Source organism: Dipodomys spectabilis, unplaced genomic scaffold (assembly GCF_019054845.1).
Source record: "Dipodomys spectabilis isolate Male_0828 unplaced genomic scaffold, ASM1905484v1 ptg000173l, whole genome shotgun sequence".
NCBI classification, from domain to species: domain Eukaryota; kingdom Metazoa; phylum Chordata; class Mammalia; order Rodentia; family Heteromyidae; genus Dipodomys; species Dipodomys spectabilis.
In genome coordinates, this window is record NW_024870850.1 from 3,522,076 (window position 1) to 3,652,531 (window position 130,456).

At 50.4% G+C, this 130,456-nt stretch overlaps 7 protein-coding genes and 1 long non-coding RNA gene across 10 annotated transcripts; 4 read left to right on the forward strand and 4 right to left on the reverse strand.

Moving 5' to 3' along the window:
- Positions 1 to 3,173: 3,173 nt before the first annotated feature.
- Rab11b (RAB11B, member RAS oncogene family) lies at positions 3,174 to 12,958 on the reverse strand. Its single transcript, XM_042693834.1, has 5 exons — positions 12,799 to 12,958; positions 5,901 to 6,096; positions 4,892 to 5,085; positions 4,574 to 4,654; positions 3,174 to 4,196 (listed from the first exon to the last, which is right to left on the reverse strand). The coding sequence occupies exons 1-5, from the start codon at positions 12,836 to 12,838 to the stop codon at positions 4,051 to 4,053; spliced, it is 657 nt and encodes a 218-aa protein (XP_042549768.1). The 5' UTR covers positions 12,839 to 12,958; the 3' UTR covers positions 3,174 to 4,050.
- Positions 12,959 to 23,370: 10,412 nt separating this feature from the next.
- Angptl4 (angiopoietin like 4) lies at positions 23,371 to 30,825 on the reverse strand. Its single transcript, XM_042693731.1, has 7 exons — positions 30,265 to 30,825; positions 29,909 to 30,019; positions 29,630 to 29,747; positions 26,394 to 26,507; positions 25,646 to 25,741; positions 25,276 to 25,557; positions 23,371 to 24,046 (listed from the first exon to the last, which is right to left on the reverse strand). Exons 1-7 carry the CDS (start codon positions 30,619 to 30,621, stop codon positions 23,865 to 23,867), a joined length of 1,260 nt encoding a protein of 419 aa, XP_042549665.1. The 5' UTR covers positions 30,622 to 30,825; the 3' UTR covers positions 23,371 to 23,864.
- Positions 30,826 to 44,823: 13,998 nt separating this feature from the next.
- Positions 44,824 to 68,262, forward strand: Kank3 (KN motif and ankyrin repeat domains 3). 3 transcript variants are annotated; one of them, XM_042693667.1, is made up of 13 exons: positions 44,824 to 44,861; positions 44,967 to 45,043; positions 50,758 to 50,819; positions 51,650 to 52,945; positions 53,028 to 53,127; positions 53,276 to 53,467; positions 53,578 to 53,665; positions 54,075 to 54,291; positions 57,000 to 57,142; positions 57,274 to 57,474; positions 57,557 to 57,655; positions 58,205 to 58,313; positions 68,252 to 68,262. In XM_042693667.1, exons 3-12 carry the CDS (start codon positions 50,786 to 50,788, stop codon positions 58,286 to 58,288), a joined length of 2,454 nt encoding a protein of 817 aa, XP_042549601.1. In that variant the 5' UTR covers positions 44,824 to 44,861; positions 44,967 to 45,043; positions 50,758 to 50,785; the 3' UTR covers positions 58,289 to 58,313; positions 68,252 to 68,262. The 3 variants fall into 3 exon arrangements, with proteins under 3 accessions (XP_042549601.1, XP_042549600.1, XP_042549603.1); XM_042693666.1 differs by lacking the exon at positions 68,252 to 68,262 and having other exon boundaries at positions 58,205 to 58,518; XM_042693669.1 differs by lacking the exon at positions 68,252 to 68,262 and having other exon boundaries at positions 53,578 to 53,662; positions 58,205 to 58,518.
- On the reverse strand, positions 58,949 to 59,998 carry Rps28 (ribosomal protein S28). The gene is made up of 4 exons (XM_042693672.1): positions 59,891 to 59,998; positions 59,523 to 59,570; positions 59,174 to 59,308; positions 58,949 to 59,024 (listed from the first exon to the last, which is right to left on the reverse strand). Exons 1-3 carry the CDS (start codon positions 59,927 to 59,929, stop codon positions 59,186 to 59,188), a joined length of 210 nt encoding a protein of 69 aa, XP_042549606.1. The 5' UTR covers positions 59,930 to 59,998; the 3' UTR covers positions 58,949 to 59,024; positions 59,174 to 59,185.
- Ndufa7 (NADH:ubiquinone oxidoreductase subunit A7) lies at positions 60,034 to 64,796 on the forward strand. The gene is made up of 4 exons (XM_042693671.1): positions 60,034 to 60,145; positions 60,389 to 60,438; positions 63,248 to 63,397; positions 64,592 to 64,796. Exons 1-4 carry the CDS (start codon positions 60,095 to 60,097, stop codon positions 64,680 to 64,682), a joined length of 342 nt encoding a protein of 113 aa, XP_042549605.1. The 5' UTR covers positions 60,034 to 60,094; the 3' UTR covers positions 64,683 to 64,796.
- Positions 68,263 to 68,315: 53 nt separating the features above from the next.
- On the forward strand, positions 68,316 to 74,312 carry Cd320 (CD320 molecule). Its single transcript, XM_042693670.1, has 5 exons — positions 68,316 to 68,498; positions 72,925 to 73,050; positions 73,193 to 73,423; positions 73,592 to 73,753; positions 73,853 to 74,312. Exons 1-5 carry the CDS (start codon positions 68,372 to 68,374, stop codon positions 73,993 to 73,995), a joined length of 789 nt encoding a protein of 262 aa, XP_042549604.1. The 5' UTR covers positions 68,316 to 68,371; the 3' UTR covers positions 73,996 to 74,312.
- Positions 74,313 to 83,581: 9,269 nt separating this feature from the next.
- On the reverse strand, positions 83,582 to 90,554 carry Cers4 (ceramide synthase 4). The gene is made up of 10 exons (XM_042693732.1): positions 90,382 to 90,554; positions 88,661 to 88,778; positions 87,456 to 87,574; positions 87,315 to 87,372; positions 87,062 to 87,112; positions 86,413 to 86,505; positions 86,082 to 86,210; positions 85,411 to 85,517; positions 84,331 to 84,487; positions 83,582 to 84,041 (listed from the first exon to the last, which is right to left on the reverse strand). The coding sequence occupies exons 1-10, from the start codon at positions 90,552 to 90,554 to the stop codon at positions 83,865 to 83,867; spliced, it is 1,182 nt and encodes a 393-aa protein (XP_042549666.1). The 3' UTR covers positions 83,582 to 83,864.
- LOC122119703 lies at positions 90,488 to 101,909 on the forward strand. Its single transcript, XR_006149603.1, has 3 exons — positions 90,488 to 90,570; positions 94,497 to 94,500; positions 101,899 to 101,909. It is a non-coding gene; the product is annotated as an uncharacterized LOC122119703 (long non-coding RNA).
- Positions 101,910 to 130,456: the final 28,547 nt, after the last annotated feature.

A 130,456-nucleotide genomic window follows, 5' to 3' on the forward strand; every position in this document is an offset into this window, starting at 1 on the left:
AACACTTAAAGCCAGGCATAGTGATGCATGCCTGTAATCCCAGCACTTGGTTTGTTTGTTTGTTTTTGGTCCAGTCGTGGGGCCTGAACTCTGGGCCTGGGCGCTGTCCTTCAGCTCTTCAGCTCAAGGCTAGCACTCTACCACTTGAGCCACAGCACCACTTCCGGCTTTTTTCTTTTTGCTTATGTGGTGCTGAGGAGTTGAACTCAGGGCCTCAGGCATGCAAGGTAAGCGCTCTACCACTGAGCCACCTTCCCAGCCCCAATCCCAGCACTTGGAAGGTTGAGCAGGAAGTTTGATGAGTTTGCTGCCAGCCAAGGCTATACAGTCAGATTTTCTCTCAAAAATAAAATAATTTTGGTTACACAAGTCATTCTTGTTTATTTCAAATCACAAACTTATGCATTCAACAAGCCTATGATTTAAAAAATATTTGTGTTCTGGATCCCAGCAGCTCACACCTGTAATCCTAGCTACTCAGGAGGCTGAGATCTGAGGTCCATGGTTTGAAGCTAGCTGTCAGGAAAGTCTGAGACTCTTATCTCCAATCTGGAAGTAGGGCTGGGAAGGTGGCTCAGTGGTAGAGTGCTTACCTTGCATGCACCAGGCCCTGGGTTTCCCAGCACCACATAAACAAAAAAATCCAGAAGTGGCGCTGTAGCTCAAGTGGTAGAGTGCTAGCCTTGAGCTGAAGAGCTGAAGGACAGTGTGCAGGCCCAGAGTTCAAGCCCCATGACCCAAAACAAAAACAAAACAAACAAACAAACAAAAAGGGTTGGAAGTGGAGCTCTGACTCAAGTGGTAGAAATGTCAGCCTTAAGGAAAAAAAGCTAAGCGAAAGATTAAGTCCCTAACTTCGAGTCTTAATACCAGCACAAAAAATATATATATTTGGGGAAAATGGCTTGCTTAAAAGGACTGGAGATATCGGGCTGGGAAGGTGGCTCAGTGGTAGAGTGCTTGCCTTGCATGCATGAGGCCCTAGGTTCAATTCCTCAGCACCACATAAGCAAAAAAGAAAAAAGCCAGAAGTGGCACTGTGGCTCAAGTGGTAGAGCGCTAGCCTTGAGCTGAAGAGCTGACACAGCGCCCAGGCCCAGAGTTCAGGCCCCATGACTGGACCCAAAAAAAAAAAAAAGAAGTTTCTTGTTTGTAAATGAGACTGATGGTTTGAAATACCAAATAGTGAGCAACTTCACATGATTCCTAAAACAGCACAGACTTGCTCTAATGAGTACTTTAAAACTTTTGTCCTGTTTTTAGAATTACTGGGCCACCGGGGGGGGGGGAGGGGGGGGGGAGAGTTAACTTAGGGTCAACTGCTTATGAAAAGCTGCTTTTGCTGAAAAGCACTGACTTCTTACTTGGGTGCACATACAAACTAAAACTCAAGAGACAAGCCTGGTGTCCCCGCCCTCATTTTGCATTCGTCTTTGCTTCTGAGCCATTCTCTCTGCAGGCACTGTGTCCTCAGCATGGGATCCAGGAAGGACAGGACTGACCAATGACATCCTCGTGACAAGGGACTAACACTACCCCCTAGGAACAGCACAGCCTGGCAGGAAAGATCACCCCCAGAGGAGGACAATTATCTACTGTGAGAAGGCTTCAACTGGACTGGACCTTCTGGAGACCAAATTGCTCCCTCAAGTAATGACAGTGACAACTGAAGAGAACCAGGGCTGAGATAATGACCAGCCAGGCCACATCTATAACCTGGACTCCCCAACTAGGCAGACCTTTGCCTTCTGCCCCCCACATTGTTTTGCCAGTCCTGGGGTTTGAACTCAGGGCCTGGACACTGTCCCTGAGCCTCTACCACTTGAGCCACAGCACCACTTCTGGTTGTTTATATTGTATTGAGGAATCGAACCCAGGGCTTCATGCATGCTTGGCAAGCACTTTACCACTAAGCCACATGCCCAGCCCTCCTGCCCCTAATTCTTCCTCTATTTATACATAGAGCTCATGTCTGTACCTTGATGACGAAGTGCCTGTGCCACAAAATAAACTTTTCTCTGCCCTTCATCGTCGTGTGTGTGTGTGTGCTAGTCCTGGGGCTTGAACTCAGGGCCTGGGCATTGTCCTTGAGCTTCTTTCACTTAAGGCTACTGCTCTACCACTTGGGCTACAGTTCCACTTCCTGCTAGCCTGGGCTGGCTTCAAAGTATGATCTTTAGATTTCAGCCTCCTGAGCAGCAAGGATTACAGTTGTGAGCTGCTGGTACCCAGATTGGTGGTCTTGACTGAAACCTTTTGCAGTGCCCCATTGCTGCACCTAGATTCCCAAAGACCTGTGTTTCTCATGTCACATCCAATCCTGCACAAACCCAGGTCCACAGTTGCCACAGGGGCGATGCAACAGGGCCCTGGTGCTAATGATGCCTCCCTGTCTGTTGAGGTCTGCTACACTCTCACCTCCTTCATCAGCCTTGGCCTTAGCTGCCTGCTAACATCCTGATCTCAACAACCCCGGGCCCTGAGCTCTTCAACAGTGCTGTCCAGGACTGTCCACCCTCCAGGCCAGGTGGCCAGAGCCTGGAGTCAAGAGGGAAGGGAGGGGGCCCCCAAGGAATCCAAGTTTGAGTGGCCTCTTTACCCAAAGATTGGACAGCTGGCAGTCCTCAGGGGAGAGAGGACACCCACTGGTTCATGAGGCCCTGGAAGAGGAAGGTAACACCTCCACATCATGGCAGCCCTGCATAGGTGGGCATGCACTAAGGAGAAGCTGTACTGGGAAGAGAGACAGGAACCCCCTGGCCACCCACTTTAGCTGTCACCAATGCTGCTTCCCCCAGAGGCCCTCTTAAACATCAGTGTGGGCAGACACCGCTGGTGAGGAGACTGGCACCGAAATGGAAAGAATGAGCAGTGGGCAGGGCCATCTCTTCCCACCAGGGGGCGCCGTTGGCATTCAGATCTGTAGCTACCCTCTCTGGCCATGCCCCAAGCCTTCTCCCCTTCCCTACCATAAAGGACTGTTTGGGGAGAGTCTCATTTCCCTCTCATTAGGCCCCTGGGGCAGTGGATGACACATGGAAGGCCTGCTGGGACAGCTATGGATTGAACCAAGGGGTCCAACCGGCCATGGGAGACAGGAGTAAGGTAGGTGCCTTGGCTCACGAGCACCTCCTGGCGGAGAGAAAGAAGACAGAGGCGCAGCAGCAGGTTTTTCTACAGGAAGTCGGCTCATACATTTTAGTAATGGGCAACAGTGCAGGGGCCACAGGGAGAATAAGAGATCGAGAGCTGGGGTTTGGCGTAAATCTTACAAAGTGTATAAAGAATCTGTGTTTCTCTACAATAACAAAAACCAAAGGCTACAAGAGCAGTTGTATATACAAAACACGGAGATATTGCTTCACTTGCCAACAGGTTCCTGACCATAGAAGGAGACGAGACAGAGATTGGGGGAGAAGGGGGTCAGAGGAGAGCGCTGCGTGCAGAGGATGAGGAGGGGAAGGGGAGGGAGACAAGGAAGGGGAGGAAGAGGAGGAGGAAGAGGAGGGTCTCTCTCAGCATAAAATCTACAGACAGGCGGGAGCAGAGTGGCGCAGGCCAGAGCGCTGGAGGCCGTGCTGGCGCTGGCTGTGCGTGCGGGATGCAGAGCCCGGAGTGTCTGCCTGCCCAGCCCCTGCTGCCTGGCTCTTCAGGCTGCCTGGAAGAGGGTCTGGGTAGGGATGCAGGGCCTGCTGGCCAGAGAAGGAAGGAGGTGCCATTCCCTTGAGTGCGGCGTGGAAAACAGGAGAAGCCGGCTCCATCCTCTCATTCTCCTTGCCTGTGGCCCGCCCGGTCCATCCAGCCAAACCTCCCCGCTCACCAAGATGCTCACCGGCACCCTGTGAGACCAGGTGCAGAAGCAGGAGCTGCTAGCTTCTCCCTTCAGGCAGGACCCCTGCTCTTCCTGGGCTAGGCTGGCTGGCATAAGGAGCTCACTTGGAAGGTGGGAGCGAGCCAGTCCCGGAGCGCAGGGACAGGGGCGGGGAGGACAGGGAGGTGGGCCAGGGCGAGAGCACGCACGCACGCACGCTGGGCACAGGTGCTGGGTGGTCACAGGTTCTGGCAGCACTGCAGCCTGTTGGGTCTCTGGCCGTCGGTGGTGGGCGGCACGCTGATGTCTACCACATTGTTGCCGGGGGATTCGTCGTGGGCTGCGCGGTCTGCGATTTGCTTCTGTGACACAATGCGGTAGATCTCTGCCATGGGGAGGATGTGGGGTGAGCAGACTGGATCCGGGACTCAGCCTAGAGGTGCCCCCACTGTGTCCCTGGAGTCCCCATCACTGACAGAGGCTGGGGGGGGGGGGGCTCCCACCACTACCCAAGTGGGCAAGGGTGGGGCACACATCCGATCATCACCAACCTGGGTCTGTTGTTTCCACTGCCCCAGGAAAAGCCCATCTGGGAAGCTGGGCATAAGGGGTCCCTGGTCCTACATCAGCAAGGGCCAGAATATGGCCTGATCCGTGGAGCATGCCACATTTCAGACTAGCCAGCAGGTATAACATGGGAAAGCTCAGGGGGGCACTGTACCCCCATGCCCAGCCTCTACCCCATGCCCAGACTGTGCCTACCTGTAAGAATGTTCTTGAATGCTTCTTCTACGTTGGTAGAATCCAAAGCTGAGGTCTCAATGAAGGACAAGTTGTTCTTTTCTGAAACAGACCAAACCCTGGCCCAGTGAGTTGGGGCGGGGGGGGGGGGGGGGGGGGGGGGGGGGGAGGCTGAAATTGTGCCTCTCATACCCCTCGGGGCCACACCTGCCACGGGCTAGCAGGCAGGAGGACCAAGAGGCTCACCCTTCAGGATGCCTGGCTTCCAGGTATTTCTCTGAAGCCTGTGGGACCACACGGAAGCCCTGCCACTGCCCAGGGTGCCTGCCCGCAGCTCACCTGCAAAGGCGCGGGCCTCGTCGGTGGGCACAGCCCGCAGGTGGCGCAGGTCGCTCTTGTTGCCCACCAACATGATGACAATGTTGCTATCGGCGTGGTCGCGCAGCTCCTTCAGCCAGCGCTCCACGTTCTCATAGGTCAGGTGCTTGGCAATGTCGTACACCAGTAGGGCACCCACTGCACCACGATAGTACCTGCAGGGCCAGGGCCACCACGTGAGCCTCAGGCTCCGTGCGCAGCAGTGGCCTCACAGCACCTGGGGAGGCGGTGGACACAGGGCCTGGCCATGGGCTGGCTATCATAGCCTTGAAGGCAGGTCAACTGTCCTGAGGCCCCAGCTGTCCCCCAGATTCAGCTCAAGGATGTGGGGACTTGAGAAGGGCATTTGGAGTCCGATGTCGAAGACATCATGAAGTCATCATCAAACAGAGAAAAGGAAAGCAGTTATGCAAGAAAAAGGCCACTGGGCTGAAGTTCTCATACCCACACTGCAGGATCCAGGGGCCAGGCCTGGACCACTAACAAGGTAGGTGCCCTTCCGACCATTCAAGGGGGGGGTGAAGGAGATAGGGAGGTGACCAGCAAGTAGGGGTCAGCAAGTAGGGTGAAGGGAATGGAAAAGGAGCCACAGGGAGATACAGGGGGCTGGGTGAGGCCCAAGTGGGAGTTCGGTCGTGGCTATGACATGGCTTGGTGAGGAAGAGGAAGGTAGGTAGTCAGGCAGTACCATCCTGAGTGGGCAGGGTTGGAGTGGGAATAGAGGGGTCCAAGATAGGCCCCTGCTGCATACTCTACCCCAGGGCCACATAGGGCCACAGTGCACCCAAGGCTGGGCACTGGTCCACCTGAGGGTCCCTGGGCACCACTGATGACCTCTCCTCCTTCCACTCCCTGGTGTCTGGAGTCACCCCTCCCCTCCCCCCATCCTGCCTGATTCCCACACATCCTGGCAGGCCCACGCACCACCCGCCCACAGCCCTGCTGTGTCCAGGCCCTGTTGGGCACGCACGCGGAGGTTATGGCCCGGTAGCGCTCCTGGCCTGCTGTGTCCCAGATCTGCGCCTTGATGGTCTTGCCGTCCACCTGGATGCTGCGTGTGGCGAACTCCACACCTATAGTGCTCTTGCTCTCCAGGTTGAACTCGTTGCGGGTGAAGCGGGACAGCAGGTTGCTCTTGCCCACACCCGAGTCCCCGATGAGCACCACTGGGGGAAGAGAGAGAGGAGGTGAGGCCCTGAGAATGCCCACGGGCCCCCTACGTCCACCCACAGTGGCTCCCTGGGCACCATGCAGAGGTGGCAGCCAGAGCTGCCTGGATGCCGTCACACAGACATCCCAGTAAACCTGCACAAGCTTCCAGTAGCTTCCAGAAAATGCCCATGCAGACAGCACATGTCTCCCAGTCTCTGGTCCTTAGAGTTGGGGACCTTGGCATCTGAGACAGAGCTAGAGAAAGTTCCAGGGCTGAGTGACCTTGGGTAAGGGGCTTCACTTCTTTGGGCCACCTTTTCCATACTTTCTGTGTGATCAGGAAGGCACCAAGGGTTCATCTTAGGAGGAAGAATGGAGAGCATGTAGGGTGGGACACGATTGTCATCACTGCTGTCATGGTTGGGGGGAGGGGAGAGTCATCATCTTGCAGGGTTATTATCTTGGAAGGAAGGCCTGTGTTGGATGCTTTTAAGTGACAGGCAATGAAAAGCCACATCCTAGTCTATGCACCCCTTTCTAGGCTTCCCCCTCTCCAGCCATGACAGGCAAACCCACCTTTACCACCCTTGCCCTAGCATCAGGAATGCCCTTGAGCCCCAGTATGCTTCTGGCTAAGTTCTTGAGGAGGGGGAAGGCTGGGCAGCTGTGCACATGCACACACTTGCACAGGGTTCATACGCCAGTATATATGGCTGCCACTGCCCTGCCTGAGAGCAGGCCTCTGTGACTGGGGAGAGGGTCTCCACTCAGCCTGGGGCACCCCTACGTGCAGCTGGAGCTTCTCATGGAGATGCAAACCCACACCCAGAGGGGATGCCAGGGCAACATAGCTGGAAGGGAAATAAGGGATTGTAGGGAACAGCTCCCCAGGACATTAGGTCTGACCTACTAGATACAAAACAGTAGGGGGCAAACATGGGAATCAAAAGCCCTCAGAGTACAGCAGACATAGGCTGATTCTGCCCCCTCCCACCCCAACTGTGGAAGCATTGCTTCTAGGGGTCCAACCACCCAGGTTCTGGAGTATGTTCACACGTGTTTAGCTACACGTGTTTTGTGCATGTGTTTATGTGCTCACGTGCACGCAGTACAGATGTAACAGACAGTAGACAGCTAGCCAGATACTCCAGCCAGAAACCACAAGGTCCCCCCAAGTGTGAGCTTCAGGCCCTAGCACATGAGAATGAGTCTAGTCAGTACAATCACAAGGCTACAGACTTGGCCATCTGAGGGCTGAAGAGCCCAAGGGAACGTCTACCAAGGATCAGGCTCCCTGGGCCCCGGTTAGACCACAGAGCCAGGCTAAGCTCACTGGCCCTGTGGAGTGGGATGAGGGGCAGGGTGTGGCCCCAGCCCTCAGAGGGGAGTCAAGGCCAGCTGGCTAGCCTTGGTTGACACAGAACCAGAAGTTTGTCCCACAGGGAGATAGAGCCCTCCACGCGACCTCCTTTCCCCTCCCCACAGCCACTCTGCACTGCTGAGCTTACTGGAGGAAAAAAAAAACAAAAAAACATTCTTTTACTTTCTGAGACAGAGTTTTGTTATGTAGCCAGGGCTGGCCTTGACCTGCCTGAGTGCTGAGATTTTAGGCGTTCACCACCACACCCAATAAAGATCACATTCTCTCCCGATCTATGCTGAAAAATCCTCGGATTTTCTCCTTTCTAGATTCCCAAGCCCCTAGAAGACCTACGGTCTTCACAGCCCCTAGAAGACCTACAGTCTTCACTGTCTCCACCTTCTATCTACCCATCTAGGAGTAGAACACAGTCCTGATACCCCCTATCTTCTCCAGGCCCTGGTACACAGCCTGGCACGGAATAAACACTGACAAATCTATAAGCAATTGCCAAAGAGGTTGGTGTAGCTTCCAGACCTCCTGCATCTGAACTGTGGCCCTCCCCCTCCCCATGCGCACACCTGGAGGACATACAGGTCATCACCAGCTCTGGGGAAGCCCCCACCCCAACCTGACCCAGCACCATCAGGCTGGCTGCTTTAGCTCCAAAGAATAGTAAGGCTGAGAACAAAAAGTGTTGAGAAAGCCGCCCCCCCCCCCACAGTGAGGGCTATGTCATACAAGCCTCCAGTAGCCCCTCCCTTTTTTTTCTTTTCTTTTTTTGTTGTTGTTGATCCTGGGGCTTGAACTCTAGGCCTGGGCACTGTCCCAAGCTTTTTTCCTCAAGGATAGAGCCACAGCTTCATTCCCAGCTTTTCGATGGTTAACTGGAGCTAAGAGTCTCATGGACTTTCTTGACCTAGCTGGCTTTGAACCACAATTCTCCGATCTGTCTCCTGAGTAGCTAGGATTCCAGGCGTGAGACACGGCACACAGCTCATGTGGTCCATTTTACAGTGGAAGGAACTGAGGCTCAGATCGGGAGTGAGGGGACCAAAGCACACAGTGAGCAAGGCAACAGGGTAAGAGCAGGGGTTGGCCACCTAGCTGGGAAGCAGCCCAGGCAGAATTTGAACCCAGGTCTCTGGGACAAGGCTTGAGTCCTTTCCCTCCCAACTCACATTCTCACCATGGTGCCCTCACCCGCCATGTATGACTCATGGGTCTTGATTCTGCCTCATGGAGGCATTGAGACTCCAGGCACCCCAATCTTGCCCACTTTTCCACCTGGGCAGGTTGCTCTAGAAGACCAGGCAAACTCCTGCTCATCCTTTAAAACCCCTACTGAGGGGTTCCAGATGCCTTGGCTTGGGCTTCTCTTCTCCCTGTAGACTCACATGGCCTGGCCTGCACATGTAACAACAGAAGCCTCTCATGACTCTCTGGATGCCCAGTACAAGAAGGCCAAGTTCAGAGAAAGATGGAAAGAGGCAGAGCTGGACATGGGCCCACAGCTTGAGAGCCAAGGACTCCCCCCCTCCCCCGAGCCATGCCACTGGGGGCTACATGGGCTCCCACACCACACATACCAGACTGTGGGACCACCAGCCACGTCACCACCCCATCACTTCTTTCCAAGCTTTGCTCCTCATTTGCACGTGGGTAGGGATGGAACAGGAAACCCAGTCCCTATCCAAAAGTGGGGGCCTCTCCGATCACTCGCTCATTTCCAGCTGTGTCTCAGCTATGTCCCAGCTGTGTAGCCTTGAGTCCCCTTAGTCCCAGTGGTCACTGCTCCAAGCACCTAGGAAGAGGCCTGACCCCACAGCTCCAGCTGAGAGAAACCAGCCCATTATGCCCACTGCACAGCTGGAGACATAATCCCAGCAAGAACTATGGAGGCCCTAGCAGGGGGACCTGGCCAGGTGTATGCAGGAAGGACTGCTTACCTGTCCCTGGCACAGGAAGCCTGATGCAGAATGGTCGGCTGGGCATGAGAACGTTATTGTCACAGACACAAATGATCTGTTGTCCCGGGAAAATAAAGGGCCCCTGAGGACACAGGCCTCAACATTTCCAAAGAAGTCGGTGGCTTTGCTGGACGGGAAATGGTCCCCTTGGACATGCCACTTGGCGGCCAGAGCAGGCAAACCCAGTTGGCAAAAACAAAAAACTGGCAGCTCTCAGAAGCCCTGGATGCTCTGATTAGCCCCGTGACAATGTGGAACCCCCAGACCTTGATGTTCAAGAGGACATTGAGGAGTGGTGGGGACCCTCTCCAGGAGGTAGACCCTCACCATGCAGGCTCCAGGGACCAAAACTTCAGAGCCTTTTTGCCCTAGCTACTCTTGGAGAGAGGGGTTGAGGCAGGGGCACCAGCAGGGCCCTCATTCTATGGGAGAAGGTAGCATGCTTGGGTCCCCAAATAATTAGAACAGCAGGCCAGTGAGGATCCCATTTTGTCACCTTGTCCAGGCTGGGACCAGCCAATTCACTGAGGAGCAGCTACAAATATCAGTATCTCTGTCTGTCTCCTCAGGTTATGAGTGGGGACACGCCAAAGAACAGATCCTAGGGCTATCAAAGCCACCTTTCTCCTATGACCTATGACCTTGAGGGGCAAGTGGGCACTGACTGGCCAGGAGAAGGGGTCTGGGAGGACTTTGGTAACCCTTGAGAATGCAACCGCTCCCACTAAGGACCTTCCAGGCCAGTGTTTATCAGAGAAGTTAGGGGACCCCAGAGACCCAGCCCAAGGTTGGCAGAAGGATAAATGAAAGGATCCATAAATAGGTACAAATAAACAGCCTCACTCCTGGGGAGAAGAATGTTGGGGAGAAAAACAAAAAGCATGTGGCTGCCCATTCTCCACTCTAGGGACTAGTTCACCCTGGCCTTGGCCTCTGAGGTCAAGGAAGCCAATATGTAATGCAGCTGCCGGAAACAGAAGGCAGGACACAGGGAAGCCAATGTCCCATGCAAAGAGGTGTGGCTCTCATGCTAGAGGAAGGTGACCAAAAGATGCGGATGAGGAGCAGGGCTGGCTTGGCTCCTCCTTCTTTTTTTAATTTCCCAGAGACACACAAAGCTCCCTTTCCTGAGTGGAGTGAAAGCCTGAGTAGGCAGAAGGACAAATAGTGAAAGAGAATCTGAGTGTCCATAGTGAACGGGGCCCTGGGATGACCACTTCAGGAAACACTGACCTTGTGGGTTAGACTTAGCTACCAACCAGCTCCAGAAGGTTACTGAGGTACCTGCTCAGCTCAGGAAAAGGAGGCCAGTGGGGGAGGGCAGCAAGGCAGGCAGCAAACCCCCCCCCCCCCCAGCCATCCCAGCTGCTGCGAGAGGCTGATCTGTGTTTCCAGGAAGCAAGCTCTGGAGACGAGTCCCTAGAACTCATCACTGCTCTGTTGCCCCTGACCCAGTAACTGTACTTCTGGGAACACACATCAGGGAAATAACCCAAAGGGCAATAAGAGGACTCAGGCAAACACTCAAGAGCTGAGTTATTTATAACAACAAAAGGTTGAAAATAACAAGTGGGGAATGACCAGAGGCCTGGATTCGGCATCGAAGGGGAGGAGAGAAGGCCTACAGCCTGGGTAGTATCTCATGTAGACAGCCAGGATCAGAAGCAGAGGCCTCAGGGTGGGCTGAGTAGAACGAGTCTGTCCTGGATGAGCCACTTGAGGATCTTTCACATTTCCAATCTCCAAAGCCCTTCTAAGACTCTCCCCTGCTTTGGGGGAATGCCTCGGGACTGACACTGGTGGACTTCACAGCCTATATGCAACCCCCTTATTAGCCCAGGGCGCTATGTGATCTTTGCAGGCACTCTCTGTCCCACTGCCTAGAAGTCTTTTGTCACATGGGTACCCCAGGCTCCTACTTCTGTTCTATTCTCCAGAACACCATATATCACCAGTCAGCTCAGATAAGACTGGCTTTGGGAACAGGACATACCCTCAGGTATGGCTCCCAATGTGGAAAGAGACCCACAGTAGAGGATCCTTACATAGCAGGCAGCAGAACCCAGATGCCCTTTGCGGGCTCAGGAGTTAACCCTCCAGTGCTGTGATTATCAGCCAGAAAGCCCAGCATGGATGTCAGAGGCCCAGGCCATAGCTTAGTACGGCACAAAAGAAGCCAGTAAGCCCTCAACCTGCCCAGGTGAGCAATGAGGAACTGAAGTGACACAGAGCCTCACCAGGCTGGCCTGCCTAGGTCTCACTCATGTTCCTAGGGCTCTGGCTTCCCCAAGTAGGGGAAAGGTTGGGTAGGGTCTGGGACAACATTGCAGGAGTTAAAGGGAGGCCTGACAATGCCAAATACCAGATTTAGGCCTCAACTTTCCCAAGATTCAACCTCTAAGTGGTAATACCCACAGCTGGCCAATGGCTCAACCCCGTTCCAACCCTTATGAACGTCTCTCTGTGCCCTCAGTGTCCCTTATTTTTAACACACGGTCTCACTATGTAGTCCAGACAAACACTGAACTAGCAATCCTCCTGCCTTGATTTCCTGAGTGCTGGGTCTCACTATGTAGTCCAGACAAACACTGAACTAGCAATCTTCCTGCCTTGATTTCCTGAGTGCTGGGATTACACCACACCAAGCTTCAGATTCCTAGTCTGGAAAAAAAAGAGAAGCTGGATAACATGGATTCCACAGAGTGGATTTGAATGTGAATTTGAATGTGATTGTGACTGTAAAGGGCTCAGAAAAGTACTGGGTCAGTGCTATCAACAGCTGTAAGAGTTAGAATTAGTGCTTCACACACTAGCACCTCTCCACCCTTCTGAAACTCCACAACTCAACGTTCCCACCTTGGCCTGGCCCCTCTCATCTGCCCTTCCCTGACCGGGGCCCGCCCCCCTGCAGGCTACCACCAATCATCCCTGGCTCCATGAAGCCACGCCCCCGGCGGTCCAACTCCAACTCATCTATTGGACGCGCCCAGAGTCCTGGTTCCGCCCCTAACGGTCCCGCCCCCATCCCAAAGAGAGCTTTCCGCCTAACCCGGCCCGCCAAATCCTGGGATTGCTCCACCCCTCGGGCGGCCCCGCCTCCAACGGCCTTGCCCACCGCGCCAGGCCCCACCCCCTCCGGGCCTCGGCCCCGCCCCGGCTCATCCGGGGTCCCCGAGCCTCTCTGGGGCCTGTGGTTCTTCTCATCGCTCGGTTCTCAGGCCCGAAGCTGAACGAATCAGGCCTGTCTCGCTTCCCCGGCTGCCGAACCCTCCAGGTCCCAAGTCCCGGGCTTCAATCTAGGCCTAGCATCCCTGAGCGCAGCCTGGACCCAGCCGTCAGCCGCTTCGCCGCCGCACCCTCACCCGTCCGTGTCTCACCAGCCGTACCTTTGAATAGGTAGTCGTACTCATCGTCCCGGGTCCCCATTGTCCTGGCGCTTCCGGCGGGATCGGCGACTCCGCAGCCCCACCACAAACACCCGACGGGGGCGGCGCCGGCGCCGTGTAGAGCGGCGGTCTACTGACCAATTGGCAGCAGATGCACTAGCGACCGGCACCCAGTGTAGCCAATCAGAGATGGAATCCGGCTCCGCGGGGGTGGGTGCCTCCTGGGATCCACCCTCTTCTGTCTCCGGCTCTTGGAGAAAGGCGGAAGGAATGCGGACCTTTTTGAAATGACAACCAATAGGGCCTATCAAAAACAGACTTTGGAAGGCGGGGCGGAAGACTGGAGGAAGGAGACGGATTGACGGAGCGTGTAGCCAATAAGAGGCTTGACCCAGTCCTTTTCACTACTAAGGGAGAACCTGTCGGGGAAGGGAATAGGAACTACGTCCAGGTGAAGTTACGCTGCTTAACGTCCCAATGACGTCACAGGTCAGTGCTTGGGGTGGGGGGCGGCGGCTCAGGACTGGTCCCTCCATCCCTTAAGGGACCATATCTGGTGTCTCTAGCCTGGGATCTATTTTCTGGTTTGCAATTTCTCACAAGGATACTCTTCTGTAATCCACCAGTAAGTCGTTTTCTTAAACACATCCACTTTTTTTTTTTGCCACAAAGTCTTTAACAAATATTTGTCTAAGATGTGCTTAGAATGTACAAAACGCTGGAATCGTTCCCCAGCACCACAAAAGAAAAACAAAAACCAAGCTGGGTGCTGGTGCCTCACGCCTGTAATCCTAGCTACTTAGGAGGCTGAGATCTGAGGATCCTGGTTCGAAGCCAGCTCAGGCAGAAAAGTCCGGCTAATCACGGAAGAAGAAAAAAATAACGGAATGGCACTACGGCTCAAGTAGTAGGTCACTAGCCTTGGGCAAAAGGAGCTCAGAGACAGTGCCCAGGCCCAGAGTTCAAGCCCCGGGACCTGCAAAAAAGAAATGAAAAAGAAAAGAAAAAACAATCTAATATAAATCTTTATAGCAGACACTCCAAAATATAAGCTTTTCCCCTACCCTATTTCAACCTCTCTCCCACAAAGTTTATTACCACTTGTCAGTGAAGTATATAGGTATTTTTGAAGTACATATGTATTTAACTCTACTACTACTACTACTACTGTGAGAACCCAGTTTTAGATAGTTTTTTTTAAGCCATTTTAGACCTTCAGCCCTTTCCCCAAATTAGATGTAGCCTGTGTTAATCCCCACCCCTAGCCTTGAAACTGAACTTACCTCTAACCTCCAGTGTCATCAGCTGAATGCTGTGCGTCCAGGTCTGATCACAACTGTTGACCCCCCAGGATTATGTGTTACCTCTGATGTCCAGTGACAACCGCAGAAGTGCCTCCTGCCCCTAATGGCTCCAGGATAACCTCATCAAATTGTTTATGAAGCTGGGCACTGGTGGCTTACGCCTGTAATACTAGCTACTCAGGAGGCTGAGATCTGAGTATCCCAGTTCAAAGTCAGCCAGGCAGGAAAGTGGTTGAGACTCTTATCTCCAGTAAGCCACCAGAAAACTGAAAGTGGCTCAAGTGATAAAGCACTCGTCTTAAGCTGAAGAGCTTAGGGACATGGCCAGGCCCAGAATTCAAGCCCCACAACCAACAAAAAAAGAAAGAAAGAAGAGAGAGGGAGGGAGGGAGGAAGAGAGAAAGAGAGAGGGAGAGAGAGGGAAGGAAGGAAGGAAGGAAGGAAGGAAGGAAGGAAGGAAGGAAGGAAGGAAGGAAGGAAGGAAGGAAGGAAGGAAGGAAGGAAGGAAGGAAGGAAGGAAGGAAGGAAGGAAAAGAAAAAAATTGTTTACGAGAATTGCTTATGAAATTGCAAATTGTGCTTCTTTGAATCAGCTGTTTGCTTGAGAAACCACCTCACCACCTGTGTGGGGTTTTTTTGGTTTTTTTTTTTTTTTTTTTTTGCCTCTATAAACCCTGCCTACTAGGGGTTGAGGCTACCCTTTGTTCTGAGACCCTGGAGTCAGGACAGGATAGTTGCCAGCTGGCTAATAAAACTCCTTTTGTTGTGCTGAGTGCTGATGGCTCACACCTGTAATCCTAGTTACTCAGGAGGCTGAGATCTGAGGATCACAGTTTGAAGCCAACCATGAGCAGGAACATCCATGAGACTCTTATCTCCAATCAAACACCCAAAAACCAGAAGTGAAACTGTGGCTCAAAGTGGTAGAGTACTAGCCTTGAACAAAAGAGCTCAGGGACAGTGCCCAGGCCCTGAGTTCAAGCCCTATGACCAATAACAACAACAAAAAGATCAATGATCAGTGATGAAAAGCCTAAGTGGAGCTGTGGCTCAATGTGGTAGAGCACTAGCCTGGAGCAAGTAAGCTCAAAAAAGGCCAGTGGCTCACACCTGTAATCCTAGCTACTCAGGAGGTTGAGATCTCAGGATTACTGTTCAAAGCCAGCCTGGGCAGAAAAGTCCCTGAGACTCTTATCTCCAATTAACCACTCCAAACCCAGAAGTGGAGCTGTGGCTCAAAGTGGTAGAATACTAGCCTTGAGCAGAAGAGCTCAGGGACAGTGATCAGGTCCTGAGTTCAAGCCCCATGACCAACAAAAGAAAAAAATAAGAAAAGGAAGCTCAGAAAAGAATAGAGCCACATGCTGATTATAAAAAAAAAAACCCACGCCTTGAGCTGAAGAGCACAAGGACAGCGCCCAAGCCCAGAGTTCAAACCCCATGACTGACAAAAAAAAAAAAACCCAAACACCTCTTTATATGTACATAAAATAATATACAAAAAATGAACTCCAAAGATATGAAAGCAAAAGACTGTTTCTTATTTTTTTTTTCTGATGACTGTGTTTTTTTTTTTTTTTTTTTTTGGTCAGTAGTGGGGCTTGAACTCTGGGCCTGAGTGATGTCCCTCAGCTCTTCAGCTCAAGGCTAGCGCTCTTGAGCCATAGAGCCACTTCCAGTTTTCTGGTGGTTTATTGGAGATAAGAGTTTCACAGACTTTCCTGCCCAGACTGGCTTTGAATCGTGATCCTCAGATCTCAGCCTCCTGAGTAGCTAGGATTACAGGCATGAGCCACTGGTGCCCGGCTCTGACTTTGTGTTCTTTACCTTATATACAGTTTATTCACGTGCACATCTGTGGGAGGGGAGAGGAGGGAAGGCACAGAATCAGAGGAAAAAGGGTGAAAATGTGCTGCAGTGGAGCACCCTGGACATTGATGAAAGTAAACTGCAACTCATGGGTGGAGATGGGAAGGAGGAAATATGAGATACAATGAGGGAACAGATGACACTATGGGAAAGGAAATGTACTTATTACCTGGCATATATAAAGGTAATCCTGCTGTGTATCACCTCTAAAACAACAATAAATAAATTAGAATAAAAACATAAAAACTCATATTGTTGCTTAGATCTTATCCTTGGGATGTCCACCAAGCACTCCAGACACAAACTGGCCTCTTTCCCCATACCCAGTCTTGTGTCTCAGTTCCTCCTCCTCCCTATCAAATCCAGAGGTCAGGCCAAGTTTAGTGGTTTCTGACTGTATTCCCAGCACTGAGAAGGCTAAGTCAGGAAGATCTCAAGGTTGAGGCCTTCCTGAGATACTATCTAAAAAGAAAATATCAGAAACAAAACTCAAGAATTCCTAAATTTTAGGGGCTGGGAAGGTGGCTCAGTGGTAAAGTGCTTGCCTTGCATGCATGAGACCCTGGGTTCAATTCCTCAGCACCACATAAACAGAAATAACTGGTAGTGGTCCTATGGCTCAAGTGGTAGAGCACTAGCCTTGAGCTGAAGAGCTGAGGGAAGGCGCCCAGGCCGAGTTCAGGCCCCCACAACCAACAAAAAAAAAAAAAAAAAATCCTAAATTTTCCCCAGGTTCTAACTACTCACCGTCCATGCCTCAATCACCCAGTCTTGGCCTCCATCATCACTCCTGGACCAATGAAGTTTCTTCTTCTCTGGTTTTCCTCCACAATCAGGTTTTTATCTGATAGCTTTTTCTTGTTTGTTTCGTTTTGGCAGTTGTGACACTTGAATTGTGGACCTGGGTGCTATCCCTGAGCTCTTCAGCTCAAGGCTAGCACTCTACCACTTGAGCCACAGTGCCACTTCCAGTTTTCTGGTGGCTTATTATTGGAGATAAGAGTCTCACAGACTTTCCTGCCCGAGCTGGCTTCAAGCAGCAATCCTCAGATCTCAGCCTCCTGAATAGCGAGGATTACAGGCATGAGCCACCAGTGCATGGTTGTTTTTTTAAAAATAATTTTTTGTTTGTTTTATCAGTACCAAGGCTTGAACTCAGGGACTCTCACTCAACTTTATCTTTTTTACTTTTTTAATACTTTTATTTTTTCCTTTTTATTTTTATTAATTCTACTTATTTTTTGCTGATGTGGTACTGAGGAATCAAACCCAGGGCCTCAGGAATGCTAGGCAAGCATTATACCACTAAGCCACATTCCCTGCCTCACTCAACTTTTTCAGTCATAGCTCACTCTGCCACTTAAGCCAGACCTCAAACCTGAATTTATGTTGGTTAACTGAAGATAGAGTCTTGTCTCACAGCGTTTCTACCAAGGCTGGCTGGAAACCTTGATTCTCCATATCTCAGTCTCCTGAGTAGCAAGGATTCTCTTGGTACGAGCCACCTGCCTTATCTCTTGTCTTTTTTTTTTTTTTTTTGTCAGTCTTAGGGCTTGAACTCAGGGCCTGGGTGCTGTCCCAGCTAGCACTCTACCATTTGAGCTACAGCACCACTTGCAGCTTTTTCTGTGTATGTGGTACTGAGGAAAAAGAACCCAGAGCTTCATTCATGCTAGGCCAGCACTCTACCACTAAGCCACATTCCTAGCTCCTTACCTCATGTCTTAATTGTGTCAAAATGTCGTGTGTTTAGTGACAGTATTACGAGAATTTTAGGGCTAAAGTCCTGACTACGGGAATCTCAAGAGATGAGCTCAGCCATCCTACCAATGTATCAGAAATGGTGAGAGGCAGATGACAGAGGTTTAATCAACAGGGTCATTTCAGGAACAGAGGAATGGGTTCATGGGAACTTTGAGGTTTCATAGAAAAAGAAGACAAAGGGGCTGAGAATGTGGTTTAATGGTAGAGTACTTCCCTAGCATTCATGAAGCCCAAGGTTTGATTAATCAGTACCACATAAACAGAGCTGGAAGAGGTGCTGGCTCAAGTGGTAGAGTGTTAACCTTGCACAGAAGAAGCTCAGGGACAGCACCCAGGCCCTGAGTTCAAGCCCCAGGACCCCCCACACACACACACACACACAAAGGCCAGGAATTATTACAGGCTCCTGTCTGTAATCCTAGCTACTCAGGAGGTTGAGATGTGAGGATCATGAATCAAAGCTACTCCTAGGCAGGAAAGTCCATGAGATTCTTATCTCCAATTAGCCACCAGAAAACTGGAAGTGGTGCTGTGGCTCAAAGTGGTAGAGCATTATCCTTGAGTGAAAAAGCTCAGGGACAGAAGCCAGGCCCTGAGTTCAAGTACTATGACTGACAAAAAACAAACATGGCTGGCTTAGTGGTAGAGTGCTTGCCTAGCATGAATAAAGCCCTGGGTTCAATTCCTCATCACTACATAAACAGAAAAAGTTGGAAGTGGCACTGTGGCTCAAGTGGTAGAGTGCTTGCCTTGAGCAAGAGAAGCTCAGGGTCAGTGCCCAGGCCCTTAGTTCAAGCTCTAGGACTGGGGGGGAAAAAAACACTCTCAGGGACAATGTTGAAGCTTTGGATTCAAGCCCTAGGACCAGCACACACACACACACACACACACACACACACACACACACACACACAGAGAGTCTTACAGACTTACCTACCTGGGACACACACACACACACACACACAAACACACAGAGTCTTACAGACTTACCTACCTGGGACAGCCTCAAACTACCAGATCTCGGCCTTCTGAGTAGCTAGGTTTACAGGCAAGCCACTGGTACCTAGCTTCAGCGTATTTCTTCATCAGGACCTCAGAGAAGCTACTGTGTGCCCAGCACTGATGAGGAAGAGTCATGGAACAGGAAAATAGTCCAAGTGGGATGGAGTAATAGCCCAGAAAGAGCAAGGCCCTATCCGGGCACCGGTGGCTCACGCCTGTAATCCTAGCTATTCAGGAGCCTGAGATCTGAGGATTGCTGTTCAAAGTCAACCCGAGCAGGAAAGTCCATGAGACTCTTATCTCCAATGAACCACCAGAAAACTGGAAATGGCACTGTGGCTCAAGTGGTAGAGCACCCACCTTGGGCTGAAAAGTTCAGGGACAGTACTCATGCTAGAGACAAAACTTCAGTCTCACATCTGCTGGGCAAGCACTCTATCTCTGACTCATTGATCTCCCTGTTTTGTTTTGGTATTATGCCACCTGAGCCACAGTTCCACTTCTACCATTTTGAAGATAAAGAGTCTCATAAGGGACTGGGAAGGTGGCTCAGCGGTAGAGTGCTTGTCTTGCATTCACGAGGCGTTAGATTTGATTCCTCAGCACCACATAAGCAGAAAAGGCCGGAAGTGGCGCTGTGGCTCAAGTGGTAGAGTGCTCCTCTTGAGCCGAATAGCTGAATGACAGCGTCCAGGCCCAGAGTTCAGGCCGCCAAGACTGGCCAAAAAAAAAAGAGAGAGAGAGAGAGAAAAGAAAAAGAGTCTCATAAATTTTCCTGCCTGAGCTGGCTTCAGACCACAACCTTCAGATCTCAGCCTCCTGAGTAGCTAGGATTACAAGCGTGAGCTACCAGCTCCTGGCTCTTTTTCCTTTTTCCTTTTTTTTTTGTTTTTTGTTTTTTGTGGTGAGAGGCCACAAAAAGGGTGGGTGAGCAAGTGCAGTCATGCACAGTATCCACTATGTGGGAAAAGTGAATTATGTTGTGTCCCAGGGTGGGAGGGAGAAACGGAGAGAAAGGAAAGGTAGGAGTAACATTGTCCAAAAAGAAATGTCTGCTGGGCATCGGTGGCTCACGCCTGTAATCCTAACTACTCAGGAGGCTGAGATCTGAGAATCGAGGTTCAAAACCAGCCCGGGAAGAAGTCCGTGAAACTCTTATCTCCAATAAAAAAAACACTAGAAAACCGGAAGTGGCAATGTGGCTCTAGCAGTAGAGCACTAGCCTTGAGCTGAAGAGTGCTGGGACAGCACCCAGAGTTCAAGCCCCACGACCGACAAAAAAAGAAAAAAGAAAAATAAAGAAATATCCTCATTATCCAACTTATGAAATGATAACCCCTCTGTACACGCCTTAATAATGACAATAAAATTATAGTTAAAAATACTAAAGTAGGGGCATTGCCTTGTTGTCATTGAACATAGTGCTACTGACCTGGTTGAGTCAGGTAATATTGGTTTGGCAGATTACTGGAGATATATTTATCATTTTTCAAAATGGGTCAGTAAGTCCTGCCATTAGCTACTTGACGTCAGTCATCAGCTTAAAAATTAACAACATCTTGTCCTCTGGAGTGTGTTCCAGTTTGGACCTTTGGTTAAAGGTCACCCTGTCTGTCACAGGAGGGGCTGTGCAGGGTCATTTGAGGAGGTACCTAGTATGGGGCTTGGCAGGTTATAGTGGCTTCATAAATACCAGATTATAGGGTTTGTTTGTTTTTTTGTCTTGTTTTGTTTTTGTCGGTTGTGGGGCTTGAACTCTGGGTCTGGGTGCTGTCCCTCAGCTCTTCAGCTCAAGGCAAGTGCTCTACGACTTGAGCCACAGTGCCACTTTGGGCTTTCTGGTGGTTAATTGGAAATGAGAGTTTCACAGACTTTCCTGCCTGAGCTGGCTTTGAATTGTGATCCTCAGATCTCAGCCTCCTGAGTAGTTAGGATTACAGGCATGAGCCACCAATGCCCAGCTGGATTGTAGGTTTTTTTTAGGCACTCAATTTAGAACCCTGGAGGTCATGCCTGTGAAGCAAGGGACCTACAGTTGAGCCATACCCTGTCACCATAGGATCAAGAATTGTGCATGTGGCTAGCACCCGTGGCTCATGCCTGTAATCCTAACTACTCAGGAGGCTGAGATCTGAGGATTGCAGTTCAAAGCCAACCTGCACAGCAAAGTCCTCATGAGACTCATCTCCATTGAACCACCAGAAAACCTAAAGTGGTAGAGCACTAGCCTTGAGAGAAATAGCTCAAGGTCAATGCCCAGGCCCTGAGTTCAAGACCTACAATTTACTTTAAAAAAAAAATGAAAAGAAAAAGAGGGCTGGGAAGGTGGCTCAGTGGTAGAGTGCTTGCCTTGTTTTTTGTTGTTGTTGGTCTCAGGGCTTGAATTCTGGGCCTGGGCGCTGCCCCTCAGCTCTTCAGCTCAAGGCTAGTGCTCTACCACTTGAGCTACAGCACCACTTCTGGATTTCTGGAGGTTTATTGGAGATAAGAATTTCATGGACTTTCCTGCCCGGGCTGGCTTTGAACCTTGATACTCAGATCTCAGCCTCCTGAGTAGATAGGATTACAGGCGTGAACCACCAGCACCCAGCTTGACTACATATCTTGTCTTAGTGTTTACAGCAGTGCCATCCAACATGACAAGGAGTGGTCACGGTTACTTTGCCCTTGAACTTTGGCTGATCTAAACTGAGACATGCCAGAAGCTTCCAGTGCATGCCAGATTCTAATAACTTAGAACAACCAAACCAAAACCAATGTCAAGGTACGTCAGTAATAATGTTGATATTGATTCCTTGTTGAAATAGTAACATTTGGCTATAATGGATTCAATAAAAATATTCCTTTCCTTTGTGTGTGTATGTGTATGTGCGTGCACGTGCAAATGTGTGCCCAGAATCAAACACAGGGCCTCATACATGCTAAGCCACTGAGCCCTACTGGTGGCTGGGGCCAGAGAAGGGTCTCACAAACTTTTTCCCCAGGCTGGCTTTGAACCTTGATCTTAAGATCTCAGAGGAGGGGTTGGGAATGTGGCTTCATTGTAGAATGCTTGCCTAGCATGCATGAAGCCCTGGGTTCAATTCCTCAGCACTACATACACAGAAAAACCTGGAAGTGGCACTGTGGCTCAAGTTGTAGAGTGCTCGCTTTGAGCTAGAGAGCTCAGGGTCGGGGCTGAGAAGGTGGCTCAGTGGGAGAGTGCTTGCCTTGCATGCATGAGGCCCTGGGTTCTATTCCTCAGCACCACATAAGCAGAAGAAAAAAAAGCCAGAAGTGGTGCTATGGCTCAAGTGGAAGCATGCTAGCCTTGAGCTGAAGAGCTGAGGGACAGCGCCCAGGCCCAGAGTTTAGGCCCCAGGACTGGACCCAAAAAAAAAAAAAGAGAAGCTCAGGGTCAGTGCTCAGGCCCTGAGGTCAAGCCCCAGAACTGGCAAAAAAAAAAAAAAAAAAAAATCTCTGGGGAGCTAGGATTACACAGTTGAGCCACCATATCTTCTGATTCTTAAAACATGTAGAAGATTTTATTATTTATTTTATGTGGCTCTGGGGATCAAACCCAGGTCCTTCCAAAACAACAACAAAAAGAAACATGGATAGTAGAAAAAAAAAATACTAGTTGGGTGCAGATGGCTCACATCTGTAATCCTGAGGATTACAGTTCAAAGCTAGTCCAGACCAGACAAATGTGAGAAACTGGGAGGTATGGCTCAAGTGGTAGACTACTGGCTTCAATTGAAAAAAAAAAAAGCTAAGTAAGCTGGGTATCAGTGGCTCACACTTGTATTCTTAGCTACTCAGAAGGTTGAGATACCAGGATCTCAAGTTCAAAGCCAGCCCAAACATGAAAGTCTGAGATTTATCTCCAATTAATCATCCAAAAGGCTGGTAGTGAATTTGTGGCTCAAGTGGTAGATCTCTTGGGCACAAAAGCTCAGGATGATGCTCAGGCCCTGAGTTCAAGCCCCAGGACTGGCACCAAAAAAAAAAAAAAAAGCTACTCATCAGTGGCTCACACCTATAGTCCTAGCATCTCAGGAGGCTGTAATCTAAGGATTGTAATTTGAAGCCAGCCTGGGCAGGAAAGTCCATGAGACTGTTATCATCTCCAAACCACCAAAAAAATCCAGAAGTGGAGCTATGGGTCAAGTGGTAGAGTATTAGCCTTGAGCAAAATGTAGCTTGGGGACAATGTCCAGGCCCTGAGTTCAAGACCAGCACCAAAAAACCAAACCAAACAAAATGGGTTTGAGGTCCATGTCAGACAATAGGGCCCTGAATTCAAACAAGCAAGCAAAAAAAAAAAAAAAAAAAAAAAAAGAACTGTAACGTATATGTTTAAATATGATTGGGAAGGAAGTCTCCTTTTTCCTTCCACTTGCTTCCCTAGTGACTGAACTGTACGAGGGTTTTTTTGATTCGTTTGTTTTGGGGTTTTCTTGGTGATTTTGAAAGTGAAGACAAGGGTGAGTCACATCAGAACGTCTTCGAGGAGGGCAGCTGGGATAGGCTGGCAGAGGTGGGGGGAGAGAACCCCAGCCTGTGCTCACCCACTGGGGACACACTCCACACCCCAGGAGCATGTCTCCTTGGACTTTGCTTTTCAAAACAAACCAAAGAACAAGGCACGAAATGTTCTGAGGTTGCTTTTTATTCCAAGAATCCCATGGCTTCTGCCAGGGTGCCATCGCTGGCACCGCAGCATCCCCCATACAAGAGCACCAGGAGGGTATTGGGGACCCCCTCCCCCTCCCAGGGATCCCCATTTCCCCAGCCAGTCAATATGACTGAGTCTGCCATCAAGGGCCGGCCTAGCCATCCCAGAATGGTCCCTCTGCCTCCTCAGCTCCTCAGGCAGGCAAGAAGTGGGGTTCACACTGTATAACCCCATCATCCTACACTTTCCCCAGGGACCATCCTTCGCCCTGCCGTCCTGATCTCACAGAATACGCGCAGCACCCCACTCAGAAATGGGGGTTCTCTCCAGTCAAGGGCTTCTTCTCTGTCCACAAAGCTCCACGTGGCCCCTGCTGGGCGCCCCATGACCAGACACAGAGCGCTCAAAATCCTTGAGCCAAACTCAAGGTCATTGTCCTTCTCGGCCTGGGACCAGGCCCCAGCGGGAGGCTAAGAGGCTTCTTTGTCCTCTGTGGCTTGGATCAGCATGGTGGTAGCCTGCAGTGGGTAGTAGCGGCCCCGCCAGCCCTTCCAGAACATTCCCTTCTTACGCTGCTGCCGTTGATGGGGCATGGAATGGAAATACTGGCCATTGAGGTTGGAGTGACCACAGGTGCCGAACCACCATCCACCTGCCGGGTCAAAGGACAGAGGACATGGTCAAGGCCCTGCATTCTCCACGAAGAAGAAGATGGCCCCGGTAGTGATAGACAAACCATTCCAAAGGACACCCAGGTTGTGACAAAGTGAGGGGGAAAATGGGGGACCCTGGGCATCTCCTTAATCACAGGTAGTCAGCTTTTCTGCCTTGGGAACAAGGTAGACTTATTGACAATCTCCCCTGGAGATCAAAAGGATCATAGTTGAAGGCCAACCTGAGGAAAATGTTAGTGAGATCCTCATCTCAACCAACAAGTCAGACTACCTACACCTGGCCCTCCAGCCATGGATAAGAAGATCTTGGATCCAAGGCTGGATGTGGGCAAAAATGAGAGACCCTACCTGAAAAATAACTAAAGAAAAAAAAACAAAACAAGAGCAGAGAGGCATGGCTCACTTCAGAAGCCCTGAGTTCAAACCTCAGTACTGCAGAAGAAAAGAACAAAAGAAAAGAAAAGCCAGGGACTGGTGGCTCACGCCTGTAATCTTAGCTGAGATCTGAGGATAGATGTTCAAAGCCAGTCCAGGCAGGAAAGTCCTGAGACTCTTATCTCCAATTAATACCAGAAAACCAGAAGTGACACTGTAGCTCTCAAGTGCTAAAGTGTTTACCTTAAACTGAAGAGCTGAGGGATAGCGCCCAGGCCCAAAGTTCAAGCCCATGACCAACAAAAGAGAAGGGGGGAACAAGTCACTTTATCTTTTTTTTTTTTTTTTTCTGTCAGTCCTGGGGCTTGAACTCAGGCCTGGGCACCGTCCCTGAGTTATTTTTTGCTCAAGGCTAGCACTCTACCACTTGAGCCACAGTGCCACTTCTGGCCTCTTCTGTTTATGTGGTACTGAGGAATTGAAACCAGGGCTTGGAATCCAGGGCTTCATGCATGCTAGGCAAGTGCTCTACCACTAAGCCACATTCCCAGCTTTGTAGTTTTATCTTTTCCTTCACAGAGCCATGGCTTTGCCTCCAATTTTACAGGGACCAGGTGTATCTCAGCTTCGCCCCATGCCAGCCCCATCCCACGAATGTCTCACAGAATTGTCCTAACAGCCCCACATAGTACATGCCACCATTGGACCCATTTTAAAGACAGGAAAACTGAGGCCAGAAATGTGATCAGGCAAAGCAACAAAGCACCATAAGAAGATGAGGAGGGGACTTCAGGGTAGGAGGTGGGACAGGTTGAAGACAAAGCTTGCTCACCAGAGAGGCTCTTGGCACAGTTCAGATCCCCTCGGAGGTCGTGGTCCTGGTCCCATGTGGAGAAGGGCAGGGAGAGGCCGTTTGATGTGGCCACCGAGACTCCCAGCTCACTGGCCACGGGGGCGGTGAGCTGCAGGCTGTAGGCTGTGTCCTCGCCGCCCAGGTGGACGGGAAACTTAAGGGATTTGGCATTACCATCTCTGTCCTGAAGCTGCACAGCCAGGCGGCCACCACGGTCCCCAGTGATACTGTGGATTTTCTCCAGGCCCAGCCAGAACTCGCCTGCAGAGGGAGATGCCACCTGGTGAGGAGGGCACGCATCCCCACACCTCTCCCCTCCCTGCCTCTCACCCAGCCCAGAAGTACCCACCTTGGGGGTCCCCAAAGCCGGCCTTGTAGGCTTCCCAAGGCTGGTTGAAATCCACAGAGCCATCTTGGCGCCTCTGAATCACAGTCCAGCCCCCCTCTGTCCGGAGAGAGAGAGAGAGGTGCAGGGTCACCAGGAGATTCCCTCCTCAAAAGGCTTGACCCTATTGGCTCCCCAACCCTGAGATTCCCCCAAACCCAGGGAGAGTAAGAGAAGGAAAGTGAGACAGAAGCATGAATAGCATAGCAAGCAGGAGATCGAGGCTAGACCTTTGTCCCAAGGAATGGCAGGGAAGAGGGGCTAGAGAAAATCTGCAAAATCAGCCGCAGGGATTAAGTATAGAAAGTTCATTTATGGAAATAGGGTGAGGTTGAACTTGAGGCCTTTGCAAATGCTAGGCCTGTTCTACCTCTGTGCTATGTACAACTGCCTTTTTTTCCCCCTCAGTTGTAGGGCTTGAACTCAGGGCCTGGGCACTGCCCCTGAGCTCTTTTTGTGCAAGGCTAATGCTCTACCACTTGAGCCACAGCTCCACTTCCAACTCTTTGGGTATTTCATTGGAGATAAGAGTCTCACAGACTTTCCTGCCTGGGGCTGGCTTCCAACTGTGATCCTCACTCAAATCTTAGCCTCCTGAGTAGCTAGAATTACAGGTATGAGCTACTGGTGCTGGGCTTGTGGCTGCATTTTAAAAGCAGCAACAGGATTATACAGGGCAAGAGGGCTCCCTTGGTAAGCCAAGGCCTCCTACCTGAGGTCATCTCACAGTTAACCAGGAATGGTGGGGACCCCTGAGGCTGGATCTGGAAAAGTCCACTCTGCCGCTGGCCATCTTCGAAGAGTTCCTGGCAGTCCTTAGGCAGTTCTGAAGGCAGACAGAAAGAAGAGCTGATGCAGGAGAGAAACCCCAGAGTGTCAGGAAAGAGTCATGTCTAAGGGCTGGGGATGTAGAGAAAGTGGGTGAGAGGCAATCTTACTCTTAGGACTCCACTATCAGCTAGACTCTTCCCTGGCTTCCTATGGCCTTGGTCAATATGATTGACGAGGTTCACTGAAGATTGTTCTCCCTCCTCCCACATTGCACCCCCACCACCTCCTTTCTTTTGTGTCCAGTATCTGGGGCTTGAACTCAGGGTCTAGGCTTGGTCCCTTAGCCTTTTTTTTTTTTCCTGACAGTTGTGGGGCTTGAATTCTGGGCCTGGGTGCTGTCCCTCAACTATTCACCTCAAGCTCTACCACTTGAGCCACAGCGCTACTGGTGATTAATGAAAGATAAGAGTCTCACGGATTTTCCTGCCCCGCTGACAGCCTCCTGAGTAGCTAGGATTACAGGTGTGAGCGAGCCACCAACGGCAAGCTCCCTTAGCTTTTTTACTCAAGGCTGGTGCTCTACCACTTGTTCCACAGCTCCATGTCCAACTTTTTACTGGGTAATTGGGAGATATGAGTTTCACAGGCTTTCTTGTCCAGGCTGGCTTCCAACCTCGATCCTCAGAGCTCAGCCTCCTGGTTAGCTGGGAGTACAGGCATGAACCTCCGAGCCTGGCTGTACTCCACCCTTGCTGCACACAGAGGCTTCTCTCGTATCTCCCCTACCCTTCCTGAACCACAAACCCTCCTGCCACAGGGAATTTACATGTGCCACTTGCTGTCCAGGAGTCTCTTTCATCCTGTTTCTGGGTCCCAGTGGCTGGATGCTTTCCCTCACCCCCAGACCAACCCCCACTCAAGTTATCTGGGGGTGTCTCCCTTTTCTCCCCCACCTAGCACCCACAAAGCAGCTCCCTCCCCAGCCATCAACCCCTCAACCCTGGTCATAGGCCACAGTTGGTGTTTTAATAAAGACTAGAAAGAAAGGAGCTGGAGAGCGAGGAATGTGGCTTAGTGGTAGAGTGCTCGCCTAGCATGCATGAAGCCCTGGGTTCGATTCCTCAGTACCACATAAACAGAAAAAGCCAGAAGTGGCGCTGTGGCTCAAGTGGTAGAGTGCTAGCCTTGAGCACAGAGAGGCCCAAGGACAGTGACCAGGCCCTGAGTTCAAGCTCCGGGACTGGCAAAAAAAGGAGGAGGAGGAGGGGCTGGGAAGGTGGCTCAGTGGTAGAGCGCTTGCCATGCATGCCTGAGGCCCTGGGTTCGATTCCTCAGCACCACATAAGCAAAAAGAAAAAAGCCAGACATGGCGCTGTGGCTCAAGTGGTAGAGCACTAGCCTTGAGCTGAAGAGCTGAGGGACAGTGCCCAAGCCCAGAGTTCAGGCCCCACGACCAGACCAAAAAAAAAAAAAAAAAAAAATTAAAATAAAAGGAGGAGGAGGAGGGAGCTGGGGTGGGAGGGGGGAGGTGCTCGCGAGGCAGATGCTGAGCTCAGCACAAAGGACTTGGACTTGTATAGTGGGGGAGGGAGGGTGCTGATGGAGTCTGGATGAGACTTGAGGTGACTGAAGCCCTAGTCTCACTGTGAGAAAGCTTAGGGAACAAGTCTGGAGGGAGAAGGAAGAAGAGAGGAGGCAAGAAGGAACTTGGTCTTGGCAGGATCAGGAGGGCCCGCCCCCCCCCCAGCTGAGAAAGTAGGGGAAAGGTCGTGGGGGGAGCAGGCGGGGACTCTCCTCCAATGAGTATATTCACTCCCCCCCCAGGAGGAGCTGGCTCTGAACCCCAGGAGGACACTTTCCGGCCCCTCAGGCAGCTCCCCTTTTCCCTACTTTTCCTCTCATCCAATCAGGACAGGCAGCTGGCCAAGCCACCAATGTGGTCAGCTTCACAGCCAGATGTTTGTATCCGCAGTTCTGAACTTTCCCCTACTTGGCTGGCCTGAGTCTGGGAGTCCCAAACCTTCACAACACCCTCCTTTTTCCCCCACCATCTCTCCCAAGCCAGGGCGTATGCCTGCGGCTCCCACCCCACCCCCAATCGCCCCTCATCCCAGGATGACTGCACATCTGCCTGTGGGGGAGGGGTGCGCCCTAAGGGCTGGAAGCCAGCCACCAGCCTGGCCTGGGTGTGAAATGGGGGATCCAAACTTTCACCCAGTTGGCAGTGGACAGCCACAGATGGTGGGGCGCAAGGTGACAGGGTGGACATGAACTTAGGGTGGGAACTGAGAACTTGTGTCAGATAGACACATGTGCCATGGTTTGGGATGGGGGAGGGTGGACTTGGAATGTGCACAATAAAGGACCAAGAGATACCCTCCCCCCAAAAAAGCTCATTCAGTATGGGCATGTGTGTGCGTGTGCAAATATGTACAGGCTGGATAGAGACTTGGGGAACAGAAAAAAAGGCATGAGGGACCAGGAACACTGGATTTGTAAGATTTAAGCGTGGCTTGTGAGTAGGGGCTGGCTCCACCTGTCCACCTAGCTATTCAAGAGGCTGAGATCTGAGGATATGGGTTCCTAGCCAGCCCTGAGAAGGAAAATCCAGGAGGCTTTTTTTTTTTATTGTATTTTTTTTTGTCTTTTCTTTTTTGGTACTGGGGATCGAACCCAGGACGTTGTACTTGCTAGGCAAGCGCTTTGCCACTGAGTTACATCCCAGCCCTCCATGAGGCTTTTATCTCCAGTTAATCACCAAAAAGCTCAAGTGGTTCAAGTGGTAGAGTGCCAGCCTTGAATGGAAAAAAGCTACATGATAGGACCCAGGTCCTAAGTTCAGGCCCTAGGACTGGGAACTGGGGGTGAGGGGGGTCTCTCCCTTCATTCCCCCTAATATAGTTTAAGTTCCTCACTGTCCCACCCCAGCTCCAGCTAGGACATGAGGCGTTTGCTGGGAAGAAAAGTCAGGTGTCCTGACCACATAGGGTCAGGTCTGAGGGAGGCGTGGGGCTCTCCCCATCAACCCCTCATTAGTGAGCCCAAGAGACATACGGCAGGACTTCTGTCTGTCTCCTAAGGTAGGCCCCACAGGGAGATGGGGACCAGGATGGAAAGTGGGAAGGTGGGATGAGCTGGGGACAGGACTGGAGGACAGCAAAACGATCAGACACTCACTGTGCAAGCTGGTGGCATTGGGAGCCAGACCAGAAGGCTGGGCCATCTTGGGGAGCCTCTTTTTAGTGGCAGGCTGGATCACCCCGTTGTCTAGGTGTGTGGGGGCCAGAAGGGCAATCTGAGTCAGGAGAAGAAGGTGGATCGGCGTTAGATCAAATGGCTCGAGCTGCTGAGTTTTTAGATTTGTTAGCTCGATGCCAGCAGGGACAGGACGACAGGCCCGGCCTTGCCTGGCCTTGCCCGGTCCTCCTCAGCTGGGCCGGGTCCTAGGGTGGGTACCTTGTTCTGCAGATGTTGGATTCTCAAGTGTTGCTTCTCCAGATGTCGCTGCTGCTGAGCCACTTTGAGGAACAGTTGGTGAATCCTGCCATTTTGAACCTTCAGCTGTGTCTGGGGGGATAGGGTGAAGGAGGGCAAACCTCACTGAGAATCTGGGCTCAGGTGTCCAGCCTCCCCATCCATCCTCCCCCACCATCCATCCTTCCAAATGTCCATCCTTTTGCAACCAAAGCAAAAGAGCCCAGAGAGCCCCAGGCCTGTCCCTCTCCCCACTCCTCACCCCCAGGCATGCAGGATTTTAGGCACAGCTACACCTTCCTCCTTCCCTCCCAAACCCTCCTGGAAGCCGCTCCTACCTGGAGATCGCGCAGGATCTCAGGAGCCACCTCACCACCGGCGGCGGCGGCGGGGGCGGCGCCCGGACGCTGGGGATGCGCGGAGGGGACCCCGGTGGTCTCGGATGTCTGGCAGGCCGCGCCGCAGGCGGCCAGGCGGCGCTCCAGGGCGCCCAGCTGCCCTCGGGTGCGCTCTACGTGTTCGTGCAGCCCGCGGCCGAGCTGCAGGAGCCCGTGGGCCAGCACGTTCATCTCGTCCCAGGACGCGAAGCGCGGGGGCTCGGGCGGCGGCGGCGCGGCGCCGGCCTGGGCGCGCAGCAGCCCCGCCGTGGCGGCGCACAGCACCAGGGCCGCGCCTGCCGTCGGGGCGCAGCGCATGACTCCGGGACACCTGGGCACCGGGGTGCACCGGGATGCGGAGACTCCGGGGCGGGGGCACCTGATCGCTTCCAGATGCGACAGCGACGAGGGGTGGACACGCGGCGGGAGCCCCGCGCAGCAGGGAAGTCTGCTGGGGCGCAGATGGACAGAGAGGAACGGACAGATGGGCAGATGGACAGATGGGGCGGACCCGGGATCTCCTAGCCGGCTCGGCTCGGTCTCCTCCACCGCGCCCCAGGCCACCTTTTATAAACCGGCGGGGACGGAGGAGGGGTGGAGGCGGGGCGCGGGCAGGCAGGGGCGGGGCGGGCCGCCGGGGGTGGGGTCGAGGCTGGTGGTTAGGTAGGGTGGTAGACTTCCAGGGGATGCAAAGCTCTCACACACACACACACAGGATGCCGCGTCCCCCTCTCCCGCGCCCCCCCCTCCTGCACCCCGTACCTGGTCCCAGAGTCTCCCTAGGGGAGACTCTGCCAGCAGCATCACCCCCACCCTGCCTTGGGCGCCCCCCATATCCCATCCCCACAGAGCAGCAAAGTCCCTGCCTCCCCTCAGAGGGTGGGGAGGCCCCCCCTAGAACTCCAACTTTGCGAGGAGTCAACACCAGGCTGTAGCCCCCTCTCCCCTTTCCTAGAAAGCTCAAAGCTCCCACACTTCTTCCCGCGCTGGGATGGTTGCAGATGTATGTCTTAATTTCCTTATCCCCTCCCCCATCTCCTCCACCCTCATCCCCAAAATCGCCCCAGCACCAGAACAGATTACAGAGACTCAGGGGGCTTCGATTTCCCCAGCTGTGCTTGTATTCAAGCAGAAACCTAGAAGGCACAGAAGGGACTTGTCCCTTCCACTCTTCATTTATTCATCCATTTGTTCATTCATCTAGCATTCATTTGTTCATTCCCTCATTCATTCATTCACTTATTCATTCAGACATTCATTTATTTATGCACTCATCCATTTGTACACTCATTCATTCATTCATCATGCATTCATTTGTTCATTCCCTCATTCATTCATTCATGCATGCATTCATTCATTTGTACACTCATTCATTCATGCATTCATTCATTCCACAATGAATACTACTTCCTGAGCTGGGAATGTGACTTAGTGGTAGAGTGCTTGCCTAGTTATGCATGAAGCCCTGGGTTCTTTTCCTCAGTACCACAGAAACAGAAAAAGCCACAAGTGGCACTATGGTTCAAGTGCTAGAGCATTAGCCTTGAGCTCAGGGACAGTGCCCAGGCCCTGAGTTCAAGCTCCAAGAAGGAAAAAAAAAAAAAAGACAACATGAATGAGACCTTGTTCTGAGGCTGACTTTTTTTTCCTACATCCTTTTCCCCACCCACTCCCTTCTTACCCTGCCAGGAAAGAGCATCTGGCCTAGAAAACCCTCCTGCCCGGAAGAACCACAGGGCAGATTAACTAAAAATAATAATAATTTTTTTAAAAAAGCCAACAGGGTTGACTCAGCAGGCCAGAAGCCAACAGCCAAGGCTCAGGAATGTGAAAGTGCAGGCCCAGGGCTGGGCTGACGTGCAGGGTGCCACTAATACACTTCCCCAGTAAAGCCACACGTCAAGAGACAGGCAGCCAGGAAGGGCAGGGAAGAAACCACTGGAAAGAGTTGCTTCTGATGGCCTGTCTACTCCCCAGTCTGACCCTGAGTGGTAGACTATGTCAAGTCATGCTAATCTCCAGCTCCCCTCCAAACCTCTTCCCAGGTTTCTAAAGGAAAATGCTCAATGATTTTGTCAATTTGCTGACAGTGTGTGTGTGTGTGTGTGTGTGTGTGTGTGTGTGTGTGTGTGCGCGTGCACACACATGTGCGCATGTGCATGCACACACACCAGTCCTGGGATTGAACTCAGAACACAGACACTGTCCCTTAGCTTTTTTGCTTAAATTTGGTGCTCTACCACTTAATCCATAGCTCCATTTCCAGTTTTTCAGTAGTTGGTTAGAGATAAGATTCTCACAGGGACTTTTCTTCCAGGGCTGGCTTCGAGCCACAGTCCTCAGACCTTGTCCTCCTGAGTAGGATTACAGGCAAGAGTCACCTGGGTGCCTTCTTATGCCATCTTCATTTGTACCCAGATGCAAGGTGCTTCCATATGACTGAGGTAACTGTCTTTCTTCACTGATCTATGGGCAGCAGAATGGAGACCAATTCCTACCATCAGGAGACTTAAGCATGGGGTGGGGCATAGCCTAAGGAACAGGGCCTTTCTATCTCTAATCATGGGTGATTCTGGTGGATTTATTAAGGGAAGAGGAGCTGTCAGTGCAGGAACTCCTTACAATGTAAACAGCAGCATAGGTCTGGGAATGCAGGCCTAGTGGTAGAGTGCTTGCCTAGCATGCATGAAGCCCTGGGTTTGATTCCTCAGTACCACATAAAAAGGAAAAACCAGAAGGGGTTCTGTGGCTCAAGTAGTAGATAGAGTGCAAGCCTTGAGCAAATGAAGCTCAGGGACAGTGCCCAGGTCCTGAGTTCAAGCCCCAGGACTGGCAAAACACACACACACACACACACACACAAAGGCTATAAGTGGAGCTGTGGCTCAAGTGGTAGAGGACTAGCTAGCCCTGAGCAACAATGCTCAGGAACAGTGCCTAGGCCCTGAGTTCAAGCCCCCACAACTGGCATATACACAAAAGAAATGAAAAAGGAAAAGAAAAGCCAAGGGTTGGAGATGTGGCTTTGTTGGTACAGCACTAGTCAATGAGTGAAAGCATCAACTACTGAGTTCAAGTTCAGGTCTCTGACCTAAAAAAAGAAAACAGAGCCTGGTACCTGTGGCTCACACTTGTAAGCCTAGGTACTCAGGAGGCTGAGGTCTGAGGATCGCAGCTCAAAGCCAGCTCAGAAGGAAAGTCCATGACACTCTTATCTTCAATTAAGTAGAGCTGTGGTTCAGAGTGTAATGAATGTCATCCTTCAGTGAAAAAGCTAAGGGACAGTTTAAGCCCCAGCTCCAGCACAGAAAGAAGGAAAGAAAGAAAACTGCATGGCTGTGCATGGGGATGTCTGTGGGTCTATGCACGTCCACTTTCTATTTCTGCCTGAGACAGAGAGACCGAGAGGGAGGGGGCACCGTTCACTCTTGCACACACTCTCAGGCACTCTTTGTTTTTGAGCCACGGAGGGCGTGTTGCACTTGGAATGTGTGCCTTGCCTTTTTTTGACCCTTTGCCCTTTCCTACCAACAAAACCCAGCTTACATAACTGCTGTCCGGACCACAGCTTCAGGAAATGGAACCCTGACCCAGTGCTGTTATCTAATCTGTGGTCCGTATTCCAGTTTCATCTTGGCCCCAGTAGTACCCTTTGCAGCCCTATGGGTTCCCGGCCTATGTCAGAATCCCATCCAACCCTTTGCTTGGCTTTTTTTTTTTTTTGGTCAGTTGTGGGGCTTGAACTCATAGCCTAGATGCTGTTCCTGAGCCTCTTTGTGCTTAAGGTTGGCACTCTACCACTTGAGTCACAGCACCACTTCCAGCTTTTTGGGTGGTTCAATGGAGACTCGTGGACTTTCCTGCCCAGGCTAGCTTTGAACTATAATTCCTAGATCTCAGCTTCCTGAGTAGCGGGGATGACAGGTGTGAGCCACCTGCACCCAGCTCTCCCTTGGCTTTCTGTCCTCAGTGTCTTCAGTTCTGCATTGCACTTCAGGACACTGACATCTCCAAAACGTACACACCAGTTATTTGCAGGGAAGCTCTCCTGGTGTGTCTTTCTGTCTGTCTGGTGTTCCTTCTCTACTAGGCTCCCATCATGCATTTTTGGCTGGGATATTGTGTCCTTCTTGGTGCTGATATTGAGAGTTACATGATGTCCCTTTGCCCATTCTTGGCAGTACTCCACATGATCCTTTCAACCACATACTTTGAATCCCCAATGATGGGTGTTGTCATGGAGAAAGCACACTAGCTACCAGCCAGACACAGTGGATCCAGCTTATAATCTTTGCCACTTGGGAAACTGAGATCAGAAGATCTCGGTTCAAGGCCAGCCTCAACAAAATGAAATGTGCCAGACTGCATCTCAACCAATGTTTGGATTCCACGGTGCATGTCTCTTATCTTAGCCATGGTGGAACCACAAATGGTGCAATAGCCTTTGCCTGTCACCCTAGCAACCAAAGGGAAGCACAAATAGGAGCCCGGGCTGGTACAGGCATAATGTGAGACTCTACTTTTTGAAAATAAGGAATGTGCCAGGCACTGGTGGCTCATTCCTATAATCCTAGCTACTGAGGAGGCTGAGATCTGAGTATCTTGGTTCAAGGCTAGCCCGGGCAGCAAAGTCCATGAGATTCTTAACTCCAATTAACCACGAAAACAGGAAGTGGTGCTGTGGCTCAAGTAGTAGAGCACTTGCCTTGAGCTGAAGAGCTCAGGGACAGCGCTCAGGCCCAGAGTTCAAGCCCCACAACTGACAAAAAAAAAAAAGGGGGAGGAGATAAGGAACTGGTGCAGGTGGCTCATGCCTGTAATATCAGGTTCTCAGGAGGCTGAGATCTGGGGATTGCTGTTGAAGCCAGGTAGGGCAGGAAAGTCCAATTAAGCACCAAAAAGTTAGAAGTAGAGCTGTGGCTCAAGTGGTGGAACACTTGGGTGCTCAGCATAGCACTGAGGCCCTCCTGAGTTCAAGCCCCAGGACCATCACAAAATCTGTCTATCTATCTATCTATCTATCTATCTATCTAGTATCTTTGGAAGTAGAAGGGCTGAGAGTGTGGCTCAAGTTGTAGGGGGTGTGTCTCAGAGGAGGTGTAGCTCAAGTGATAGGGGGCCTGTTGGATTGGTGGTTCACTTGGAGGGGCGTGGCTCAAGTAGTATGAGTATGGCTCAAGTGATAGCACCCAAGCACTAGCAAGGAAGCCAAGTAAGACCTTGAGGTCTTGAGTTCAAGCTCTGGTACCAACACATACACGAAAAGAGAGTTTTTATTTTTGTTTTTTTTTTTTTATTGTGAAAGTACCATTCAGAGGAGTTACAATTACATGGGCAAGATAATGAGTACATTTCTTATCAAGCATTGTTGCCTCCTCCTTTGCTTCCCCTTCCCATCCCTTCCCATCTCCTCCCCCATTCCCCCCCCCCAAAGTTGTAAAGTTCGTTTGTACATCTCATTGTTGCAATGGGTCCACCCGTATCCCTATTTAAATGATTTGTTTTTTCCCTTCCCCTCCACAAATTATACCAACATCAAATACAGTGAAAGCAGGGGTTATACCATGGGGGAGGGACACACAAAGCAACAAAGAAATCATCTTATAAATATGTTAGAAAGTATTTTTTTAAATAATCACTTTCAAGTCCAGTCTTTGTAAATGTTTTTGTTTGACAAATAGGCAGGTTTTTTGACAGCTTTACTGAAGTATAATTGACTTGCCATAATCTGTACATATTTAAAGCACGTAGCTTAATAAACGCTGACATATGTATTCTCTGTAGATAATCACCACAATTAAGATAACTGATGGGGCTACCACACCTAGTATGAATATTCTCATACTTCTTAGGAACCTCTCCCCCTTCCCTGCCTGCCAATAGCTCTGTAGATTACTTTTTATTTTCTAGAATATTCTGTGACTGGAATCAGAGAGAATCTTCACATTTCTCTGATTTCTTTTAATGTGCCTATTTATTCCTGTTGGGAGTACCAATAGTTCATTTTTTAATCATTGTATAAATAAACCTATCTATTCTTTTCTATCATAAAAGACATTTGAGTTAATGATCATTTTTAACTATGAGAAATAAAGGAGTCATAGGCACTTGTATACAAGATTACCTTTGGATAACTCTTCATTTCTGGGGAAAGGTTTTTTTTTAATTAATTTATTTTTATTATTGTTATTACTTTTGTGTATGTGTGCTGGTCCTCAAGCTTGAACTCAGGGCCTGGGCACTGTCCCTGACCTCTTTTTTTTTGTCAGTCATGGGGCTTCAACTCTGGGCCTTGGTGCTGTCCCTGAGCTCTTCAGCTCAAGGCGAGTGCTCTACCACTTGAGCCACAGAGCCACTTCCAGATTTCTGGTGGTTAATTGACATAAGAGTCTCATGGACTTTGCTGCCCGGGCTGGCTTTGCACCATGATCCTCAGATCTCAGCCTCCTGAGTAGTTAGGATTATAGGCGTGAGCCACCAGTGCCTAGCTCCCTGAGCTCTTTTTTTGCTCAAGGCTAGCACTCGTACCACTTTTGTTTTTGTAGGTCATGGGACTTGAACTCTGGGCCTGGGCACTGTCCTTCAAATATTCAGCTCACTCTTGAGCCACAGCACCACTTCTGGTTTTTTCTGCTTCTGTGGTGCTGAGGAATTAAACCCAGGGCCTCATGCATGCGAGGCAAGCACTCTACCACTGAGCCACCTTCCCAGCCCGTGCTCTACCACTTGAGCCACAGTTTCATTTCACTTCTTATTTTTTTGGTGTTTAATTGAATATAAGTGTCTCACAAGGGCTGGGAATGTGGCTTAGTGGTAGAATGCTTGCCTAGCATTCATGAAGCCCTGGGTTTGATTCCTCAGTACCACATAAACAGAAAAAGGCAGAGATGGCACTATGGCTCAAGTGATAGACTGCTGCTAGCCTTGAGCAAAGAAGCTTAGAGACAGTGCCCAGGCTCTGAGTTCAAGCCCTAGGAATGACAAAAAAAAAAAGTCTCACGAGCTAGGTGCTGTTTGTTCATGCCTGTAATCCTTGCTGCTCAGGAGACTGAGAGCTAAGGATCAGAGTTCAAAGCTCGCCTGGGCAGGGAAGTCCATGAAACTCTTATGTCCAATTAACCACCAGAAAACCTGAAGTGGTTCCGTGGCTCAAAGTAGTAGAGCACTAGCCTTGACCAAAAAGGGCTCAAGGACAGTGCTCAAGTCCTGAGTTCAAGGCCCTGACTAAAAAAAAAAAAAAGACTTACAGATTTTTCCTGCCTGGTCTGGCTCAAATCACGATCCTCAGATCTCAGCTTCCAGAGTAGCTACAATTACAGACATGAGCCATGTTGACCAACTTTTATTTCTTTGGGATGAGGTCTCATTGTACAACCCGGGCTGGCTGAAAATTCCTAGACTCAAATGATTCCCTCCCCCGCCCCCCCCCTCCATCTCAGCCTCCAAACTAGCTGAAACTACAGGCATATACACCACACCCTGCTATTTTATTAGTGTACATTTCAGTATTCAAACTCAGGGCTGTTAAGTAGCTAGGATTACAGACATGAGCCACCAAGCTTCTACTGGCTTTTGGAGCTACCTTTGGCTACATGGGCTGTGACAGCCTGGAGATCAAGATCTTCCTGTCTCTGCCTTCCCAGCATCGAGATGACAGTCCAATAATGAGAAATCTTTTAGGTTATTTTGTGCACATAAATATTACCTGTAGGGTAAATTCCCTGAAGTAGGTCAAAGGGCTTTCATATTTGTAGTTCAGGAAAATGTTACCAAATCACCCTGCAAGGAAATTGTGCTTTCACACCCCAACGCAGGAATCCTGGCTCCTGTCTCCTCATAGTTGTCACAAACCATGTCATTAAGCACTTGGATTCCTGCCAATCTGATAAGTGGAAAATGACCTCACTCAGTTTTTTTGTTTGTTTTTGCCAGTTCTGGGGCTTGAACTCAGAACCTTGGCCCTGTCCCTGAGCTGCATTTGCTCAAGGCTAGCACTCTACCACTTGAGTCACAGCACCATTTCCGGCTTTTTCTGTTTATGTGGTACTGAGGGCTTCATGCATGCTAGGCGAGCACTCTACCACTAAGCTACCTCCCCATGCTGGGCACAGTGGCTCACGTCTGTAATATTAGCTACTCAGGAGGCTGAGATTTGAGAATTGCAGTTCAAAGCCAGCCTGGGCAGGAAAGTCCATGAGACTCTTATCTCCAATTAAACAATAGAAAACTGGAAGTGGCGCTGTGGCTCAAAAGTGGTAGAGCTCAGGCCTTGATGTGGAGAACTCAGGGACAGTGCCTAGGCCCACAGTTCATGCTCCACAACCAACAAGAAATAAAAAAATAAAAATAAAAGCTACCTTCCCAGTCCCTCACTCTTTTTTGATTTGCATCTAAATTCAAGATTAGGGGCTGGGAAGGTGGCTCAGTGGTAAAGCGCTTGCCTTGCATGCTCAAGGCCCTGGGTTCGATTCCTCAGCACCACATAAGCAAAAAGAAAAAAGCCGGAAGTGGTGCTGTGGCTCAAGTGGTAGAGCGCTAGCCTTGAGCTGAAGAGCTGAGGGACAGCGCCCAGGCCCAGAGTTCAGGCCCCACTACTGGACCCAAAAAAAAAATAAATAAATAAATTCGAGATTACCTTTCCAAGTATTGCATGGACATTTTTGTTTCCAGCGGTCAAGGGTGTGTTTTTCTTTTTCTTACTAATATCCAGAATTTTCTTTCGGGGGCAGATTTAATCCTTGGTGATAGGAAATACAAGCATTTCATTCTTCAATTTGTTGTTTGTCTTCTCATTTTTTCTCTCTTCCTTTCTTTTCTTCCTCCCTCCTTCCTACTCTCCTTCTCTCTCTTTTCTTCTTTGTTTTTTTTTGCACATGTAGTACATTCTGTCCTAAAATCTTTGACCCTCCTACCTCAGCCTCCCTAGTTGAGATTACAGGCATATGCTACTATGCCTGCACACCACTATATCATAATGGGCCAACTACATCATCTCCATAACTAATGACTTGGTTTATGTTTGAGTATGTATGTGTGTGTATGTGCATACACCAGTACTGAAGCTTGAACTGAAAGCTTACCACTCTCACATAGCTTTTTTGCTCAAGGCTGGTGCTCTACCACTGAGCCACAGCTCTACTTCTGTACTTCTGGCTTTTTGTTCGTTAGAGATAAGAGTCCCACAGACTTTTCTGCCTGAGCTGGCTTTGAATCACAATCCTCAGATCTCAGCCTTTAGAATAGCTAGGATTCCAGGTGTGAAATGTCCAGGAGACTTTTATCTCCCATTAACCAACAAAAAGCTAGGCTGGAGGCATGGCTCAAGTGGTAGAGCACCAGCCCAGAGATCAAGCAATGCAAGGTAGAAGTCATGAGTTCACATGAGCCATTTTAATCATTCTTCAGCATACACTTGAGCGACATCAAGGACATTTTTTTCTTCTACTGAGGGGATGAAAGAAGTGATTAAAAGAAGGCCAGCCTGGGCAGGAAAGTCCATGAAATTCTTATCTTCAATAAACCACTCAGAAAACTGGAAGTGGCACTGTAGCTCAAGTGGTAGAGCACTAGCCTTGAGCTGAAGAGCTGAAGGACAGCACGTAGGCCCAGAATTCAAGCCCCATGACCGACCAAAAAAAAAATTATGGGGCTGGGAATGTGGCTTAGTGCGAAAGTGCTTACCTAGCATACATGAAGTCCTGAGTTCAATTCCTCAGTACCACATAAACAGAAAAAGCTCAGAGACAGTTCCCAGGCCCTGAGTTCAAGTCCCAAAACTGGCAAAAAAAAAAAATTCTAGTTAGACACATTGGGGGCTCCTGCCTGTAATCCCAGCTACTCAGGAGGCTAAGATCTGAGGATGGCCATGCAAAGGCAGCCTGGGCTGGAAAGTCCATGAGACTCTTATCTCCAATTAAGCACCAAAAAGAAAGAAGGGTAGTGGTGGCTCAAGTGGCAGAGCACTAGCTTTGAGCAGGTTAAGGGACAGCATCCAGGCCTTCAGTTCAAGCCCCAGGATCAATCAGTGCGCGCGCGCGCACACACACACACACACACACACACACACACACACACACACACACACACAAAGTTTATGCCAATGATAAGCAAAATAAAATACATTAGTAGTTCTAATACTGAGCTCTTAGGAGTAATTGGGTTCTTAGAGAAGCTTCCTAATTTCTTATATTACATGTTAATTTTACAGAAAATGACAAATCACTTTTAGCGCAATAGGATGTTCCCTTGTTTTAAATTGTTTTTCTTTCCCCAGGTTTGGACGGAGGAGACGCGTCCTCTTGTGGCATGTCCGAGAACCGCTATGGGCGCGACGCATGCGCTTTCGCTCGCGTGGGCTCTGAGCTTGGACAGCGGCTCCTGATATCTGTGCGCCCCCTGGCGGCCGCCCCTGAATGAAGCGCTGGGGAAATGGAATCAAGCTCCAAAGTGACAACGAAGTGGAAGTAACTACCTACACTTCTTTCTTTCTGTCAGGACCATCTCATTTATTTAACAGAAATTCATTCATCAAACATTTATGCCCGGGTGCCAGGTGGCTCACACCTGTCACCCTAGTTACTCAGGAGGCTGAGATCTGAGGATTGGGGTGCAAAGCCCGTCTGGGCAGGAAATGCCATAAGACTCTTTATCTCCAATTAACCACCAGAAAAAAACAGAAGTGGCGCTGTGGCTCAAGTCGTAGAGAGCTAGCCTTGAGCAAAAAGCAGCTCGGGGACAGTGCCCAGTCCCCTGAGTTCAAGCTGCAAGATGGGCGTGCATGCACACACACACACACACACACACACACACACACACACACACTCAACACAAACTCAATGCGAATGGCAATCCTAGCTACTCAGGAGTCTTGAGACCTGGAGGATCCCAGTTTAAAGACGCCAACCTTGGGAAGGAAAGTCCTGAGAGATTCTATCTGCAAAATAACCAGCAAAAAGCAGGGCAGAAGGCATGGCTCAATTGGTAGAGTGCCAGCCTGAGTTGCAACCCAGTACTAACAAAAATAAAAGTAAAGTGAAAAAGGTTGGGTATGAGTTGCCTGGCATTTGTGAGACCCTGAATTCAATCTCCACTGACAAGTATCATCTGGCAACTGCTCAGAGCTGGGTAAGGCTGCCAGGAGGGCAGCAGAACCACCTGCAGTCTTCCATCACTAGCTGTGGGAGGCAAGGGATGAATTCAGCTCTTCAGGATCCAAACTGACAGGACCAGAAACAACTGCTTTTGGAGCCCATAGAGGGGCTGATGGGGTTTCCTCTACCCTAGTGCTAGGGCCTACTGGGCCCAAAGGGCAGCCTAAGCCTCTCCAGGGTAGCTATGCATTCCTGATGAGGGTTGGGGGGTGGGAGGGCACTATGGAGATTCCAGAAAGCCCTGGATGTGGTGAAGAGGCTGAGAGTGGTTTCCAAGGGCTTTAAGTGAATCCTACAGAGGTTGACAGCCTCCGGCCTCCTCTTCCCCACTCCTGCCCTGGCCTGGCATAGGGTAGGAGAGAAAGGACATATTTCCTGCCCTGCATGGGAAGGTGTGAGGAATCCAGGAAGGGAGGGCAGTGTTCTACATCTCAGTTTGCATCTCAGGCAAACTTCTTCCTCCCTGTTATGTCTCGCAGAGCCTTGCTAGACTGGGACTATTATATATATATAATATATATATGTATATATATGTATATGTGTATATATGTGTATATATATGTGTGCAGATATTATATATTTTGTACATACATACATATATAATATATACATATACATATGATATATATGTGTGCAGATATTATATATTTTGTACATACATACATACATAATACATACATATACATATATATGATATATATGTATGTGTCTGTGTGTCTGATGTCTGTATGTCTGTGTGCCAGTCCTGGGGCTTGAACTCAAAGCCTGGGTACTATTTCTAAGCGTTTTTGCTCAAGGCTAGTGCTCTACCACTTGAACTACAACTCCACTTCTGGCTTTTTGTGGTTAATTGGAAATAAGAGTCCCATGTACTTTCCTGCCCAGGCTGGCTTCAAACCATGATCCTCAGATCTCAGCCTCCTAAGTAGCTAGGATTACAGGCATGAGCCTCCAATGCCCAACTATTTTATATTTTATTGCATTGGTTTGCATTTTATTTTTTTATTTTTTTTGAGGGGGGGGCTCCAGTAGTGGGGCCTGAACTCTGGGCCTGGGCACTGTCCCTCAGCTCTTCAGCTCAAGGCTAGCGCTCTACCACTTGAGCCACAGCGCCACCTCCGGCTTTTTTCTTTTTTGCTTATGTGTTGCTGAGGAATCGAACCCAGGGCCTCAGGCATGCAAGGCAAGCACTCTACCACTGAGCCATCTTCCCAGCCCCATGCATTTTATTATTTTAAAACAGAGTCACAGAATATAACCCAGGTTGGACTTGGGCTTGAAAACTCACCGGTCTTCACCTCCTGACTGCTGAGATTACAGGTGTGTATCATCACACCTGGTTTAGCTTGACAAGAGTCTTGCAGGGTCACTAAGATACCCAAGCCTGGTGCCAGTGGCTCATGCCTGTAATCCTAGAGGGGGAAAAACAGCAAAAAGCATGGCAGGAGGCATGGCTCAAGTGATAGAGTGCCAGACTTGTGAAAATAGGTAAAGGACATCATCCAGGCCCTGAGTTCAAGCCCAAGTACCAGTACAAAAACAAAAAAGAAATTCAAGTGTGTTCTCTCATGCCTATAATCACCACTACTCAGGAAGTAAAGATGGGGGAGGGGTGGGAATCAAAGTTCAAGGCAGTGAGTACATGGGAAAAGTTTGAGAGAAAATGCTTCCCATACTTGTCTGGCCATTTAGATTAGGTCCATGAAATCACTTTGATACAGAACAAGACAGACATGCTTCTTGTCTGCTGCCTTCATCTGGTCTGGCTGTATTGATAATTTTGTATGACCCTTGAATGATGTAAATATCACAAAAGTATTGATCAACTGGCCTTTGGCAGAAAAAAGTTTCCTCATGTTTGACTTAAAATATACAGGAGACCACACAAGGTCGCTCATCCCAGGTATGTGAGAAGCATAGATAATAGGAGGATCGCAATCCAAGGCCATCCAGGCAAAAAGCATGAGACCCTATCTGAAAAATAACCAAAGCAAAAAGGACTGGGGGCATATCACATAGAGTACCTGCCTAGTAAGAGCAAGTTTCATACATACAAAAAGGCAAAGTAAAGAAATGATCATAATAGCTAGGTACTGGCTAATATCTGTAACAGTCTGAGGTCTAAAGATCATGTTTCAAAGATAGCCTGGGTAGGAAAGCCCATGACACTATCTCCATTTAACTACCTAAAAAAGCTGGAACTGGAGCTGTGGCTCAAGTGGTAGAATGCTTGAACAAAATTGCTCAGGAGCTGGGTGCCAGTGGCTCACACCTGTAACCCTACTCAGAAGGTTGATATCTGAGGATCGAGGTTCAAAGCCAGACAGACAGAAAAGTCTGACTCTTTTTTTTTTTCTTTTTGCTTATGTGGTGCTGAGGAATGGATCCCAGGGCCTCAGGCATGCAAGGCAAGCACTCTTCCACTGGGCCACCTTCCCAGCCCCTGAGAGACTCTTATCTCCAATTAAATTACAAAAGAAAATTTCAGAAGTGGTGCTATAGCCCAAGTAACCAGTGGTAGCCTTGAGCAAAAGGAGCTCATGGACAGCACCCAGAACCAGAGTTCAAGCCTCAGGACTGGAAAAAAAGGGGGGGGGGGGCACCGGGTGCGGGTGGCTCACCTCTGTCATCCTAGCTAGTCAGAAAGCTGAGATCTGAGGATCACAGTTTAAAGCCAGGCTGGGGCAGGAAAGTCCATCAGACTCTCATCTCCACTAAACCACCAGAAAACCAGGAGTGGCGCTGTGGCTCAAGTGGTAGGGTGCTTGCCTTGAGCTGAAGAGCTCAGGGGCAGCGCCCAGGCCCAGAGTTCAAGCACCACAACCAAAAAAAAAAAAAAAAAGTGCACAGAAATAGTGTCCAGGCTCTGAAACAGAATTCGTTCCAAAAAAAAAAAAAAAAAAAACCACAAAAACTCACCTTAGGCCTTTGAGCAACAATGCTCCCCAAAAGAGAAGGTGGCCACTGAAGATTTAGGAAGGAAGGCCAAAGCCCTGTGGTGGGAACTCATCAAGACTCTGGAAATTAAGTTGTAATAATATGAATCTCCTCGGAATATTCTGCTCAGAAAAATCTCTTGAATCTACGCACTATTCATCCAGCTTGGCTTCCTCCTCTTCTGTGGCTCCCCCGTGGCCGCCCCGTGAATCAAACCCAAACTCCTTAGCCAGAAGCTGGACTACACTTTGCTGCAGCTGGGACCCTCCCTGTAAGCCACGCCCCAGGCCACACCTATTTATAAGACCACGCCCACACGTCCCACCCTGCCTTACCATTGGACAAATCGGAGAAGTTCGGGCGCTGGTTGGTTGGCATGACCGTCAGTTCGGATCAAAGCCTTGATAACCGGCCCCCCGAGCTTCGAGGGGGCGGGCTCCGGTGCGGGCGCGGCCAGGGCTGCCGCTTCAGGTACTGCACCAGCTTGTGGGGTCCCTTGTGTGGGAGGGTCTTCGGGGGTGGCTGGGACACGCACCGGGACCGGAGGGGAGCTGTGCACATCCTATACTTTTGCAGGTTCCGCTTGCTGCGACGGGGTGGACGCTGCGTCCTGAGGCCGGGACTCCCTCAGACATTGGGAGCCCACCCCCAAGGTAGGTAGCAGAGCGAGAAGGGAGGTGGGGGGAGTCTCTGAATTCAGGAAACCATCCCCCTGTTTCCCCTATGAGCTACCTATGGGACCCTTCCCCAGAGTCACTCCCGGACCGTGGAGGGAACTGAGATTGCGCTGGTGCGGGAAAGAGGGGGGGGGGTACGGAAACGGTGTTGGGGGGAGGGACGGACAGATGGACGGCCCCCGGACCCGCGGACAATGGGCAGCGGATGGGACCGCCCGGTGGCTCTTCCTGTAGGAAACTGTTCTGTCCCTGCAAAGCTGACCTGGCTGTGTGTTGAGGGGTGGGGGTGAGGGTGGAGGGATGGGGGGTGGGGAGGATCTGAGCACGCCCCCTCCTCATGCTGTCATCTGTCCGCTCGCCACCTTCTGTGTCGTGGGCTCGAGGGGTCCATATCAACGTTTGGAGGTGCCACCCCCTACCCCAGGCAGGCAGGGCCGCAGGTTCCCCAAGACCGGGATGCGTTTGCTGATGGCACACAGCAATGCCTCCCGAAATAGGCCCAGGGGCGGGCGTGGGGGCGTGTGGCGTCGGCTCTGATGGCCTAATAAGGGGTCTCAGGCTGAGGATCCGGATCCAGCACTGACAGCCACGGCCGGGCGGAGAGAAGAGGATGCCTGCACGCCCCATCACCAGGAAGCTGGAGTCCCCTGGAGCCATGGGCCTGGGGGTCCCCATGCCCAGGCTCCCCACTCCTGCTTGGGAGATGAAGGGGATCCGTAGTCTGTGTGCCAATCCTGGGGCTTGAACTCAGGGCCTGGGCGCTGTCCCTGAGGGTTTTTTGTTTTGTTTTCTTTCCTCAAGACACTTTGCTCTATTACTTGAGCCCCAGATCTACTTACAGCTGTCTCTAGGATTTGTCTGCCAGGCAGGCTTTGAACCAGAATCCTCAAATCTCAGCCTCCTGAATAGCTAGGATCACAGGCTTGAGCCACTCAGGCTGTTTGTGAAAGGGAATCTTTGTAAATGGTCAAATATAAGTGGTGATTTGGCAACTTAAGCCACATGGAGACTCAAATCTTGCTTCTGCCCCTCCTTGATTGCTCCCTGTGCCTGTTTCCCAACTGCACCACAGGGAAGGGAAATGATACTAGGACTGAGCTGCACTCAATTCAGTGGCTCAGCTTATGATCTTAGCTACACAGAGTTCAGGAGAAGGAGAATGGACAGCCCAGACAAGAAGTTCACAAGACCCCAATCTCAACAATAAAACCTTGATATACTGGCAACCACCTATCATCCCAGCTACTTGAGAAGTGTAAAATAGGAAGAGAAAGGTCCAAGCCAGCCCCCACCCAAAAGGAGACTCTATTTGAAAAATAATGAACACAAAAAAGGTTTGGAGGCATGGCTTAAGTGGTAGAGCACCTGCCTTGAAAGTGCAAGGCCTTGAGTTCAAGCCCCAGAATCCATCAAAACGTTAATATTCATGGATTCCGTGGGGGGAAATAAAAGGCAAAAATACTACTAGTTATTTACCACCCTGAGGCCATCATCCAGCCCAGATCTGGCTATGGCTGCCTCAACTAGTTCAGGTTTTAGGGATGGCCCACAGCTGTTTTTGCCGTGGGAGAGCCTTGAATCTGGGGGTGGAGTGGGGGGGGGGGGGAATCTGGTCACTAGAAGAGAGGGCTAAGAGGATCCAATCACACACCGTGAGCCAGGCAGGTCTAGACCCCTGAGCCCCTGGTTCAGGCTTTTTTCCAAAACTCAGTTCTTCCCTGGCAATTTCCTGAAAACAAGTTTGGGGAAGCACTGGCTGTCCTGTCTCTGTACTGCCCTGTGGCCCTGCTGGCCAGCTCCTCACAGCTAGTGTGAGGGGACAGGAAACAGCTGCTTGGGGCCTGGAAGAGGCCCTGGCTGGCCTTGGAGTGGAGAAGGAAATGGCAAAGGCTCAGGTTGGACAGAGTTGGAGAGCAGGAGTTTGGGGGAGGGGGTCCTCCCTCCTGGAGAGTAGAGGAAGTGGCCACACTGAGCTGGCTGATGGGTGCCCAGGCACACAGGTGACCAGAAGGAATGCAAGAGGCAGGAAGGGGCAGCTGGGATAATTGCCAGAAAGCAGACAGGCAGAGGGCCAGGAGAGAGGTGATGGCTTGGGGTTGGCTGGACAGTGTGGGACAGGCAGGCTGGGTATTTCTCACAAGGGATCCCGCAGATGGTAGGGAAAATCAATCTGAAGTTTTTCCACAGGCAGTGGACTTCATTGCTCTGTGCCTTGGTTTTCTCCATCTGTAAAATGTGAAATGTGAGTGGTAATAGAACTGGGGTATGTGTTTGTGGCAGGAGGACAATTAATCAAGCACAGCAGGGAGTAATTCCCTTAAACCATCTTTCTCTTCCTGTGTGCCCCCCTCATTCTCTTCTTTCTTCCTCCTTTTCCCGCTTCTCTTCTTTCCCTTGTCTCGCTTTTCTCTCCTCCTCTTGTTCTTTCCCCTCCTCCTCCCTCATTCTTTTCCTCCCTTCCTCTCTTGTCTCTCCTTCCTCCCTCTCCCTCTTCTCTCAGTGCTATAGATAAAGCCCAGCTCCTTCCACATACGAGGCAAGTGCTCTACTACTTAAGCCACACCCCCTAGTCTTGTACTCACATCTGGCTCTGCCAACTATCACATTATTTGATGTGACTCAGTCTCTCACTTTCTTAGAGTCTCTCTGATGTCACTGAAGGAGTCATCCTGTGCTCCTTTTTCACGAGGAGTCAGAGCATTGGCATCTGGGTGCTTGTAGTTGTGTGTGTGTGTGTGTGCGCGCGCGCATATATGTTTGGTATTTGGTAGTCCTGGGGTTGAACTCAGGGCTTCATCCCTGATTATCTGGCACTGTATCACTTGACCTATACCTCCAGACTTCCTTTTAAAAAAAAAAAATCAGTTATGGGCTTGAATTCTGGGCCTACACACTATCCCTGAGCTCTTGTTCAAGGATAGCACTCTACTACTTTGAGTCACAGCTCCATTTCCAGCTTTTTGGTGGTTCATTGAAGTTAAAAGTTTCATGGACTTCCTTGCTTGGTTGGCTTGGAACCTTCATCCTCAGCTTTCAGTCTCCTGAGTAGCTGGGATTACAAGCCTGAGTCACTGTCACCCAGCTCCAGCCTTGCTTTTTTCTAGTTATTTTGAGCATGAGTCTTGTAGCTGGAGCTGGGCACCGGTTGCTCATGCCTGTAATCCTAGCTATTCAGGAGGCTGAGATCTGAGGACCAGGAACCTACCATGAGACTTTTTTTTTTTTTTTTTGTCAGTCATGGGGCTTGAACTCTAGGCCTGGGTGCTGTCCCTCAGCTCTTCAGCTCAAGGCTAACCCTCTACTACGTTAGCTACAGTGCCACTTCCTGTTTTCTGGTGGTTTATTGGAGATAAGAGTCTCATGGCCTTTCTTGCCTGGGCTGGCTTTGAACCCTGATCCTCATATCTCAGCCTTCTGAGTAGCTAGGATTACAGGCGTGAGCCACCCCAGCACCTGGCTTCTGTGAGACACTTATCTCCAATAAAACACTAGAAAACTGGAAGAGGTGCTATGGCTCAAGCGGTAGAGCGCTTGCCTTGAGCTGAAGAGCTAAGGGAAAGCACCCAGGCCCAGAGTTCAAGCCCTAGAACTGACCAAAAAAAAAAAAAGTCTTGTAGCTGGGTGCCGGTGGCTCACACCTGTAATCCTAGCTACTCGGGAGGCTGAGATTTGAGGATTGAAGTTCAAAGGCAGCTTGGGCAGGAAAGTCCATGAGACTCTTATCTCTAACCACCAGAAAACCAGAAGTTGTGCTGTGGCTCAAGTGGTAGAATGCTTTCCTTGAGCTGAGGAGCTCAGGGACTGTGCCTATGCCCAGAGGTCAAGCCCCACTCTGACAAAAAACAAAAACAAAAGTCTTTCAGACTTTTCTTCCTAGGCTGGCCTCCAACCATGATCTTCCCAGATCTCAGCCTCCTGAGTAGATAGGATTGCAGATAGGAGCCAGTGGAACCCGCTTCATTTACAAATTCTCAGAAGCAAGCTATAATATACTGTAGCAGTCAACTAGAGACATTTCAGAGAGACAGATTCATTTATCCAGCCCCAAATTTCCCATCTTTCCTAGAAAGGGCTCACAAGTGATTCTGGTTTAAGCAAACAATCAGAGGCACAATTAAATTTTGTTCATATTTCCTTATGAAAAAATTCGGGCTGGGAAGGAGGCTCAGTGGTAGAGCGCTTGCCTTGCATGCCTGAGGCCCTGGGTTCGATTCCTCAGCACCACATAAGCAAAACAAAAAAAGCTGGAAGTGGTACTGTTGCTCAAGTGGTAGAGCGCTAGCCTTGAGCTGAAGAGCTGAGGGACAGTGCCCAGGTCTAGAGTTCAGGCCCCACGACCGGACCCCCCCACCCAAAAAAAAAAAGAAAAACAAAATTCAAGAAATTGTTTTTTATTTGTTTCTTCTGTTTATGTGGTACTGAGGAATCGAACCCAGGGCTTTATGCATGCTAGGCAAGCGCTCTACCGCTAAGCCACAGGCCCAGCCCCTGGCCTCTTGTTTTTTCAAAATACGAGGGTTTTATTTTCTGAACTCCCCCTCCTCCCCATTGAGGTTTGAACTCAGTGCCTTGTGCTTCCTAAGTAGGCAATCTTATCACTTGAGCCCATTTTTACTTTCATTATTCAAATAGGGTCACATACTTATGCCCAGGCTGGCCTGGATTTTGATCTTTTTTTTAGGGCCTGGGCACTGTCCCTGAGCACTTTTGCTCAAGGCTAGCACTCTACTACTTTTTTTTCTTTTTTTTTGGTCAGTAGTGGAGTTTGAACTCTGTGCCTGGGCGCTGTTCAGCTCAAGGCTAGCGCTCTACCACTTGAGCCATAGCACCACTTCCGACTTTTACTGCTTATGTGGTTCTGAGGAATGGAACCCAGGGACTCATGCATGCAAGGCAAGCACTCGACCACTGAGCCACCTTCCCAGCCCCCTCCATGGGATTCTTATCTCCAGTAAACCATGGGAAAATTGGAAATGACACTGTGCCTCAAAGTGGTGCCAGCCTTGAGCAAAAGAGCTCAGGGACAGCACCAAGGCCCAGAGTTCAAGCCCAATGACAACAACAACAACAAAAACAAAGCAGTCTCATGGACTTTCCTACCTGGGCTAACTTCCAACCATGATCCTCAGACCTCAGCCTCCTGAGTAGCTAGGATTACAGATGTGATCCATTGGTGCCCATCTTATTCTTCGGTTCTTTTTTTTTTTTTGTCGGTCGGGGGCTTGAACTCTGGGCCTGGGCGCTGTCTCTCAGCTCTTCAGCTCAAGGCGAGCGCTCTACCACTTGAGCTACAGCACCACTTCCGGTTTTCTGGTGGTTTATTGGAGATAGGAGTCTCACGGTCTTTCCTGCCCGGGCTGGCTTTGAACTGCGATCCTCAGATCTCAGCCTCCTGAGTAGCTAGGATTACAGGCGTGAGCCACCAGCGCCCGGCTTTATTCTTCGGTTCTTAATCATCTTCCTTTCTTTAATACTTTCCTGCTTCTGATCTTGCCCAGGCTGGAACCTGGGGGTCTCTACCATAATCCTAAACTTCAAAGTCTCTCTAGGGAGGAGGAAGGAGAGGGCCTGTGAGGAAGATGGGAGGATGAATGTGAGGAGAAAAGCTCTGGGATCTGTTCAAGCTAGAGGAACAGGGCTGGGACCCTACCTTCATTTCTCTGTGGGCTCTTTTTTTTTTTTTTCTTTAGGTTGTGTCTGACAGCTACTCCAAGAATCATGGCCAAGTTTGCCCTGAATCAGAATCTTCCTGGTGAGTGTGCAAAATGGCATGTGTGAGGCCAGACCCACAGCTGCTGTGTGTTCGTGTACAGCCCAGCAGTGCCCCCTGCCTTTTCCTCCTCTTCATCTTCTCCTCCTTTTCTTCATGTGTTTGCGCGTGAGCCTGCGCGCATACGCGCCTGCGCCAGCACTGGGACTTGAACTTAGGGCCTCACACTCACCTTACTTTTTTTGCCCAAGGCTTGTATACTACCACTTGAGCTAGAACTCTACTTCCAGCCTTTTGCTCGTTATTGGATTTGTGTCTTTTGGGTTTTGTGCCCAGGCTGGCTTTGAACCAGGATCTTCATATCTCAGCCTTCTGAGTAGCTAGGATTACAGGCATGAGCCACCAGCACCCAGCTACAGATATTTTTCTTGCTGACTGCTGTATATAGAAAAGTTATAGCCTGAGGCTGAGATCTGAGGATCTCCGTTCAAAGCCAGCCCAGGCCAGAAAGTCTGTGAGACTCTAATCTCCAATGAACCAACAGAAAACCAGAAGTGGCGCTGGGGCTCAAGTGGTAGAGCGCTTGCTTTGAGCTGAAGAGCTCAGAGACAGTGCCCAGGCCCAGAGTTCAAGCCCACGACCCACAAAAAGAAAAAAGAGAGAAAGAAAAAAGTTGTGGGGTCCCAATAGGTGCTCAATAAATGTACGATTGCATGCTTATTTGGGCACAGATAGCTGTGACGACTTGGGTGGGTATGCATGCAGATGCATGGTGGGGAAATGGGGGTGGACGGCCTACAAATGTCCCTTCTCTCTGAGGACTCCTGGGCCTGATGCCTGCCATCCCCATCCCCCTCCTGTCACACCTGCAGACCTGGGCGGTCCTCATTTGTGCACAGTCCCTTCTGGGAGTGCCCGCAGCCCGAGCTCGCCTTACTCGGTGGAAACACCGTACGGCTTCCATTTGGACTTGGACTTCCTTAAGTACGTGGAGGAGCTGGAGCGCGGCCCCGCGGCGCGCCGGGCACCAGGACCACCACCGCCCCCGCGTCGTCCCCGCGCGTCCCGGCCGGGCCTCGCGGGGGTGCGCAGCCCAGGAGCCTGGACCTCCAGCGAGTCTCTAGCCAGTGACGACGGAGGAGCTTTGGGTGCCCTCTCCCCACGGGCATCCCCGGGGCTCTTGTTGCCACCGCTGTCACCAAGCACACTCGTGCGTAACCCGCGAGTGGAGCACACGCTGCTGGAGACCAGCCGGCGCCTGGAGCAGGCCCAGGCTCACGAGCGAGCGCTCAGCCCTTCCGGCTCGGCCCAGCGCAGCCCGCGGGGGTCCCGCCGCGGAAGCCCCTCCCCCAGCCCCGCCCCCGCCTCTCCGGGCCCCGCTCAACTCCAGCGAGTGCGGGAGCAGATGGCCTTGGCACTGCGGCGCCTGCGCGAGCTGGAGGACCAGGCGCGCGCACTGCCCGAGCTCCGGGAGCAAGTGCGCGCCCTGCGCGCCGAGAAGGCACAGCTACTGGCCGTGCGCGCGCAGCAGCCAGAGGCTGACGAGGAAACCGAGGTACGCCCTGACAAACTCGCCCAGCTGCGGCGGCTCACCGAACGTCTAGCCATCCCTGACCGTGGAGTCCGCTCCAGGGCCAGCCTCCGGGCTGACAGTTCCGACGGGTTGGCTGCAAGGCGCAGCGAGGGCTCGCTCCAAATCCTAGACGGGGCGGCCTTGATCCCCGATGGGGCGCCCCAGATCCAGGAGGCGGGCACCGAGGCTCTGTACCAGACTCGAGAGACCGGTACTCAGGCCGTGCCTGAGATCCGGGAGGCCGGCGTGGATGCGGTCCCTAAGACCGTTGAAGCGGACGCGTGGGTGACCGAGTCGCTGCTGGGGCTGCCCGAGGCTGCAGAGCGCGAGCTGGAGCTGCTGCGCGCCAGCCTGGAGCACCAGCGCGGGGTGAGCGAACTCCTCCAGAACCGATTGCAGGAGCTGGAGGCCCGCATGGCGGTGGAGGTGGATGAGGCTCTGGAGACCAGGTCCCAGCCGCGTGAGGCAGCCACCCAGACCCCCTGGGTTTGTGCAGAGAAGACCACGCAGACCGAGTCCACCGCTGAGACCTCCGCTTTGACTCTGGAGAACCTGCCTGGATCCACGTCAGCGGATAAGGCCGAGGCCCCCGCCAGTGAGTCCCTGACCTAGCTAAGTAAGCCCTAGTGGGCTGTCTGCAGGATTCAAACTCAGAGCCCTCTTATGATCTCTGCCAGGCACCCTCAAATCCATCATGAAGAGGAGAGACGGTACGCCAAGTGCCCAGTCCAGCCCTGGACCCAAGAGCCTGAAGTTTGTAGGGGTCTCCAACGGAAAGTGAGCAGATTTCCCTTTCCCAATGGCAGTAGCTGTGGGGACATAGACGGGCGGTGAATCCCAGACGTCCCTCTGGTCGCCACGTGCAGTCTTCAATCTCCTTCACCCCTAGGGACCCTCAACAAACCCCCCTCCTTCCTGTCCCCAGGTATGAGAGCTCATCTAGTGATGACAGCGACATTGAAGGCAATGCTGAACCCCCCCAAAACAACTCTTCCGACACCGGGGATGAGAGGGGTAGGGACTCTGACCCAAACATCCCTGGTCCTCCCAATGAGGATGCTGAGGGGGACACGGAGCCTGAAGCACAATCAGAGCCTCAGCCAGAGTCACAGGAGAGGTGTGTGGCTCCAGAGGTCTAGAATGTGTGTTGCGGGGGGCGGGGGGGGGGGCTGCCCTCCTCCCTATCGTCCCCAGATTCCTCCTGAGCCTCGCCCTGCCTCCCCGCAGGTGCGAGCTGAGCCCGCGGTTGAGGGAGGCATGCATCGCACTACATAGGCAGCTGAGCCGGCACCGCGGAGGCACCCGCGACGGCGGCGTGAGTGTAGGGGAGCCCCTTTCTGGAGGGGGAGGTCCCCACCAAGCCCCTTCCCTGACTGTCTTAGGGAAGCGCACCGCATTCCTAGAGTGGGAATTCCAAGCTCAGGCTGCCCTGGTCCCAGGCTTTCCAAAGCCATCTCTGTCCCAGGGCAAGTGCTGCTATTTCCTTGTTACCTCCCCCACCCCCAAACACCCCCTCAAGCCCTAGCTCCACGCCTGGACTCCCATAAGGGCAAGTACTCACCGCTTCCCCTGATATCCCCCATGATTTTGGGGGGTGACCCCAAGTCCTCGGCCTGGGCTCTGGAAGTCCCCCCTACCACCAAGGTCACCAAAGGGGCCGTCACCTCGCCCCCTATATCAGCCACTCGGCCTTGGACCCCCGTGGATACCTTTGTCCTCTGCAGAGCGCCGCACGTCTGGTGGCCCAGGAGTGGTTTCGAGTGTCCAGCCAGCGGCGCTCCCAGGCTGAGCCTGTCGCCAGGATGCTGCGCGGGGTGGTAAGCCTGGGACCCGAGCTGCTGGCACACGTGGTGAACCTGGCTGATGGCAACGGGAACACAGCTCTGCACTACAGCGTGTCTCACGGGAACCTGGCTATCTCTAGCTTGCTGCTGGATACCGGTTAGAGCCACAAAGAGTAAAAGGAGGGCCAGGGTTGGGGGACCTTGATAGGAGGAAATAAAGAAAAAAAGGATGACCGGCAGAGGGCACCACCGGGCTTTCCTCCAGTTAACAAGATTTCTTCCTGGATGGATAGATTGCTAAAGGTTGTGTATGTGTGCCAATCCTGGGGTTTGAACTCAAGGCCTAAGCACTGTCCTTAAGCTTTTTTGAGACTAGCATTCTACCACTTGAGCCACAGCTCCACTTCCAGCTTTTTGGTAGTTAATTGAAGAGTCTCAGGGATCCTTCCTGGGTTGTCTTCAAATTGTGATCCTCAGATCTCAGCTGGGATTACAGGCATAAACTGCTGCTAAGTGTTTTTTGATCCACCACAGCCTCAGCTCTACACTGATACACAGCTTTGGGACCAAATAGACCTCAATTAGGGCATGGCCTAACTCTTGCTAGCTTTAACTTGTTCATCCAAAATAGGGGCAGTAACCCCTCCCTCCCTGTGCAGCTGTGACAACACCCTCAAAACTGCCAGGCAAGAAGTAGCTCAATAAATGGCCACCAGGCCCTCTGTCCCTTCATCTCCAGCTTCTAGGGGAGGTACTCACTTGTTAAGGCACTGACAACACCCCCTTCAAAGCACTGGGGTGCTCTCCCCCACCCACCTGCCTTCTGCTTTCAGCCGCTTCCCCTCTGCATCAGGGAATACTGGGGTGGAATGGACCATAGGCCCATCACTGTCCCTACCTACCAATTTCTAGATTATTTTAGCTAGGTGCTCTCGTGCTCACACCTGTAATCCCAGCTACTCAAGAAGCTGAGATCTGAAGATCAAAATTTGAAACCAGCCTACGCAGGAAAGTTTGTGAGACTCACCTCTAATTAGTAAAAAACAAAGTTGACGTGTAGTTCAAGTCGTAGAGTGCTTAGAGCAAAAAATGAAGCTCAGAAGCTGGGTACCAGTGGCTCTGTAATCCTAGCTACTCTGGAGGCTGAGATCTGAAGATCATGGTTCAAAACCAGCCTGGGCAGGAATAGCCATGAGACTCTTTTTTCCAATTAACCACCAGAAAACCAGAAGTTGTTTTGTGGCTCAAGTGGTAGAGCCCTCACTTTTAGCTGAAGACTGTGAGGGACAGTGCCCACACCCAGAGTTCAAGTCCAACAACTAACCACCCCCCCCCAAAAAAAAAAAAGATGGCCAGAATTAGCTGGGTGCCCCTGCAATCCTAGCTACTCAAGAGGCTGAGAACTGAGGAGCAGGGTTTGAAGCCAGCACAGGCAGGAAAGTGAGACTCTTCGCTTCAATTAATCACAGAAAAAGCCAGAAGTAGCACTGTGGCTCAAGTGGTAGAGTGCTAGGCTTGAGCAAAAGGAGCCCAGGGATAGTGACCAGGCCAAGTTCAAGCCCCATGACCAGTGGGGGTTGAGAGGAAGATGATCAGAATAACCACGTGGACAGCTTAATAAACTTATTTCAGTTCAGTCTAGTCATTCACCAGCTGGTTACTTTTTGGAGGCTCAATCTGTTCAATAACTCTCCTAACTTTGGGAAAAGGGTTTTACCAGGGACCATTCCTTTCCATATGGCAACTGTCACTCTCTCCATCACTGCATGACATTATTTTCTATTCCCTGATTAGGACAGTTATATTTAGATCAGGGCCTACCAGTAATGACCACTCCCCAATTTGATTTTGTATACAAAGCCATTTCCAAAGGGTCATACAGGAACCAGGAGATTGGACATTGACTTCTTTCTGAATAGTGGGGTTTGAACTTAGGGCTTCATACTAACTTGACTGACACCCAACAACTTGAGCCATATCACCAGCTCTGTTTTTAGGCGCTGTTCCTGACCAAATTTTGCTCAAGGCTGGTGGCTCTACCACATTGAGCCACAGTACCGCTTCTGGTTTTTGAGCAGTTAATTGGATATTAGAGTGTCACAGGGCTTTTTTGTTCAGGCAGGCTTTGAACCCCGATCCTCAGATCTCAGCCACTTGAGTAGCTAGGATTATAGGTGTGAACCACCAGCACCCAGCTTCTTGAAAACTTTTCTATGCATGTTGGCTTTAAATTTCAGTCCTCCAGATCTCAGCTGACTAAATTAGGTAGGTGCCCAGCAACTTTGATATACCTCTGTGTGCCACTCCTAGGATTTTAACTCAGGGCCAAGACAGTCATTTCTTTGCTCAAGGCTAGCACTTTAACACTTACTACAGCACCACTCCCAGCTTTCTGGTGGTTAATTGGAGCTAAGTTTCATGGACCTTCCTGCCTGAGCTGGCTTCTAACTGTAATCATCAGATCTCAGCCTCCTGAGTAGCTAGGATTACAGGCAGGAGCCACCGGCACCTAACCTGACATATCTTCTTACCAGACATGTCAACACATATTTGGGGGTTCTAGAGAAATCATTAGAGCTAGTCTTGTAGCTTATGGTAGGATATAGTTGACATCCTGGACTTAGACCAGGAGGTTTAAACAGGCAGGTACCTAGGCAAGACTTAATTTCTCCAATGAAACAAGGATAGCAAAAATACACAATTATCTCAACTCAGCCAACAGATGTGCACTGAGCACCTACTATGTGCCTCAAGTCTTTGAGAAAGTACAGTCCCTAAGACTTCACTAGACTGAAGTGGGAACCAGTGTTGGAGAGAGCACTGAGGCCGAGGGAACAGGGCTTGACTAACTCTTGTCCCTCTCAGGAGTCTGTGAGGTCAACCGGCAGAACCGAGCTGGCTACTCGGCACTCATGTTGGCTGCGCTCACCTCTGCAAGGCAGGAAGAAGACATGACTGTAATCCAGAGGCTCTTCAGCATGGGCGATGTCAATGCCAAGGCCAGCCAGGTATGTGGATGATCCTACTCTGACCAAGTTGGGGGTTGGGGAGTGTCACTTTTCACTTTGAGCATTAAGCCCAGCCCCTGACCTCTTCTCCCAGGCCCTGCTCCAGCTATGTCTTCTTCCCCATTTCCCAGACAGGACAGACAGCCCTCATGTTGGCCATCACCCATGGGCGCCAGGACATGGTGGCAGCCCTGCTGGAATGCGGGGCCGATGTCAACACACAGGATGCAGATGGGGCCACTGCACTGATGTGTGCCAGCGAGTATGGACGCCTGGACACTGTTCGGCTGCTGCTGGCCCAGCCGGGCTGCGATCCTGCCATCCTGGACAATGTAAGCTGCTACCGTGGAGTAGGCTTGGGGATCCTGTGTGCCCACCAGTGGCTCAGGGACCTGATGTTCCACTGTTCCTCAGGAGGGAACCAGTGCCCTGGCCATTGCCCTGGAGGCTGAGCAGGATGAGGTGGCAGCTCTGCTGCATGCGCACCTGAGCACCAGCCAACCTGACTCCCAGGTGAGTGTGGTCAAATTAACAGCATCTGGGCTGTTAGACCAATCAGACCCAAGGATGCTAAAACACACCCCCAGGCCCACCTTCCTGTAGAAGATTCTCCTGTATGCTTAGGACTTGGTTATTTGTCCTATGAACTCCATGAAGCATATTAAAGTCATACCTAGTTTGTTGGTCAGCTACCCGGGTACTCTGGGCCCCTAGCAGACTATCACAGGGTGTGGAGTGCCAGGCCCCGGGGGAAGACCATACCCAAGGGGTAGAGTCTACTTGGACAGCAAGTCTCAGGCTATCCTCAGCACATTTACCAATTTCCCAACCTGCCATCACCCTACACCTACCCCACTGTAGAGATGAGGAAGTAGAGGACCAAGTGCTCCTCCACATCACACAAAGGCAGAATTGATTCCAACCAAGAGAACCACAATAAAGGGTAGGCTTTTCCTTCACAGAAGAGACTTCTGCCAGATTCCACATCCATTAGCCTAGGAGGTGAAAGCCCCCCCCCCCACCTGTAAGAGACCCAAATAGCACCTCTTCCCTTTTCTCTAGTGCCAGTCACTCCCAGAGTCCCACACAACCACACCTGCTCAAGGAGAATGCAGTGACCATGGAGAGGACTCACAGCCTCAGTGATCAGCCAACAGACCCAATGCCAAACGTCCTCTCAGCAGTGCCTCTGGGTCAGATAGGCCCAGGTGCTCTGTCCAGATGCTCATTATACAGAAACATAGTTCCAGTTGTTCAGTGCCAGGAAAGGCTCACCTGGACCCCCCAAGGTGAGGTGAGTTTAAGGAATGGCACAGCTTGTGTTCCACCCATTCACTAAGTTGTTTTCTTTTTTCCTAATAAAGCTTTTCTTCTAAGCATGTGTGTCATCTGAGGGGCAGTGGGACTGGGGACACAAACAGAACACATCATTCCTCTTGTTGGGAAAACCGTATTCTCGAGGCATGCAGAGGGCCTATGTCTACTTGAAGCCCAAAAGCCAAGGCCAATATAAACCCCAGCCACAGTGTTTAAGCTGGTACTGTCTCACATCTGTAATCTCAGCTACCTGGATGCAGACAACATCAAGGTTTGAGACAAGCCAGTCAAAAAAAATTTGCAAGACCTCATCTCAACCAAGCAGAGTATGAAAGGATCAGATCTGTTATAATAGCTCGAGGTCCAGATTGGCCTGGGCAGAAATTCAAGACCCTAACTGAAAAAAACTAAAGCAAGAAGAGCTGGGGGAGAGTAACAGGAACAAACCCTAGTGCTGCCAAAAATTAAAAAAAAAAAACAACACCTAAATTGGCATATAAAGAAACACTTTATTTAACAGTTGCAGGTCATCCTGAGGGCCAAATAGATGTGTATATCCAGGACCCTGTAAACAGACATAAGCATGAGCTGCGATAGACCCCCGGCCAAATGGCAGAGTCCCTCTTGCCAGACCTCTGCGGTTCCCTTCTGTCTCCCCAAACCCTCTACCCACGGGTTAACCAAAGGTCTCAGAGGAGGAGGTTCTGCACCCACCAGCACCGAAGTTCAGCGCAACCTCCGAGCTTCTCGTTCCGACTCCAACAGCGTGAGTACGTCGCCCTCCCGCACGGGGCCTTTCACGTTTCGGATGATGGAGCGGCTGGTGTCGTCCATAAATTCTACTCTTACCTACGAGCCCACCGGAAGAGCAGGAAGAAGTTAGGGTGGGTCGTTGTTAGCATGGCGTGAGAAGTCCATGAAGGATTCCGACGCAGATGCCCTGGCAGCGTCGGGGAGAGGGCCGGATCCCGGACACAGTAAACTATTTCTCAAGTTCCATCTGCCACGGATCTGTCATAAGGGGATCAGAACCCAGGAACTCACCGGAGTGCCCAACACTCACCTGTGTGCACTGTCCCTGAGAGCCGGTCCTGCCCAGCACTTTGGTGACCTAGAGAAAAGAAGCTACATGTCAGGCCGGACGCCGGTGTTTCACGACAGGAAGCTGAGATCTGTGGATAGCAATTCAAACAGCCCGGGCAAGAAAGTGCGAGCGATTTATCCCCAATTAACCAGCAAAAAGCCGAGTAGAGGCGTGGCTCAAGTAGTAAAGCGGCAGCCTTGAGCACAAAAACTCAGAGCCCAGGCCCTGCGTTCAAGCCCCAGAATCGGCACACACAGAGGAGGAAGCTACCGTCAGATCCGGCTCACCCCGCTTTCCTACGCTTTTTTTCCCTTTCCCAGCTCCCCCAAATCGGGCTCCCGCCTCACCCTAGCCAGCTTGATGGGCTGCACACGACTCGTGTCCATAATGGCGGCAGCGGCGGTCTGGCGGAGAGGAATCACGTGTTCCGGGGCAAGTATTTATACCACGTGCTGGCCACGCCCACTTCCGTTCTCGCGACACTCCGTGGGGAGTTTCCCAGAAACACCCGCGGGAGAGACGTCACGGTCGTCCTTCAGCGCAAGGGAGAGATGGCGTCTGCTACTACCATTATTCAGAGACTGAGGAACTGGGCGTCCGGGGTGCGCCGAGAGAGCAGGGCATCGCTGGGGAGGTTGTGGGCTCCGTGGACCCCAAACCCACTCCCGCTCCCATTCTTCATCACTCACGTTAGCCGGACCCTTGCTCAATCCCCTGTCTCCTGTCGTGGGGTGCCCTGCGGGCTAATCCCCTGTCTCCTCTCGTGGGGTGCCCTGCAAGCTGATACCCCGGCTCCTCTCGTGAGGTGCCTTGCAGGCTGAACCTCCTTTCTCCTTCTCCCACAGCAAAACCTGCAGGCGAAGCTGCAGCTGCGCTACCAGGAGATCGCCAAGCGGTGAGCAGGCCCCGCTCGCTGACACCCCCTTCCCCAAGCCCCCGCGCACCCCTAAACCGAGCTGGGTCCTTTAGATGCCTGGAGCACACTGGGCAGAGTTCCTCCCTCCAGCCATTTGCCAGGGAGTGGAGACAAAAATCTTCCTGAACTTTGTGGGAACCCACCCCTCGTTCATTCTGGGTTGTTGGAATAAGGAATTCTAAGTTAAGTGCTTTGTCCCCAAAACACAGATTGGGGGAAAAAAGAGTTAAATCTTGCCAACAGTCACTTCAAAACTAGAAACTGACAGCTAGGGGTTGAAACCAAAAGTGTCCTGATTTCAGCCGGATCCTAATAATAATTTTTCAGAAGGATTTTATTTTTTATTTATTTTGCCAGTCCGGGGCTTGAACTCGGAGCCTAGGCACTGGCCCTGAGTTTCTTTTGCTCAAGGCTGGGGTTCTACCACAGTGCCACTTCTGGCTTTCTCTGTGTATGTAGTACTGAGGAACTGACCCCAGGGCTCCATGCATGTTAGGCAAGCACTCTACCACTAAGCCATACTCCCAGCCCTTTAGAAGGATTTTAGCATAACAGGACAAAATTAAGAGAAATGCTAGCTGGTCCTCATGCAGGAATTAAGCATTAAAGCTTCCTAGACTTTGTATTTATTTATTGCCAGTTCAGAGGCTTGAACTCAGGACCTGGGCACTCTCCTTGAGCTTCTTTTGCTCAAGGTTAGCACTCTACCACTTTAGCCACAGTGCCACATCCAGCTTTTTCTGTTTATGTGGTACTGAGGAGTCAAACCCAGGGCTTCATACATGCTAGGTAAGCATTCTACCACTAAGCCACATTACCAACCCTAGACTTTGTATTTTTAAAATGAGAAATACAACTGGGCACCCATACCTGTAATTCTAGCCACTCAGGAAGCTGAAATTTGAGAATCACAGTTCAAAGCCAGCTTGGGCTGACAAATTTGTGAGACCTTTTTTGTTCCCAATTAACCAGCAAAAAGCTGGACATTAACTAGGAGATAGCAAGGGGTGGATGACATTGTCCAAACAGAAATGTACTTTTTTTGTTGCTGTTGTTGTTGTTGTCGTTGTCCTGGGGCTTTAATTCTGGGCCTGGGCGGTTTCCCTGCTCTCTTAAGCAAGCACTCTACCACTTGAGCCACAGCACCACTTCTGGTTTTCTAGTAGTGTATTGGAGATCAGAGTCTCAGAGAGTTTCTTGCCCTGGCTGGCTTTGAACCATGATCCTTAGATCTCAGCCTCCAGAGTAGCTAGGATTATAGGCGTAAGCAGAAATGTACTCTTTACATGACTTATGTAACTCCTCTGTACGTAGCCTTTATATAATAGCAGTTTTTTAAAAAGCTGGAAGTTGAGTTGTGGCTTAAGTGGTAGACCATCAACCTTGGGTGAAAAGGTCAAATGAGTGTGAGGCCATGAGTTCAAGCCCCAGTATAGGCACCAAAAAAAAAAAAAACAAAACAATTCCACAATAGAAGAAGAATGGTAGTGTACACCTGAATATCAGTACTTAGTAGGTTGATACAAAAGGATTTACAAGCCAGGGGCGAGCTGGGAAGTTGGCTCAGTAGTAGAGTGCTTGCCTCGCATGCATGAGGCCCTGGGTTTGATTCCTCAGCACAATATAAGCAGAAAAAGCCGGAAGTGGCGCTGTGGCTCTAGTGGTAGGGCGCTAGCCTTGAGCTGAAGAGCTGAGCGACAGCACTCAGGCCCAGAGTTCAGGCCCTATGACTGACAAAAAAAAAAAAAAGCCAGGGGCCAATGGCTCATACCTGTAATCCTAGCTACTCAGGAGGCTGAGATCTGAGAATCTTGATTCAAAGCCAGCCCAGGACAAGAAAATCCATGACATGAGACTTTTATCTTCAGCAAACTACCAAAAAAAATTGGAATTGGAGCTGTGTCTCCAAGTGATAGAGTGCTAGCCTTGAGCAAAAGAGCTCAGGGACAGTGCCCAGGCCCTGAGTTCAAGCCCCACAACCAACAATAAAATAAATTCAGATCTCTGATGTTTTCCCCACTTTTCTACTTTCTTCCTCTTTAGCTGGGAAGCTCCTCTTTTGTTTGGAGTTCATTATTTCCTTTTAAGGCTTCTGGCTTCTTGTGAAGTTCAGCCCAGAATTGAGTCTAAATGGAGACTGAGCTTTGTTTCAGTCAATCTGGACGCAGGAAGTTTTGGGTTTTGGCATCTAATCCCTTGGTAGCAGGAAATGGAGACACCTGGCAAGGCTTCAAGGGCAAGGTATTCTTTGGGTAATAAGCCTTGATCCCAGCAGGTTCCTCAAAGAGTTCCTGAGATTAGCGCAAACTCAGGGCTTCTGAGTCTGGCCCTTGATATCAGAGCCAGCCAGGAAAACTCAAAGAGCAAGATGCAGTGTGGGGCTGCTATACAGGGATTTATAGACTTAACTGCTGGATAAGGGTGTAGGGGGTGGTCACAGTCTGGTACTCTGGTCCCCTGGTTTCCTGAGTGTCTAGTGGGGACCGGCAGAGGTGAGGTTAGTTGCCCAGCTCAGCTGTGGATTGGGGGTGGGAATGTATCTCCACCTGCTTCTGTTGTGAGAGCATCACAGAGTGCAAGCCCTGTGGACTTCAGTGTTAAGACTTGGGTCTGGGGGGAACTTGACTTTGTAACCTTTTCATGTCCAGAGCAGAGTCTGCTACTCTTCCCCAAGCTCACATCTGTGATGGTATAACCAGGATGCCTGCAGTCTTTTACCCGTGCTCCTGGCTGTAGACGGTAAGAAGATTCCTTGGTTTGCTTCACTACCCATATTCTTTTTCCCCAGGACTCAGCCACCTCCCAAGCTCCCTGTGGGCCCCAGCCACAAGCTCTCCAACAATTACTACTGCACTCGTGATGGCCGCCGGGAAGTTGTGCCCCCGTCCATTGTCATGACCTCCCAAAAGGTGCTGGTGGCAGGCAAGACGGCCGCGAGGTGAGGAACTCCAACAGCACCTGTCCACAGCTGTGCATGGATGTATCATTGGCCCTTCCACTCCATCTTATCTATCAATCAACCAGGCATGGAGGTACACATATATAATCCCAGCACTTTCCAGGCTGAGCCAGACTGATCAAGAGTTCAAGACCAGCCTGGGCTTCAGTAAGACTCAGTCTCAAAAAAGAAAAAAAGCATGAGGTGCCGGTGGCTTAAGCCTATAATCCTAGCTACTCAGGAGGCTGAGATCTGAGGATCATGGTTCAAAGCTAGCCTGGGCAGGAAAGTCCATGAGACTCTTTAATAAACTACTCAGAAAAAGCTGGAAGTAACTCCGTGGCTCAAGTGATAGAGCACTATCTGTGGGCAAAAGAAGCTCAAGGACAGAGCCCAGGCCCAGAATCTGGTTGGGGCAAAGGATGAGGAGATTCAGAAAGAAGGCCAGGAAGGAGCAGAAGGCTGTAAACTGCCACCCAGCAGGTAACAGGGATAGCTGTGAAAGGCCTTGAGTAGGATGCTGAAGGTCTGATAAAATGTTCTGACACTTGCTGGGTGCCGTTCACTCCTGCCTGTAATCCTAGCTACTCAGGAGGCTGAGATCTGAGGATCATGGTTCAAAGCCATCCCGGGCAGGAAAGTCACCGTGAGACTCTTATCTTAAATTAACCACCAGAAAACTGGAAGTGGAACTGTGGCTCAAGTGGTAGAATGCCAGCCTTGAGCTGAAGAGCTAAGGGACAGCACCCAGACCCGGAGTTCAAGCCCTGCAACCGACAAAAGAAAAAAGAAAAATTCTGACACTGCAGGAGTGTTGGAGTGTTGGTGGCTCATACCTATAATCCTAGTTATTCAGGAGCCTAAGATCTAAGGATCTCAGTTCAGTGCTAGGGTGGGGAGGGGAAGCAGAGAAGTCCATAAGACTATTATCTCATATTAACCAGCAAAAGCCAGCCGTGGAGGTATGGCTGAAGTGGTAGAGCATCAGCCTTTGCAAAGAAACCAAGTAAGAGTGTGAGATCCTGAGTTCAAGCCCTAGTACCAGCAAGAGAGTAGGGGAGGGGGAGAGAGAGAGAGAGAGAGTTCTGACCATAACTTGAAACTTTGAGAGAGACAAATAGGGCAGAGGTTCTGTCGGTTTTGCACTGTTCTTTGGAAACCTACCCTAATACAAGTCTGTCTTACTTTTTCCAGCTCAGAGGTTGAAGCCACAGAGAAGAAGGCCATAACGCCTGCTCCTCCCATGAAGAGGTGGGAGCTATCCAAGGACCAGCCTTACCTGTGACTTTGCCCCAGGCCCCCTGGTCATGGCCCCAGGGCCACCTGACTGCTTTACCTCCCTGGATTTTCTCTGGGGAGAATGTGACCTAATTTATAACAAATACATGTGACTATATCACTTCTGGTTTGTTTGTTTTAATAGCAGATGGGGACAGGTTCCCTCTACCTCCATGTGCCATCATGCCTGGCCTCCTATTTTTTTCTTTTACTTACTTTTTTTTTCCCCTGACAGTCCTGGGGCTTGAACTCAGAGTCTGAGCACTGTCCCTGGGCTTCTAGTGCTCTACCACTTGAGCCACAGCACCACTTCTGGCTTTTTCTTTCTTTTTTTTTTTTTGTTGATCATGGGGCTTGAACTCAGCCTGGGCATTGTCCTTCAGCTCTTCTGCTCAAGTCTAGCACTACCACTGAGCCACATCATCACTTCCGGTTTTCTGAGTGGTTTATTGGAGATAAGAGTCTCCCAGAGGGCTGGGAAGATGGCTCAGTGGTAAAAGTGCTTCCCTTGCATTCATGAGGCCCTGGGTTCAATTCCTCAGTACCAGAAAAAGCTGGAAGTAGCCCTTTGGTAGAGTGCTAGTCTTGAGCTGAAGAGCTGAAGGACAGTGCCCAGGCCCAGAGCTCAAGCCACATGACCAATCAAAAAATAAACATTTTAATGTTTTGTGGTGAAGCATGAGGCTGGATGTGGTGATTCACAGCTATAATCCCAGCTATTCTGGAAGTGCAGATAGGAAAATGGAGGTCAGGGCCAGTCTAAACCACAGTATACACATGCACACACACACAAGCACACACACATACACAATCACAAAATGAGTTGGCAGGATCCTATCAAGTCCGGTGGTATATGCCTGTAATGCCAGATAACTCAGAAGGCAAAAGTAGCAAGATCAGGGATCCAAATCTGGGCTGGGAAAAGTGTGAGATTCTTTGGAAAAAAATAAACTAAAGTAAAAAGGGCTGGGGGCAGTTCTATGAGGCCCTAGGTTCAAACCCCTGTACTGCCAAATAAAACTAATGCTAAGTATAGCATCAATCTTCAAATAAACCATTTCTGAGAAAAGATAGACTCCTGAATACAGCCTCCTGGGAAACAGGCAAACACTTAGCCTCTTATGGTAGAGGAGTGACATGTCTGAGGCCCTGCTGGAAATCAGATTCCTGGCTTGTGAAGGTAAGGTGACTTTTTTTGTTGTTGCTGTTGGTTGTGGGGCTTGAACTCTGGGGTCTGGACACTGTCTCTGAGCTCTTCAGCTCAAGACAAGTGCTCTATCACTAGAGCCACAGTGACACTTCTGGTTTTTTGGTGGTTAATTGGAGATAAGAGTCTCATGGACTTTCCTGCCTGGGCTGGCTTAGAACTGCAATCCTCAGATCTCAGCCTTCTGAGTAGCTAGGATTACAGGTGTGAGCCGAGGGCGCCTGGCTGGTGACATATTTTCAAGAGGAAAACCAAGCCAGTGGCAACTCAGGAGACTGAGAACTGAGGATCAAGTTCAGAGCCAGCCAGGGCAGGGAAGTCTGTGAGACTTCTCCCCTATTAACCATCAAAAAGCGGGAATTGGCTAGGTACTGGTGGTTCACACCTGTAATCTTAGTCACTGTTCAATACCAGCCTGAGCAGGAAAGTCATTAGATTCTTTGTTTATTTTATAGTCCTGGGGCTTGAACTCCAGGCCTGAGCACTGTCCCTGAGCTTTTTTGCTCAAGGCTAGCACTCTACCACTTGAGTCACACAGCCACTTCTGGCTTTTTCTGTTTTGTAGGACTGAGGAATTGAACCCAGGACTTTGTGAATGCTAGACAAGAACTCTAGCACTAAGCCACATTCCCAGCCCCAGTCCATTAGATTCTTTTTTTTTTTTTTTTCTTTTGCCGGTCGTGGGGCCTGAACTCGGCTTGGGCACTGTCCCTCAGCTCTTCAGCTCAAGGTGAGCACTCTACCACTTGAGCCACAGCACCACTTCTGGCTTTTTCTATTTATGAGGTGCTGAGCACCAGGGCCTCATGCATGCAAGGCAAGCACTCTACCACTAAGCTACCTTCCCAGCCCTCCATTGGATTCTTATCTCCAGTTAACCACTAAAGAGCTGGAAGTGGTGCTGTGGCTCAATTGGTAAGAGTGCTAGGCTTGAGGAGAAAAAAAAAATCTTCAAGGACAGTGGCTGGGCCTTGAATTTAAGCCCAGGACTGGCATATATGCACAAAATAAAATAGCTGGAAGTGGGGTTGGGAAGGTGGCTCAGTGGTAGAGTGCTTGCCTTGCATACATGAGGTACTGGGTTTGAATCCTCAGCACCACATAAGCAGAAAAACTCAGAAGTGGTGCTGTGGCTCAAGCAGTAGAGTGCTAGCCTTGAACTGAAGAGCTGAGGGACAGTGCCCAGGCCCAGAGTTCGGGTCCCACGACCACCCCCCGCAAAAAAATAGCTGGACTTTGGCATATGCCTCAAGTGGTAGAGTGCTAACCTTGAGCAAAAAATCCATGGGACAGCACCCAGGCCCTAAGTTTAAGCCTCAGTCCTGGCATCAAACAAGAACAAAAAAGGAAAACCCTAGCCATCTTAAAATGCTTACTTTGTACTAGTGGGAAGCCCTCAGGGTTATCCTTGTATCTTTCCTCTCTAGACAGATGAGACACATGAAGCCCACTCTGTGGGTTGGGAGAGAAGAGGATGATGTGAAATGATGGTGAGAGATGGCATCCAGGTGGAAGGATCAGTTGGGCAGAACAGAGGTTAGGACACAGTGATGATCAACACCACATCACAACCCTCTTGGAATTTAGAGTGGAGAATCAAATAATAAACCAACAAGCACCAAAGCAAAAGGAGGAGAGAACGAGGCACCTGGCTGCCTTTCGTCTGTGTGTCTGTGTGCTGTTTCCTATGCTTAAACTCAGGTTGGCATTCTACCACGTGAGCCACAGCTCCACTTCCAACTTTTTGGGTGGTTGTTAATTGAAAAGATTCTCATGAACTATGAACTTTCCTGTTCTGGCTGGCTTTGAACCATACTTCTAAGATGTCAGCCTCCTGAGTAGCTAGGATTACAGGCTTGAGCCACAGGTGTCCCAGCTGGCTGCCACATCAAATCATCAGACAGCAACATTTGCAACCTTGTACACATGGAATGAGAAGTGGTATGGGACACAGAGTAGTTCATCAAAATTTCTATAAGTTTCTGATTTCAAGTAAACACTATTAACCAGCAAGAAGCTCAAATTTTTCCTTCCTTCCTTCCTTCCTTCCCTCCCTCCCTCTCCCTCTCTCCGTCCTTCCCTTCCTTCTTTCTTTCTTTTTTCTTTTGCTTTGTTTTTTGCCAGCCCTAGGCTTGAACCCTGGGCCTGGGCACTGTCCCTGAGCTTTTGGGCTCAAGGATAGAGCCTTGAACCGCACTTCCACTTGTGGGTTTTTGTGGTTAATTGGGCTTTTCTGCCCAGACTGGTTTAGAACAATGATCTTCATATCTCAGGCGCCTGAGTAGCAAGGATTACAGGCCCAGGACGGCCTAGCAAGGACCCTCGCACTCTGATATTTACGGTAGGCGCAGCCGCGGGCGCCACACCAGCAGAGGACCTCGAGCCACGCCCCCTCTCTGATCCTGCGCGTGCGTAGAACTACAAGCGGGGCCGGCCGGTACTTTGTGGGTGGTTGGCGGCACGGCTGGGGCGGTGCGACTAGCGGCTGGATGGCGCGGGGCGGAGAACGACGGACGGTGGCTCTTGGCCTAGTGCTGCGGTTGCTGCTTGGCTTCGGACTAGGCCTAGAAGCCGCCCCAACTTCGGTCAGGACCCAGACTCCAATCCAGGCCCCAGGTGAGTTAAGTCCCCGCGTAGCCCGCCGCAGCCCCTCTAGCCGCTCCGCCCCGCCCTGTGCGCGCCGGGAACGCCTTGCCATTGGCTGCGGCGCTTGTCCGTCTCGGGGCACTCCCCCTGCACGTGGGGTTGGAATTCTCGCGCCGCGAACCTGCTAGCCTTGAATCTTGGGGGCGACCCCAGTCGTTAACTACCCCGCGCACTCCCACCACACACACTCCTGCCCTACACTGCCGTGACCCCCACTGTCACCTCCAGGCCGCCCTTGAGCGCCGCGCGGGGTGGACCGGGCTGGTGTTAGGCACCGCGTAGCCCGACCTCCAACCGCGCAGGGCGGCTGGTCGGTCACCAGGCGCCTCCCCGCTGCAGGTGCGCCTTCCAAACCAAAAAAAAAAGACAATCCCTTCTCCCCTCTTCCCGAGGCCTTGCGGCTTGTTTCTTGAGCAACTTAAGACAACTTTCCCAGATTCTCCTTGGCTTTCTGCCTTACAGAACGAAAGGGCTTCTTTTTAATCCCAGCTACCCCAGGCCCTTGAGTGGGTTCCCTCTCCACCCCCGCCCCAACTTCACAAGTTAAAATTGACCCATGTCGGGGGACACGTTCACCCTGACCCAAGTTGTATTGACTTCACTCTCTCCCCCCTCCCCCCCCCCTTTTTTTGGCGGGACTAGGAATTGAGCTGAGAGCCTCGTGCGCGTTCTACCGCTTGATCCATGCTTCCAACCTCCTTCTCCACTGGTTATTTTCGAGGTGGGGGTCTCGATTTATGCCTGGCCTGGGCTGGAATCCATCTTCTGCTTCTCATGTCTCTGGGGATGCCTGGTGGACTGCGGTCCAGCCATTGTGCTTCCCCCATAGCTGGGAGAACAGTTGTGTACCACTGTGCCCAGCCATTGGTTGAGATGGGCTCTCCTGGACTTTTGTTTGTTTGTTTTGTTTTTGGGGGCCTGAACTCTGGGCCTGGGCACTGTCCCTCAGCTTTTCAGCTCAAGGCTAGCACTCTACCACTTGAGCCACAGCACCACACTTCCGGTTTTTTTCTTTTTTGTTTATGTGGTGCTGAGGAATCGAACCCAGGGCCTCAGGCATAGCAAGGCAGGCGCTGTACCACTGAGCCAACTTCCCAGCCCCTCTCCTGGACTTTTATACTCAGGCTGGTCTCCATCCACGATTTCCTGATCTCTGCTTATCAAGTAGCTGGGATTACCGGCTTGAATCCCACCAACTGGCCCTCTTGCCTTTTTAAACTGGGAGTCACCCCTAAAGTCCCTGGATTTTTAAGTTAAGTGTTCCTGGATCTTCCAGTAAAGATGATTTCTTTGTTTTGTGGTGGTCTTGGGGCTTGAATGCAGGGCTTGCACACTGTCTCTGAGCTTTTTTGCTCAAACCTAGCGCTCTACCACTTGAACCACAGCTCCACTTCTGGGTTTTTGGTGGCTAATTGGAGATAATTGGCTAATTGGGGAGTGGAGCCAATACAGACTTTCCTCCAGGCTGGCTTTAAACTGTGATCCTCAGATCTCAGCCTCCTGAGTAGCTGGAATTATAAGAACTATCAGCTCCTGGCCAAGGTTGCAATCATTTGAACCAAGCATAGAACTCTACATACAGAGTAGGAACTCTGATGTAACCTGTATTCCAGGCACTGCCCTGGGTAGGGGCATGAGGTCACAACCCTGACCTGTATTCATCATGCAGTCTATGGTTAGACTTGTTCTGTTTTTTGTTTTGTTTTTGAGACAGGGTCTCCCTATGTCATCCAGGCTATCCATGAATCTTGATCTTCCTGCCTTAGCCTTCTGAGTGCTGAGATTACAGGCATATACCACCACACCCAATGTTGCTACTGGTTTAAGGGACCATATATAAATAGGAGGGAGAGGTTTGTGGGGTTTTAGTGTACCTAGTTTACAAATGAAGAGACAGGCTGTGAGGGTCTATGCTACAGAGGCACACACACTTAAAAAGGCCAGGGAGGGAAGATCCACAGGTGTCAGGGTATGAGTTGTGCTAGGAAAGGCAAAGGCTGCACTCCTGGAGGCTGCCAGACCCCTGGGGGCAGGGAAGGAAGCCAGCTCTGGCTGTCTCCAGCTCTTCCGGGCTCTGCAGAGCTCCGGGGCAGTGTGATCTCTAGGTATAGTTAGGCTGCTAGGCCTGAGAAGAGGACTGGCTGTGGGGACAGCGGGGTGTGGACAGCTCAGGGTCCAGGCCCCACTTGTGCCCCACCAGGTCAGCACACAGACCCAGCTCTCCCTGTCCAGAGTCCAGGAAGGCCCAGGTCTCATCTGACTCAGCTCAGACCCTCTGATCTGCTGTCCTGCCAGTGTAGCACAGCCCTGGGCTGGATCATGAAGTCGCGGTCCTGATCTTCCCCATCAAGTCAGTGGGAGGACGGATATTACCCCTGTTTTCAGTGAGGGAGATAGAGCCTCCTGCATCTCTTAGGAGGGACATCAGGCTCTTCCCTGAAGCCAGCTGGATCTAGAGGCTGTGGAAGAAATCCCAAATGTAGAGTTGGGGGAGGGAAGCCCCTTCTAGGCAGGGGTAGACAGGGAAGGTGGAAATAAGTCAGGTGAGGGCCGAGGTGGAGGGAGCTTGAGGAGGAAGGCTGTGGGAGGATGGTGGGGAGCACAGGGCGGTGACTCAGGTCTCTGCTGTTGGGCTCTAGTGGATGTCAGGTCTTGGGGGCCTGATGAGGCGGGTGGCACATTCAGGTCATGGAAAGTGGTCAGACCTGGGAAGAGTTGTGGTTAAGTAACAGGACTTGGTGACTGAGCAGTCTCTCTACCCAGAACCTCAGTTTCCCCTTTGCCAAGCAGCTGGGATAGAATATGGTCTGTTGACCATAAACCCATCCCAGAACACTTTGGGGATGGTCCCTTCCCCCACTTTATTTTTTTGATTCTTGACAGGGTTTTGTGTTTTGGTCAACAGCTAGGCTAGACCTCAGTCTTCCTACCTACAGCTCCTGCATAGCTGGGATTACATACATCACTGGGCCCAGCTTTTTGACTGAGATGAGTCTCGCTAACTTTTTAGCCTGGGCTGGACTTGAACTAGATCCTTTAGCTCTCTGCCTCCAGATTAGCCGGGATTACAGGAGTGAGTCAGCACATTTGGCCCTTCTCCAGTCTGTTTAGCCATGGACTTGGAGGATGCCAGAATGGGCCATCTGGTTCGAGTCTCTAAGGTTGTGGAAACCTGTCTTGGGACACCCAGCTCTGCCCTAGCTTTGTGGCTCTCTCCTTTTTGGGGGGAGTGGGGGGAGGGTCCGGTCGTGGGGCCTGAACTTTGGGCCTGGGCGCTGTCCCTCAGCTCTTCAGCTCAAAGGCTAGTGCTCTACCACTTGAGCCACAGCGCCACTTCTGGCTTTTTTCTTTTTTGCTTATGTGGTGCTGAGGAATCGAACCCAGGGTCTCAGGCATGCAAGGCAACCACTCTACCACTGAGCCACCTTCCCAGCCTGGCTCTCTCCTTTTGTGTCTTCTACAGACTGGAGATTGTAGCCATCCTACCCAGCAGTTGTCCTTGTAAGGCTGTGGACTTCTGCATTCAGCAAAGAATGGTTACCAGTGTCAGTGTGCCACTGGGACCTAGCTTGGCCCTTGCTGATTCAGTCCAGGACCACAGCCTTTTTTTTTTCTGTTCCTGGGACTTGAACTCCGGGCTTGGGAGCTATCCCTGAGCCTCTTTGTGCTCAAGGCTACTGCTCTATGCTAATGCTCTACCACTTGAGCCACAGAGCCACTTCCAGCTTTTTCTGAGTAGTTCATTGGAGATAAAAGTCTCATGGAACCAGGAGCTGGTGACTCACGCCTGTACTTCTAGTTACTTAGGAGGCTGAGATGTGAGGATCATGGTTCAAATCCAGCCCAAGCACAAAAGTCCATGAGACTTTTTTTTTTTTTTTTGCCAGTTGTGGGGCTTGAACTCAGGGCTTGGGCACTATCCGTGAGCTTCTTTTGCCAAAGGCTAACACTCTACCACTTGAGCTCACAGCTCCACTTCTAGCTTTTTCTGTTTATAGGTACTGAGGAATTGAACCCAGGGCTTCATGCATGCTAGGCAAGCACTCTACCACTAAGTCACATTCCCAGCCTCCATGAGACTCTTACTCCAGTTAACCACCCCAAAACCGGAAGTGGTGCTGTGGCTCATATGGTAGAGCACTAGCCTTGAGCTGAAGAGCTCAGGGACAGCGCCCAGGTCTAGGCCCAGAGTTCAAGCCCTTGACCAAGGAAGGAAGGAAGGAGGGAGGGAGGGAGGGAAAAGAAAGAAAGGAAGGAAAAAGGAAAGAAAGAAAAAGTCGCATGGACTTTGCTGCCTAGGCCGGCTTCAAACTGTGATCCTCAGGTCTCAGCTAAGATTACAGGCATGAGCCACCAGCGCCGGCACTTAGGCCTTCCGTCGCTGCGCCTCTCGCAGGTCTCGGCAGCGGCTCATGCCCGTCCACCAGCTTCCAGTGCGGTACCAATGGCTACTGCGTGCCCCTCACCTGGCGCTGCGACGGGGACCGCGACTGCGCAGATGGCAGTGATGAGGAGGAGTGCAGTGAGTGGCACCGGGGCGGGACTTCCGGGGGCGGAGTGCTAGGAGTGGGCGGGGCCTGAGGTGGGATTTAGTGGGGCTCAGGGGGTGGGCTGGAGGACCACCGGGTTTTCCCGGGCAGGTGTTGACTGGCCCTGTGCCCCAGGGATCGAGCCGTGTGCCCAGGATGGACACTGCCCACCCCCCTCTGCCCTCCCGTGTTCCTGTGACAACCTCAGTGGGTGCCCCGGTGGCATCAGGGCCCCGCACAACTGCAGTCAGGGGCTGTGCCGAGAGGACGAGCTGCGCTGCGCGGCGACCGAGGCCTGCGTCCCTCACACGTGGCTCTGTGACGGCCACCCTGACTGCCCCGACGCCAGCGACGAGCTGGGCTGCGGTGCGTACCTGGGTGCGGGCCGGCTGGCAGGTCTGTACCCCTGGAGGGTGGTGAGATGTCCCTCCTCAGCAGAGATGCACCCAGGATGGGTTGTCAAGCCCCAGGGCTTCCCTGGACCCCACGCGTGTCCCTCCTGTCCTTCAGTACCTACTGCCTGGCACATTGCAGAAACCAGCCTGGACACCAATGAGACCTTCCAGGGAGGGAGTACCACTCCTATGGCAACACCTGTTACCCTGGAGAGCATCACCTCCCTCCAGAATACTACAGCCACCCTTACAGGGAACCAGGCTGGAAGCCCCAGTGCCTACAGGGTTGTTGTGGCTGCTGGTAAGACAGACAGACTCCCTGTCGAGGGCTGGGGGCAGGCCAGCAGCAGAGGGCTTCTGTCTCCTCAGCTTCACTCCATGTCTGTGTCTGTCTCCCCAGGGGTGCTGAGTGCCATCCTGGTGGCTGCTATCCTCCTCCTCCTGTTCCGCCTCCGAGCCCGGGGGCGCCTGCCCCCCATGCGGTTGCTGGTAGCTGTGAAGGAGTCCTTGCTGCTGTCAGAACGGAAGACCTCACAGCTCTGAGCGCTGCCCGCCGCCCGGGCTGGCAGCCAAGAGGACACGCGGGCCATTGTTTGCTGCCATCTGGGCCCTCAGAGGCCTGGACTCTTCCGCCACCAAGAGCCTTGAACCTGAGCTCCTCCAGATGTGGCCCTGAGGCTGGGGGTCCTCACGCTCCTCTCCTTGGATGCAGGGAACCTGGATGGACAACAGGCAGGACCACAGCCAAGCTGAGGGGCTGGTCCCGAGCTGCTCCCAGACTGTTGGACAGTTTTGTTTAGACACTCCTGCCACCCCATCACAGCGGGGAGGGGGCGGGCAATTAAAGTTCCTTCACATTTCTACCTGCCCATGGGCCTCTGTCTCCGCTTACCTGGGCAGCCTGGGGGCTCTGCTGTCCCCCTCCTTCCAGAGATGACAGGACTCAAGGATCTGACCCTGGCTCCTCCCAGCCACCTTGCTTCTTGCTTCTGGGAGAACCGAAGTGAGGCCAGATGGCGAGGTGGTCAGTATTAACAACAGCTTTAATGGAAGAAGGGTTTGGGTGGTGCCTCCTCATCCCTGAGTTGGGGGACCCCCCCCATTCAGCCTGGGTTCCCCCCTGGGAAATGGAAACTAGACTGGCCTGTGCTCTAGATTGTTTTGAATTGTAGGATTAGGCAAGGCATGGTGGTACACAGCTGTAATCTGAGCTACAGTGGAGGCAGAGATCTGGAAGATTGAGCGCCAGTTACCCCTCAGTAAAAAGCTGTGTGTAGCTGGGCACTGGTGGCTCACGCCTGTAATCCTAGCTACTCAGGAGACTGAGAATCTGAGGATCATGGTTCAAAGCCAGCCCAGGCAGGAAACTGAAACTCTTTATCTCCAATAAACCTCCAGAAAAAAGAACAAGAAGTGGTACTGTGGCTCAAGTGGTAGAGTGCTAGCTTTGAGCTGAAGAGCTGAGGGACAGCGCCCAGCCCAGAGTTCAGACCCCATGACCGGACCCCCCCCCCAAAAAAAAACCAGCTGTGTGTAATGGCGTGTGCTTGTCATCCCAGCTCTGCAGGAAGCATAAATAGGTGTATTGCAGTCCAGACTCACCCAGTTGTAACTAACTGTGAGACCCTATCTTAAAAAGAAAATAGAGGGGCTGGGAAGGTGGTAGAGCGCTTGCCTTGCATGCCTGAGGCCCTGGGTTCGATTCCTTAGCACCACATAAGCAAAAAGAAAAAAGCCGGAAGTGGTGCTATGGCTCAAGTGGTAGAGCGCTAGCCTTGAGCTGAAGAGCTGAGGGACAGCGCCCAGGCCCAGAGTTCAGGCCCCATGACTGGACCCCAAAAAAAAAAGAAAGACTGGGTGCCTATGGCTCATACCTGCAATCCTAGCTACTCAGGTGGCTGAGAATAACTGTTCAAAGCCAGCCCAGGCAAGAAGTTCCATGAGACTCTATCTCCAATTAACCACCAGAGAGTTGGAAGTGGCACTGTGACTCAAGTGATAAAGCACCAGCCTTGAATGAAAATATAAGGGACAGGGCTGGGAAGGTGGCTCAGTGGTAGAGCGCTTGCCTTGCATGCATGAGGCCCTGGGTTTGATTCCTCAGCACCAAATAAGCAAAAAGAAAAAAGCCGGAAGTGGCGTTGTGGCTCAAGTGGTAGAGCGCTAGCCTTGAGCTGAAGAGCTGAGGGACAGTGCCCAGGCCCAGAGTTCAGGCCCCACGGCTGGATCCCCCCAAAAAAAAAGAAAAAATAAGGGACAGTGCTTAGCTATGTATTCAAGCCTCAATACCCTCCCACCCATACACAGAAAAATAACTAGAAGTAAAAATGGGCTGAAGGCATTGTTGGAAGTGGAAGAGCACCTGCCTAGTAAGCGTGAGGCCCTGAGTTTAACCCCCAGCATCACCAAGAAAATAACAATTAGGCTTTATTGGTGAGATCCAAAGAAAGAAAGACAATATGTCATCAAAACCCAGCACTGCTGGGGTTGGAGGGACAATATGCCAGATAGAGTGGCGCGTTGTAATCTTAGCTACTTGGGAGGCAGACTTTGGAAGGATCTAGATTCAAGGCCAGCGTGGGCAAAAAGTTAGCAAGACCCTCATTTTCACCAACAAGCTATGCATAGTGGTGCATATGTATGATCCCAGCTCCATGGCAAGCACAGGTAAGAGGATCAAGGTCCAGGCTGGCCCAGCCTCTGAGAATAAAATTAACTAACGTAAAGGGAACTTGGGAGCATAGCTCATATGGTAGAATGCTTGTGTAGCAGACACCGAGTTCCGCCCTCAGAGTTGCCAGAAAAACCTAGGGCAGTCGTCTTTCTGGTGGTTTCCATAGGAAGGAGAGGGTGAGGTAGGGCGAGCAGGCTCAGGATTGGCTGGTTTCTGTAATTTCTGCATGCCGCAGGCACAGAAGTACTGTGTGTTGCCTGATAGTTGGCTCTGGGGTAGGTCAGGTGGAAAGTGTCCCAATGCCCAGTGAAGTAGACTGGGCAGTGGGTGGCCTGCATGTGGAAGACCCGTTCCAGGCAGGAAGTAGTTTCCTCTCAGAATGATATAGCCCGGGAGTGTGGGGGAGCACATCCCTAGACTGGTCCATGAGTTTTCATGATCCAGTGTGAACAAACACAAAGTTGACAGGCTGAGTGCAGTGAGCCTGGGCAAAAGTTAACCAGAGCCAGGCCCTGGTGGCTCACGCCTGTAATCCTAGCTACTCAGGAGGCTGAGATCTGAGGATCACGATTCAAAGCCAGCCCGGGCAGGAAAGTCCGTGAAACTCTAATCTCCAATAAACCACCAGAAAACCAGAAGTGGCGCTGTAGCTCAAGTGGTAGAGCACTAGCCTTGAGCTGAAGAGCTGAGGGACAGCGTTCAGGCCCAAAGTTCAAGTCCCATGACCGACAAAAAACAAAAACAAAAACAAAAGTTAACCAGATCCTAGCTCCAAAACAAGCTGAACATAGTAGTGCATGCCTGTAACTCAGCTAGGGAGGAGGTGGAGATAGGAAGATCATGGTTGAAGGCTGGACAAAGTTGGTGGGAGGCTATATCTGAAAAAAAGAAAAAAGAAAAACAAAAGGACTTGAAGTGAGACTCAAGCAGTAGAGCACTTGCCCATACTTGTCCACAGAAGTCCTATGGAGTTATAGGGACCCCTGGACTCTCCTTTGCAGAAAGGAAGCACTCTAGCATCCCTAGGCTAGGCAGGACTCGGCTACCAGCTGACCCCAGTTATCCCAGCAGTAGGGGAACAACTGGGGTTCCACAGAGGGTATTGGGCTTCTGATGTCTGGTAGGGAATAAGTCTGTGGTCATGATGACAGGCAGACAGACCAGTTGCATACCAGGAGGGCTTCCTGCATGCAGTGGCTTTGTGTGTGTGTGTGTCGTGATGTCAATCACACCATTGCTCACACACATATCCTTCAGGAAAATTCACCTCACCTAAAGTTAACTATTAACGTCTCCAAGTGTACAATTCGATGGCATTCATTTAGTATAGTCATAGTGTTGAGCAACCAAACTTCTGGTTCCAAGAGATTTTCCCTGTCTGTCTGTCTGTCTGTCTCTCTTTTCCCTTTTGGTGATTACTGAGAGATTGAACTTAGGGTCCTGTGCTTGCTAGGCAAGTACTCTACCTCTTGGCCACCACTCCAGGCCAGCTTTTTTCCTGATTAAGGACTTTTCTGCTCACAGCCTGGCCTCAAACTGTCATCTTCTGAGCTCAGCCTCCAGAGTAAGCTGGGATTACAGGCCTGAGCCACTGCACTTGACCCAAGAGATTTTCATCACCCCCAAAGAAAACCCTGCTCCCATTAGCAGCCTCCCTACCTCTCCTCTGCAGCAGTTGCCACTTTCTGTACCCAGCGAGTTGCCTGCTCTCGGTATTTCATAGAAATGGAATCGAAATTGTGGCATATAGGATCTTCAATGGCTTCCTCCTCTCTCTGAGTGGAAACCCTTTCCAGATTGAAATTGTAGCCTTTGTCAGGCCCCCACTGTGTAGATTAGCCATGTCTTGCTTGTTGTTCAGTAGGTAGGTATTCGATTGTTTCCAATGTCTATGCTTAAAAGGTACATGAACTGGAGGTCATATAGATTGTTTGGTTTTGAGACAGGATCTCACTAGCCCAGGTGAGCTTGAGACTTGAGATTTCCTGTCTCTGGACTTTGCCTTGGCTGGCTTTGAACTGTGATCCTCACATCTCAGCCTCTTGAGTAGCTGGGATGACATGCTGGCAGAACTATCCTCCCTCAGTCCCCGCGTCTCCCCCCTGCCCCCCCATCTCCTACATCATCTCCCTCAACCACTGTTCATCTTCCATCCCCACAGCTGTGTTATCTGCTGTGACCTTTGTCACTGTTGTCACCTCCTGGGGTCACAGCCCTATCTCTGCACATTCTCTCCTCTCCCAGATCACTTACCAAAACAGGCAAATCTACAGGGCTATTTCTATGTTGGAGTAAATCCTGGTAGGGACATACTAAAGTCACGAAAGTACCTTCAAGCGAAATAGTCGATAGGCCAGAGCAGAAAATTTGAGTCTATTAATGCCTTTTTCATGTGCTATTGGGATGAATAAATCAACAAAATGTGGCTCATTCAACCACATGTGTGCCTTGGATTGTTCAGTAATTATTCACAGCTCTCTCCCCCTTGCTTCAACCCGGGACTATGCCTCTAAGCGGCAGTATTTACTTTGCCTCTTTTCTTGGCATCTGAGTTGTGCAGCAAATCTCTTCTTTCTGCCCTTCATAAATAATAAGCCAAAATGTGATCTATTCATATAGTGGCATATTATTCAATCATTAAAAAAAAAAAGCTGGGCACTGGTGGTGGCTCACACCTGTAATCCCAGCTACTTAGGAAACTGATATGTGAAGATTGTGGTTCAAAGCCAGCCGTAGGGTCCATGCTCATTTTGGCAGAGCACTAGCCTTGAGCAAAATAACTCAGAGTGTGTAGGCCCTGAGTTCAAGTCCCAGGACTAGCACAAAAAAAATTATAGAGGGGCTGGGAATGTGGCTTAGTGGTATGGTTCTTGCCTAGCATGCATGAAGCCCTGAGCTCAATTCCTCGGTACCACATAAACAGAAAAAGCTGGAAGTGGCGCTGTGGCTCAAGTGGTAGAGTGCTAGCCTTGAGCAAAAGAAGGTCAGGAACAGTGCCCAGACCCTGAGTTCAAGCTCCAGGGCTGACATACATACGTCGCGCGCGCACACACACACACACACACACACACATTTTATATATATGTGTGTGTGTGTGTGGAATTTTAACTTTTACTTTGGGTTTATTCTGGAACTACATAGTGGTGATGGCGGCACAGAGGTGTGACTTTTATCTCAATTACCAAAACCAGGGATGGAAGACATGCCCACATGTTTGTATGCTGGTGGAACAATCTAGTAGAAAATGGATGGGATAATTTTTTTGGGGGGGTGACCCCTTGCTCCAGAAGCTGGGGGGAGGGGCCAGGAACTTGAGAGACAGGATTTTTGGTTAGTTGGTTCTCATGACAGAAGAATCCAGAGTGGGTTGGCCCTGTGCAGGTTGGCTGGTTGGTGTTGAGGGCGGCATCAGTGGAAGTTGCCCAGACCCTCCCATTCTGCCACAAGCACTGGCAAGCAGCGCTGTGGCACCACTTTGGTGAGCACTAGGTGTGCATCTGAAAGAACAAAGTGTCACACAGCACGCTGCCGCTAGAAGGCGCCCACGCCCTACCCCCACACCCTCCAGCCCCAGGCTGCCTGCTGGACACAGTTCCCCATCAAGGGACCTTCAGCTTTTTGTTATTTTTGTTAAGCATATGCATAATTCACAAATAGATTACAGTCACACAACCCATAGTGACACTGGGGAGGGGTTACATCAAGAGTACTATGGGCAGGGGCAGCTCAGGGGTGAAGCACTTGGGGGGGGGGGTGGAGAGGGTGGGATAATGGAGCTGAACACTTCTGATTGTCTGGTGACATCATATCCCCATGACATCTACAGCCTCATAGCAGAAAGTATGGCTCATGTGCCTGTGGTAATGCTGTTATAAAAGAGCCTCCTGTGCAGCCTTACAGTTATTTCATTAGGCATTTTCATGCATGCTAGCTAGCCATAGTATTAGCTGGCCATTTTCCCCTATTTAAGAATACAATAGCCGGTGCCAGTGGCTCATGCCTATAATCCTAGCTACTCAGGAGGCTGAGATCTGAGGATTGCAGTTCCAAGCCAGCCCAGGCAGAAAAGTCCATGAGCTTTTTTTTTTTTTGGTCAGGCGTGGGGCTTGAACTCTGGGCTTGGGCACTGTCCCCGCACTCTTCACTCAAGGCAAGCACTCTACCGCTTCAGCCGCAGCACCACTTCCAAGTTCTTACATCCAATAAACTACTCAGAAAAAGCCAGAAGTGGTGCTATGGCTCAAGTGGTAGAGCACTAGCCTTGAGCACAAAGAGGCTTAGGGACAACACCCAGGCCCTGAATTCAAGCCCCAGGACCAGAAGGGGAAACAAAAAAAAAAAAAAAAAAACATTGAGGATCTAGGTATGGCAGTGTATTCTCTTAATCCCTGCACTGTGAAAGCTGAGAAGAATCCTGACTTTGAGGCCAGCCTGGACTACATAGGGAGACTATGTCAAAAAAAAACAATGAAACTGGGCGCCAGTGGCTCACTCCTATAATCCTAGCTACTCAGGAGGCTGAGATCTGAGAATCTCGGTTCAAAGCCAGCCCGAGAAAGAAAATCTGTGAGACTCTTATCTCCAATAAACCACTAGAGGGCTGGGAAGGTGGCTCAGTGGTAAAGTGCTTGCCTTGCATGCCTGAGGCCCTGGGTTCGATTCCTCAGCACCACATAAGCAAAAAGGAAAAAGCCGGAAGTGACACTGTGGCTCAAGTGGTAGCACGCTAGCCTTGAGCTGAAGAGCTGAGGGACAGCGCCCAGGCCCAGAGTTCAGGCCCCACAACCGGACCCCCCCTCCCAAAAAAAAAAAAAACACTAGAAAACCGGAACTGGTGCTGTGGCTCAAGTGGTAGAGCGCTCGCCTTGAGCTAAAGAGCACAGGGGCAGTGCCTAAGCCCAGAGTTCAAACCCCACAACTGACCAAAAAAAAAAAAAAAAGATAAAGTGCACGTAACACATTTACTAACTTTATTCTTTTTTCTTTTTTTGCTAGTCCTGGACACTGTCCATGAGCTTTCGCTAAAGGCTAGCACTCTACCACTTGAGCCATAGGGCCACTATTCTGCCTTTTTCTGTTTATGTGGTACTGAGGAATGGAAGCTAGGGCTTCACGCATGCTAGGCAATACTCTACCACTAAGCACTGAGGTTTAAACACAGGGCCTGGGCATTATCTATCAGCTTTTTCACTCAAGGCTAGTGCTCTACCACTTGAACCACAGTTCTACTTCCAGCTTTCTGGTGGTTAGTCTTATGTACTTCCTTTTTTTTTTTTTTTTTTGTCGGCCGTGGGGCTTGAACTCTGGGCCTGGGCGCTGTCCCTCAGCTCTTCAGCAAAAGGCGAGCGCTCTACCACTTGAGCTACAGCGCCACTTCCAGTTTTCTGGTGGTTTATTGGAGATAGGAGTTTCACGGTCTTTCCTGCCCGGGTTGGCTTTGAACCGCGATCCTCAGATCTCAGCCTCCTGAGTAGCTAGGATTACAGGCGTGAGCCACCAGCGCCCGGCTTATGTACTTTCCTTCCCAGGCTAGCTGCAAAGTGTGATTCTCAGATCTCAGCCTCCAGAGTAGCTAGGATTACAGGCATGAGCCACCAATGCCTGGCCTTTTTAAGTCTTTCTTTTTTTAAATTTTAGTAGTACTACGGGTGTGAACTCAGGGACTCAGACTAGCTAGGTGGGTGATCTGCTGCTCAAGCCACATCCCCAGCTTTCCCATTTTAAATTTTATCTTCCTCTTTTGTTTTCTTTCAGGCTGGTTCTCTACCCCTTGAGCCATACCTCCTGTCTGGCATTTTGCTGGTTAATTGGAGATGGAGTCTCAGACTTTTCTACTTTGGCCGGCCTCAAACCACAATCCTTCAGATTTCAGCCTCCTGAGTATCTAGGATTACAGGTTTGAACCATTGGTGTCCAGCTGCACTTGCCTTTTAACTGTGCCTGGTTCCATGAGGTGAGGTACATATTTCTCCTCTCACGGTATCAAAGATTTACAGATTTTTGGAGCTTTTAGGATTTCTGGATGAAGGATGCTCAACTTTGGCCTGCATTTCAATCCTTTCCTCTTGCTCTTGGTGTCTGTGGCTGGAGGTAAATCCTCCTTTACCTATGAGTCATCTGCAATCTTCCCTGTGGTCAACCACTTCTGGTTTTCATCTTCCTGCTTTGTCTTGAGATCTATTTTTTCTATGAGAGATTACATCCATTCTCATCATCCCTTTCTACTCCTTTGGTTCTGTCTGTCTCTGATTTTTCTTCTCCCATCTGTGTTCCCTCTGGGCCATCCCTCCTTTTTTGTTTTTTGTTTTGTTTTGTTTTTTTTTTTGGTCGGCTGTGGGGCTTGAACTCTGGGCCTGGGCGCTGTCCCTCAGCCCTTCAGCTCAAGGCGAGTGCTCTACCACTTGAGCTACAGCACCACTTCCGGTTTTCTGGTGGTTTATTGGAGATAGGAGTTTCACGATCTCTCCTGCCTGGGCTGGCTTTGAACCGAGATCCTCAGATCTCAGCCTCCTGAGTAGCTAGGATTACAGGTATGAGCCACCAGCGCCTGGCTTCTCATAGACTTTTTTGTCTGACCTGGCTTTGAGCTGCAATTCTTAAGTCTCAGCCTCTTGAGTAGCTAGGATTACAGGCATGAGCCACCGGAGCCCGGCATCCCTCCTTTTTTGTATGTGTATACCGGGCCTGGGGCTTGAACTCAAGGCTTGGGTGCTTTCTGAGGTTTTCTGGTTCAAGTCTAGCACGCTACCACTTGAGCACCACAGCTCTGCTTCCTGCTTTTTGTGAAGTAAATTGGAGATAGGTCTCGCAGCCATTTTTTTTGGTCTGGGCTGGACATTCTACTTTGAGTTAGAGACATGAGTATCTTGGGTTTCTCTGTTGGCTTTGCACCTTGATCCTCAGATCTCAGCCTCCTGAGTAGCTAGAATTACAGGAATGAGCCACCAGCACCCAGCTTATAGGGGAACTCCTGATGAAACCCTGGACTCAGGATGAGTTCCTTGAGAAGCCTGTGGGAATTTACACCTCTACCCAGAGCCTCTTCCACTGTCCTCAGAGAGTCTAAAGGAGACCATGAGGGTGGCTTTGTGGATGGTTTCGAGCAGAAGCCACAGGGACACAGGCACATGGATGGGCTTTCTCTCTACCCTCCTGCCTGATCCCTGACTACTGTGTGATGTTAGGCAAAAGATTTTCCCTTTCTGAGCTTGGAACCATTTTGTCTGTAAGGAAAGGAAGGCAAAGGAAGGCCCTGGAGTAGAAGGAGGCGGCTTGTTTAGTATGCTAGATGGCCTGGGGGTCGCTTAGTAACAGCAGAGTCTCCATGCCTACTTGCTGTCTGTGGCCCTAGCAGAGGCCACCGATGCAAAGAGCACATACACATACAGTCCTGGATCTCTCCGGGCCTCTGGGGAAAGGAGCTGTGACAGGGACCTACAGTTCACAGGAAGACAATTCAGGTCCGTTCTAGTTTTATTGGATGTTGGGGCAGGGCCATTGGTGGTAGTGATGTGGTGTCTAGAGTCCTGTTACCTCTGGAGACTCTGTCCAGTTGACCAGAGGAATGGAAGGAGGGTGAGCAGAGGGAAGGGGCTAGAGACAGATCATCAGCCCTCCCACTGATGGGCAGGGCCCTCCCAGTCTCTGCCAAGTTGGCCCAAGCAAGGGTCTCTGCTCCAGCCACCCACAGAGAGTGCAAGTGCTGAGCACAACCCCTCATGGCCAGTCTTCATGCTGGTTATGTGGTTGGGATGTGCCCATTGGCCAGCCGCCCAGCTGCCCGGCTCCGGGGGCCATTACTGGGGACAGCCCCAGGCCCTTGAGTCACCCCATTCTTCAGCTGTGGACCTTTGCGTGCCACCTCATCATCGCTGTAGTCAGATTCTTCCTCATCACTGCGGACGTCCTTTCCCAGCTGGGGAAACAGAGAGATGTAGCTAGGAATGGGCGGGGCCCTAGTGGGTGGAGCTTAGGATGGGTGAGGCTTAGCTGGGCGGAGTTGAATGGGCGGGGCTCAGAATGAGTGGAGTAAGGGCAGTGGAGCGTAGAGTGGGCAGGGCTTACCTGGGTAGAGCTGAGTGGGAGGGGCCCAGAGTGAGGGGTTTGGGGGTAGGCTCAGAGCAGGGAGGATATTGGGGTGGAGTGGGGCAGGGCAGGGGAGGCCCTGAAAAGCACGTGCAAGCTAACTCTTGGGCAGACCATACCTGACCCTTCCTCAGGACGTTGTAGATCATGCGCAAAATGAGGCAGAACCAATACACATGTAACACCTGCAGCATTATCAGAAGCGTATTGAAGAAGTAGTAGCCAAAGAAGGGGCCGCTGTTCTCGACAGAGTCGAACAACGTAGTGTAGAGGATCCTATAGTAGGAAAGATGAGTTTTGTTTGTTTTTTGTCGGTTGTGGGTCTTGAACTGTGGACCTGGGTGCTGTCCCTCAGCTCTTCAGCTCAAGGCTAGTGCTCTACCATGTGAGCCACAGCGCCACTTCTGGCTTTTGGGTGGACATTGGAGATAAGAGTCTCATGGGCTTGCCTGCCCATGCTGGCTTTGAACCGTGATCCTCAGATCTCAGCCTCCTGAGTAGCTAGGATTATAGGCATGAGCCACCGGCACCTGGCAGGATGAGGTTTTAAAAAGGCTTCACCTCTTCTCTGAGCTCTTGGTTGGTCTGTAGTGCTCCTTCCCTCCCTCCTCCTCCCTTCTCTTGGTTGGTCATAGGGCTTGGCTTGAGAGCTGTCCCTGAGCTTTTTTGCTCAAAGCTAGTGCTCTACCACTTTGAGCCACAGGTCCCCTTCCGTTTTTCTGGGGGTTCAATGGAGATAAGAGCCTTATGCACTTTCTTAGCCCAGCTGGCTTTGAACCATGATCCTCATATTGCAGTCTCCTGATAGGATTACAGGCATGAGCCAGCAGCCCATGCTTTCCTCTCTTCATCTCACCCTGCTTTTTCTGCTCCAGCCATTAGTTCTTGCTTCTTCCAATATCTGGAGCACAGTCTAGTCTCAGGGCCTTAGCATATACTGTTCCCTCAAGCCTGGACCAATCATTTTCTCCATAATCCAGGAGATCAACAGTAAATAATTAAGCTCAGTTCTCCATCCCTCTTACCTCTGGCATTTTACATATGTTGTGTCGGTCACACCCTTCCCTGGTTTCTAGAAGAATCCCAGCCAATACCTCCACCTCTCCCCAGGGCAGGGCACCAAGGGGTGAGTCGGAGACTGGCCGGGGATGTCAGACATGCTCTCCCACCTCCCTAGCCCCTCAGGAGGGCTAACTTACTTCGTGGGGAAGATTATGAGGCGGGTGTAGAAGAAGACCGAAGAGAAGACAAAGAAGAGAGCAGTGCACGCTGACCCAAAGCCTGCATAGCTGAGCATCTTACCGACCTGGGGAAGATAGCACAAGAAATGAGCTCAGCAGTGGGGCAGGGGAGTGCTGGACCTGGCCACGCTTGGAAGAGAAGATAAAGGTTTGGACTAGTTAAATCTGACAGCTTATCTCCAGAAATGCCTAGAAAGGTGAGGGGGAGCCAGAGAGAGACTTCCCAAGGATGCTGAGGGGGTGGGCTTTCGTCTTCTAGGGAGACAGAGGGGGCGAGGCCTCATGGCCTGGGCTGGAGGGGAGGAACCTCATCTCCTAGGGAGACTGAGAGGTGAAGCTTCCTGTTTAGGAGGCTGGGAAAGCCAAGTCGGGGAGCACCGGGGAGGGGGCTCCTCTTCTAGAGAAACTCATGAGGCCTCTGGTCCATGACTGGGTAAGGCAGGACCTCAAGACCCAGAAGGGTTGAAAGGGACAGGGGGCTCAGGTCCCAGGAGGGCTGGGAGGGGCGGAGCCTCAGGTCCCAGGAGGGCTGGGAGGGGCGGGGCCTCAGTTCAGGAGGGCTGAGAGGGGCGGGGCCTCATCTCTAGGGGCTCCGGAGAGCAGGTGTGAGTGCTGCCCAGGCCGCCCACCTCCAGCAGGTAGTCAGCGGAGTCATGCAGCAGCAGCACCAGGGTGCCTATGCGCAGCAGGTTGGAGCAGTAGGAGAAGGATATCAGGGTAATTGTCACGAAGTGATGGATCACCTGCTCCTTGAAATCCTGTAGGAGATGGTAGGGCACAGCCATAGCAAAGCAGGCGCTCCAGTCTTCACCCCCACCCCCACCATGGGTCTGAACCCAGACCTTCTCAGGGGATCATGTGCGGCCTCTGAACCCCACACCACCTGTCCCAGGGACCAAATGGGCATTCCCTCCTGCCTATGGCAACCCCTTCCCCAACTGGGCCCTTGGCTTGTCTCACCTTGCGTTTGATGTCAAAGGGCAGTGTGATTAGCAGGGAAATGTAGAAACTCAGTTCCAGAAGGTACCACCAGTACAGTTCTGGCTGCAGGGTCTAAGACAGGACACAGCAGTTAGCTGTGAACTGTGAAGACTATCAGACAGGAACAGACTCGGGAACTGCCAGGTTTGCTCTAAGCTGGGACACTCGAGTCCCAATGAAGGAGGAAGGCGTGAGCTCTCCAGCCTTGGAGGTAACCAAAGGCCCTGGTGAGTGGTGTGGCAGCTCTTGTTTTGGGTTTTCTCCTTCCCAGATCCTCATGATTCTGTTTTTATTTTTGTCAGTCATGGGACTTGAACTTGGGGCCTGGGTGCTGTCCCTGAGCTTTATTGCTCAAGGCTAGTGCTCTACTGCTTTGAACCACAGTGCCACTTCTGGCTTTCTGGGGGTTAATTAGAGGTGAGAGTCTCATGGACTTTCCTGTCCAGGCTGGTTTTGAACCATGATCCTCAGATATCAGCCTCCTGAGTAGCTAGGATTACAGGCGTGAGCCACCAGCGCCTGGCCTCATTATTCTATAGAAGAGTTGAATTTAGAGAGCAGAATTGGGGGTATGATATTGGGCCCATGGCCACAAGAACCAGGTTTCTCACTACCCCCTGCTACTCACCTGGTTTGGGTGATTTTCCCAGCATTTTTTCTCATTCCACATCCATGACGCCTAGAAAGAAATAGGGATCTCAAGTTCTTAGAGGTCACAAGGTTCACCCTGGGTGTGGGACCTCCCCAATGGGGTTTCGCTCAGCCCTGTTTTTTTCCTGCCCGGCCCTATCTCTGCCTGTCACTTCTCCATGGGGTTTCCATTTGTGGATGCTTTCCAACAAGAGCACCAGAAGCACAGGTGGGCAGTTGGGGGTACTCACGTGGTAGAGGATGGAAATGCCACCAGTGAAAGAACACAGGTAGAAGACAAACTTCCAGCTATGAGCAGAAAGGGAGCCGGTGAGGGAGCAGCCACAGAGCTGACCCCCTCCCCTGTGCACCAACCCCCTCCTCTAGGTTACCTGGCCTCACAGAATTTCTTGGACAGGCGGGGCCTTTCTTGGTTCCGTCGTCTCCGGAACCAGCATTGAGTCTGACGCAGGGTGAGCCCGCACTGAGCGGCCAGGAGGGCCATCTGGGTCTGGGGAGGGGATGATGGGGGCAAGGTCACAGGGTCCCACTGGTGGCTTTTCCCCGGTCTGTTCCCTAGATACAGGACCTGGCTCTGCTTCGCCTTCCCTTGCAGCCCTGGATGCTGTGTGTTGGGGTAACCTTGTCTATTCTGGAGGGAGAGTGAGGAAGGGGAGAGTCGCCCAAAACACTAACTACACCCTGATCACAGGGTAGGCAGACCACAGATGGACTGGCATTAAGAATGAATCTGGGTGCCGGGCACTGGTGGGTCACACCTGTCATCCTAACTACGCTGGAAGCTGAGATCTGAGGATCGAGGTTCAAAGCCAGCTCAGGCAGTTAAGTCTGTGAGACTCTTATTTCCAATAAACCACTCAGGAAAATGGAAGTGATGCTTGGCCCAAGTAGTAGAGCACTAGCCTTGAGTTGAAGAGCTCAGGGACAAAGCCCAGGCCCAGAGTTCAAGCTCCACGACCAACAACAACAACAAAAAGAATGACTCTGGGGCCAGTCCAGCAGGGGGATTTCTCTAGAAGGGTCTGGTAGATGAGAACTTCCTCCATTATGGCATAGGCCCTGGCCCAGTCCCAGCCCACTCAGCAGCAGGGCAGAAATGGAGGGAAAGTCCCAAAGCTGCCTCTGCTAGCACCCCTGGAGTACCCAGACACGGTCCATCCCCAGGACAGGGGGAGAAAATTGTTCCTGTTCTCTGCATCCCAGAATTCTGCAGGATTGTGCAACTGTGAATACAGGTCTAGGAGGGGTGGGGCCTTGTATTTCACCCAGCCTGGGAGGGGCAGGGCCTCACCTCTCAACTAGATGGCAGGGGCAGGGCATCCGTTCCCATATAGAATAGGGGGTGGAGCCCCCAAGACCCAAGGGGGCGGGGCCTAAGCTCCCAACTAGCAAGAGGGAAGGATGGGGCCTCAGCTCCCTAGGGGATGGAGAGGACAGGGCCTCACCTGTCAGGAAGAGTGTGAACTCCAGGTAGTGTACAAGGTCCCCCAGCAAGCAGACTACATACATATCACCCTGGTGCTGGGTCCCCAGGGTAGCCCTGTGGCCACGTGGGTGGGGTGGCGGTGGCTTTTACCTCTGTGGGTCTCCTCCCTGTTCTGAGGAAGTACTTTTCCAGCGTGGCATTGGGATTAGCGTGCCTTCTGATCTGATCCCGCACTCCCATCCACCGGCTCAGGGGCAGGGCCACAAATCTGGGAGCAGGGAAGACAGAGTCCATCAGAGCTCACAGGGCACAGTAGCTCTCTCCTATAATCCCAACTCCTCAGAAAGTAGAGATGTGGAGGACTGCCATTCAACGGCAGCTTGGGCAATTTTTTTTTTTTTTTCTTTTTGGACGGTCATGGAGCTTGAACTCTGGGCCTGGGCGCTGTCCCTGAGCTCTTCAGCTCAAGGCAAGCGTTCACACAGCACCAGTTTTCTGGTGGTTTAATGGAGATAAGAGACTCACGAAATGTTCTGCCCAGGCTGGCTTTGAACCGTGATCCTCAGATCTCAGTCTCCTGAGTAGCTAGGATGACAGGCGTGAGCCACCGGCGCCTGGCTCAAAAATATTATTGAATCTCAATGTTTTTTGAAGCGTTGGGAGTTTGTTGGTCACACCTGTCCTTCCAGCTGTGTTGGAAGTATAGAGGGTGAGTGTGGTCCAGGCTGCCAGGGGTTAAATGTAAGGCCCTATGTCAAAATAAGAAGGGGGTGGGTATATGGTTCAAGTGGTAGAGTGACCACTTTGCAAGCACAAGGACCTGAGTTCCAGAGTTTTTTAAAAAAGGAAGGTAGCCTTCTTGTCTTCAGGATGAGATAAATAGAGGCCACCTCATAGGCAGCCGGGTACCCTCACTCTCACTAGGCTGAGGGCTCCTAGGGCAGGAGAAGAGCTAGCCTGCTGCATTTGAGGGTCCCTCCCCCACCGAGGGGAAGATTTCTGGTCAGCACCACTCTGCCCACTAGGTGGCGCCCCAGGCCACAGATGGGAACCATAAAGTAAGATGTATGACAGTCCCATGTCAATGGGGGGAGAGGAGGAGGGGACAAGGTGGGGGGGTTGGGGGGGAGGTGTCTTGGAATCCAGACTTAAAAGAGCCAAGGCAATGGTGGAGTGTGGAGGAGGTGTCACAAAGAAGGTGGTGGAATAGATGGGTATGGGTGTGAGAAGGGGAGACTATGGGGTGGCAGGCAGACTGCTTTTGGGTGGGTAGGTGGGTGGGTCTGGCAGGTCAAGTCTGGGTGGCCACAGCACAGATGCCAAGGCTGTGGGGAGGGCATAATTTTGCCCTCAGGAGAAAGGAGGAACCCCAGGTTCCCGACATGAACCTTATGAAAATTCACAGGGTTTGGCAGCAAGGTCACTGAGATGTGGGGCAGGTGACACTAAACCTGGACAGCAGGGCTGTAAGAGATTGCAGGGAATGAAGAACAGGATAGGGACGGGGTTAGACGGAGCCAGGAGGCCTGTAACTCTAGCACCTGGGAGGCCACAAGATCAAGGCCAGCAAAGGAGGGCTGGGGGGGAGGGTGGAGAGGAGACAGCTCTTACCCATGGGGCACATCAGGAGGAGGACCTGAAGCTCTCTCTGGCCTCTTTTGTGCTCAGCAAATCCAGAGTCCCCCCCTCTTCTTCTATGAAGCTGGCGGTGGCATAACTCACCCTGATCTGTGTGTGGCCCCTTGTCCCCATCAACCAGGGTCAGGAGGAAGTGGGTGGGGGCAGCCACCTGGGACTAGGGAAGACAAGATCCCCCTCCTCCTTCCTCCCCCACAGGCCGGCACGTGCAGCCTCCCAGACCCCACACTCACCTCTCAAAGGTGAGGCGCACGGCCACCAGGACCAGCGCCAGGGGCAGGGCCGCCAGCATGTGCCGAGGGTGGGCAAACACCAGGCCATCACGGTCCTCCAGCTGGGCCCACGTGTTGTTAGGTGGCAACCAAAACCTCTCCTGCCATAGCCACTCCATCAGGCTGGACAGCATGGTGTGAACACTGCCTGTGACAAGAGCTCTGCAAGGGGGGGGGGTGTTAATGTGACTGGGCTGAGTCTGCCAGGCACAAACCCACCTTCCTCCTCTTCCTCTTCTGCCCCATCTAGGAAATGGACACCCCTGCCACCCACATCTGCCCGGGCCTCAGAGGTGGGCAGGGCCAGGGCCTGTGGCAGAGTGTGTCATCTGTTCACTAGTCTATCTGCCCATTTTTCAACCTGTCCATCTCTCGTTCATACACACACCCACCCAGTAACCATCTGTCTAACCATCTACCCATCATTCATTCATCCATCCATCCACCCACTCATACATTTATCCATCCAGCCATCCATCCATCCATCCATCCGTCATTCATTCATCTATCCACCTACCATCTATCCACCAATCAATCCATCAACCCATCCACCCACCCACTCATACACTTCATCCATTCATCTATCCATCCAATCATCCATCCTTCATTTATTTATCTAGCCATCATTCATTCATCCATCCATCTACTTAGCATCACATCATCCATCACCCATCCACCCATCCATCCATCTACTTAGCATCCATCCACCAAGTCACCCATCAATCCATCCATCCATCCACTAATCCATCCATTCATATCCCCCACCCCCTCCCATTCTGGGGCATGAACTCAGGGCCTGGGTGCTGTCCCTGAGCCCCTTTATGCTCAAGGCTAGCACTCTACCACTTGAGCCACAGTGCCACTTCTGGCTTTTTCCAAGTAGTTTATTGGACATAAGAGTCACACGGTGGCGTTTTCTTCAAACCATGATCCTCAGATCTTAGCCTTCTGGGTAACTAGGATTACTGGCGTGAGCCACCAGCACCCGGATCATCTTTCATTACTTCATCCATCCACCCACTCATACACTTATCCATCAATCCATCCACCAATCCATCCATCCATCATTCATTTATCCATCCATCTGCCTAGTATCTATGACCCATTACCCACCCATCCACCCATCTATCCACCCATCCGTCATCCGTCATCCCCCACCCACCCATCCAGCGGGCCGTCTATCAGCCCATCATCCATTACCCCTTCATCTATGCATCCACCCATCCAGTCATCCATTCAGGCAGCAGCTATTCTGGTTATCATGTCCCGTTCATGCAAGGTTGGAGCTGGGCCTTAGGGACACAGCAGGGGAACAAAGCTGACACATTCCTGGCCCTATGGAAGTCACAGCTCTGCACAGAAGGCAGCCAAAAGATGAGTAAACAGATTCATAAATACCAGAGGGTAGAGGGAGGTGTGATTTTCAAATATGGTGACAGATCTTCTCTGGGGGTGCCACAAAGAGTTTTATGTAGAAAAGAGAGGGGACCGGGATGAGGGGGCTTTCCCGATCTTTAGTAGAAGGTGCAAAGGTCCTGAGGCACGTCCTGTTGGAGGGCTAGCAATTAGGCCCATGTGATTAACTTTTTTTTTCTTTTTTACAATGAATGCCTGTAAACCCAAATGCTACCCCCTTTACAAATTCTGTCTGTTTGCTTCACCACACATCTGCCTGTCTTATCAGTCCACCTTGTTTGCCTGGATGCATCTGAAAGTCAGCAGGAGACATCCAGTCTAATGGCTTCCACACGTTTCAGCAGGCAGATCATTAACTAAGGTTTGTTTTCTTTCAAGATAAGAAGATTCATTAGCGTGAAAGGTGGACCTAAGTGCATGGATGTTAACTTTGCACAAATCCCTGACCGTGAACCAAGTAATGCAATCTTCCCCTCCCTACTTCCCCCTACATCTCTCTCTCCCTCTCCCTCTCCCTCTGTCTCTCTTAGAACAGGTCTCATAAAACAGCTCAGACTGGCCTTACCTTACGTAGCTGGATAAACTAGGGAAAATGACGAATGGTCAGCTTACAGCAAATACAGAAGATATTCCTTTATGTACTCCCTTAAGATTAAGGGAATGGGGCTGGGAATGTGGCTTGGCGGTAGAGTGCTTGCCTAGCATGCATGAAGCCCCTGGGTTCCATTCCTTAGTACCACAGAAACAGAAAAAGCTGGAAGTGGCACTGTGGCTCAAGTGGTAAAGTGCTAGCCTTGAGCAAAAAGAAGCTCAGGGACAGTACCCAGGCCCAGAGTTCAAGCCCCAGGACAGGCAAAAAAGAAAAAAACAAAAAAAAAGATTAAGGGGAGCTGGGAAAGTGGCTCAGTGGTAGAGTGCTTGACTTGCATGCATGAGGCCCTGGGTTCAATTCCTCAGCACCCCATAAGCAGAAAAAAGCTGGAAGTGGCGCTGTGGTTCAAAGTGGTAGAGCGCTCGCCTTGAGCTGAAGAGCTGAGGGACAGCGCCCAGGCCCAGAGTGCAGGCCCCATGACCGGCAAAAAAACAAACAAAAAAAAGATTAAGGGAACAAAGTCATTTTAGGGGAAATGAAGCCAGATAGACTAGGGGGGAAATAAGGAATGGTCAGCTTATAACAAATACAGGAGATATTCCTTCATGTACTTCCCTTAAGATTAAGAAAGCAAAGTCATTTTAGGGGAAATGAAGCCAAATAACTTAAGGAAACTGAAGCCTGGTGAAAGCAACTCAGAAATATGGGATTCAGAAACATGGAAATGCTATCTTTGCTTCTAAGAGAGACAACAGGATTCATTCCTTCCTGAGGGATACATTTTTTTCACCCAAGAATTAACACTTGTCTGACAGGATGTATGCTTTCCTGAGAAACATCTGCTTCCCTAGCTTCCCTAACCTTACCACCACCTCCCCCAAAATGCAGATAGCAGGGCGCCTCCTGGTCTCAAGGATAAGGATCTGCTTTAGGGCAGGATGCATTCTTGCCTGCAAACTCAGAAAGTAACACCAGGTGTGATTAGAGCAAAGATAAAGCACCTAGGTTTACCTAACTTTGAGCTCTCTCTGGGTCTGTCTGTGTGTGTGTGTCTCTCCTCCCTCCCCTGCCCTGTGTGTGTCTCTGTGTCCATCTCCCTATGAGAGCACATACGCTTTGCTAGAGTGTGCCCTTGCCCTTCCGTCTGTTTGCTTTTTTGTCTGTCTGCTTGCCTGCTTGTTTACTTACTCAGTAAAGCTCTGCCAAGCTCTCTCACTATTTTGGCCTGTCCAGAAATTCTTATTCTGCGATCGACATCAAGAACCCTAAGTGAAGAATTCCTACATTTAAAGGGGAGCTTCACTAAACTTCACCTCTGTCTGGTGCTCTACCACTTGAACCACAGCACCACTTCCGGTTTTCTGGTGGTTTATTGGAGATAAGATTCTCATGGCTTTGAACTGCGATCCTCAGATCTCAGCCTTCTGAGTAGCTAGGATGACAGGCGTGAGCCACCAGCGCCCGGTTTATAAATAACTTTTGAGCCAGGCACCAGTGGTTCATGCCTGTAATCCTAGCTACTCAGGAGGCTGAGATCTGAGGATCAGGGCTTCAAAACCAGCCAGGCAGGAAAGTCTGGGAGACTCTTAACTTCAATCAACCACCAAAAAACCGGAAGTGGTGCTGTGGCTTAAGTGGTAGAGTGCTAGGCTTTAGCTGAATAGCTGAGGGACAGTGCCCAGGCCCAGAGTCCAAGCCCCATGACTGACAAATAATAATATATTTTTTATGTGTTAAAATGAACTCATGCGGGGCCCTGGTGGCTCACACCTGTAATCCTAGCTACTCAGGAGCCTGAGATCTGACAATTGTGGTTTGAAGACAACATGGGCAGGAAAGTCTGTAAGACTCTTATCTCTATTTAACCTCAAAAAAAAAAGCTAGAGTGGGGCTATGGCTCAAGTAGTACAACACCAGACTTGAGTGAAAAAGCTAAGGGACAGTGCCCAGGCCCTGAGACCTACACAAGTCCAAAGACCAACACACACACTCACACACACACACACACAATGCCAGGAGGAAGGAGGAGGGGGAGGATCTAATCAAATGAAGAATGTTGAAGGCTGAGTGTGGTTCCGTGGCACAGAACTTGCCTGGCATTTATTTTGTGCCACTCTAGGACTTGAACTCAGGGCCCCTGGGCACTGTCCCTGAGCTTTTTCCCTTGAGGCTAGCACTCTACTGTTTGAGACACAGCTCCACTTCCAGCTTTTTGGTGGTTAACTGGAGATAATCTCATGGACTTTCTCGCCTAGGCTGGCTTTGAATCATGATCCTCAGGTCTCAGCCTCCTGAGTAACTAGGATTGTAGGTGTGAGCCACCACCAGCGACTGGCTAGGTAGTTGATCTTGCTAGCAAAGGAAACATCTTTAGCAACATGCCCAATGGAGTTCAAGGGCAAGTGTCCAACATGGTACTTCTGGCCTCACCTGTCCAAGCTTCCAGAAACCCTGCATCCCTTGGCTTGTGGCCTCTTCCTCCCTCTTCAGAGCATATGTGCATAGTCTTGTCTCTCTTTGGCTCTGCCTGAGTCACGGCCGTGGCAGGCCATGTGCAGCCTCCTTTTGGGGAATCATCTGACAGACATTCCCCTTCCCAAGGAAAGATCGCCAGGCCTGGATATAGATCTTAGGAGTCAGGGCCCGTGTCCATGTCCCCAGCCCCAAGGCCTCACCGTTTACTGCTTGACCCTCAGCCTCCCCCAGTCTTCACACACCCTAGCCTTCAAAATTGTACTGCACCCATGATCGGTGCTGAGAACACAAAACAGGAGAGGAGATGGGCAAGTCTTTATCCTCATGGGAGCTTACGTGCCTTCTTTGTTTGGTTAAAACTCCTATGCATCCTTCAAAACTCAGCTCAGTTGTCACCTCCTCCTGCAGGTACTCCTTGGTTGCTTAACTCTTGAACCCAGTGCAAATACCTTCCCTAAGTTCTGCCTCCTTCACCATGACATCAAGAGCTGGTCAGGCAGTCTTTGAGGTGTGTGTGGAGAAGGGAAAGATGTAGAAGGTATAATTAGCCTCCAACTGAAGTAGGCCCACCCTCTTCGAAGCCAAAGTTTAAAGAGACAGAATGTATTTTCCTGGCCTGGGGATGTGGCTTACTTAGTGGTAGAGTGCTTGCCTAGCATGCATGAAGCCCTGGGTTCAATTCCTCTGTACCACATAAACAGAAAAAACCAGAAGTTAGCACAGTGGCTCAAGTGGTAGAGTGCTAGCCTTGAGCAAAAGAAGCTCAGAGACAGTGTCCAGGTGCTAAGTTCAAGCCCAGGACTGGCAAACACAAAAAAAATAAATAAAATTATATATCTGTGTGTGTGTGTGTGTGTTCCTTTCTTTCCCCTTCTCTCTTTCTTTGTGCTGGTGCTGGGGCTTGAACTCATGGCCTGAGACCCATCCTTTACCTTGTCTACTTGAGGCTGACATCCTACCTACTTGGTCACACCTCCACTTCTGGCTTTTTGCTGTTTCATTGGAGATCAGAGGGTCACAGACTTTCCTGCTTGGGTTGGCTTTGAACCTCGATCCTCAGACCTCAGCTTCCCGATTACCTGGGATTACAGCCATGAGCCACTAGTACCCCTTACATCTTGTGTTTTGCTCGCAGTAACCCCTCTCAATTGTTTTCTCTTTCCTCCAGGTCCCCATCCCAATTGACCAACAGCTTTCACTGAAGCTCTTTGTGCCATCTCCATACATAATTGTGCAGTATTTTAAAGTGATTATCCCTCCATCTTTGCTCTCTTAATGTATAAATGAGTCATTCTGTGGTTTGGGCAGAGAACAGGATCAGCAGCCTGGCAGGCTGGCTGCACTCCTGGCTAACGCTTCAAGGCCCCCAAGGGAAGGTTCACTTCTCCCCCCATTGGTTGTGACAGCTGCCTTCTCTGCAGAATTAGATAGCCCAGAGCCTCTGGGCAGGGCCTAGACTAAAAGACAGGTTCAGATGTGGCTGCATCTGGGCGTCACTGGCTGGTGAGGACCAAGCTTCTCCTCCTGAGGGGAGGTTGAAGAGTGCATTCCTCCTCCATCTCCACATTTTCTTTGGAATCTTGAGCTCCACTGTTTATTTTTAGTAAGAGCGTCTCCCCCAGCCTCAGCTGTCCATCCACTCTGATAAATGGGAATAGTTGACACCCAGATTTATTGGGTTATGGTACAAGTTGTGTGGGCAGGGCACAGCGCAGTAACTGGCATAAGTCCCATAGTGGCCCCTGCCCTGCATCTGGTTCCATTCCTGTTCCCAGGTATGTAACCTCAGGGGCAGGTGAGTTGGCCTCTCCAAGCCTCAGTTTCTCCATCTGCAAATAACACCAGCAACAACAGCTCCTTTTATATGGGCAGTTTGATGACAGAGGCCTGGTGTGGCCCAGGCGTAAGTAATACCCAGTGAATGTCACTAGAAGAGAGAAGGGGTGTGTGTGTATAGGAAGGATAGGTACTGGTGTGGAAACTTCTAGATGAAGTTCAGAATTTCTTTTCTTTCTTCATTTCTTTTTTTTTCTGTTTCTTTCTTTCTTTCTTTGTCAGTTGTAGGACTTGAACTCAGGGCCTGAGCGCTGTCCCTGAGCCTCTTGGTACTCAAGGCTAGTGCTCTACCATTTTAAGCCACAATACCACTTCTGGTTTTTTGGTTTGTTTGTTTTTTATTGTAAAGATACTATACAGAGGGTTACAGTTACATGAGTGAGGTAATGAATACACTTCCTATTGAACATTGTTACCCCCTCCATTGTTTTCCCCCTACCATCCCTCCCCTCCCTACCTTCTGTGCCACTTCTGGTTTTTGAGTGGTTCATTGGAGATAAGAGTCTCAGGGGACTTTTCTGCCTTGGCTGGCTCACAAGATCCTCAGATCTCAACCTCCTGAGCAGCTAGGATTACAGGTGTGAGCTAAGGGCACCCTACAGATGTTTCACTTTCTACATAATCCCCCCTTTTCCCTTGCCATGCTCAGGATGGAACCCAGAGCCATGTACATGCTAGACAAAATCCCTGCTATGAGTAACAGCCCCATCTTTTTTTTTTTTGCCAGTCCTGAGGCTTGAAATCAGGGCTGGGCACTGCCCCTGAGCTTTTGTGCTCAAGGCTAGCACTCTACACTTGAGCCACAGCTCCACTTTTGGCTTTTTGGGTGTTTCACTGGTGATAAGAGTCTTACATGGTTCAAAGCCAGCCCAGGCAAGAAAGTCCATGAGACTCTTATCTCCAGTTAGCCACCAGAAAACAGGAAGTGGTGCTGTGGTTCAAATGGTAGAGTGTTAGCCTTGAGCTGAAGAGCTGAGGGACAGCGCCCAGGCTCAGAGTTCAAGCTCCACAACCAAAAAAAAAAAAGTCTCATAGACTTCCCTGCTCTGGCTGGCTTCGAACCAGAATCCTGAGATCTCAGCCTCCTGAATAGATAGGATGACAGGTGTGAGCCCCCAGCACCCAGCTTAATCTATGATTACTTTGAGATGGAGGTCTCACTATGTAAGTCCAAGCTGACCTAGAACTTGTGATCTCTCTACCTCCACCCCACTGACTGCCTCTTCAGTGCTTGGATCAGAGGCCAGATTACCTTGCCTGGCCTTTCTTGATGATTATGGTCCCAGCACCCCCGCTCTGCCTTTTCTTCAAACTGTGGCTCATGATTTCCCGAAAGGCTGGACCAGGGCAGCTGGAGGGAGGTCACTTGGAAAGTCACCAGATGGTGGCTGTTCCAGGACCGCCCTTGCCTTTATTCTTTTCCCAGTGCCCCACCCCCTCCAGCCTGGCTCGGGCTCCCTGCTTAGGCCCCAGCCACCTGAGAGGCCGCTGATAATCCTTTTTAAGACTAAAAATAGCCAGAGAGAGAGAGAGAGAGAGGGAGAGGGAAAGGGAGAGAGAAAGGGAAAGGGAGAGGAAGAGAGAGGGAAAGAGAAAGAGAAAGAGAGAAAGGGAAAGGGAGAGAGGGAGAGGGAGGGAAAGAGGGAGGAGGGAGGAGGGAGGGAGGGAGAAGGGAGGGAGGGAGAGAGAGGGAGAGAGAGAGAGGGGAGGGGGAGAGGGAGAGGGAAAGGGAAGGGGAGAGGGAGAGACAGGGAGAGGGAGAGGGAGGGAGAGAGAGGAGGGAGGAGGGAGGAGGGAGGAGGGAGGAGGGAAGGAGAGAGAGAGAGAGGGAGAGAGAGCGAGAGCGAGCGAGAGAGAGAGAGAGAGAGAGAGAGAGAGAGAGAGAGAGAGAGAGAGAGAGAGAGAGAGAGAGAGAGAGAGAGAGAGAGAGAGAGAGCTAGCCAAGGCTTTGTGCTGATTTGAGGGCCCTGCTAGGGGTGGGAAGATTCCTGCCCACATCCCAGGGCCTGAACCCCATCTCCATGTTCCTCACTGCTTCCTTGGATCCATAATTGTCCTCTACCCCCCCCCCCCCCCACCTCCCCATACAACCAGAGTTGTCTACCTCACCAAGGCTGTGTGTGGATGGACCTTTCTTTTATTTTTGTGTTTTAAATCTCGTTGGGAACAGCACTTCCCAGAGACCTTTGAAAAGGGAAAAACATTCAGAGCGTCCCACCCCCACGGAACACACCCACTCCCTTACACCCCAGTGGCCCCCCAGCAGTCTGGCCTGCCGCCCTGGGTCACTTGATTCCTGTGGTCTGGCCCAGGCCATTGTTTGTAGACTGACCACAGCCCACCTCTGCACTGGGCCCTGGCTCCAGCAGCGCCCTTGGGGAATGCTCTGACCTACTGAGGCAGCCAACTTCCCCCAACAAAGACCCCAAAGAAGGCCCTACATCTAGGGCTCTGCCTTGCCTCCATTCCCTCCCATCTTGGCATCCTCCTGACCTCTATCTGCCTTCCCCACAGCTCAATTCTTAGCTGCTTGCCAAGCTCCCAACTCACTGACCTCCTTCCTGTCCCAGGGCCTTTGCATATTCAACTCATTGTGAAAGATTAATGCTGAAAGCCTAGTGAGGTAGCGCACACCTGTAATCCTAGCACCCAGGAGGCTGTGGTAAGAAGATCATGGATTGGAAATCGGCCAGGGGAATCCATAATGACAATGCCTCAAAAAATATGTGCCAAAAAAAGCCAAGCATGATGACACAAGCTGATATCCTCAGGTACTTAGAAGTTCAAGGCCAAAGCTGGTGGCGCAGGCCTGTAATTCTAGCTACTGAGGAGGCTGAGATCTGAGGATCTCGGTTCAAAGTCAGCCCCAGCAGGAAAGTCTGTGAGACTCTTATCTCCAATAAACCACTAGAAAACCGGAAGTGGTGCTGTGGCTCAAGCGGTAGAGCAGGGACAGCACCCAAACCCAGAGTTCAAGCCCCACAACCCACAAAAAAAAAAAAAAAAGAAGTTCAAGGCTAGTCTGGGGCAACACATTTGCAAGACACCCCCCCTCCCCCCCACACACATCTCAACAAAACAAATTGTGTGAACCTGGTAATCCCAACCTAGATGAGAGGCTTAAATAGGAGGCTCATAATCTGAGCCTGGCCCTAAGACAGGAGACCCTATCTGAAAAATAACTAAAGCAAAAAAAAAAAAAAAAAAAAGGATGTGTGTATGTGGGGGAGGGGGGGGGTGGGCTCAACTGGTAGAGTTTGGCAAGTGCAAGGTCTTGCATTCAAATCCTAGTATTGCCTATGTATAAAATGTATATATATAGTTAGGGAAATGAGTCCCTTCCCATAGCTTAGTCCACTTCTTCCCTTCTCCACAGCTTAGCACACCCCTTTCCTATGTATGCAACACCAGGCCCATGTAGTAAAGGCAGTAAATAACTTCCAGCCCCCTCTACCTTGGGATGGCACTTCTTTGGGGCAGCCAGACCATAGAAGGCAACAAGAGCCCCTTAGAGTGACCTTCAGGTCTGGGCAGTTGCAGGACCCCTTATCTACTATTTGGACAGCAGCCATAATTCCTAGTGCACCATGATGAAGCCCCTGGCCCACATGTCTACACCGGGTCTCCACCTCCTAGCCCCTTCTAGCCCCTCCTAAACCTCCTAGGTTTATATAGGTCACCCCAGACAATAGCAGCACTTCTCCCTTCTCCCTGGTGAGGAGTCTTGCCCGCCCCTTTTCCTGGCAATACACCTTTCTTTGTTCTCTGGACCTGGATGTCTGCCTGGTTCTCTGGCAAGCTAACATATATAATGCACATATATGTATGTATGTGTATATATATACATATATATATGCGATGGAGATTGCTGATTAGCTTCTTATTGGCGTTGTCATGTGAATGCTGCTGAGTTTGAAAGTGTTCCAGGGGAAGTGGTTCCCTAGACAACTTCAGGTGTGGCTCAGTATTAATTCTTTTCTGGGCTCACATTTCACCTAGGAGGAGTCTCCTCAAACATCCAGAGAAGCTACTTGTTTTCCCCCTGGCTCCTGCCAGTGTTTACTTCCTCCTTCTCAGACCAGCATTTGTTTGTTTACTTTTTGTTGTTGTTTCCTATCTTAGAGCTTGAACTCAGTGCCTGGGAGTGCTATTCCTGAGCTTTTTTTTTTTTTTTAATTCAAGGCTAGCGGGTGTTCTACCACTTGCGCCAAAGATCCATTTTTTGCTGGTTAATGGGAAAGAAGAGTTGCACAGACTTCCCTGCCCGGGCTGACTTTGAAGGAGGATCCTCGGATCTCTCAGCTTCCTGAATAGCTAGGATTATAGGTGTGAGCCATCAGTGCCCAGTCGGATCGGTCCTGTGATCTACACCTGGGCTCTAGCCAATGGCAGGAACCTCACAGAAACAATGAGCATTGCTCCATGGTCTTGCAGTAAGCTAACCTCACGGCCTCAGACAGACTGGCCCACCAGTTGGTGCCAACTCAAGTGTTTGCAGAGTACACGAAGGTATCCATAGCAGATGGAAGGGCTGAGGGTGTGGCCCAAGTGGCCAGGGTATGTGTGTGTTCTCGTGGTGGTAAGCATGGCTTGGTTAGAGAACTCTTGCCTCTTGATTTGCAGACAAGCAGGTGGGTGGGTATCCAGACCGTAAGCATTATGCCCACCTTTGGTCCTCAGTTCCACCCGATCTGACTCACTCTCTACCCTGAAGTTCCTGTCATAGAGCTGGCCCCTCCCTCTCTCCGCCCAGCCCCCCTTAACTCCCATCTACCTCGCCTCCTACCTCTCAGACCCTGCAGCTACCTAGATAGTGAAGGCTGCCATGCACTCTCTCTGGGGCAATTATGGCTCTACTAATAAACCTTGTAATCATCTTTCTCCTGTGCCTGCCTCTGCGTGGTCCCCTGGGATGGATGCTTTCGCAGACTTTAGCTTATGTGAGTGAGCTTTTTTTCCCTTTTTTCTCTCTCTCTCTCTTTCCCTCTCCACCCCTCCTCTCTTTCTTTCTTTTTTCTTTTTTTGCCAGTCCTGGGGCTTGAATTCAGGGCTTGGGTGCTGTCCCTGAGTTTCTTTTTATTTATTTTTTTTTAGGGGGGGGTCCGGTCATGGGCCTGAACTCAGGGCCTGGGCGCTGTCCCTCAGCTCTTCAGCTCAAGGCCAGCACTCTACCACTTGAGCCACAGCGCCACTTCTGGCTTTTTTTTTTTTTGCTTATGTGGTACTGAGGAATTGAACCCATGGCCTCATGCATGCAAGACAAACACTGTACCACTGAGCCACCTTCCCAGCCCCCCTGAGCTTCTTTTTAAAGACAGGACTGGAGGCTGGGCTCAAGCGGTAGGATACTAGCGTAGCAAGCACAAGGTCATAAGTACAACCAAACAAAATAAAAAGTTAGCGAAAAAGAAAAGAAAAGAAAGAAAAAAAAGAAAAAGAAAAGAAAAGAAATGGCCTTCACTGATAAGCAAAGTTGGGTTGATTTCTCCCCTGCAATCACTGTCAAAGAAGGCTATAGTTATCCCACCCCTAGGAGTTGGGAAGCCAGAGACAAAAAGTACTGGGGGCTGGGAATGTGACTTAGTGGTAGAGTGCTTGCCTAGCATGCATGAAGCCCTGGGTTCCATTCCTAGTACCACATACAGAGAAAAAGCAGGAAGTAGCACTGTGGCTCAAGTGGTAGAGTGCTAGCCTTGAGCAAAAGAAGATCAGGGACAGTGCCCAGGACCTGAGTTCAAGCCCCAGGACTAGCAAAAAAAGAAAGGAAAAAAAAAAAGAGAAGAAAAATAAAACAAAAATGTGCTGGCCACAGCAAGGGTGATAGCCAGGGCAGAGCTCCTGTGGGTGGGAGGTGGCTCACAGCACTTGCATAACCCTTCCCAGCTCTGCCTCTGCCAACAGAGATGTCATCAGGCTGCAAGCTCTGGCCACACACACACCTCCTAAGCTATCAGATGCCAGGAGATCAATGCTTTGCAAGAGTCTCCCCATGTAAGGGAGTTGGGCCTTCACCCCCATATCCTTCTGCCTCAGCCTCTTGAGTGCTGGGATTACAGGTGTGCATTATTGTGCCCAGCCACTATGGGTTTGATAGCCATTTAGAGATAGTAGAAGCTTTGACAAGTCTGCAAACATATTAATAGCAAAAATGCAAAAACTTAAGAACAGTGAGAAGAAAAAGATTAAATCAGAATGTATATCTGGGAATGGTAAATATGCTAAATGCTAAATGCCACTAGGTAGCACACCTTAAAAAATGTTAAAGGCAGCCGGGCGCCAGTAGCTCACGCCAGTAATACTATCTATTAAAGAGACTGAGATCTAAGCATCATGGTTCAAAGCCAGCCTAGGCAGCAAAGCCTGTGAGACTCTTATCTCCAATTAACCACCAGAAAACCAGAAGTGGAGCTGTGGCTCAAGAGGTAGAGAGCTAACCTTGAGCTGAAGAACAGCACCCAGGCCCAGAGTTCAAGCCCCATGACCAACTGGAAAAAAACAACTGCAAAACAAAAACAAAGGTAAAGGCTGGGAATGTGGCTTGGTGGTAGAATGCTTGCCTGGCATGCATGAAACCCTGGGTTCGATTCCTCATTACCACATACACAGAAAAAGCTGGAAGTGGAGCTGTGGCTCAAATGGTAGAGTGCTAGCCTTGAGCAAAAGAAGCTCAGGGACAGTGTCCAGATACTGGACAAGCTCCAGGAATGGCTAAAAAAAAAAAAAAAAAAAGGTAAAGATGGACAGGTACAGTGGCTCACACCTATAATCCCAGTTACTTGGAAGGCAGAGACTCATGGTTTGAGGTTAGCTCAGGCAAAAGTTATCAAGAACCCCATCTCAACAAATAAGCCAGGTGTGGTATGGTAGTATGGTGTGTATCTGTAATCCCAGCCACTTTGAGATGCATAGGTAGGTGGTCAGCCTGGACAAAATGTAACACATTGTAGAAAAATTAACCTAAAGCAAAAAGAGGTAGAGGCACCCACGGTGCAAGTGATAGAGGAGAGGGCCTGCTTGGACAAGCGCGAAGCCTTGAGTTCAAACCCAAGCTTGGGGAACAAAGTAGCTGTTTATAATCTCAATACAAATACTGGAAGGCATGATTCTGTCACCAGCCCCTACCCCTCCAGGCATATGGACAGCTGTTGGAATGTAACAAGCTTTGAAGGAACCTATAAATTGTTATAAGTGACCCCATGAGCCTGTGCTGGTGGCTCATGCCTGTAATCCTAGGTACTCAGGAGGCTGAGATCTGAGGATCACAGTTCAAAGCCTGCCTGGGCAGTAAAGTCAGGAGACACTTATCTCCAATTAACCACCAGAAAACTGGAAGTGGTGCTGTGGCTCAAGTGGAAGAGTACTAGCCTTGAGCTGAAGAGCTCAGGGACAGCGCCCAGGCCCAGAGTTCAAGCCCCTTCACCAACAAAAAAAGAAAAGAAAAGAAAAAAACAATGACCCCATGGCTAGCCTCTTGGAAGTTACAGTGGGCACCAGATCCAAAGAGTCTGAGAAGGTACAGACAGAACCTGCCAGATAGTTATGGGGTACAGGTGTCTCTCTTTAAGAGGAAATGGATAATTGGTTAGTGGCTCAGACCTGTAATCCTAGTTATTTAGGATTAAGATTTGAGGATTATTGTTCAAAGACAGCCCAGGGTAGGAAAGTCTCTGAGACTCTTATCTCCAATTAACCACACACACACAAAAAAAGCTAGAAATAGGGCCGTGGATCAAAGTGGTAGCATGCTAGCCTTGAGCACAAAAGACCAAGGACAGTGCCTAGGCTCTGAGTACAAGCCCCAGGCCTGGCAAAGAAAAAAAAAAAAAAAAGAGGGAATAGATAAAAGTGATTTTTGTGGTTGTTATTGCAGGGGATGGGGGGGGGGGGGGCAGGCCTGACACAGGGACTGCTTGCTTGGACAGGAAATTATGGGACCCACAGCTCAGGAGGGGGAGGTGGTGAGGAAACCAAGGGGGGTAAATTCTGGGCATGGATTTGTGAGAGAGGAGGAGAGTAGGGAGGGAGGTCAGGCCTGCTCTGCCCCAGTCAGGGTGCTGGGGGTCTGGGGGGCGGGGGAGAGGCGATGTGGAAGCTGGACTTTGGAATTTGCAAATCTGAGCTCTGCCCCTGGGTGGCCCCAGAAAAATTACCAGAGTGGGAATGTGGGGGGGGAAGCCTGGGGTAAAAACAGCTGCCGCCATAGGAGCCACAGCCTCTGGGCGGGAAAGAGCCAATACTGGACCGTGATTTGTATACATTCTTCTGGCATATAGGCCACCCTTGGTTTGTCAGAAAGGACACTACCGTCCTTTATGCCCTAAAGCATTTATTTGTTTAGTTATTTACTTATTTGGGTTGTGGAGCTTGAACTCAGGGCCTAGATGCTGCCCCTGAGCTTTTTGATCAAGTGCTGTACCACTTTTGATTCACAGCGCCACTTCTGGGTTTTGAGTGGTTCATTGAGATAAGAGTCTCATGGACTTTCCTGCCTGAGCTGGCTTTGAACCAAGATCCTCAGCTCTCAGCCTCCTGAGCAGCTAGGATGGACAGGCGTGAGCCACCAGTTTAGTGTGTTTTCATATATATTTTTAAATTTAATTTGTTTTTGCAATGTGTATGTGTGGATACTGGACCTGGGCTTTTTTTTTTCTTCTTCTTCTTTTTTGCCCCTAGTGGGACTTGAACACTCTACCACTTGAGCCACAGCACCACTTCTGGTTTTCTGGTGGTTTATTGGAGGTAAGAGTCTCGGACTTTCCTGCCCAGGCTGGTTTGAACTGTGATGCTCAGATCTCAGGCTCCTGAGTAGCTGGTATTACAGGTGTGAATGTAATTACTGGTACCCTGCTCCACATCATCTTGTTAAAGAAGCCTTGATCGCCTCCAGATTGAACCCCCTTATTCTTGCCATGTTTTCTGGCCTGTTTCTGTGCCAGACTTTCCAGTGTCCTCACAAAAAATGAGATACTTCTCCAAGTCTAGCCTCCAGCTAAGTTGTCAGGAAACTGCAGCAAACACTCCAGTGCTTCAGGAAAACTGAGGCACTGGATTCCTCCAAGATCATAAAGGAGGTTGCAGAAAACTGGGGCTGGACCCTCAGCCTGCCTATCTCCAGAACCTGTGCCCTTATTCCCACTTCAATCCATTCAGCTCAGTCTCTCATCTCATAAACATTTATTTGTCAGATGCTGGGTTCTACCCCAGGTGTCCCAGCAAGGGGACTTGAATTCAGGGCCGGAGTGTCTCTTAGCTTTTTTTTTTTTTTGGGGGGGTCCAGTCATGGGGCCTGAACTCTGGGCCTGGGCGCTGTCCCTCAGCTCTTCAGCTCAAGGCTAGCACTCTACCACTTGAGCCACAGCGCCACTTCCGGCTTTTTTCTTTTTGCTTATGTGGTGCTGAGGAATCGAACCCAGGGCCTCATGCATGCAAGGCAAGCACTCTACCACTGAGCCACCTTCCCAGTCCCGAAGCTGAGAGACCCTTATCTCCAATTGACTAGCAAAAAGCCAGTGACTCAAGTGGTAGAGAACCAGCCTTGAGGGGCTGGGAAGGTGGCTCAGTGGTAGAGTGCTTGCCTTGCACACATGAGGCCCTGGGTTCGTCAGCACTACATAAGCAGAAAAAGCTGGAAGTGGTGCTGTGGCTCAAGTGGTAGAGCGATAGCCTTGAGCTGAAGAGCTGAGGGACAGGGCCCAGGCCCAGAGTTCAGGCCCCATGACTGGCAAAAAAAAAAAGAAGCGTCTCTCAGCTTCTGTATGGCTTCTGGCTTTCTGCAATAATCCTCTAGATCTCAGCCTCCAGAGTAGTTCACCCTGGAGGTGAACATGGTAGTTATTTTGTAGTAGTTTGTTTCATTGTGTTTAATGGTGACTCTTGCCTGCCAGAAGAAGAGTGCCCAGTCAGGCACGGAAGACACAGTTTGAAAGACAGGTATCAAGAGAACTTCCTTGAGAAGGTGATATTTGAGCAAGTGCAGGGCAAGGGTGGAGGGGGAAGACTGGAAGGAATCCAGAGGCATAGAGCATTCTAGCCAGAACAAACAGCCAGTGCAAAGGCCCTGGGGCAAGACACAGATAAGAAGCCAGTGTGTACAACACAGGGGAGAGTGGGAGTGAGTGAGAGCAGGGAGATGACAGCCATCCATCCATGTCACAAATATCTCCTTTGGTGACCCGAGACGGGGGAGGGGGAGGCTGGTGTCTCTTCCTCTATCACTCACTGTGTCCCCTGCCTCCTGCCAGGATGAAGGGGCAGAGATAAAACCAAGGGGCATCTGCGGGGACAGCCTCTAGCTAGAACCCCAGTTCGTCAGACCCTCCGATTTCTGTTACAACACTTGGGGAGCCAGATCTACTGAAGGAAGTCAGAAGTGTGTGTAGATGCCCATGTCTGTGTGGGGCACAAGGTGGGAGTGGTGGTGAGTCCTGTCTCTTTTAAGAGGTGACGACAGGCTGGTGGCTAAGCCACGATCAAAATCCACCTGCTTGGCTGGGCACCAATGGTTCACGCCAGTCATCCTAAGATCTGAGTACAGTTCAAAGCCAGCCCAGGTGGGAAAGTCCATAAGACTCTTATCTCCAATGAACCACCAAAAAGCCAGAAGTGGAACTGTGGCTCAAGTGGTAGAGTGCCAGCCGGGAATAAAAAAGAAAAAGGGCAGTGCCCAGGGGCTGAGTTCAAGCCCTGGTATTGGTGCACGAAAACAAAAAAACACCTTATCTTCTTGGCTTCTGTGCTATTGAAAGCCTCAGCCAGGCCTGTCATCCCTAGTATTTCAGGGCTCCACTCAGTTCTGTGTCATGTATGCCCCTGTGCTGCCTCCTCCTCCTCCTCCTCCTCATACCTCTCTTTCTCTAGACTGAGGGAGGAGAAAGGCTTCTTTTTTTGGGGGGGGGGAGATGGGGGGTGGGTCCAGTCGTGGGCCTGAACTCTGGGCCTGGGCACTGTCCCTCAGCTCTTCAGCTCAAGGCTAGAGCTCTGCCACTTGAGCCACAGCGCCACTTCCAGCTTTTTTTTTTTTTTTTTTTCCTGCATATGTGGTGCTGAGGAATGGAACCCAGGGCCTCATGCATGCAAGGCAAGCACTCTACCACTGAGCCACCTTCCCAGCTGAGAAAGGCTTCTTTATACTCCCTCTGGTTAGTCAGGCTGGATCTATGGGAACCTATTTTCTTTTTTCTTTTCTTGGTGCTAGTTCTGGGGCTTGAGCTCAGGACCTGGGTATTGTCCCTGAACATCTTTGCTCAAGGCTAGCTCTCTACAGTTGAGTAATAGATCCACTTCTAGCTTATTTGGTAGTTAATTGGAGATAAGAGTCTCACAAGTTTTCCTGTCCCATGTGGCTTTGAACTGTGGGCCTCAGATCTGAGCCTCCTGAGTAACTAGGATTACAGGTGTGAGCCACCAGTGCCCAGCTTTATTATTATTTACATTATTTGATTTTTTTTTTTTTTTTGAGTCCTGGGGCTTGAACTCAGGCACTGGGCACTGTCCTTGAGCTTCTTCTGCTCAAGGCTAGCACTCTACAACTTGAGCCACAACACCACTTCTGGCTTTTTCTGTGTATGTAGCACTGAGGAATCGAACCCAGGATGCAAGGCTCTACCACGAAGCCACATTTCCAGCCCTATTTGATTTAATCTTGTAGTGCTTGTGGATGGAATCCAGGGTTTCTTGCATGGTAGGTATTTGGTCTACAATGGAGCTATATCTCAGGGTCCCTTCCCTACCCCCATGAGCTCCAGGCTCCAGGCTTGGCCCTACCCTGCTCTGTCTCCCAACCCTCCCTCCCCCAAAAATCTGGCTTCTCAGAAGCACCTGCTTCACACATCCAGCAGCCAGGTGTTCCTGGCTGCATCACAAGCTGCTGAGCTGACTCCCTCATGATCTCCTCCATTGGTCCAGCCCCATCACTAGACCAAGACAGCTTTCTCCTCCATTCTACCTTTCTCCCCTCCCCCGTCCTCTGCCCCATGCACCCCACTTCTCCCTTCTTGGATTCAGTCAGGTGATTCCTTTGGGTTTATTACCCTCCACCCACCACCCCTGCCGGTCATGAGCTCTGTAGTATTTCTGTGATGTTTTAATCGCCTCTGTTTACCAGCTGCTCATTACTTGGGGCCTTTTGTGTTCCGTTCTTTACAGGTGTGGTGACAAATTCTAATTCCACAAAGTCCATTTTATGGGTGAGGAAACAGAGCACGAGTTGGTAAAGTCATTAGCTCCAAGGGCCACTGAACTTATTAGCATGGCTGTGGGGGTGGCAGATAAAAGCTCAGGCAGAAAGCAGCCTGAGATGCCCCATTAGAGAGAAAGGAGGAGGAAGATTCTTCAAGGTGCCAGTTCCCTCTGCCATCCCATGGGTGGGAGGAGGGGACCCTGGCCAGCTCCAGTCATCTGTAGTCAGCCCAGTAGCTCCTGAGCCAAGAACTTACTTCAAGCCAGGAACTGGGCCAACCCAACGCTTTACTCAATCTACAGATGGCTGGGGGTCAAGGTGGAGGGTGCTGAACCTTTGAGAGGTCATCAGGCCCTCAGGCAGGATCCTCCCCTAATCCCTCAGGATTGCGGAGCCACTAGGATTTGTCCAGCACTTTCCCAGCATTAACACTCCCAGGGACAAACACAATCTACCCATTTTTCAGGTGGGAAGGTGGAGGCCAGTCCAAAGACCATGGATCCTAGCTTATGACCACTGCCTTGGTTCTCTCCTTTGTTGGGAGACAATCGTTGGCATCTGGCTGGTCTGCAAGGACTCAGGGGATCTGAGTGAAGTTCATAGTATCCTCAACCATCCCCTTGTTTATTCTCACCAATGCGATGCTCCCGGGACTGGGATCAGACCCAAAGGCTGAGGTCCTCCAAGGCAACTCCCAAATCCAGGATTCCTATCTTGCCAGGAGGGCATTCCACCAGTCCATACCAACACTAGTAGAGACCATCCTTCTGTGCTCCAGTGCCTGAGGCCTTGCCCTGGTTCTGACTGGGGTTTGGGGCAGCTCACAGGTTTTGTAAGTCAGGATGGGCCTCAACTATGCCGTCCCCCACCCCTGGTATGTGTGTTTGTGGGGAGACAGGAGCTGCTCCTCCTTAAATCATCCCAATCCTGCAATAAAATGCCCCTCCTTACTTCTGGGTGCCCGGCTCAGAAATCATGTGACAAGCCCCATTTCCAGTCAGGCAGGAATCTAGATGACTCCCTCCTGTCAAAAATGAATTTCCAACTTGCTCACTTCCTATCACAACTTCCAGTGGGATCCAAGGCAGCACTTTCTTCCAGGTCTTTTCCCAACCCTTCATTCACACACCAGCAGCAGAATCCTTTTCTTATCTCCCTGCCTCCTTCCCTCCCTTCTTCCCTCTTCCTTCCTCCCTTCCTCTCTCTCTCTTCTTTCTCTCCTTTCTTCCTTCCCTTTTCTTTTGTTTTTGTGTCAGTCCTGGGCTCGAACTCGTGGGATGTTTTTCTTAGACACAATCAGGGTCGTGTTACTTGCTTGTCCCAAACCCTCCCCCCTTCTCGCCTCCCTCCTCCTACCCTCCCTCCCCCCCCCCCCCCCACCGTTACCCAGAGCGCCCTGAGAATGGAACCCAGCGTGTCTCATCACCTGCCAAGCCCCCTGGTCCATCCCTCCTGCCTCCCATCCTCCCAGGGGGTGCTCACAATGCACTGGCCTCTTTTCTGCTCTGTAAACACACTGGAAGGGGGGAGCGGGGATCTTGCTGAACCCCAGAACGCCCTCGCTGGCAGATCCAATCAAGCCTGACTGACACCCCCACCCCGGCCTATTCACAGCACCCCTTCTCCCCCCACCCTTGGTTCCCTGCATTTATCTTCCCAACACCGGCTGCGATGATGCGATTCTCTTCCTTTATGCACAGGGCTGTGCGCTCCGAGGCCAGGGCCCTGGTCCTGGCACGTCGGGGGCACCCAGCGGGCGCCGCGCACGGACTCCCGGGCGACCCGCACGGAGGGTCCGGGGAGCGCACGGCCCGTTCACACCTCCGGATTCCCGCGCGTCACCGGGGCCACCAGGTCCCCGCTCACTCTCCCCCGTTTGGCAAAGACGCATCTTCGGACACCTGCCTTCTCTCGGGGATCGGGGCTCTCTTGGGGAGGTGGCTCGAGCTCTAGACCTGATGGGAAGCCCCGAGAGGCAATCGCGGGTGGGGTGATGGCGGGGGACGCGGCGGCCGCGCGTCCGGGGGCTGGGCCGGGTCCGCCATGGCCGCGGAGGCGGAGTCCCGGCGTTCTCGCATTCGGGGGGCATTCGGAGCGGCGCAGGGCGCTCGCTTACCTGCGGGTGCAGGCGGCGGGGCGCGGCGAGGGCCACGGCGGGGCGGACGGCGGCGACGCACGCGGAGAAGCGGCGGACACACGCGGCCCGCGCCAGACGACCGGACTCTGCTCCCCGCAGGGCCTCAGCCCCGAGCCCAAGAAAGAGGGCGGGAGGGGGGCTCGGGGCGGGGCGAGGGCGGGGTCTCCACGGCACTCTGGGCTGGCTCGGCCACCGGCGTCCCTGCCCGAGCCCCCACCCTGTCCCTCTGGGCCCAGCCCCGGGACTCCGCCTCCGTGCCCTCGGCTCCGCCTCCAGCTCCGACCCGCGCTGCCCGAAGGCGACCCCTAGACCCGCCTCGCGTCACCAGTCTCCGCCCCCACGGCCGGCCCCACCCCAAACCCCGCCCCCACCACCAGGCCCCGCCCCCACGGCAACCCCGCCCATGTCACCAGACTCAGTCTCTAAGGCCTGGCTCGATCCCAAGCTCCGCCTACGTCACGGAGGCCCGCCCACACCGTCGTTTGCATATAAATCCCGGCCCACAGCCCCGCCCCGCAGCACGCCTATCCGGAGTCCAGCCGCACATTAGGTTTCTGCACGACTGACATTCCTTCTTTTCATCCGGCGGCCAGGGCTGAGCCCTCTGTTCCGGCCCCTGTCCGCTGCGAGTTCCCGCGGTCCCGTGCCAGGTCCCTCCTTGTGGCCAGGATGCTGAGAGAGAGGCGGTCCGTAGGCCTCCATCCCGGGAGGCAAAGCTGCGCTTTGCAATGGAGACCTTCCGTGCGTCTCCCCGGCCGGCCTCCTGTCTAGGGATTTTGCTGGAGCATCAGGCGGGCCGGAAGGGTCGCGGGGTCGGGGCACCACCCAGAGGTGAACCGTAGAACTGAGAGGCAAGAGGCCATCAGGCAAAGGCTCCAGGGGTGAGGCCGTGGAGCTGGGGAGGTGAAGGGGAGAGGCCTGTGTGGGCGTGGGCGCTGGCTCCGGCCTCTGGAAGAAGAGGCTGAGCCTCCCCATGCCAAATAGAGGATAATCCAAGGCCAGACAGTAGCCTTTGCAGGGACTTGTCACCACGTGTCACCTTTGCACAATAAACTTCTGTCAAAGGAGACAATAAACCTCTCTGAGTCAGGAGTAGAAGCAAAGCCTGGCATAGGAAGTGAGGATCTTTTTGACTGGGGAGAGTTAGGCAAGTTGCTTAATTTTTACTGAAATTTAGCAGAGCCAGTGGCTCATGCCTGTAATCCTGGCTATTCAAGATGCTGAGGGTTTGTTGTTTTTTGGGCGCTGTCCCTCAGCTCTTCAGCTCAAGGCTAGCATTCTACCACTTGAGCCACAGCACCACTTCTGGCTTTTTCTGCTTATGTGGTGCTGAGGAATCGAACCCAGGACCTCATGCATGCAAAGCAAGCACTCTACCACTGAACCTCATGCATGCAAAGCAAGCGCTCTACCACTGAGCCACCTTCCCACACCCAGGCTGCCTTTGGACCAGGATCCTCAGATCTCAGCCTCCTGAGATCTGAGCCTGAGGTTGAAATTTTGAGGATCACAATCTGAAGCCAGCCTGGGCCAAAACATCCATGAGACTCATCTCCAAACCAACCACCATAAAGCCAGAAGAGGAGGGGTGGCTCAATTGGTAGAACACCAGCCTTGAGAGAGAAAAGCTAAGGGACAGCACCCAGGCCCTGAGTTTAAGGCCTAGGACCAGCACACACACAAAAAGAAAAAGAATAGGGCAGCTCTCCGTGTTGACATAATTAGAGAGAAAGAAGATAGGGGTGAGCCAAAGCCCCAGGTCTCTAGAGAAGTGGACATTTTGTGCAAGTCAGGGTCAGGAAGAGAGTTTTGGGTAGAATAAATATACTCTTTAGTGACCAGGATAGAAACGTCTGGAGGAAAAATGCAGGGGGGAGGTGTTGGGGGGGGAGAGAGAGATCCACTTGGCAGGAGTTGAGCAACTTTTTATCTGCATCTCCAGTTCTGAAACCTGAGAGTTGAGGTAGAATTCAGTGAAGCCTTCCAGGAGGAGATGACTTCTGAAAATTGAGAGATAAGTATGAGGAAGAATGAAAATGAGAGTCAAAGGTCAGTAGGGAAGGGCCAGCCACAGCTCAACTTTGGGCTTTCTCTCTCTCTCTTTCGTTTATTTTTTTGTCAGTAATGGGGCTTTAACCCAGGCCCTGGGTACTATCTCTGAGCTTGTTTGCTCAAGGCTAGTGATCTACCACTTGAGCCACAGCTCTACTTCAGTTTTCTGGTGGTTAATTGGAGATAGGAGTCACATGGACTTTCCTGCTGGGACTGGCTTCAACCTGTGATCTTCAGATTTCAGCCTCCTGAGTAGCTAGGGTAACAGGTGTGAACCACTAGCGCTTGGCAACTTTTTGATGCTTAATTGGTGCTTAGAGTGAACTGTGATCTTCATTGGCTTTTTCCAGGTCCCAGGCCATCCCTGCCAGAGGTACATTCCTTGCATAATGGACTCTGTATTGGGGAAATTAGGAACACAGATCCTAACCTTTAAAGTCTGTGTTATCAAGAAGAATTTACAACATGAGTTAAGTAATTGTTTTATGATGGCAGATGATTAGTGTTTATCTTAGTGACACAGTATTACCCCATAGAAAGGTATTGAAAAGGAGACAGGAGATGAGTGGCAGAGAAAGGACTAGGATAGACTGTGCTGCTTCTCTGAAGAGGGGAGGAAGGGGGTGCAAACTAAGGGTCTCTGGAAGCTGGAATGGGTGGGACATGGACTCTTCCCTGGATGGGCCCCTAGGAAGGATTCATCCTGTGGATATCTTGATTTTAGTCAGGCAAGTAGTTTTAATTTTGGATTTCTAACTTCTAGCACTTTTTTGGGGGGGGGGGGCTTGAACTCAGGGTCTGGTTACTCTCTCTGAGCTTCTTTTACTCAAGGCTAGCATTCTACCACTTGACCCACAGCTCCACTTTTGGCTTTTTCTGTTTCTGTGGCACTGAGGAATCGAACCCAGAGCTTCATGTATATTAGGAAAATACTCTACACTAAGCCATATTCTCAGCCCACTTCCAGCACTTTAAGAAAGTAAATTTGTGTTACTTCAAACCACGTTTGTGGTAATTTGTGTGTGTGTGTGTCTGTGTCTGTCTGTCTGTCTGTCTGAGGACTCATGAACACAGGATCCCTCAGTATGGACCTTTACTTCTGAGCCAGTGAGGTACCCCCCATCCCCATTTCTCTCCCCTTAGCAATGGAGATCTGGCCTTGCCTTACTTTCTTGTTCCTTTCTTCTTGCTACCTCTGAAGCACCTTACTTTGTGCCTCTAGCTCTGCCCAGGCTTCCCTATGGCTTTACTTGGTCCTTGTCCAGCTTCCCCAGGGGCAGCTGGCACCCAGTATGTGTAGGTCCTGCCAACCCCAGGCCCACTTCAGGTTCCTACTCATATGCAGTGACAGGAGCATAAATCTCCATAAACTCAGAATGCTGCAGCCGGCTGCCTAGGCTACACAGCCAAAGGTTTGGGGAAGTAGGTCCCTTTGAGTTCATCTCTGCCTAGGAATGTTCCTACTTAGTAAATAAGAAATTGAGCCAGGTGCCAGCGACACACACCTGTCACCCTAGCTACTCAGGAGGCTGAGATCTGAGGATCATGGTTCAAAATCAGCCCAGGTAGAAAAGTCATGAGACTCTTTTTTTTGGGGGGGGGGGAGGGGTCGGGTGTGAGGCTTGAACTCTGGGCCTGGGCACTGTCCCTGATCTCTTCAGCTCAAAGCAAGTGCTCTGCCACTTGAGCCACAGTAGCACTTCTGGTTTTCTAGAGATTAATTGGAGATAAGAGCCTAAGGGACTTTCCTTCTTGAGTTGGCTTTGAACCATGATCCTCAGATCTCAGCCTCCTGGGTAACTGGTGCCTGGCATCATGAGACTTTTATTTATTTATTTATTTGGTGGGTCGTGGGGCCTGAACTCTAAGCCTGGGCACTGTCCCTCAGCTCTTCAGCTCAAGGCCAGCGCTCCACTACTTGAGCCACAGCGCCACTTCTGGCTTTTTCTGCTTATGTGGTGCTGAGGAATTGAATGCAGGGCTTCATGCCTGCAAGGCAAGCACTCTACCACTGAGCCACCTTTCCAGCTCCCTCATGAGACTTTTATTGCCAGTTAACTACGGAAAAAAACCCCTGGAAGTAGAGCTGTGGCTCAAGTGGTAGAGCACCAGCCTTGAGCACAAAAGCTCAGGGACAGTGTCCAAGCCCTGAGTTAAAATCCCAGTACCCATACAAAAAGAATAAAAGAAGCATAGAGAAAGAAGAGAAAAAAAACAAAAAAGAATTCAGGGTGCAGCTCAGTGGTATAGTGCAGGCTTGGCATGTATAAGGCTCTGACTTCCACCTCCAGCAAATGAAGCAAAACAAAATACAGGTGAGCTATGATTTGCATACAAATATTTTCCCTTTGGAATAGTCAACACATAAAATTCCAAAGTTGCCAAAACACTGGCAATGGTTAAAGTTCCCTACTGAATGTCCAGGTTCCTAGAGGCTTTAGTTTCTCGGCTTCTCTTCCTGAGATAATCTCTTTTCAAAGCCATCCTGGAAAGAAGGGTCTATGAGACTCTATTCAACCTGGGGTGGCCCCCCAATATTGGGGTCTGTGATCAAAGGAATGAGACTAAAACAAAGCTATATTTCACACCAAGCATCTAGAAACAGACTGACCAGTCAGGGCCACCTTGGCAGATAGCAAACGCCACTCAGCTGCACAGGCTAACTTTTATAGAGAACAGGCCATGCAGTTAGGCTGGCCACATGCAGGTGGCCAATAGCATTGCAACACTCACAAAATTGCACAGTTATTTCAGGCCACATGCAGGTGACCAATGAGGTTACAACTTATCCCTAAGCAGTTTAAACTAGCCTACCACTTTGGCCAGTTTTGGCACGTGGGGTTTGCATTCTTTGGTGGTAGGGGTGTTACATATGTGCTGTTACTAGTTGAACATGTCCACCTGGCCCTCTAGGCTCTGTTATCAGAGACTTGAAATCCACATTCTTCCTAAACTTGTAAACAGCAAGATGGATGTTTAACCAGGGTGGAGTCACGTATGCTCACCGGGTCCTAGAATTAAGATGGGGTCCTAACATCCCCCTCTTGTCTTTGAAAATGAGTCAATTCCTTGACTCTTCTGCCAATTCTATATCCTCTTGTTATAGGGGCTATATTGAGTCCACAGGACCAGCATTTTTACAGCTCCAATTTTAAGACATATTCATACCATTGTTACATACTTAAACTTTCTGGGGTTTCTCTTCTTTCCTTTTTCAGTCCGATAAGACAATCCTTACTTTTCAAATCCTTTCTTATCCAGAGATCATTTTTCCCCCCAATTCCTTTCCCAAGGCTTTCTTTATTACCCTCTTCTTTCCCTGAGTTTCTTTGTGTTTTGAATTTAAAACTGCCCAATTTTTAGCAGACTCCACGGGAAGCAGTCTCAGGTGATGGAATCAGGCAGGAGCTTAGTCTACTTTTTCCATGGTGGAGTGGTCCGGGTGACGATGTCTATTTCCTCCAGGTGACTGTCAGGCTGTTGTTGAACTTTACCCATTAGGATGTATAGTAGCAGCAGTGGAGTCTTTCAGTGGCTCCAAGGGATTGTCACACCTCGTGCTGGGCTGCAAATTCCTACACAGACTAGTTAAGGATACATTACATAGGCTTGGCAGGTAAGACCATTTAGATAATAGCCCAGGACAATTTATCAAGATACTTTTGTAAACAGACACAGAAGGCTTAGTCTTGTAACCATCTCTGACAGATGCAGTGTCTACACTTGCCTACCTGTTAACACTATTCTTTATGCTCTTAAAAAATTTATTTTATCGGGCTGGGAAGGTGGCTCAGTGGTAGAGCGCTTGCCTTGCATGCATGAGGCCCTGGGTTCGATTCCTCAGCACCATATAAGAAAAAAGCCAGAAGTGGCTCTGTGGCGCTGTGGCTCAAGTGGTAGGGTGCTAGCCTTGAGCTGAAGAGCTGAAGGACAGTGCCTAGGCCCAGAGTTCAGGCCCCATGACCGGACCCCCCCTAGGCCCAGAGTTCAGGCCCCATGACCGGACCCCCCCCAAAAAAATTATTTTATCTATTTTGCCTCATTTTTCCAAAACTGACTCTGGACTCTTGATCTTAAAAGGGGGTTGATGGGTGAAGGTCCATCTTCTGTAACTTCTTCAAGCTAACTTCAGGGGCATTGATCCTACCTAGCCAGGAACTTATAACCTTAGCCTATTTTACAAGGAGGTTACCAGGGTTAGATGTCATTAAGAACAATATTTTAACTTTTGACAACTGCATAGACCTTTTCTCTGGCTACAGCAATGTAGCTTGTTTAGCACTCTGGTTTGCAAAAGCATCTTTCTGGATGGCTTAGGAACCTGATCTCTAGTGACTCTAACAATGCCTACATTACCTGTGCAGGCCTTCAGGCAGATATCAATAGGGACACATTCTTAGATTTACAAACTATTTTTCCTGAACAGGTGAATTTTATGTAGCTGGTGTCAGCTCAAAAGTTACTGTCAATTAGGGCTTTTGGCACATATAGGGGTTGGGATTTAAACTATCCCCCACATTATACAACTTTAGCTTTTTACTACTATCACAGAGGACTGGCAATTTCCTGTCCCTTACAAGGTAGATAGTCATGGACATTAGGCATGCTTACTATCTTCTCATGACCTCCTGCCTCTGACCAATTTTGAAGGGCCACACACAAATGACTCTAGAATCTGATATTATTTCTGCCATCTAAGCAGTGGCTTACTGCCTCTGGACACTCCTCCATTGCTTTTGTCCCAGGAGTATCTTCTCCACACTGGGAAAAATGCCTTATTGACATTTCCCTTAGTTGGTCACTGGACTTGAACTTGGAGCCTGAATGCTGTCCCTCAGCTCTCCAGCTCAAGGCTAGCACTCTGCCACTTTGAGTCCTAAAGCAACTCTGCTTGCTCTTTCAGCACTCTGCTGGCTGATTAGAGGTGACAGTCTCACAGGAACTTTTTTCTGCCGGGGCTGGCTTGGAACCAGTTGGCAGATCAATGAGTCTTAAAAAAAGGCCACTTTATTCCAATTAAAAGCAATAAGGTGGTCAACATAGAAGTAGCTTTTAAGCATGCTCTTGCCTGGAACTTATTAAGAGCCAAAGTTACAGCTGACAGACTTGCAAGAATCCTTACTCCTTTTTGTGGGCCGGCTGGAAACTGATACAAAAACCCTATAAGAGCAAACTGAAATAGCAATCAAGTAATTATTTTGATAATCCTAATTTTTCCTTTTTGCACTTTGAGGCAAATGTTAAGAACAATTTTACTTTTAAACCTTATATCCAGAAATCCATTCCTAATTTTTTAAGCCTCTTATTAATCTGTTTTAAAATATTATACTTTAGTTTTCAGTTGCATTTTGAAAAATCCCTTGAAATCTTGAGGCTAGGTGTCACTCGTTGCCTCTTGGCTGCTGTTTTAAAATAGATACACGTTATTGAACTCAAATGACAATTTTTCCTTAATGCAAGAATTATAATCACCACCACTGTACCAAGAAGCTAGACTTAACACCTTTATGCCTTTAAAAAAAATCCAATTGCAGAATATCATTGAGAGCAAATCACATTATACAGATAAACTTTTTTTTTTTTTTTTTGGAGGGTCCGGTAGTGGGGCCTGAACTCTGGGCCTGGGCACTCTCCCTCAGCTCTTCAGCTCAAGGCGAGCGCTCTACCACTTGAGCCACAGCACCACTTCCAGCTTTTTTCTTTTTGTTTATGTGGTGCTGAGGAATCGAACCCAGGGCCTCGAGCATGCAAGGCAAGTGCTCTACCACTGAGCCACCTTCCCAGCCCCACAGATAAACTTTTTTAACCCTCTTTTAAAGGCCTTTTTAATTTTAATACATTCAAGGGGTAGTTTTAGCAATACCAATCAGATCATCACATCACTCAGTTTTACCATCATGTGTCCAGTGCCTATCTGTAGGGAAAAGGGATAGGACAAAGATGAGCCACTTGGCCCCTCCTGTGGAATGGGCACACATCCAATCCAACTCTTTTTTTTTTGGGGGGGGGGGGTCCGGTCGTGGGGCCTGAACTGACAGCCTGGGTGCTGTCCCTCAGCTCTTCAGCTCAAGCTCAAGGCTAGCGCTCTACCACTTGAGCCACAGCACCACTTCCGGTTTTTTTCTTTTTGCTTATGTGGTGCTGAGGAATCGAACCCAGGGCCTCAGCCATGCAAGGCAATCACTCTACCACTGAGCCACCTTCCCAGCCCCTCCAATCCAACTCTTTAGGGTTAGATGAACTGCCTTCGTGCCAGCTTGCCCTCTTCCACCCTGCGGGGACTTCCCCCAGGGCCTGTCCCACCGTGCATGACCGGCTGAGCTGCACTTCTGTGGGTTCACCCCTCACCCCTAAACATAGGCCTTCAGTTGGCTTCTAAGTTTTTCCCTTTTCCCTTGATCATTGAATGAAATACACAGTTTTAGACAGAACAGGTGAAGTCTTTGATAGTATTAAACAAACCTTTACATTTAAATTTCTAATATTTATCCCCAAATTTTAACCAAGGGAACTAAATCCCAAACAGCCAATGCCTTTTTGTTAAGCCAGATAACTTGATTACAGTGTAAACAGCCTTATGCATTCTAAAATACCAGATTTTCTAATTTTCAAGTTAAAGAATCCTTAAAAAGCCATTAAAAGAAGGTGAAAATTCTTTAAAAAATTTTTGGTAATGTTCAAACCTCATAACCTTTTGAATTTTAAACTTAAACTTACCCAATTGTTACAGCATGCTGACAATTTTTATCTTGAACACATTCACACAGATCTTAAAGCATGCACAAATGAAAATCAGTACATACATTTTCTAAACTTTAGTGGCAAGAGATTTTTTTTTTTTTTGCCAATCTTACTCTTGCAGATGACAAAAATTTAAGACAAGACTTTAACAAAGCACTTTTTCTAAGCCATATTCTCTTCCTTCCCCCCTTCCTCTCCCCCCTCCCAACCCCGCCCCCGCCCCCCCCCCCCCCTCCCAGGGCTTGGTTGTTTAGCCAGGTATTTTACCAATTGGCCTTTTTGAATACCTTCAATTGGAGGAAGGCTGGGGTGGGGGTGGGGGTCACCTGAAACTAAACTGGCCTGATTTTTACCCAATTTTAGACAAGAGCACTTTACAAAATGTTACATTGTCAGGACCAGCTGAAAAGTCCAAACCAGGCACACAGCCTTCTACACTCTCCCTTCTGGCAGCCTCCACAAAGAGAAAATGCAGCCTGAGGCTTGAAGAAGGCCAGCAACCTTCCACACCCCACAGGGTGGGGGACATAGCAGGTCTGTGACCAAGGAGGCTGGAACTTTTATTCCTCCAGAGATGTTCAAATAAATAACAAAAACACAAATAAACACAAAAACCAAGGAACCACATTTAAAACTGGTACCAATTCTAAAATAGAACAAGACAAGACAACAACTGAAGGCTGAGTGGGGACTAATGGGCCCCCAGCTCATCCCTACCAGAACTCTGTGCTGCTCTCACTCAGCAAGCTGAACGCAGAGTCTGCTGAGTGAGCCTGCTGCTCTCACCCAGAACTTCCCTACCTCAGAAAACATAGAACAAAAAACATGCCAAAATAAACAAGACAGACAGGTGGCCACAAAAACAAAATCAAGTTTCAGTGAATGGGGCGACATCTCACCATCATTTACAAGTGGGACTCAAATCCATTTTATCAGGGGACTTGAGCCTTCTCTACTCACGGCCAGAGGATTTTTCTTTTAGATTCCTGCGAACGTTGACCCAGGGGCCTTCCAAGGTGGAGGAGAATTCCCAGTCATCTTGGGGCAAGGGAAAGAAGTCCCTAGCGGCCGTCCCCTCAGACTGGCAGGTTCTCCCCATGCTCAGGCCCCCTGGGCCAAGGCCTGAAGCTGAGATCTCGATGGGACCACTTGCAGGTGGTCAGTGGCAGTTTCATAATTGACAAACAAGCAAGTTACAAAAGCAGAACTAGCAGTTTTTTTTCTGGAAGTCTTTAAAATGAAGGACAAGGTCTAGGGGTATCACAGATTCCTTACTATTTTTCTGCCCATTTCCTCAAACATGACAAACAACACAGCAGACACCACAAAGACAAGACAAAGACAGACCCAGCAGCTCCTTCTCCTCGGCAGAAAATTAAGCCCAAGAACAACCAAGATGTAATCCCAACTCAGAAATGTAACCTGCCACTGGTGGGTGGGGGACTCGAACCCCCTTGGTCCCCTGACCACCTCGAGGGACTCGAGCCCCTTCCTGGCAATCTATAGATGGAGGAATGGGACATCTCCACATCCACTCCAGCCCTGGGGAGCTATACTACGTCCAGTTTCTCCCCGTTGAGCCCCCCCTGGAACTCCAGGGGGAGTTGAACCCCCTCTTATCTCCGGAGGTTTTTCTCAGAAATTCTGATGCTGGCTCAGTCCTCCTCATTTGATCCCGGATGAGCCCCCAAGATATTGGGGGTGGCCCCCCAATATTGGGGTCTGTAATCAAAGGAACGAGACTGAAACAAACTTTTATAGAGAACAGGCCATGCAGTTAGGCTGGCCACAAGCAGGTGACCAATAGCATTGCAACACTCACACAAAATTGCACAGTTATGTCAGGCCACATGCAAGTGACCAATGAGGTTACAACTTATCCCTAAGCAGTTTAAACTAGCCTACCACTTTGGTCAGTTTTGGCACGTGGGTTTGGTGGGGAGGGGGAAAGGTGGAGTTTGCATTCTTTGGTGGGGGGGGTGTTACATATGTGCTTTTACTAGTTGGACATGTCCACCTGGCCTCTAGGCTCTGTTATCAGAGACTTGCAATCCACATTTTCCCTAAACTTGGCAAGATAGATGTTTAACCAGGGTGCAGTCATGTATGCTCACTGGGTCCTAACATTAAGATGGAGTCCCAACACAACCAGCAAAATGCCAACCTGGAGGAATGTTTCCAATGGTAGAGCAACAGCGCTACCATTTGAAAGCAAGAAAGTTGAGTGAGAGCCAGAGGCCCTGAGCTCCTTCCAAAGCCATACTCAGAAGTAGAGCCTGGGAGAAGGTAAGTGGGTTCTGAGGGCACTGACCTCAGTGGGTCAATCCACTGATGGCATCATGGAATATTGGGTGGGTGCAGGAAGAGGTGGGAGATGGTTGGAGGGGACAGGTCACTGAGACATAACCTTTAAGGGTATATTGTGTGCCTGACTCCTTCCCTCCTCTCCCCCACCCTTCCAGTTTCCACTTCTCTCCCCTCCCTATCCTCACTTTTTTTGTAATTTATTTACTTTTTGTTGGTCATGGGGCATGAACTCTGGGCCTAGAAGCTGTCCATGAGCTCTTCAGCTCAAGGTAAACACATGAGCCACAGCACCAGTGTTCTGGTGGTTAATTGGATGGAGATAAGAGTCTCTCGGACTTTGCTGCCCAAGCTCTGAACCATGATCTTCAGATCTCAGCCTCCTGAGTAGCTAGGATTACAAGTGTGAGCAACCGGTGCCCTGCTGGTAATATTTTTTATTGTTATTATAAAGGTAACATACAGAGGTGTTATAGTTACATAAGTCAGGTAAACAGTATCTTTCTTCCCTCCCCCCCCCCCCCCTTTGGTCGGGAACTCTGAGCCTTAGTACCATCCCTAAGTTTTTCAGCTCGAGGCTATTGTTCTACCACTTTGAGCCATAGTGCCACTTCCAGTTTTCTGGTGATTAATTGGAGATAAGAGTCTCAAGGACTTTCCTGCCTGGGCAGCTTTGAACAGCAACCCTCAGATCTCAGCCTCCTGAGTAGCTAGGATGCAGGCATAAGCAACCAGAGCCCAGCTTAAGTCAATATTTTAAAAACTATTGTTTGATCTGGGCACTGGTAGCTCATACCTGTCATCCTAACTACTCAGGAGGCTGAGGTTCTGAGGATCGCAGCTCAAAACCAGCTTGGGCAGAAAAGTCCCAGTGAGACTCTTATCTTCAATAAACTACTCAAAAAAGGTGAAAATAAAGCTGTGGCTCAAGTGGCAGAGTGCTCACCATGAGCATAAAGAGACTCAGAGACAGCACCCAGGCCTTGAGTTAAAGTCCCAGGAATGGAAAAATAAAAACAAACAAAACTATTGTTTGAGCTGGGCACTTCTTACACTCTTCCTTTTCCTGGTTTGAGGGGGGGTGGGGCGGGGGAGATTATATAATTCAGGCTGGTTTCCATATCTTCCTACCTCAGCCTCCCCAGTGCTAGGATTATAGACCTGCACCACTGCCCCTAGCCTTGTTCTTTTTATATACTTGCATACACTTTTTTACTTGTATAACCTATAAGGGGATCTTTGCATGATTGCAATCAACCAGTGAAGGTTAAATATCCTGGCATAGAAGGATGATAAGGAGGGCTGTGGAAGGTGGCTCAGTGGTAGAGCGCTTGTCTTGCATGCCTGAGGCCCTGGGTTCGATTCCTCAGCACCACATAAGAAAAAAGAAAAAAGCCAGAAGTGGTGCTGTGGCTCAAGTGGTAGAGCACTAGCACTAGCCTTGAGCTGAAGAGCTGAGGAACAGTGCCCAGGCCCAGAGTTCAGGCCCCACAACCGACCCAAAAAAAAAAAAAAAAGAAGGATGATAAGGAGGAGATCCCCTGCTCTACTCTTGGGAAAGAAACTCTTACTTAGAAAGGGGTGTAACTGGTACCATGAGTAACTGGTAATAATTGCCAAAGGCTTACTTTCTAACATACATCATTACTAAACTATGCTAATCATTGCTATTATAAAAGAGTCAGTGAGTTATTCTAATTTACATGTATGATTTTATCTGTTTAAAAAGCTGATCCCTAAGCTTGTGAGTGCTCTTCCTTAGCTACTAATCGCCTTCTTTCTTTCTTTCTTTCTTTCTTTCTTTCTTTCTTTCTTTCTTTCTTTCTTTCTTTCTTTCTTTCTTTCTTTCTCTCTCTCTCTCTCTTGCTTTCTCTCTCTCTCTCTCTTTCTTTCTTTCTTTTTTTTGCTTAGTCATGGGGCTTTAACTCTGGGCCTAAGTGCTATCCCTGAGCTCTTCAGATCAAGGCCAGTGCTTTACCACTTGAGACACAGCTCCACCCCTGGCTTTTTCGTGGTCAGTGGAGACAAGAGTTTCACGGACTTTCCTGCCCAGGCTGGCTTTGAACCTCGATCCTTAGATCTTAGCCTCCTGAGTAGGCTGACAGACGTGAGCCACCAGCGCCCAGCTTAATCATTTTCTTATTTACATACAGAGTTTTCTAAAATTATTATTGTGGACTGGGCACAAGTAGCTCACACCTGTCATCCTAGCTACTCAGGAAGTTGAGATGTATGGATGGTGGCTCAAAGCAAGCCGAGGCAGGAAAGTCCTTAATCTCTTATCCAATAAACCACTCAAAAAAAACAGAAAGTGAGTGAGGAACTGGTGGCTCAGGCCTGTAATCCTAGCTACTCAGGAGGCTGAGATCTGAGAATCGTGGTTCAAAGCCAGCCCCAGCTAGCTTTTTCTCCAATAAGCCACCAGGAAACCGGAAGTGGCACTGTAGCTCAAGTGCTAGAGCACTAGCCTTGAGTTAAAGAGCTGAGGGACAGTGCCCAGGCCCAGAGTTCAAGCCCCACAACCTACCAAAGAACAAAAACAAAAACAGAAAGAGGTGTTGTGGCTCCAAGTGATAAAGCACTAGCCTTGAGCAAAAAGAGCTCAGGGAGGGGCTGGGAAGGTGGCTCAGTGGTAGAGTGCTTGCCTTGCATGCATGAGGCCCTGGGTTCAATGCCTCAGCCCCTCATAAGCCAAAAAAAAAAAAAAAAAAAAAGCCAGAAGTGGCGCTGTGGCTCAAGTGCTAGAGCTCTAGCCTTGAGCTGAAGAGCTGAGGGGCAGCGCCCAGGCTCAGAGTTCAGGCCCCACAACCGGACCTTCCCCCCCCCCCCAAAAAAAAAAAGAGCTCAGGGACAGTGACCAGGCCCTGAGGCTGTTGGACAGTGACAGACAAACAATAAAATAGGTTGGGAATGTGGCCTAGTGGTAGAGTGCTTGCCTAGCATCCATGAAGCCCTAAGTTCAATTCCTCAGTACTATAGAAACAGAAAAAGCTGGAAGTAGAGCTGTGGCTCAAGTGATAGAGTGTTAGCCTTGAGCAAAAGAAGCTCAGGGACAGTGCCTAGGCCCTAGTTCAAGCCCCAGAACTGGCACCAAAAAAAATTACATACATACATAAAAAATATATACAGGAGCTCATTCCTTCTTTCCCTCTCCCTCTCCCTCTCCCTCCCTCCCTTCTTTCCTTCCTTCCTTCCTTCCTTCTTTCCTTCCTTCCTTTGATCGGCTTCCTTCCTTCCTTTTAGAGGCAGAAGCAAATGGATGGTGAGTTCCAGGCCAGCCTAGACTACAAAACAAACCATCTAGAAATAACTTTTTTTTGGAGAGGGGATGGTATTAGGGTTTGAACTCAGGGTCCCAAGGTCACTTGGCTTCCTTGCATCCTTGGTACTCTACCACTTGATCCATGCCTCCCACACAGCTTTTTGCTGGTTATTGTGGAGATGGAGTTTTGAGTACTTCCTGCCTAGGCTGGCCTCAAACCTTGATCCTCCAGATCTCAGCCTCCTGAGTAACTAGGATTACCAGTGTGAATCACTGATGCCTGTCTAAAACCAAAAAGTCTTAAAAGGAAATGTGTCTGTGTATGTATTCTTACTGTGAAAATGCTTTATCTAAATATTTGCTTTAAAAAAAAAATCCCAGGCTGGGAAGGTGGCTCAGTGGTAGAGTGCTTGCCTCGCATGCATGAGGCCCTGGGTTCGAGTCCTCAGCACCACATTAGCAGAAAAAGCCAGAAGTGGCACTGTGGCTCAAGTGGTAAAGCACTAACCTTGAGCTGAAGAGCTGAGGGACAGCGCCCAGGCCCAGAGTTCAGGCCCCAAGACCTACAAAAAAAAAAACCCTTCTTGAGGTTAGGCGGGTACTTTACCACCTGAACCATGCCCCCAGCCTTAGTTTGCGTTTTCCTTTGATTGGTCTTTTTTTCTTTCCCTAGGACCAATGAGCTGAAGGATATCAGAAGCCCTCTGGAAAATTCAGGGTGACATGTCAGTTGTTTGCTGGCAAGGAGAAGAGGAAGACAAGACTGGGGGTTCAGAACAGAGGCCAACGTGAAGTGAGGGGGGGGGGGCACACTAGGGCCAAAGGGTACTGCAGGAGAGAAGGGGCTTCCTTAAAACCAAAGCCCAAGATGAGCAGAGTCTGCCTGAAGGAGCTCAATGTAGAGTCCAGACTTGGTGGAACCATGGGATGTCCAATGTCCAGTTTTTATTGGGAAAGTGTCACATTGATTTATAATATGGGGAATTACCATAGCAACAGTGACAGTGGTGAGGGTGGGAGTGTGGAGACAAGAACCAGCCGTCTGGTGTGGCTTTGGGACCTGAGGGAAGGAAGGAGAAGGAAGAAGGAGTTTTGCCAGCAGGCCTGAGCTGAGCCCAGAGGATGCCCCATCTACAGCCTCCCAGTCCGGTGAATGGGCTGGGATTACAGACATACACCACTATGCTTGGACTCAAGCACTATTTATGTAGTTATTTGGGAGTAGAGAGAAGTTTATTCCTGAGTTGGGGTGGGGCCTAAGGGGTGGGGCAGGCAACAGCAGGTTTGGAGGTGAGCTAGAGGATTTGGAGATGGCATGTTTCGGCCAGACTTTTGTTGGCTCTGTAACAGATATTCAGAAATCCCCTTGATTAAAAGTATGTAGCCCGGCGTTGGTGGCTCACGCCTGTAATCCTAGCTACTCAGGAGGCTGAGATCTGAGAACCACAGTTCAAAGCCAGCCCAGGCAGGAAATCCCATGAGACTCTTATATCCAATGAACCACCAGAAAACCAGAAGTGGCGCTGTGGCTCAAGTGGTAGAGCGCTGGCCTTGATCTGAAGAGCTGAGGGACAGCACCCTCAGGACTCAGTTCAAGCTTCAGGACTGACAGAAAAAAAGTATGGATTTCTTACTTGGGGCCACCAGTTAACTGAAAACAAATTAAAAAATTAGCACCCTTGTCTTACATCTGTGCTGATGTTGAGCCATCTCTTTGTCTACTTTCTCTCTTGCTTTTTTCCTCTTTTTGAACAAAACAGTTTCCTCCCTCCCTTTCTTTCATTTTCTGTTTAGTTCTTCCTTCCCTTACCTCTTTTATCTGTTTTTATTTATTTATTTATCTATTTATTTTTGTTAGTCGTGGGGTTTTATTGAACTCAGAGCCTGGACACTGTCCCTGCACTCTTTTGTCCAAGGCTGGCACTCTACCACTCTGATCCATGGCACCACTCCTGGTTTTTTAGGTGGTATATTGGAGATAAGAGTTTCACTGCCAGCCAGGTGCCAGTGGCTCATGCCTGTAATCCTACCTACTCAAGAGGCTGAGATCTGAGGATCATGGTTCAAAACGAGCCTGGGCAAGAAAGTCCGTGAGACTCTTATCCCCAATAAACCTAGAAAACCAGAAGTGGTGTTGTGGCTCAAGTGGTAGAGTACTCGCCTTGAGCTGAAGAGTGCAGGGACAGTGCCCAGGCCCAGAGTTCAAAGCCCCACAACCGACAAAAACAAACAAACAAACATAAACAAAAATCAAAGTGTCTCACTGCCTTTCCTGCCCGAGCTGGTTTTGAACCCTGATCCTCAGATCTCAGCCTCCTGAGTAACTAGGATTACAGGCATGAGCCACCAGTGTGTGGCTCATTGGAGCTTTTGTATAATGCTCATAGGCTTCACCTTGATTTTGCAGAGTTCATTGTGTGTGTGTGTGTGTGTGTGTGTGTGTGTGTGTGTGTGTGTGTATAAAATATTTAATCTTGCCGGGTGCTGGTGGCTCAAGCCTGTAATCCTAGCTACTCAGGAGGCTGAGATCTGAGGATCACGGTTCAAAGCCAGCCCGGGCAGGAAGGACCGTGAGACTCCTATCTCCAATAAACCACCAGAAAACCGGAAGTGGCGCTGTAGCTCAAGTGGTAGAGCGCTCGCTTTGAGCTGAAGAGCTGAGGGACAGTGCCCAGGCCCAGAGTTCAAGCCCCACGACCGACAAAAAAAATATTTAATCTTAGCCAGGTGCCAGTAGCTCATGCCTGTCATCCTAGCTACTCAGGAGGCTGAGATCTGAGGATCACAGTTTAAAGCCAGCCCAGGCTAGGAAGTCAGTGAGACTCTTATCTCCAATAAACCACCAGAAAACAGGAAGTGGCACAGTGGCTCAAACGGTAGAACACTAGCCTTGAGCTGAAGAGCTGAGGGACAGCACCCAGGCCCAGAGTTCATGCCCCATGACCGACAAACAATAATTTTTTTTTTTTGGCCAGTCCTAGAGCTTGAACTCAGGGTCTGGGCACTGTCCCTTAGCTTTATTTACTCAAGACTAGCACTCTATCACTTGAGCCACTGCGCCACTTCCAGCTTTTTCTGTTCATGTGGTACTAAGGAATGAAACCCAGAGCTTCATGTACACTAGGCAAGCACTCTACCACTAAGCCACATTCCCAGCCATAAAACATTAAATCTATCTGTCCCAAGACTGCTTACCCACTAGATCTATGCAGAGGCCGAAGACAGGGCCTGAGGGAACAAACGTATCAGAACCTCAAAGGATAAAAATGGGGGCTGGAGGCTGGGAATGTAGCTTAGTGGTAGAGTGGCAGAGTGCTTGACTAGCATTCAATTCCTTAGTACCACATAAACAGAAAAAGCCAGAAGGGATGCCGTGGCTTAAGTGGTAGAGTGCTAGTCTTGAGCAAAATAAGCTCAGGGACAGTTCCCTGGCCCTGAGATCAAGCCCCAGGACTGGCAAAACAAAAGAAAACAAACAAACAAAAAAGAATGGGGGCTGGAAAGGTGGCTCAGTGGTAGAGTGCTTGCCTTGAGGCCCTGGGTTTGAGTCTTCACCATCACATAAGCAGAAAAAGCCAGAAGTGGCGCTGAGGCTCAAGTGGTAGAGCGCTAGCCTTGAGCTGAAGAGTTGAGGGACAGCGCCCAGGCCCAGAGGTCAGGCCCCAATGACCAACAAAAAAAGAAAAAGAAAAAAAGATAAGAATGTACTGGGTAAGCCAGTTATGGAAGCCACCTGTAAGCCAGCACTAGGAGGTGGAGACTAGAGGAAAGAGAGTACAAAATGGGCTTGCTACATCACAAGATCCTGTCTTCATAGCAAACAGCCCAGTGAAGTGGCTCTTGGAAGCAGAAATCTGGGGGATAACAGTCCAAGACCAGCCCAAGTATCAAAGATTTCGATGAAGTTGCAACCAATGGCTGAGCGCAGTAGTAAACACCTGTTACCCCAGCTATGGGCAAAGCAAAGTGGCTGGGTACCTTGGTGTACATCTGCCAAGCCTAGCAACACCAGGAAGCACAAATAGGAAGATCACGGCCCGGGACTGCTGGGAAAACAACCAATGCAAAAAGTGATTGGGGATGTGGCTCAAGCTATGGGGGTGTGGCATAGGCAACAGGGGGTGAGGCTCAAGTAATAGAGGTGGGCTCAAATGGTAGGGACTAGCTCATGTTGTTGGGTGTGGCTCATGAGGGGTATAGCTCCTGGCTTAGTAAATTCAATGCCTAAAACTGCAAAAAAAGAAAAGAGAAGGTGTGCCAGGTGCTGGTGGCTCACGCCCATAATCCTAGCTACTCAGGAGGCTTAGATCTAAGGATCATGGTTCAAAACCAGCCCAGACAGGCTAGTCCATGAGACTCTTTTTTTTTTTTGTCGTTGGTCGTGGGGCCTGAACTCTGAGTCTGGGCGCTGTCCCTCAGCTCTTCAGCTCAAGGCTAGTGCTCTACCACTTGAGCCACAGAGCCACTTCGGGCTTTTTTCTTTTTGCTTATGTGGTGCTGAGGAATCGAACCCAGGGCCTCAGGGATGCAAGGCAAGCGCTCTACTACTGAGCCACCTTCCCAGCCCTCCATGAGACTCTTATCTCCAGTTAACCACCAGAAAACTGGAAGTGGTGTTGTGGCTCAAGTGGTAGAATGCTACCCTTGAACTGAAGAGTTCAGGGACAACGCCCAGGCCCAGGGTTCAAGAATCACGACTGAGGGCTAGGAATGTGGCTTAGTGGTAGAGTGCTTGCCTACTATGAAGGAAGCCCTGAGTTTGATTCCTCGGTACCACATACACAGAAAAAGCCGGAAGTGGTGCTATGGATCAAGTGGTAGAGCGCTAGCCTTGAGCAAAAGAAGCTCTGGGACAGTGCCCAGGCCCTGAGTTCAAGCCCCAGGACTGGCAAAAACAAAAAACAAAGAAACAAACAAAAAAAGAACCACAACTGGCAAAAAAAAAAGAAAAAGAGAAGGCGGGTCTCCAGTGGCTAATGTTGGTAATCCTAGCTACTCAGGAGCCTGAGGATCATGCTTCATTGCCAGCCCAGGCAGAAAAGT

Coding starts and splice junctions, on each gene's coding strand:
- Ndufa7 (XM_042693671.1), top strand. CDS start 60,095: ATGGCGTCTGCTACTACCATTATTCAGAGACTGAGGAACTGGGCGTCC. Junction 60,439..63,247: donor TACCAGGAGATCGCCAAGCG/GTGAGCAGGCCC, acceptor CTTTTTCCCCAG/GACTCAGCCACCTCCCAAGC. Junction 63,398..64,591: donor GCAGGCAAGACGGCCGCGAG/GTGAGGAACTCC, acceptor TACTTTTTCCAG/CTCAGAGGTTGAAGCCACAG.
- Rab11b (XM_042693834.1), bottom strand. CDS start 12,838: ATGGGGACCCGGGACGATGAGTACGACTACCTATTCAAAG. Junction 5,086..5,900: donor TACCGGGCCATAACCTCCGC/GTGCGTGCCCAA, acceptor CTGGCCCTGCAG/GTACTATCGTGGTGCAGTGG. Junction 4,197..4,573: donor ATTCAAGAACATTCTTACAG/GTAGGCACAGTC, acceptor TCCCCATGGCAG/AGATCTACCGCATTGTGTCA.
- Kank3 (XM_042693667.1), top strand. CDS start 50,786: ATGGCCAAGTTTGCCCTGAATCAGAATCTTCCTG. Junction 50,820..51,649: donor CCTGAATCAGAATCTTCCTG/GTGAGTGTGCAA, acceptor TCACACCTGCAG/ACCTGGGCGGTCCTCATTTG. Junction 53,128..53,275: donor GTAGGGGTCTCCAACGGAAA/GTGAGCAGATTT, acceptor TCCTGTCCCCAG/GTATGAGAGCTCATCTAGTG.
- Cers4 (XM_042693732.1), bottom strand. CDS start 90,554: ATGCTGTCCAGCCTGATGGAGTGGCTATGGCAGGAGAGGTTTTGGTTG. Junction 86,506..87,061: donor GGGAAAATCACCCAAACCAG/GTGAGTAGCAGG, acceptor GTCCTGTCTTAG/ACCCTGCAGCCAGAACTGTA. Junction 84,042..84,330: donor ACGTCCTGAGGAAGGGTCAG/GTATGGTCTGCC, acceptor CTGTTTCCCCAG/CTGGGAAAGGACGTCCGCAG.
- Angptl4 (XM_042693731.1), bottom strand. CDS start 30,621: ATGCGCTGCGCCCCGACGGCAGGCGCGGCCCTGGTGCTGTGCGCCGCC. Junction 25,742..26,393: donor TAACTGTGAGATGACCTCAG/GTAGGAGGCCTT, acceptor CTCTCCGGACAG/AGGGGGGCTGGACTGTGATT. Junction 24,047..25,275: donor CTGTGCCAAGAGCCTCTCTG/GTGAGCAAGCTT, acceptor TTGACCCGGCAG/GTGGATGGTGGTTCGGCACC.
- Cd320 (XM_042693670.1), top strand. CDS start 68,372: ATGGCGCGGGGCGGAGAACGACGGACGGTGGCTCTTGGCCTAGTGCTG. Junction 73,424..73,591: donor CAGCGACGAGCTGGGCTGCG/GTGCGTACCTGG, acceptor GGCACATTGCAG/AAACCAGCCTGGACACCAAT. Junction 73,754..73,852: donor CAGGGTTGTTGTGGCTGCTG/GTAAGACAGACA, acceptor CTGTCTCCCCAG/GGGTGCTGAGTGCCATCCTG.
- Rps28 (XM_042693672.1), bottom strand. CDS start 59,929: ATGGACACGAGTCGTGTGCAGCCCATCAAGCTGGCTAGG. Junction 59,571..59,890: donor AGCCCATCAAGCTGGCTAGG/GTGAGGCGGGAG, acceptor TCTTTTCTCTAG/GTCACCAAAGTGCTGGGCAG. Junction 59,309..59,522: donor CTCAGGGACAGTGCACACAG/GTGAGTGTTGGG, acceptor GTGGGCTCGTAG/GTAAGAGTAGAATTTATGGA.